Genomic DNA, 113435 nt, shown 5'->3' on the forward strand with positions numbered 1-113435 from the left:
AAATCAATTATTTTACGGGTTGTCTTGATAGCACTGTACTGGCGCCGCAACACAACGATGGGTCGACAATTGAAGTTTGGGCTGGAAAATAATGACGGCTTTGAAAACAAGACTTACAGATACGATACTAACTCGGAACAAGTGACTGAAACAAGAGATGGGTTAAGTTTACGAACAATGAGTGAATCCAGTAGTTAAAGTGCTTATTTTGTTTTTATTTTGTCTGTATGCATATTGTATCACTTAAGTTGATATGAATTAGTGTTAATACTCATTTATAGCCAATTATAGGTTGGGCTATTCTGTTGCATTTGATGTATTTTTGGTCTTAGGAATGTTGAGTTGTTTTGTTAAGCGTTTCATTTTTTACAAAAAATGTACAATGCAATATTTATGCTGAATATTTCTTGAAATAAATAGCTTTATTTTTTACAGGAGTTTATTTCTACAGGGAAAACATTTATTCTCAAGATATCTACAATAACTTATTTTGTATTGAAATTATTTGTCAAAAAGTGAAGTTTACATAGGAAACGGTTGAGAATCATAAATATATGTAAATGTGCAATATATAATGTGCAATGTTTTTTTGGGGTTTTTTTGTTTTGTTTTTTAAATATTATAAAATGCAATATTGTTTTTAAAAGTCGGTAGTGTATTTTACAATGCAGTTCTCTCATTGTTTCCCGTTTTTTAATACAAGTCATTTTATAGCAAAATATATCCCAGATTCAAATATATGTTAAACCACGGATTTATATTACAGTGTAATATAAATCCGTGGTTAAACACGTAAAATTGACATTTTCTAGTGCAGGATAATCTGCATTTTTACATCCTGTTTACACCCCTGGAAGACAGGTCGCGTGCTTTACATGACGTCATACCTGCGCGCCTTTTATGAATGAACTGCATTCTTAAAATGACATTTTTGCCGTTATCACGTTGTTAATGCATATGTTACTGTAAGAAAAAGATCTAAATGAAAATGTTAAGTTTTCATAATTTATTTTCGAAAAATAATAAACATGTAATATGCAAGAAAAATAATCAAACACCGGTTGTCGTCACACACATACAGGAATACATGTATCTAGCTTTAGGGTAACTATTTAGCGGAATATCAGCAGAGCCTTGTTACCGCCTCGAGCTAGATATTCCAGTGTGTACCGGTAGCCGGTGTTAGATCCTTATAATATACAATAAGATATTTGACACGAAAATGCAAATGAGCATATATAATAATGAATAAACTTACTGTTGACACTAGTTTAATAGCTATTTTTTATGAATATTGATGAAATAGAGGAATTGGTCTGTTTCAAAATAATGTTAAATTTATTCAAGAATTTTTTTTGTATTATGTATACGTTATAAATGTATAATGTACAGATTAAATAAAGATAAGTAAACAGTGTTGTATTATTTAGAATTTCATTTAAAATTTGACAGGAAAATGTAATTATATCCTGCTAAAAGGAAGTAATATGACTGTACTGTATTGTCGTCTGCCAGCATGACCTTATCAGTTGATCATTCCTAGGAATGGAAATCCGATTAACAAAATGTTGCACAGCAAGAGTTTTTTTTTTACAGATTCCTTACAATACACCAGCGCAGGGCTCTAGCTAGAGCAACATTTGTAAAAGACGGATGTTGTACTATCTACACATTAAAACTGCGCATCATAAGCCATGCACATAACGTATTTGAGAAATTATACGGCCATCGTGTTTGTTTAGCAGTATTATATATGGAGCTTACATTTAGTTGTAAGCTGTATGCCTCCATCTTTATATCATTTAAAACCTTGAAAACATTTCGACTGTTTCAAAGTTTCTGATAAATGACTGCTGAATTTTTTTTTATACAGCTCTACATGTATATCTGCTGCAAAAATCATTGTCTGAATTAAAAAAATAATACAAATGTACGTCTAAAATGCTTGTGTGAAATAAAAAAGGTAGTTAATGAAATTGCCTAAAAGTGAATGGCGCATGATCGGAATCATTCTCAACGGATAAAACCCTTCTCAAAATAGCAGAATCATATTTTGATTCTGTTTACTTAGATATACAATAATTATGTGTGTTAAATGACAGAGACATTCTATTTCTCTTTTCTTCGTTCTAGGCTTAATAAGTGTCCATCTGTCCTTTCAAGCACTGCGAGTACGGACCCCGGAAATGTCACCATTTATGTCCTTAAATGTTATTATTATATCTACTAAAAGGTGACCTATAAATTTTGAATTCAGTAATTCACTGAACGATACTAAATATGTATGCAAGTCGATTATTTCGTACTAAGATTTAGCTTTATACCCTTTAATATAAATAATCAAATACTGTCATTGACGAAATATCCGTCCGGATAGCAGTTTAATATTTGGAACTGAATCAAATATTGACCTAGCTTTGAGTAATAAATTGCAGTTAAGAAAAGCTGTCAGCGAATTTATGAGATTTTAATAATTTCCCACATGTTATTTAACTTCTAGAGGTCATGTCAGGCAGACGACAATGAAAATTGCTTTCCGACCGAAAGTAAAAGGGAAATAACCTCTAATGACATAATTGAATTACTAGGTCAGCAAATAACAATGAATTATATAAACACCTCGGTCATAATTGGATTTTTTTTTATTATGAATAGAATGAAATAGATTTTGTATTTACTCCAGTTAAAAGGTTTCCAAATTACATTCACTGAGTTCAAGTTAAATTCTTATTTACATGTACGTAAAGTGATCTGTGCACATGACCCTTGTGGCTGAACGGTTGCCTTTAATGGTTGAAGCGTAAGAACTGCAGCCACCGTTTTCATCCCTGCGTGATCGTAAGAGGCGACTTAATGGGTTCGAGTAATTGGAGTCTGTGCATCTTTTAGCTTCAGCAGATGTGATGGTTTTGACCCTTGGTGTTGCTTTGAAGTTTGTATTACTAGAGGTTAGCCAAAGTCATCTTTCCTGTTTCGGCGCCATATGACCTATACTGTGTTGATGCGCAGTAAAACCAACCAAACAAACGATATGTGCATAGAGGCTGCAGCTTACACTTCCAGAAGGCCATATCCACCAATCACTTTAAATAGTAATTTATTATTACTGTAAACAGTATGGGATTTAAATCTTGAAAATACACATATGATTTATCAATATGTTTATTAATTGAATCACTCATCCAGACTTTTTTCATTATGTTTTGTTATTGAAAGTATTTTAGATGACAAATTGTAAGCTCCAATTGCCGTAAGAGAACAATATATTTTTTTGAAAATGTTGCATTATTTATAAAGCATATAAATTACATGCGATAATTATTCAAACTTTATTTCCAGTAATAATGTATAATTCAAAACCAGGCATGGTTTATATACATTGCATGCTTAATCACAGATCGATTTAAACTCAATACTACAGTTGTGAGAGAACTTCATTATGCATTAGAGAACAGTTTACTTTTTTACTAAAGAACTCATTAACTAAACTTTATTGAGATCTTATAACTTTGGAATGATAAGGTATAAATTATGTTTTTTTGCGGGGCGAGACGAAAGCTTCATCGAATGTTCAGAAATATTTGAAACTACCGTGCCGCCTTGACCCTAGATCCAGTGGCGTAATCAGCTCGATATCCACAAGTCATCTTAAATCATAACACAATAATTGAGCCGCGTCATGACAAAACCAACATAATGGGTTTGCGACCAGCTTCCGCGCAGTCTGATCAGGATCCATGCTGTTCGCTATCAGTTTCTTTACTTGTTATAGGGTCTGTAAGCGAACAGTATGGATCCTGATTAGACTGCGCGGATGCGCAGGCTTGTCTGGATCCATGCTGGTCGCAAACGCATTATGTTGGTTTTGTCGTGACGCGGCTCATATCATTTATCATGCAATATGTTTGTTTTGTCAAGGACAAAATCCTAAATTTCGTTGGATTTTAAATCACAAAACAAAACATCATATGTCCTAGACAGAACAAACATTGCATGATAAATAATTGTGTTATGATTTAAGATGGCTTATAGGCCCATTGGGTCGGGTGTGGTTGTGTTATTTATAATCTATAAATAACCATAATTTGTATGTACACATACGTCACGATTAAAATACAGATTTCTGATCTGATCTGATCTACTTGTACGCCACACGGCGAATGATATTGTCGTCCAAAGTATCAAGGATAGAATCGGTCATTTTTCTTTTGCAAGAAAATAATGCGGTATTTTCTTTAATGATTCTGCCAAAGACTTTTATTACAAATAATATAAAGCTCCACGACAGAAAAAAATGAAAAAGCAAAATAATCATTTATCTCAAATTAAAACCGAAAACAGTTTATTCATTTACATATTCTTTAATCAAACACAACTTATTTGTTTAAGTTCAATGGTCTTCTAATGCTTAAGTCAAATAAAATAAATATATGTTCTTTTCTGTCCTACTTTCCGATAAGATCTACATGTAAGAACAATGTAATTAAAACAATAAACTTCTCGTTCGTGTCCTAAGACTGCATGCAGGCTTTAATAGCAGAAAAGACAGTAAATTTAATTAAGGAAGAAGAAAAAAAGTTTTATTGATATTGGTTCTTTATAATAAATCTTTCACCGCCTCATTGAATGAAGTAGTTAAATAACAAATAAATTACAACATGATAGTTGAAATTTAAATACAGCAATTGATTGTGCCGGCCGCATTGTTTACATTATTTCGATCGTAAACTTCTGTTCAATATTGATAAATTATTATGTACCCTAAAACTATTTTTGTATTCGGTGGCATTTAAACCAAATTGTAAATAATGTACAAGACTGTAGGCTAGTTGACAATTTGGTAGCATTACAAAAATTTAATTATTGAAGACTTCTTTGTTTATTTTGCTCATAATGGGAATTTGTGCCAATATTTTCAGCATTTTCATTGTGAATGTCATTGTTTCTACGTTGAAAAAAGTTTAAACAGATAATGAAATACAAAACCTCAGGAGACTATAGGAGTCGCCAATAAATCGGAATTGTTCCATACAGGTATTATTGTACTTGTATTGTTATTTCTCAAAGATTGATTGGCGATATAAAGGACTTTAATTGTGTGTTACGAGAGTGTATATAATTATACCATACTTTAAATTGTCGCTCAAGCGGGTTTTTAAAAAAATTAAATTATGCAAGACAAGCGAAAATTGTTAAACGGCTGAAATAAGTTAAGTTTTTCTTCTTCTCCCTGCTGCGGACATTTTGTGGATAACGGAAGATAAATCGAAAAGGTAACTAGTATATTTTCGTCTATATTTTTAATTATATTCTTATTTATATATGTATGAATGTTTTATGTTTTAAGCGTATCTAAACAAGACGCATATTTGTGAATTATTGAGAATACTAAACGGGATTTTAGAATGCAGGATACGTTTACGTTCAGTGTTGTCCTCGTCAGTTCATGTGACTGGTTATATAGTTATTTATTATCACAAAGTATTTGTCTTTATTAGTTGTATTGTAAATATGCAAATTGGGATTAATAGTGAAGTCCCTATGTACTAAAATTTTCGTTTTTCCCCGACCGAAGTGTTCCATAAATGGAAAACATATAAAATATGATTTAATACTTAATTAAGGTCCAATGAAAGTATAAAGACAATTCAAAAGATAAACGGAAAATTGGTCTGCTTAATGGTTAACACCTTTAAATTTGAAATACCTTTTTTTTAAAACATTTTATGTAAGTGAATATTTTTTGTAATATAACCGGAAGAAACGTTAACACTGTTAAGATTGGACTATATGATATGATTATGGAATGTGATTTAATTTGAATATTGTGTATGGTGATATATTTTGTACAATTTTGAAATATAGTTTTCTGCTCTGTTCTGTTCTGTTCTGTTCTACTCGGTTCTGTAATACGAGAACGTATAAAAAATTCAATTTGACATTTGCTAAACAAACATAATAATGAATTGGATCTTGATTCTGGCATTAACATAAAAGATTCAATACGATTAAACAGTTTTATCAGGATTATTATAAAGGAAAGTATATGTTTAATGCGGTAAAATCCCTCTTGCTTGACCTCACGTCTTCACCGTTAATTGAAATTCTACAATAAGTGCAATAATTAATCGAATGAACACCTCTTCGTTATATTAAATTATTGATGAGTTTTTTCGTCTACTGTAATAGGTGTTATAATATATTGTAATGGGAGGGGTATTAAAGCTACAGGTTAAGATTAATGCCGCTGTCATTGGGTAGAGAACACATATCTAATTTACCGGAATTATTAGAGGTATTTAATTCAAAATATTGCCTATATTGTTTCAAATTTTGACTATTCTAACTTTGATTTTATCTACATTTATTGATAAACTTGTCGCATATGGTTGATATATACAGAGATAATAAATTATTCTTGGATAGTTTTCTATGCAATAAATATGTAAATTCCATTATGTATGTTTTAAAGTTTGGATTATGACTGATATACATGTATGTAGTGTTTTACTTTTTGATCAAACGTACATAATAAGCATTTGGATCTTCTACGTATACATGTAGAACAATATAGAGTGACTACTACATCCTAAGTTTTTTTTTAATTGTAAAAGCCTTGATCCATATTTTCTCATTACCCCATCAAATCTCATTTTCCTTTATTGTGTTTTTCTATATTTTCTCGATTTGAATTTCCAAGATCATATTTATTATTTTCATTTGCCCTTCTATGATAATTGATATACTCTCTAAAAACTTAAATTGAATCATTTTTTCTACTATGTATGGTAGTTTTTAATAATATGTTGTAACTGTTTTTTAAGCTATCTATCCAAATAGCGCAATTAACTTTTTTTAAATGCTTTTTTACGCTTATTGCGTGCCACACGAACCTTTTAACAACCATATAACGTAACAAAAAGATAAAAAGAATACTATTGGTTATTTGATTTTCCATTGTAATAAAAATGAATGAAATTCTATTGCAAATTTAATTTAGATCAAAAGCAAATATTTGTTTATTTATTATTACACTGATATTTTTGTTGAATTTGGAGTCACATCGTTATTGTTAAGGCCAGCTTGACGCATTATTTCAGGTCACTTTTTATAAGGCAACTCGAAAGCTTCCCTACATGACAAATTACTATGATCATAGTTTAATTCGAATAAGGAGTTTAATAAGCCTCTTACAATATTGTATTCGTACATATTTATATTAACTATATATACAAGCGGAATATCCTCTTAACTTTTATCATATACTCCAATCAGTATACTCTAATTGCCTGCTTAACTTTAAAGGGACTCCCTCGAGTTTTTTTTTACTTGATGGGACTGGATTATTTTCACGATTGTTATGTACCATTTGATGTAAGTTTATAACGATAGCTTATGAGCAAATTTTTAGATTATTTCCTCACCCCGTTTTTCAAGAATAATAATTTTTATTATGTAAAATGTCCCAAAGATGAAAAGCGTGAAGTTAGGTCAACAATAGCATAAAAATCGTAGTTCGATTTTATTCTGAGTATATTTCAACACCAACCTTTGCAGATTTTTTCATTTGAAGTTTTTCACATGATCCCTGTAAGATTTTCAAATTTTATATTTTTAGGCTTTTTGACCTCAGTGGAGTTCCTTTAACTGCTTAACATGATCTTACCCTTTCTTAAAATCAGCACGAACTGAAAATATCAAGAATACATATTAAAGCGAAGATCAGATTAAAAGATCGCTATAATATTTGTATTTATGATTTTTTAAACAGAAATGGCTATAACCGTTTACTTATCCGATTTAGATATCATTTTAAGTTTTAAAACTGGATATAAAAATAATTTTATTATTTCATGAGAACAGCTGATAAGCTTTTTACCCTAGTTTAACTTCATAAATCTACATAAACATTTAATATATCAAGGCACCGCCGGTAGGGGATCTATCGCAATGTAGCAATCCTATGTTAATACGCTATCTTTAAGTTTATTTAAATTGGAATTAAATAGTCTCAGGTTGAACAGATAAACTAGGCCTAGTTATAAAGCTCTTCTGTTATTTTAATCCTTTGTGGCCACAATCAATAAATTGTATTGTTTTAATTAAATAGGGCAAAAATTGATTAAAACGTCGACCACAAAGGATTGTTTTAGTTCATTCAGTGTCTCTTTAAAGTAATGATATGTTTTATATCATTAATATTCTTGCAAGCTTAAGGTGACTAAGGTCACAAAAGTCATATGAGATTTATTATAGGTGTAGATCGTTCTTACACTGGCTATAAAAGTTATATCATGCAAAATTTGATAAATTGTCAACAAGGGCGAATCAAGCGCTTAAGCTGAACCAAAGAGAACAAATAATAAACGGCAATATTATGTATTTCTGGCTTCGAGTACCAGTTGTAAGTTTGAATCCCACTTTGTATGTTAAATACATGCGAAGCTTGCAAATGGAAAACAAAAAACCAAAAAAACCAAAAACATCTGCCAACTGTAATGATGGAATGTTTTCTTATAGTAGTACTTGTGGAACTCAAATCCTTACAATAATTAAATAAATAATGTCAATCAATAAATTGATATAACTGATAGATAAGGTCATTCATTAAGGAATAGATGCGGCAATTTAACAGTTTTTCTCACTAGCGACATGTTTTCGTATCATTTAAGTTTTATTCGCCGCTGTTGGTTTTTGTAAGGAAGAGATGTGAAATCTTCCGAGAAACATAATTTGATCGTGTAAGGTAAATGTATGTACACGTATGGTACATAATAACCATGTAACCTTCTAATACGCTAATAGATATAGTACACGAGAAAGAATAAAAAGTGATTATCATGACAGTCGAGCTTGCAGAAGAAATTTGGTCACGAAGTTGGCTATGCAGAGATAGTTCTCTTTCTTGTCTCAACACCATCATTTCATGCTTTCAGTAACTGGAAATAAGCACATCCCGGAAATTAAAAAATGGTTGTGATTGAAAGCATTTTCATGAGATGCTAAGAAATAGCAATACCAATTTAGTAACCATAACCAGTTTAGTTTATTCTTAACCAAATTATTGAAGCATACGCAAATGTGTGTGTTTTTTTACAAAAATTAAAGTATTTATAAGTAATGTGTTGGAGCGTTTACACAACATTTACTGATGGATATTTTTTGTAAATGTTCACGATTTCGTAACCTAAAATGACATGATGTAGCCAAAGTGTAACCGCCACGTGCCCGGATGATAGCCTCACCCTTTCTCCTCGTACTACCAGTAAGGCGTCTAGCTATTGCGATTTTGAGGTAAATTTTGACATTCTTGGTGCAGAGCTTGTTCCAGGTTGACTACAGGTGGTTCATACCATTGCCCAAATAAAATTGAAAATTTCAGCTGTGGTCATGTCAAAATTGAGGCCAAATGCCGGGTGTGTTAAATTAATTTCCAGTTTTGCGTTGTATATCATACTAATAAGTGATCTGTTATAATTGTACAACTATGTACAAGATGTAACACATGCATATTTTAAGACCATTTTTTAGACCATCACACTCTAAAATGCTGGTTAGAAATAAGTTTTTTTTTTATTTTCTTAAATGTCTAGTCGGGAACTTATGGAACTGTAAACGGTTATAATAAAATCTGATCGCTAATCCTTGAACTGAAAACAATCACATTTAAGGCCAATGACCGTTAAATTTTGCAAACTTGCAATATTGTAAATCAAGATCAGAGAATAAAAGAAAACTATAACTCGTAAAAACATTATAATAGTATAAAAGAAATATTTAAGTATAGCACACTTATATGTCGCCAGTCAAATATCAACAACCCTTGTATGATCAATTTAAATTAAGTATCGATTACTTTTTATTAACATTAATGATTACTTATTTTATAATCATTGAACGCAGAATGAAAACCATAGTCGCTTAAAAGCCGTACTGTAGTGCCCATCCTAAAAACGCACTGAAGACTCCGTGAGTCCCACAAGACACCGTAAAAACTCAGTATAAGCTCAATAAATGATATGGGACGACCACCTGAAAATACTAATTGGTAAACAAAAATGCATCGGGGTTCTTAGAACGACTACAGCGTTTTCCGAAAAATATCCGTCTTGGTGGCCGATATTTAACGCCATGTTAGCGTTACGGGGGTATGATGAAGCAAAAACTGTTATAGTTGAAGATATACTTCTTTAGTTATTCCTTTGATATTGTCCGCTTTTGGCTCACTACCTTAAAATGCACAATAGGGGTACTTTATACATTTTGTATTGTTTGACAAATTGGCAGATTTTCATATTGAAACAAAATAACACCTTCATGACTATTTACATATGCTTGTTGTCGTGTTTAGGTAAAATAAAAACTAATAGTAAAACTTTACGATGACAGTTTACGATTGCATGTCCGCTTTAAACTAGTAAAGATGATAAATTCAGTAAAAGTATGAATTATTAAATACTTTGCACAACTAACTACTAATAATACATGTGTATAGCATTACATTAGAACCAAATATAATGTCGGATAGACTTTTTTACAGATGTTCATTACTAACCGTGTCTATCTCCTTCCCCGACCAAATTTGTATGATTAATTTTGATAGTTTGAGGGAATTCAGAATCAAAATACGAAACTTACAGCGTCCAACCAGAGCTTGGTCGGTGAACATCACTATTAACGTTTAATATACATGTATTGATAGGTTATGTACCTGGTCTGTTAGCTGTTTGATGTATCTCATAGTGAATCGATTAAAAAATTTGCAATATATAATACTTAAGTTTAAATACAAAGGCACATTTATAAACAAAAGTGTTTTTTTTCCAAGTTATATTAAAGCACCTACTGATTAATAATTCATGTTTAGGTAATAAAACCTGCTGGTCAACATATACAAACTGCTGATGAAAAGAAAACTAGTTGACCTTATAAGAGAGTTTGAAGACACTGTTTGCCAATATGATTATACCGGATATAGATACATGTTTAGTTTCTTACATCACGCACAGAAACAAATATTTGCAGAAATAAATGTAAACACTCCATTTCAAAATTTGAAATAGTTTCAAGATGCGAGAGAAAATTTAATTTGGTTCGGATTCACTTTCAGATTGAAAAAGTTATGTTTATTCAATAGAAAATGTGATTAAATATTATTTCAGGAAGGGGTATAAAGTAGAAGGACCTAAGATGATGAACGCATACAATATGGACGCTTCTAGTCCGCCAATTCTGTTCCATGGTTCCTCAAGACGCAAGGAAAAGGAATTCTGGGAAACAATTAAAAGTCACCTGATATACAAAGGTTTGGTTTTTTTTAATGTATAAATCATTAACACATTAAACCAATTTCTTTTTGTTTTTCATAGTACCAAACTGAATTAAGATACAAGGCAGTTTATGTGGAAGCAGATACTTAATATTAAAGTCTTCAGATTGTATAACAATTTCATTAACAACGTACCTTGTAACTCTCGAATCAGACAAAATAATATCGGGCAAAAAATGGCCATAGACAATAACTGGAGAAAGTATGCTGCGTATATGATTCAAACTAGAAATTCGTAGCTCCTTGATTCATTGACCTTAAAATGAACAAGGATGCGCGACATTCCCCAACAATCAATATGTCATTCTCTATCTTTGACATGAAAGCAGACACTTATTTAGTTACAATTATTAATATATCCAGGCACTGATGTTGGAGATTTAAAAGCATCATTTCTTGTTGCCATCATACTATTGTTGTGATACATAACACGTGTTTATGCTTAAAATAAATGATATCATATACCGTAGGTTTTTATGACAAATTTCCGACTCCAAGACTTTTACGTGAAGCACAAGAAGAGTACAGAAGCATTCACCTGGAACCGCCCCTAGATGCCACAGGCAAACCACTCCCATATCCGGCACTTACAAATAAAGCCGAAATCATAAACCGAGATGCCATTGAAACTGTAGACTGTCATGCATTAGGGGTATGTTTTTAATTACGTAGTTACTTTTACTTTAACTTTTACATTTTATTTAAAGTAAAAACAGTTGACATACTTTTGCTTACAATACTGAATTTGGACAAGATGGGCATGAATGAAGGGTATCAAACATATAATTGTATAAATACTGTACAAATTTTATTGTACCTAGTATCAAATAAAAAAAAAGATTAAGGATATGCATATAGCTCTCCTTAAAATTGGAATATACAAACTGGTAAATGTCATTTGCACTTGTGCTGATTTGTCAACCTTTTATGTATCTTTAAACTGTAAGCCCTTAAGCTTTTGAGTCTATTCTTTCTTCAATGTATGCTCTTCTAAGCGTATATATGATTAATATAAAATATTTTTCGAAAACTTTTTTTGGGAGGTTAAATTAAATTTTGTTAGAAACTTTTATACATATTTTAAATTTGGGTATTATATTTTGACAGGCACCAAGAGTCTTGGCGTATGAAGACATGTACAAACTTGTTAAATACCTGACAGGTGAATGTAACAACGATGTAGAGAGACTTCGTGCTATTTTCCGCTGGATAGCTTCACAAAATCTTAAACAGTGGCATGACGAGGTGTCCTTTAACAGGTATAACTTAATTTTGTCAAAGTTTACTGTTGAAAGTCATTTATGTATTGATAACATACAATTGAGACAATACATACCCGGTATTATACCCCATAATTTATTGGTATGTTATATAATAGGTTCAAATACCCGATCAAAATGTGTTTATACTTATTTTCGGTTAAACCTAATTGGTAACAGTATATGTCGGTTATGTTTCAGTAGACAATTCCGTTACGTTTATTCAAGGAATATTTGTCAGTCATAACTAACAACTTATCAACATACTTTGTACTTTGTTATAACTTAATTTCTACTCCTTCGGGATTATAGATTCCAGCGCTTTTAAGTGTTGAAAATTGAGTACCACTCAAGCCGGTGCTAGGGTGCGTGAGGGATGTTGCACTTTTTCATTATCTCTCATGTACAGACTCAATCAAACCGAGTCTGCAATTTTCATGCTTTCGAGGGATCACACTTTACCCATCTTTTTTTGGCATAGATTTTATAACGGCTACTGAATTGTCAAATAATGAAACTTATTTTGGTTGATAATATGTAACCGTTATAAAACCATGCATAACTATTTTCAGGGATTCGGCAGCGTATTACCTTGCAAGAATAAGGGCAAAGAAGGCCAACCATAACCAGCTGCTACAACGCATGTGCAGGTAATAATAATAGTAGATCGATGCAAATTCTCCCTTGAAGTAGTGAATAAAATGTAAACCAAGATCTTAATAACTTACTATTATACTAAATTTCTTTTTTCTTTATAAATAAATATTGTGAAATGATATTCTTTTTAGAATAAAAGACATCAACTTTTGACTGCTTACGGACATTTATATATAAATTTTATCTTATCTATCACCAGTTTGGCGAATATTTACTGTGTGAAGATACGCGGTTATGTGAAAGGTGTTGACTATGGGCTAGGCCACGAGCTAACTGAGTGTGATTCCACGTGGACAGCTGTGCTTGTAGACGGATCTTGGCGCCTTCTCGATGTATACTGGGCCACGTGTCATCGCGTGCACTCCGGAGATAGTTCATGGGAGCTGATAGATGATGGTCAAAGTGATATCTCATCATTAGCTTCGACACCACGTGGAACTCCAAAAATATCGAAGACAGAATACGCCTATAATGACTACTATTTCTTAACAGGTTGTTCTTTATATCATTATAATCAGTTCTCATAATAGCTTCATTTTCCTTTAAACCCTTTCCCACAAAACCCGGGGTTTGGTTTACCCCTAATCAACGTAAAATTTTGGTTCTGTAACGACGATTTTTTGTTTTAAGTAAATTAATAAATCAATTCGATCAGTTGTTCATGAATCTACCGTACTATAATTCCAGATCCAGAACAGTTTATCTACTCTCACTTCCCCATCGATGAGAAGTGGCAACTTCTGGCAAGGCCAGTCACCCTCGAAGAAGCCAAGCGGATGGCACTGTTAAAGAGGAACTTTTTCAGCATAGGAATGGATATAATTTCACATCCACGTTACGTTATTGAATGCGATAACGGTGAAGTACAGGTTACATTTGCAACTACAAGCGACGTCAAGACGAATTTCAAGTACGAACTTTATGTTGAGTCGGACGGAGGAAGTCTTGAGGAATTACACAACCTAAGTTTGGACAGATACGTATTCTTGGAGAAGGTTACAAAGGAAGGCCTTCTAAACGTTAAAATGCGATTTCCTGCGATTGGAAAATACAAGCTCAAGATTCTTGCCAAGGAATATGACGAGCGATCATTCTATTACACCGTGACGTACATCATTGACGTCTTAAGTCCAATGGATAACTGTCGACCTTTACCTAAAAATGAAAGAGGAGAATGGGGTCCTGGTTTGGAAACAGAAGAACTTGGTCTTGAACCAATCACGCACGATTCTGGAGAGGTCCCGACCGATGATGGAAAGGCTGAAGTAAGATTTGGAATGTCTAAAGCTGTAGAATTTAAACACAAACTTGTTACAGGAGACGATCAAGAACTTGCACACAGAGTTATACATCGAGTGGAGAATTCCGAAGCTGTTTTTAACATTAGAGTTCCTGATGAAGGCGAATATGCCTTTAACGTGTATGCCCGAGAAGAAGGGGAGAAAGGTGAATACCCAAATGTGTGTAATTATCTGTTGAAATGTGATGAGGAACCCGAAGATAAACACGCCTTTCCTGACGTAGGTTCGGACAAACTTGGACCAACCCCTGCCTTTGCAGATTTTGGTATGAAAAATATTTCTATCATGCCTGCCCTGATGTTAGCACCAGTTACTGGGGAAGTCACTTTACAGTTCAAACTGTCTCACGAAGCAGTCTTTATACCGGAACTATTGTTACACAACGATGATGGGTCCAAGTCGGATTTCTCAGAATACACCATGTGGGATATTTTAGCCGGTGTTGCAACTTTTTACATCACCCTTCCTAGAGTGGGAATGTATAGCCTTGCAATAAGGGCTAAGCCATCTGTCGATGCAGAGCATTTTACTCCAGTTTTCCATTCAATTGTAGATGCCATCATTCCAAAGAAACAATGCCTGCCTTGTCCACAACAGTCTATTGATTGGCCTGCTGAGTGCCACGTGCTGAAACCACTTACTGGCGTTCTTGCAGCGCGAGAAATGATTCATTTTGAAATTGATTTTCCAAAAGCATACGAGCTAATTGCAACAAGTGGTAATGGCTCGAAGCTCCTGAAAAGGAACTCGACTGGCCTATGGGAAGGAGAGGTATTGGCAGGAAACGAGGACTCTGTGGTAACAATATCAGTACGATATAGTGAAAGAGACGAATATCACTATATCCTAACATACAAGGTAAATCACTTAACTCTTTACAAGTTAAATTGTATCTTAATCTATAAGGTAAATCACTGTTCATACATTAATATACTTAGTAAACTGAAAATAAGTGTTGAATTTGGTGAATAGGACATAAAATCTCGTTGCAACTGAATGAATAAATGTATCTGAAGTTACAATTGAATTCATTTTTTTCTTTTAATGAATACGAAGTGTGCCATAATATGATACTACTGCTGTTTTCATATTTTTCTTATTTAGCACTCTAACGAGTTAATAAACTAATCATCCATCCAAGTCATAAGGATTATATATGATATCCTGACAAGATTGTGTATTTTTTTCAGGTCATAGATAGAGATGAGATTGTAGGTGAGCGACTTCGTCAGTTAGATCGTTACAAAGACGCCGTGGCGAGGGCTGAAGCAATGCGAGAAGCTGGCAAGTTGCCAATGAACTTTGACTGGTCTAAACTGGAGGATATGAACGATGATGAACTGGAGGAGTTGGTAAGCTGACGTATTTGCTTCTTTGTAAATGTATAATATATTTTACCTTTGTATGTCTCGTCTAAACATCCCCTCTCATCCTCAATTCATTATAAACATCATGCTGAATACTACGCCTGCTTTTTTCTCGCCTTCCTTTTTTCTTGAGATGTTTCTTTTTCACCTTGTTTCATTTTAATGTTTAATTTCACTTCCTTTTTTTGCAATCCTGATCTCACTACAGAGTTTAAATTTAATGTATGTGCTAATTAATTGTAACTTTCTTAACCATGATAACGTGGAATAAGTTAAATGTAAGAAACGAGTCCTAATTCGTAATTATATATTAATTATTGTATTATCACTTAACTTTTGTTCTATTTTGTTAATTTTTAAACTTCTGTGTTAAAAAATTACAATAATTTGTGTAATATATGTCTTCTCTAAGATTGAATTGTTAAAAGGTATTTAACACGCTGCTAAATTCTTTTATTTAACACGCTGCTTGTCGTCGCTAAACTTTCCCGCGTCTGATCAAAATCATGGCTTCTGGCTGCATACAGAAATCATGCAAGTCATTTTATCGTGCAAAACTGTTTCTCTATTTACATAGCTCGGTGTTTGGGTGAGTATACTATATACTTCTTTCAGTTTGCATCACATTCTTTCCTTGTTTTGTGATATGGTATAAATTATAATTTTACTATCCATCTGACAGCATTTTTCATTTTTCATACCAGAAAACTCCGTAGTTTCGAAATAGAAAGTTTGATAACATTGTAGATTGTTGAAATATTTATTAAAATATTCTTTCATACTTAAAGACATATAAAATGTTGGTATACAATATATTGATAGGTTAATATCGAGGGTTCAAAAGTAAAAGGTGCCAACTTCAATTTTTGTCAAAAATGACATTTTGGTTTTATTTACAAGTATTTGATGCAGTCTTTCATTTGGAAAAAAAACTACTACTAGTTATGTCCATATAAGGGCAAAAATGACAGAAAGTTATTTGGTTGCCATCTAGTTTCAGATCTAATTTGTACAGGTAAAAGGGTGCCAAGTTCAGTTGGTGTCATCAAAATAACAATTCTTTGCGGTAAAAAGTGCCATCTTTACTAGGACCCTTTTACAATAATACTTTTGTGCCAACATTTAATAGTTTTATATAACAGGAAAAGGTGCCAACTTTCCTTGGAACATTTTACCGCTAATGTTTACAACTAAACCAGCAATACATACTTATTAAATCATTGTGGAAATCTAATGTCAGAAAGACTGCTAGATCAAAAGGACTTGAATACATTAACAAACATGGAAAAGCGGTCAAAGAGAGATCAGTCAAAAAAGTAGATTGTTCAAAATGTAGGTTTCAAATGTACAGAGAACATTTCTAAAGAAGAAAGAAAGGATATCTTTTCAAACATACTGGGCAGTTGGCGATTTATAACAAACAGAGACAGTTCATTTGCAGCAATGTTGAAAACAAAGCTCCTTGAAAAAAGTTCTACAAGTAGAAGAATAAAGAAAACTGTCTCAAAATTCTTACTTCCTCTCCTCCACTGAAAAGAAAGTGCGGGTGTGCAGAAATTTCTTTATGAAAACGCTTGATATAGGGAAAAAGACAGTCGAATGCGCAATTAAACAAAAAGAATGTTGGGGGTGTTTGTTGGGACTGACAAAAGAGGAAAAGGATCACCTGCTAATAAGACATCAGTGCATTTGAGAAAGAGCACATCGAAAGTTTTCCAACGGTAGATTCTCACTATACCAGAAAAGACACAACCAGAAAGTATTTGCCACCTGATCTAAGCATACGAAGAATGTATTCATTAAATGCTGACAAATGCAAAGAAATGGTCAAAACTTTGTGTTACAGAAGCAGTTTTACAGAAGTATATTCTGTAGGGAGTACCAACTTGTCATTCTTCCATCCCAAAAAAAGACCAGTGTCAGGTGTGTAACAATTTATGACAATTTGAAAAGTGAGGGAACTTTTGAACATGGAAACTGAAAACAATTATCATGAACACCAAAACAGAAAGCAATTATCAAGGGTCGAAAAGGAAAATGACAAAAAGAAAGCCAAAACTGACCCTTGTTATAATTGTAACTGCATTCGATCTACAAGCTGTGTTAAACAACACCATGCAGTCTAATTGGGGAGCTCTATTACGAACGCAAACTTTGTTGCTACAATCTTTCCTTTTATGATCTTGGGAATAAGAACGGTACATGCTACATACGGGATGAAATGCAGGGCAAACGAGGCTCTAGTGAAGTCAGCACATGTCTTTTTCTACATTTGAATTCCATCGTTAGTAAGTTATCTGGTGTTGAAGAGGTTACACTGTACAGTGACACTTGTGGAGGACAAAAAAACCGAAACCAGTATGTTGCTAGCTGTTTGGTCCACTGCATTCAACATCTCAGTGATACTAATCTTAACATCATAAACCAAACATTTTTTAGAGAGTGGCCATTCTGAAATGGAATGTGATTCAATACATGCATCAATTGAACATGCAAAGAAGTTAACGAAAGTCTATGTTTTCTTCCCAATGGAAAACAGTAGTCAGATTAGCTAGACATAAGCAGCCATATGTAGACGTTCCATTGAAGTATTTTGATTTCATGGACTTCAAACAATTCAAAAAGAGAAAAACTTTGGGCCAATGAAGACTGATGTAAGTGGAGAAAAGGTGAACTGGTTAAAGATAAAGTGGATTCAAATTCGTAAAAATTGCCCAGATTGTATTTTTGTATGTCATGATTTTGATCATAGTCGTTTGAGGGAAATAAAGATCACTTCCAAAACAAGCAGAAGAAAACAGAAAGTACCATTAAGGCAACCTCCACAAGCATATAAAGAGAAACTACCAATATCTGCAGCGAAAAAGACAGAATTGCTTTCGCTAGTAGCTTCAGGGACAATTCCAAAGGAATATGAGGAGTATTATAAAGCATTGCCTTGTAGCAAAACTGTTAAAGATACGCTTCCCGTTCCATCGGTCAGTGAAAGTGATGACAGTGATAACTGATGAATTCTGACTGTTGACATTGTTTTGAGTTTAAACAAAAGGAAGCGAATTTGAAAATTTCCAGAAAAGAAACAGCAGTAACATTATGATTTGGTTGTAACAGAAGAGTGTATGTGTTATTTCAAAGTAACTGTTCATCAGGAGAATAACATATATTTAAAGTGTTGCAATATGCTGTTTTCATAATGTAAGCTAGAAATTACATGTACGTGTTTATACTAAGAAACCGTTAAGGAAATGGATTTCAGGCTTACACCTTAACATTTTTAAGCCATTAGTACTTTAAACAAAATGGTAATGCATTGGTTTTGAATTCCTTCATTTTTAATGTTAGAATATGACATCACAAGCAAAAACTTTAACTGCCTGCACCTTTTCAGTACTTCTAAGTTCTAAAATCATTGATGTGTGAATGGTTATTGCCATTATAGTTTTGTTGTTACATAAATTTCATTGAAGATGGCTTCTTATTTTGTACATAAAATTTTGTTGTACTAGTTACCCATGTTAGTATTTTCAAGTGGGAAAAGGAGCTAACTTCCTTTGACACCTTTTACCCCAGGAGATAGATCACGTTAGTGCACAAGAAAATATGGGTAAAAGGTGTCATCTGCAGTTGGCACCTTTTCCTTCTTCTGACAAGTACATTTTTAAGTTACTAAGTGTACTTGGCACCTTTTACCACTAGAGATTCCTTCATGTTAATCTTTTCGCATTTTTTATTTAAAAAAATAAGATGTTTCTCCGACTTCTATTGTGTTAAAACACTAGTTCCACATAAATGAGTGATATTTCTAGCAACAGAAAACAAAATCTGTTACAATTTATTTCAGAATAAAAAAATAATTTGAAAATTCACTTTTTGTGATTTTCTCGAAATAAGAAAAATGGCAGTTGGCACCTTTTACTTTTGAACCCTCGATATGAAGTTAGGTACATTCTTCACACCTATGGAAAGCTTATCTTATGTAGGACCTATATAAGTGTGATAACAATTACAAATATAATGTACTGTAAATTTTTATCATACTTATATATAGATACATGTAGATACATAGATATATATACATATCAACAAATATACAAATCAAATATATATAGTCTGAAGAATACTTAAAGTATGGCATTTGGAATTTAGCCAGTGATTTTATGCATGTGTTTTTTCCTTCTTTTATCGTATGCACTTGGTTCACTTGAAATGTATTTATATCTGGGTATTGGTACTTTGCTATTGTCATATATTTGTCATAATGGTTATGGATGATAAAGAATTACCTGCATAGTTTTACAATATATCACTTTTTGTATGTCTATTACACTCATGCATCCATACAATTGATGTCAAGTACAAACATGTATTTAAACAGGTGTACACTCGTGACACTGTCGCTTTTAAAAACTTTTTTTTTTCAGGAAATCATGTCATAAATTTAAGACATAACGCCATTTTAGTATTATCATAAATACAATAATTTGTACTTATAATGAAATCATGTTATTTTAATAATATGTAGATGAAGGTCTTTATATTCTGAAATACTAAAGATGGAATATTATTAAATTGACGTACCAGAAATCTATTATAATGTATTTCTTGGAATAATTTCAGGAGAACACGAAATGTACGCAAACTGTGTTAACATTGCTCACTGCCGATCTACAGCTTACCAGCCAATACTTGTATTACGGGGAGTGATACAGAAATCGGAAAACAAAGTATTCGGATAATAAAGTATTCGGATAAAGAATCTGTATTACTGTGCTTGTGTTAAAACTGTTACTAAATGATATTACTGCCATTAGAATCTATGTGATAAAGTTTTGTAACTGATATATGATGATATTATAGACGTGAACCTCTGTGATATGTATGCTTTCATAGATAACATTGTATGGACTCGGAGAAATTTCACAGTGTTGTGTAAAATGTAATAGTTTAAGTGTAGCTCTGTTTACTAGATTTATGTTTTTAGCAGGTGAATTCATTTTAATTGTATTAATGATGAATGTAGAAAATATTGTCAAGAAAATATTGACCAGTAGTTCCATTGGTCAGACAACATGTCCTTGTTATATTAAAAATACAAACACCTTTTTCTTTATTTCAACATTTAGTTTACGCATTTGACAATATGTACTTTGCCATATTATCATACATTGTAATTAGGTAAAGGTCTTAGAAAATTCATATTTATTTGATACCTGTATATGCTTTAACGTGTTTTTTCCAATGTGCCAAAGTCATTTATTTTAATTTGTGATCACAACTTTTCGTATGTATTTTCTTCAATAAAGTATAATCATTTGACACATATATTTGTTTTTTTTCATAATTTTTGTCAGCATCATGATGACTCATGTTGTTTTTAACATTGAATGAATATTATGTATCGATTCAAGGGAGCAAAAATGCAACCATAGTAAATAATCTGTTTTTAGATTCAAAAAGTCTTTATTTCAGAGAGACTACAATAATATATTTGCTGATCAATTGGCATGAACATTAACTGAAATAAAAAATAAAGTAACTATCAGTTTAGTATAGATTTGCGAATTCAAGTTGAAATATTAGCGAGCGCGGGAAACGCAACTGGTACCATACATTTATTTGTTTGCTATTTTCCTTTTCTAAACTTGAAAAAGTAAGGACTACAGCATCAATTGTAAAGGATACGTACAGCATTGATTGTAAACGTAAGTACTCGTATATTTCATTTCTTTATCAAAGTAATTTTCTGATATTGACTTGTTTTAGACACCTGCCAACTGGAATAAGAACGTTTGTCGACAGGTATTGTTTGGTTTTGTAACACAATTCATTTGTTTCATGAACATGTAAAGGGCTAAAAATATTGTATAAACCGACCAATTTCCACACTTGACTCACTTAAAATGTACCTTGTATAGACATATAAATGGCACAACTATATTTGATTCACGCTATCATGTAATATAATAACTGTTAAAATGATTATATTCATTATTCATCAAATAAACCCACACATACACCTGTAAACTATATCTAATGTTTTGAAAAAGTTCAACACATGTTTCAATACAATACGAATAATTCCACAGGAAGTTTGCAATTTAGAATGTTCACGATAACATGAAGATTATTTTAGTGGTAACAGATAACAACAGTGTAGATGGTGCAATGGTTTTCTAACAGGTAGATAGATAGATACACTAATACCAAGGCTTATAAAACGGAAAGGTAAAATATATTTAGCGTGTATAATATGAAATATATGAATGATTGAGTAAAATAAAGAAGTTCTGACTTATTAGTACATATATACTTCGAAAATGCAATAGTTCTAACTAACAATAAAGAACAAGAAGTCAATGTTGGTTGGAAATTTGAATCTTTAGTAGAGAATACATGTATATAGCCTTTTTTTGCAAAAGATAACTTTATTGTCTGAGTCGTTACGTTCATTTTTATTACTTTAAAGTATACAAAATGTATTTATATTTATTTAGACGTTGTAGTTTGATGAATTGTTCATTTTTATTCGATCAATAGTTATTCGCGGCAAGTAAAACATTTTTTGTTGTGTTATTTTGTAGATTAAAAGGCTTCTAGCCGCATATATGAGAGAAAATATGCCACACGAACCATCGGAAATAGAGGACAATGTGGCTGATTGTAGCGGTGACGAACTTGGTGAAACAGTTAGTAGCCAAGGTGAACCAGTTGATATGCCCGCTGATTGTAGCGGTGATGAACAAGTAGCAAGGGACAATGAAGACGAAATGGATTCTCCTCGGAAGCCCGAGCCCGAATGTGTTGCCAAGAAAGTACCAACATACAAAAATATAAAACCCGAACCAGATATTGTCATCCGAAAAGGACCTGAGTACACAAATATGAAACCGGGCCCGGTAAAAATTTCCCCCAAAGCATCCAGGTACTTTTAAAGTCTAGTTATCATACAATTATAGTGAGATTGTTTTTTTCTTTTTCCTCACTCACGTATTTGCTGATAATTTGGTAGTGAAACATGTAATCTCTTTGTTAGCATGGTATAATATCATTCAATGGAATAAAAAATTCTATTTCTGTCTATCAATACATAGTTGTGTATCATTTTTATAAATGCGCTTTTAGGCAGCAACGATTTTTTTCTTCATATTATTTGAGTCAAGTTCTATATCATTATAGTTCACGAATGACGATATTTAATTTAAGTGCATTTGTTTTAGTTTTTATATTCAGTATATACAGACAGTATGTGTACACAAAAACGATATCCATTTTCTTTAGATCAAATTATTATCAAAATGTAAATGTTTCATAGAAAAATTTATGAAAGAGTTTTCATTCTGCTTATATGTCTAAATGAAGACGCCAGCTAACGTCTTAACATATGTAGTTACAGTGACATCGATGATTCAGATGACGAGCTAAAGGAACTCGTTGAAAGGAAGAAACGTTTAGAAAGAGAGAAAGAATCCTTGAGTGATGCAAAACTACGTAGGCGAGCAGAAAGGGAGAGACTTAAAGCTAAATTGCAGACTGATGTGAACACATTAGAATCCGAGGTTGCCGAACTTTCCGGAAGATATAAAGGTAAGATTTACTATTCTTTTATGTGTAAATGTTCATAGGATGAAACATGGATATAAAAATGAGTAAATTTGGTATATTTCGACAAAAATCGGCAAATTATGGCGACTCGTTTACAATTACTTCTGATGATTTTTAATAAATAATAATTGAATTGAACTGTAAAGTGTTTTATTCTGAATTATTTATTATGGAACACATAAACCTGCAGTGTCCGTTTACAAGAGAACTTTTAAGTGATTCGTATTTAAACGCGGATCAAAATACGGTTCATGTATATTATTATAGATTCTACATATGGTATTGCAGAATGTTCGGAAATGTAGTGTTAAAAACACTCGACTTAAAATGAGTTTTTATTTCAACACAAGAAGCATATATACAATATCAATAAAAAAGATCAGATTTTTGGAAGGAAATTGATGGTTTACAGAAAATGATCAGCATTTTTAAATGGCTTATTTTATCGTTTTGAATAAATTTCAATATGAGGGACACTTTTGCCAGGAAAAATATTTAGACATAATACAGAACTTTTTCCTTTGCTAATTCCAGTTTTAAAGATTTAAACATTCTTCTGCAGCTTTAGATGTATCTATATTTGATAATAGACATTAGGACTTGCACTTGCCTTTTTTCCCTCACATTGATATATATTTATGCATTTATTTTCTTTACAGACCCAAGACGTTAGTATATACTTATTGATTCGATGAACCTCAGTACTTCAAACTGTCGATAAGTAAGGAATATGCGAATTATTACAAACAATGATTACGTCAGATATAAACAAAACAGACATACATTAAAGACTGTAACGCGATCTCAACAAAGACATTCGTGCTAACCAATGAGATTATTTGTCACTTCAATACCGTCAAATCTCTCCTCTATCATTACTTGAAAATTCTCTGCGCTCGATATAGGATGATTCTCCTTCACATGTGTTGCGGACAGGCTACCTTCACCGTACTTTGTGAACTTAAATTGTCTGATAAGGTTTGAAAACATCAAGAATATTTCAAGTCTTGCCATTGAATCTCCTAAACACATCCTAGGCCCTGTAAAACGACAAAGAAGAACGATAAAGTATCAATAAGGAAAGCAAGAGAAAGGATGTAAATATTGTACACGATAGATAATATATGTATAAGTCAAATATCATATCATAATTTTATTAATTCTATATATTTTTTTATTATATTTGTTAAGTTTGTGTTCCCTAATATATTCATCACACTGTTGAATGTGTAACTTGTAATAAAGATAATGCACTGCTTATTTTTTTATATTTTCTTTGAAAATACATACATGTAGTTATATTTTCCAAATATTATTCCAATGTTAATCAGCCTCTTATGTAATCAAGCTCAACTAGTATGTATATATATTGCATTTCTGTATGAAGCATAAATTAAACGACATGCAGTAAACAAGATATTGATGACATGTTATAAAGTGTGAAGAATGTTCTTAAAAAAGTTTAACAAATTCAACAATTATACCTATAGAGAATGGAATAAGCCTCTCGTTTCGTTTGAACTGACCATGTTCATCAAGATGTCGCTCTGGTTTAAAGTCGTTGACATTACTCCATGCATTACTGTCCATGGAACAGGAGTACAGGTTCCCGAACACAATGGTGTTCTTTGGTATGGCGTAACCTTGCAATGTAGCATCTTCTGATGCCATATGTGGTAATCCGAGAGGAACTATGAGACAATAAACAACATCAATATTTTAGTTTATCACCATAATATGTAAACATGGAATAGATATGAAAACACAAAAAAGTTTCATATTGATCTAATTCGAAAACTGTATGGTGCTTGGCGATTTATGAACAATTATTTTATGCGTTGATCAAATGTCAAAATGACTGGCATATACCAATTGCTATCGTTTTTTAATGATTTGTTTAACAAATTAACGGAAGGGACTTAAATATTGCAAAAGTAGTAAACAGTTTTGTATGACAAGAACTTAATGTAAAGATTCTACCTATTACTGCCTTTCTTTGTATCTCAGCTTTGTATAAAAAGAATTTTCAGTAAATAATCTACCTATGACTGCCAGTCTTTGTATCTCAGCTATGGTGGCTTCAATATATGGTAAATGATGTCTATGTGACCAATCTATCTGCTCCATTTCAGGCTGTATTTTTTGAAGCTGTAATGGAGTGAATTAAAGATTTTATTTCAAAGATTTCGTGCTATTGACATTGCAATTGATAACGTATATAAAAATGTTCATCAAGATAAGTATCACTTAATCTTCATGCGTATTTGAGAGTAGACATACCATTGTTTACAGAAACCGAAACATTTATCGCCTATTTTCTACTTCATCCTGGCCGCTTACTCTTGCAGGACAGAGCCTGATGCATCCTGCTATATTTAATGCGTCGAATTCATATGAATAAATTCATTAAGAATAGTTTAAATTTATATCTAAAAAATGGCATATTCTTTCAGTGAATATATAAGACTTGGTTTAATATAACGCTAGCAAACTAAAACAAATGCAGCAAGAGATAATAACACTATAGAGATTCAATATGACCTGCTTTTTGTCGTTGTGACTAGTTGTGAATTTGTGAATTCCGCGGACAGATTGCTTAGGTCATGAGGCTGGAACCACAAACAACACATATCAATATAGCGGATGTATAAATAACAAATGAAAATTGAAACTTTGTATCAACACTTTTACCTTTCTAATCTCTAGAAAACAGTTTTCTTGAATAGCTGGATACTTCACCATGAACATAAAGCACCAGTCTAGGGTACTAGCAGTTGTTTCAGACCCTGCTAGGAACAGATCCAGAATCATCCGGAATACTTCTCCTTCTGTGAATATATAATTGTAATTGATTTATTGACAAATCCTTGTTATAACAAGCTCAACATCAAAACGTAAAATAATTGGATTTAATCAAAGTATAATGCGATTTAAAAAATGAATGCTATATTGCTTCAGAGTATGAAAGCATGGTTATATTCTCAGTTGCACAGACAACTAGCTTTTTAAATCATTAAACATCTACTTTCTTTGTTATCACTTCTATGCGTCTTTATTCTGCGGAAAATAACGACATAACGAAATCCAGTGAATTAACAACAACAACCACAAATAATAATAATTAAAAAACACTTGAAACGTTTACAGAAAACATAATTCTAAGCACGATATTTTTAAATGTTTTTGTGACAATATATTTCAAGAACAGAGTATGTAACATTACTTGCAATAACATTTATATTTAAAGTAACATACATTTAACTGTAATTGCTTTCCAAAATGGTGTCAAATCAGCCAATCTCTTTATACATAAGAAAATCTAAAACTTTAAAATCCCACTCTTCTAGACAATTCTAGATATCTTAAAAGGACCAAACGCTATATTTAATAAAAGCTTACTAGAAATGTTGCTGTCCTCTTGTTTGGAAAAGTTAACGTAAAGGTCTACGAAGTCGCGTATGTTGTTGTTGTCAAAGTTACGTTCATGTTCTGATATTCTGTCATATATATACTTCTTTAAGTGGTTGATTGTCGTCTGCTTCTTATTATACACTGCCTCATTCTGCAAAAAATATTTTACCCAAGAAATCTTAAAAATTACTATCACACTAGTATTTAATAACAATTCAATACATATACACACAGTGAAACATCCATAGCAGAATTCTTAACATATTCGTTAAAGTGATATTATGCCCAACCAAGGGTATGTTGTAAGTTGAAATAAGCTTTCATTTTGCTATAATTCCTTTCATTTTAAAGGAACTCCACTAAGGTTTATAAGCCTAAAAAAATAAAATTTTAATTTTTCACATAGATAAACATGAGCACTTAAAACAGAAATATAAATAAGATATATAAGAAATATACAAGAAATATATTGAAAATCGTATGTTTGTGCTATTTTCAGTCCTATTTGAGTGAAAAGCGTTTAAACGCTTTTCAAGTGTGGGTCATTTTTCACTATTATAATAATTATTCTGGAAAAACGGAGCGAGCTAATGATCTGAAATTTTGCACATAAGTAAAAAAACTGTTATTGGTGTAGATCTACACCAAATGGAGTAATAATCTCAAAAAACTATTTCCAGTCCCTTCATGCCAAAAAACCTCTGTGGAGTCCCTTTAATAAAGCAAAGCAAGAAAAAGCTCCTTTGTAACGGATTGCATTGTATGTTTTGAAATACTGGTATATGTCGAGAAGAGAGGGGTCACATACCTCGGGCAGAAAATATCTTATAATCCCTGGTAGAAAATTCTTTGGAATGAATAGTCCGCCTTTAAAGAATTCGTCAATCAGTTGAATTAGCCTGCTTAGTTCATCGTCGTTCAAGTCTAACCTTTAAATAAAAAAATTCATTTTAAAGGCCCATTATGTCTCAGAAATCTATTCATTTTCATTTCTCAAAAGCTTTTAATTTCTGGTGTCATGTTATAGCTTCGAAAAAGTTATATATTGGCCAATTACCCGAGTCATCCTTTTTCTCCTGTTACGTTTTGGCAAGTAGTACATTTAAAGTGATTTAGAATTTTGTATTGAAGTGAAAATACTACTTTGTTTTACTTTACATTTTGCTACTTTTATGACAAATAATTCCACATTCAGCGCTACTTTCTTCACGTGTTTATTTAACATCTATTATGCTTTTAAACCGTACGTTACTTACTTTTTAAAGAAAATACATGTTGGCGCTTTCTTAAGAAGAAAAAGTATTCTTTTCTTAAGCATTATGTGCCTTTAAATTATTAATGACGTAATTTGAAAAGATTAATGTTAAAACATACAATGACATCGTAAGATTTCTTCAGTTTAAACAGCTTCATATCATTAAACAGGAATTAACAGGACTGACAATTGAAAGGATATAAAATCAGTAAAACACGCCATAGTTACTTTATGAATTTAGCCCCCTTAGAAATTATTATTGTTTAGAAGCGGTGAAAAATTATTCAATATTAAAATACCAAAGCTATCTTTACACGCCCTCAACTTTACTTACCTTTTACCAAATATAACATCATGTATGATGTTTGTTATTGCTTTTTTTAATGTTGGTTTCAACGTGAAAGGTTTTCCAATCTCTTCTTTAAAGACATGTGAAATATAACTCGTTTCTTGTAGCACTTTGTCTTGGAGACTTCTTCGACCTAGACCAAATTCTCGCAGTGCTTGGCGGGCGAATTTTCTGGCCGCGCCGGCGTGTATTGCCTCTTGCCATACCAGCCCTGTTGTAGATTGTCATTTGTTATAATTTTAGTATGAGGTAACCAATGGAAAGAAGCTGATTATGAAAAAAAAGTTAAATATTTTTCTTCTTTTTTTTCCGTTCATAGATTTTCAAATATATGTATTACAGTAATACTAATGCATTTAGTTTCTTCAAAATAACAATAAACATTTTTATAATGTTAACCTTATAGAGGTGCGATTTCATAAAATGAAAAGAGGCAAGTTAGATTTTATGTCGGACAGACACTATAAATGTTGTATTGAGATTTTCCAAGTTTCATAAGTAGATGGAGACTTCATCTACACCATCCCCCGCACTGTTTATTATATCAGTCACGAACGGGAATTTTAATAGAACAACCACCCTTAAAACACTTAAAGTTAACTAGGGAACATCAAATTACATTGTAATTTCTTAACAGCTTATATCATATTTATCCCTTGAAGAAGGTTTTTTTTGTCAAATAATGTACAACAATACTGAAAATGAAGGAATGTATTTAACAACGTAATTTGTTTCCGCAAACCGTAACTTGTGCAGTAGTATACTTGTTTCATATTTTACAGAGTCTAAACAAAAGTGATTAAGAGGTGTTGGGAAATAAAAAAGTGAAAGCTTCATATCTTTCCAGTTTAAAGAATGTTACATATATAACTATAACAACAACAAAAGTTCCACCACCACCGCAAACAAAAACAACAATAACAAAGATATTTAGAAAAAAAACGCCGAGAGATTGATATGAGATATATAAAACAATTGATATTTTACATTTTGTTTAGATATATATTGTATCTAAACTTACTAACCTTTTCCCTCTGATAGTCCATATTGTAACGATGGTAACCAGCTAGGTCGGTCACTGAAGACTGCCGCCTTTTTTACAAACGCTTCACGAATTACGTCATATCCGTTTAGAAAAACAACAAGTTGAGTACCTGCATACACACTGAAAATATTTCCATATTTTTCACTCAAATCTGACAGAATAAGATGTCGTCTGCGTTTAAAGGCGCGAAAAAAGCCGACACTTCCGAGAATCGGTAAAGCCCATGGCCCTGGTGGAATAGTACGCGCACGGATACATTTGCATACAATCATCAAACAAAATCCTGCTATCAAGCAAACAGAAGTTGGCGATTGAAAGCATGATATAATGTAAAACATGCTAGGTATTCCGGTTACAGACATTTCAGTAAATATCGTTTTGATGTCTCTAAATGTGCTCAGGTATAATATTAATCGCAAATATAATCTCCTCTGAAGAATGTTAGAAAATTTGTTGTTGAATTTTGCTCTTAAGAGCAGGAAGAGATAACGCTGGGATACAAGAGGTGGGAAAGTTTATAGGATATCCGCGTCATTAGTTCTCTTTAAATCTGACGATAAACTAGTGTACATCCATTTATCTTTTTACATATAATGATAAGAAACCACATTCTTTTTGTTTATAACTATTGAACTCAAGTATATGACGTTAAAATTCAGAAGGAATTTATTTGAAATCACCACAAAACCGACCATTGTTTTCTTTTTGTTTCCTATTAAATATTGAAATTGTGGAAACTGTCATCAATAGTTTCTAAAGTGTTTGGTAAAACATAAACAATAGGAAAATGAAATTCACTTAAGTTTAAAAAAAAAAACTTCCATGACAACGATGTATGTCCTCACTGTCTAATAAAACAATATAATATATATGAATAATTTATATATCCATACATGTACATGTACCCAGAGACTGCAAAATCCACCAAAATCTGATCTGATTTTCTGATATGCAATCTACTGATGGTTAAAAGAAATAGTAAGCAATAATTAAGGGCGGAAATATAAAAAGAACGGACAGGCGAACGTGTAGAAGGACATAGCGGCGGTCTTGTTTGTTTTCTTCCGAGGAACATAACACATTATTTAAACTATTAATACAGAAAGACCCATTTAGCTCCAAGAATGGTATTAAATTTGTTTTTCATGAACTTTGTATTTCCTAATCCTAATTTCTAAATAACAACTCATTGACAATACAAATGAATCATCGTTTGTTTTTACTGCGTTTTATACAAATTAGTTCATTTACAGTGATTAAGTGTTTTGTATGGAAGTGAAGTTACTACTTTGTTTACATTTTGCTATACCTCTATAAAATTATTTTATCTTCAGGTGATATTCGTCAAACGTGTTTAAAATTCATTATTAAAACCTACATATAAGCCCTGTGTAAAGAAGAGAAACTATTTTGTTCTCATTTCTGGGCATTATTGTGCCTGTGGAAATACTTTCAACTGTTCTGAATCGAAATTATTTCCTGATTATTGATATGATATTCCTGAAAAGTTTTTTTTTAAATACAGACGTATCTTCGATGTTAGATGATATTCTCACAGACAACTCTACAATAGAGTTTTCACGGGGGAGCAACTGTTACACGAAGGATGGAGTTCTTATGCTAACTTGTCAGAAGTTTTTTGTGATAACTGTCGAAAAACGAAAAAAAAAATATTTTGGAAATTTTACACAAAACTACCAGATTCTAAGCAAGGGACGATGAAAAATCATGAGAACTTCATCCCTCGTGTAACAGTTCCTTTACCCCCGTGGTTTTGCATTGAGGATTAAATTTTGTAAAAATATTTTATTTTTAATATAAATTGCAATATAATAATTATGTGGTATTTAAACTGTAGAAATAAAGATGAAGGTTAAATTAAGATATCATGACAGCGATCGATTGAAGAGAATCATATCGTCACCCTAGTGCAGTAACGGTTTAACTCCTACTTAAATCATATTAGGAGTTAACCCATTACTGCATCATGATGACGAATTATTCATGTATTTTTTTTTGTAAAGAAAAATAAAATGATTCAGAAATAGTTGATGCTATTTAACTAGTTTTCCTTAACCCTCTACAATCATGCCCTAAAGTAAACTGAATTTTAAACTTTGTGAAACGCTCTAGTTGCGCACGTGTATCTAGCGAACTGTGCTAATTTAAACGGTCGTGACGAAATTCGTGTGTTTATTTGTAATAGTAATTCATCAAAAGGTTAAAACATAGGACGGTCATGATGAAATAACAAATATGTCACTTTTGATGATGTGTCTGTCATCGAGAGTTGTTATTATTATTGCATTATATGCGGATATGAAAGGTTAAAACATAGGACGATTTATCTTTGCTATATATAAGACTCAAATATTGATCTTACTAAATGTATTACAGAGATATATCTTTAACTTTAACGATATCGTCTATTCCGACAAGACAGTTTCATAAATTTTTTTTTGTACCCCGAAAAAAGAGAGGAAAAAAAATTAGATTGGAAATAAACGACAAATTTGGGGAAAATTTTTTCTACCCATGTTGACAAACCTCTGTAATTCTTCGTGTTTTTAGCAGTTTTTTTTGCTGTTTTAATGATAAATAAAAGGATTTAAATTTTCACCAGGACCCTTTTAAGTTTTCCCCATTAAAAGGGGAAATTTTGGTGGGTATTTTACCCGCAGTCAAAGAAAAAGAGACTTCCGGTGGCTTTATGCGATGCCTCAAAGAGGTATGGGGAAATAATGCATATAACTCTGGGTCCGGAAAATATTATTTTTATTCACGGACACGATGCCATTCACGAAGCTTTTGTCACTAATGCAGACAAGTTCAGCTCTAGACCAAGTCGTTTGATGAAAACTGTAGAGCAGGAAGGCGCCGGTGTGGTAATGCAGAGTGGAAAACCTTGGAAAGTATTAAGAAAATTTACTCTGCAATCACTCAAAGACTTTGGAGTAGGGAAATCAAGTCTTGAAGAGAAAATTGTGGTTGAAATAGAGGCTGCAACTGTAGTTCTTAACGAAACTAAAGGAAATCCTATTGACGTGCGTTTGTTGACTTCAATGATAATTACAAATGTTATTTACGGAATTGTCTTTGGCAAAAGGTAAGCCAATATTGAAAGAAAATTAAGTTTTAATTGTAAGTAAGAGCTATTTATTAATAAGTACATAAGACCGTCAATATATTTATATTTGGATAATATTTTTTAAATGTGAATTAACTTGTTGTTCTTAGAGTGATTTATGTATATAACATTACATTCTTTAAAATAGGTCTATTAAATCATTTACAATAAAGAAATTGATTGTAACCTTTCTAATACCATGTACATGTACTATATTTTACTGTAGAGGACACACTATGATGTGTATATAATTGTAATTTGATATAAAGTAAATTTCATATTTTCACAATTATATTTAACAATTTTGTGTACACTTAAACCAAGTCTTTTACTTTTAATGATTGATGTACGACAGTGTACACATTTAAATCTGATATAAAAAATACTAAATTATTGTACATACTTGGCTGCGAGAACTGGCCTGTTATCTGTCGTATGTAATTTTTGTGCCGCCTCTACGGAGTAGTGGCGACATATAGGGATCACTTCTCCGTCGTCTGTCTGTCTGTCTGTCTGTCCGCACTCACAGGAGAGTAATTGTGTGGCTAGAGGGACAATAGGTAACTGTGCTTTCTCTTTGATGTCATTCATTCCGTAATGCTTTTATGTGGCTATTTTCTTTTGTGTGGCTAAAAAGAACAATAGAGAGAACAATAGAGTAGCCACATAATTACTGTCCTGTGAGAACTTCCGTCTGTCCGTCTGTCCGTCACAAAACTTGTCCGGACTAATCCTCATAAACTACTGGTGCAATTTCATCCAAACTTTACAGGAATGATCAGTAACAAGTCTAGTTGTGCATATTATCAGCATTTTCCGGTTCAATGATTTTTGTCAGAGTTATGGCCCTTTAATTATTTTTATTTTTAAAGTTTGTCCGGAGTACTTCTCTTATACCTCTAATGCAATTTCAATGAAACTTTACAGGATTGATCTGTAGCTCAAGTCATTGCGCATATTGCACGGGTTTTCCGGTTGAATGATTTTTGGCTAAGTTATGGCCCTTTGATAAAAAGGTGTTTTTTCTGTGTATTGCCAGATACACAAAAGCTTGTCCGGACTACTCCTCAAAAACTACTGGTGCAATTTCATCCAAACTTTACAGGAATGATCAGTACCAAGTCTAGTTGTGCATATTGTCAGTATTTCTCGGTTCAATGATTTTTGTCAGAGTTATGGCCCTTTAATAATTTTTATTTTTAAAGTTTGTCCGGACTACTTCTCTTATACCACTTATGCAATTTCAATGAAACTTTACAGGATTGATCTGTAGCTCAAGTCCTTGCGCATATTGCACGCGTTTTTTGGTTGAATGATTTTTGGCCGAGTTATGACCCTTTGATAAAAAGGTGTTTTTTTCTGTGTGTTGCCAGATACACAAAAGCTTGTCCGGACTACGCCTCATAAACTACTGGTGCAATTTTATCCAAACTTTACAGGAATGATCAGTACCAAGTCTAGTTGTGCACTGTCCGTCTGTCTGTCTGTCTGTCACAAAACTTGTTCCAACATAAAATTGGCCATCATGAGGCGACACATGTGATTACTGATCGCTCTTCCAAAATTCATATACAAAATATTACAGAATAAAGAGGTAAATTGGCTTTATAATTATATTCCAATCACCGAGATTGCAATTTAATTTTCATGCAATTTTGTTGACTTCACTGCTTCCGAAAGATTTCCCTATATCCAAATTTTCTATAACACTAGCCCTACATAATTTGAACGCTGTATTATAGTGTATACAAACATATATCAAGTTGCAAAATCAACAAAACAATAAAAAAAAGTAGTCAGTGGTATTATTTTGTGATATACATATGATAAACATATTCTTAAGATCACATTCTTACTTTTCATCTAGGTCACATTATTCTTCTTTGTTAATATGAAAATTAATTTGTGCTCAATATATACTGTTTCAGAAAGAAGAAGGAAAAGAGAGAAATACGAAAGCTGTTAACTGGATTAGAGGACATGTAATGAAAGAAATAGAAGATCATGAGAAGACGTTTGATGGGGATAATATCAGAGATTTCGTTGACCTTTTTATTCAAGCTAAGCATGGGGAGTCTGAAAATAGTTTGTTTACATGTAAGAACTGTTTAAAGATTATTTGTTTGTATATTTGAATAGTAAAATGGGTTGAAAATAGCATATTTCCATAAATAGTCAAAGCATATTGCAATGTTTCCACTTTATAGTATCCTTTTCCCATGTCACACAATTTTAGCTCTTACCCAACTGGCGGCAACCGATCAAACCAAGATCAGCCAGCACAAGCGTGCAATCTACGCCAGAGCGTTTTCTCTAAGAACAGGAAAGCGCGAAACATGACAGTACGGCGGTGCCATTACGACAGTACGATGGTGACAGTACGGCAGTTCGATGGTGACAATACGACTCAATCGTACTGTCGCCCTGCAACCATCGTACTGTTTGAAATGAATATGTTCAGAATGAACAATTGTCATGAGCTTTTAAGATATATAGCTTGGTAAATGAAAAATCGAGAGATTAACCTGTGATATATATGACATATACCTGTATTTATTTGGCATCCATACATAATTGTGCTATATTCATATATTTCAGTGGACAATTTATTCTATGTCATTTTGGATCTGTTCATAGCTGGGTCTGAGACTACGTCTAACACTCTTAACTGGTCACTTCTTTTCATGCAAGAATATCCAGATGTTCAAATGAAATGCCAACAGGAAATAGAAGAGGTACGTCGATATAATCAATAGTGAAACGGACATTTAACTTATACCAGTTTGATTGCCGAACTAAGATATTTTAAAGATTTAAAAATCCATCTTTTGTAAGATAAATCAATCAAAGAAATAATTTCACTAAATGAATAAATTAATGAAGACAAAGCGTATAAAGATGGGATTATCTAAGTGTAATTTATTATCAATCAAAATTAAAGTGTATAGAGCTATAAGACTGGTGCTAAAATAGGTTTTAAATTTTGAAAAAAGGATACACCCAAAATATCTGTATGAAAGAAATAGGTTTGTATATTCTCTTCACAGCGTGTGGCAAAGCACGGAATCATAGCTAAACGTAAAAGTTAAAACCTTACTTAATATAAGATACCATATTTTGTTTGGGAACATTTATTATTCTTCCAAGTTTAATTTATATTATATTCATGTATACTAAATAACAGAGACATTATATGCTAAAACGTTTTCGAGAATCAACCATACATGGAAACAACATTATGTATGTGTTTGAAAAATTTATGAAAAAATATGATGCAGCTTTATACCCTTTAAATGATCCGCGTCACGACAAAACCAACATAATGGGTTTGCGACCAACATGGATCCAGACCAGCCTGCGCGGTCCGCGCAGTCTGATCAGGATCCATGCTGTTCGCTTACAGACCCTATAACAAGTAAAGAAACTGATAGCTAACAGCATGGATCCTGATCAGACTGTGCGGATGCGCAGGCTGGTCTGGATCCATGCTGGTCGCAAACGTACTATGTTGGTTTTGTCGTGACACGGCTCAAATATACTTGGATTAAAACACATTGACAAAGGCGATAACATTATTCACCTGTTTAATTCTTACCAATCACCTGCTGGACTTGTATAAAAGACTGGTCCAGTTTTTGATCTGGAACAGTCCATTTCAAGTTTGAATGATTTGATATCAGTATTGAAATAAAATACACAAAATTAGTTACCATCAGCATAGAACCTAGCTAGACTGCATAAATCTGCGCATGCGCATTTTCTAGACTCAATGGCAAAATTGTTCCTATGTTAAATATATCATGAAAAATTTATATTGTAGAAATATGGAGGAAGATCGGTGACGTGGGCAGACAGAGGTACTCTCCCCTTTGTGGATGCGACGTTAATGGAGATACAGAGATTGTCAAATATCGGTTAGCTGCTCATTTTATTATTTTGTCATGTCATATTTAATCATTTTGATATGTACAATGTTTGCTCATAAAGAAATATATAATAACATTTAAAGTTTATCGCAAAAATAATTTCAATTTGCATATATTGTAATAACTAATTTCTAAAAGTGTACTAAAATAAATAAAAAAAAAAGAATTTCATACCATATATAGGTGATGATTGAAAAGCTGTTTGCCTAAACCGCTTTTAACACACTCCATACGATTTGTTGTTTTTATGGTTGTTGTTATTTTTGTTATTTTTATTACGTTGTTGTTGCTTTTGTTTACAAAATGTAGCACAAAGTCATAGGTTCTAAGTATGATTGCCTTACTATTTCAGCTGAAATGTCTATCCCGCACACAAACGAGAACGAGGCAATATTAAGAGGTTTTCGTATTCCAAAAGATTCAATCATACAGGCTAATATCTATTCTTCACACATGGACCCATTATACTGGGATGAGCCCAGGCAGTTTAATCCGGAGAGATTTTTACAGGACGGAAAGATTAAGAAGAATAAAGCGTTCATGCCATTCAGTATAGGTAAATATCTTGTCAGCATTAAAATCAGCAAAATTACATGAAGATCGCAGACTAGGTTTGATCACGGATTTATATATGTAATATAAATCCATGGTTTGATGAGAGATAATGGAAAGGTCTCAGAACATAATAACAATTATAAAATTATATTAACTGTTAATAACAGTGATTATCTTCTTTTGAACATTGCCTCTTTTTGTATTGAAAGTGTTGAATGTCATAAAATGTAAGATTTTATGTTGATAAAGATAAAAAATATATATAGTAGCAATGTCTTTTTTTCTTTAAATTGTTGATCAATTTTCATTAAACAAGTTAGTATGACAGACGGGTGGCATAAATATGTAGCCAAGCAGCTTACAGATAACAGTAATCTGTTTTTCAGATTTGTTTAAATACAAAACTATCTAAAGTTAACAGCATACAGCTCTTAGCTATCTAAGGTTCATTCAGTCAGATAAAAGTAAATGCTTATCTTCAATGTTATTGGAATCTTGTTTTCCAGGTCCTCGGATGTGCCTTGGAGAAAATTTGGCAAAGATGGAGATTTTTCTGATATTTACAAATTTTCTACAAAGATTCACGTTTAAAAGAGAGAACGATGACATCCGCCATTCTTTTGACTGTATTTTTGAACAGCTGACATCAGCACCACTACCTTACAAAACAAGGCCGATAAGCCGGGTATAAGATGGTCAGACAGAAGTCATGTTGTCAATTGTGTAAAATGTCGTATCTTATTTTTAGTGTAATTATTTTGTTCTGTCCATGTTGTATCACTTATTGCTGGATATTTGAATCTGCTTAAAGTAGTGCCAGCGGGAATGAGACATGTCGACTCATTACATTTATATATATGTATGTATTTTATATTCAATTCTCATTAAAAACATCGTTCATTTAAATGTTTACAAATGTCTATAGACTGCAAATTTTCCATGACAAATCAATCTTCTGGTGTAAAAGTTACATAATAAATGAATCACGCACACTATGTCTTGTTCTGTTGAACTCTATTTCATCTCATCTCGTGCAGCTTTGGCTCCATATTAACGAAGAATTAAGGATCAGAATCAAGATCAGGATCAAAGTTCAAAATTAAAAAATTCTCTAGTGTATATTCCCATAGCTTCAATTTTCCTTTACTTACCTTATCGAAGCGCTAACAACGACAGTGTGGATTTGGTTGCACATCTTTGCAGTTTTACACACTGAGCTCTTAACATTGTCCATAATGGTTTTGAATTTTATTTTCAAAGTTCCTAGTTACTTAAGCAGTTGTTGAAATTTGAAGTTGGAAAAATGTTGGTAGTAAAATAAATTTACAAATTCGTAGCATGACTTTTATTTATTAATGGTGAATATTGACATACAGAAAACGGAACCTCTAAAGAATGCCCAAAACGACAAAAAAATAAAATGTTGCAGCGAGCCTGTTCAATGATGGTACTGGAAAGTGCACGTTACCGTTCACGCCCCCCCCCCCAGCACCGGCTTAATAGAATTAAACATTTAAATACGAAAATGGTGAAAGTTAGAATTCACGTGTTCATTGGGCGGTTATCATGGAACCTTCAAAGCGACACTTTCATGCCATTTCATGAAAGTCGGCGTGTGGCCCCCAAGTAAAAGAAAGTGTGTGCTCCGAAGGAAAAAAACAATGGGCGGAACTAAATAAAATGGAATTTTGAAAAGGGATCAGAGGTTATAAAGCCTGCTAGAGAGTCTAATTCTTGTGCAAAGTGGTTTATTTTATCATTGCTTGAAATCAAAAATAAGTATAGGGTTAATATCAATGTTGGGTGCCAAAAACAAGAGTATGTACATGCAGTATCGATATCATAAGAATTGGTGCTCAAAATGATCGCTCAATTAATAGTTTCTAACGGTACACACGTTGTGTCAATTATTGTATTACCACAGGTAGGGAATTTAAAATTTGCAGCAGCGCGGTATACCTCTGTCTCTCTACGGTGGCACAGAGGTGACATGTGAATGTTTTTATTCATCTCGTCCGCCCGACATAGTATCTCGTCCGCCCGACATAGTATCTCGGGCGCACGAGATAAATAAAAGCATACACATGTCACCTCTGTGCAGTGATTTAATTTAATTTAATTAAGCCGTGCGCACGAGTTATTTGTCGTGCGCACGAATTACTATGTCGTATAATACATTTATAAAAATTCAAGTGAATACTTTCATTTGATTTGAAGACAGCTGTTGCAAGTAAAATTTAATTCAAATATCTTAGTTAACTAGAAATATGCCATAGGTCAATGATGCCCCTCCTTCACCTGCCTGTCACAGTGGCCTATATACACACTTATGCTTTTAGGAAGTTTCACTGTCACATTGACTTTTGACCTTACAACCTCAAAATCAGTAGATATCATATCATCTACTTACCATGAGCAATATTCCTACCAAGTAACATTAATGGCTTATTTAATCTTGGGTTAATGATTTGACAAGAATTTCACATCATGTGTCTCTGTGGCTTTGCCCTTTGACCTGATGACATCCAAAATCAATAGAAATTTTCTACTGGTCACTGAGGGACTAAGGGCAATGTATTAAGTAACAATACCAATGGCTTATTCCTTCTTAAGTTATTGACTGGACAAGGGGTTTACATTAAGCGTCGCTGTGACCTTGATCTTTGTCCCAATTACCTCAAAATCATTAGGTGTCATCTACTGATTAGGAGCAATGTCCCTACAAGATAAAATAAACAAGGGCTTATTCTTTCTCGAGTCATCGCATAAACAATGATAACAGACAACAGTATGCTCCCCACTTTTTAAGTGGGGCATATAAAAGGGCCATAGCTCAAAAGAAATGGCTGTCATACGTGACCTCCTGATATGATCCTAACCCTGTATCAATATTCACTTGAATACATTCAGTTATTTTAAAGATTAATATTGAATGTTAATCTTAACCAGGAACTTTCTAAGTTTAAAACATTAATGTATTTAAAGTGTAATCTAATTAGTTTATAATGTTTTGCGCACGGCTTAATTATATCGGTCGCACGGCCTAATTATTTCGTGCCCATGACTTACGAGGGATGTTCAAATATGAATGCAACTAGGTCAATATCTTGTTTTTAACCACGTTTTACACGAACTATGTACATGTATCGCATTTGATTCAATTGATAAATACAGGAGTCGCTCGATTAACGTTATCTACTCGTGTAAACTAAAGTTAAAAATGGTTGGAAAAGGTCTCCTTTCACTGACCAAATACGGTCCTATATAAAGAAAAACCCGCTGTATTCTTAGTATACAGGCGAAATAATATTTAATGAAATATTGCGTGTGAACTTTCTTTTTTCATCTGTCACACAGTGGTGTAAGAAATTTAAAAGTGGTGTGGATTCAGTAAACGATGCACATCATGCACGCCATCCAAAAACTGCAACTTCGCCAAAAAATGTTTGAAAAGTAAAGGATTTGATTGCTACTGAACTAGGTATACAGCTAAATGCATTGGTATCTCTGTAGGGGTCGCTCATAACATTCTCAGACGTGATTTAAAAATGAGAAGGATAACTGCAAGATGGATACTCCATCTCCTTACAAAAGAGGAAAAACCTTTCTCGGGTAAGAATCTCCAAACAATTGTTGAAACAGCTCCCTAAATACAACAATCGATTTTTCGCAAATATCATCACTGGCGATGAGACGTGGGTTCAGTTTTATTAAGCGAAAGAAACATAACAAAATATGGGCAACCAAAGAAAGTCAAGGACCTTGCATAGAAAAACGCACCACGAACGTCATAAAGGTCATGTTTGTAATTTTCTTTACCAATCAAGGTCTTGCTATTCAAATTGCCGTACCAAAGGATAAATCGGTAAATACTAAGTTTTACAAAGGCAATGTCCTTCAGAAATTTTCAAAAACCGTCGACCAGCAACTGGTCTCCGTGGTGTCAGGTTGTTGCATGAATGCTTCGTCACACAAAGAGGCCATTGTACCAAAATATCTGAAACAGGAAAAGGTTGTCGAGCTTCCCCACTCTTCTTATTCGCCAGATCTTGCCCCTTGTGATTTTTTTTCTATTTCTGAGGCTCAAAAATACATTGCTGGAAGAAAATAACAAACGTGAAAAAATCTCATTTCGGCTATTTTCCAGTGTCTGAACAGTATACCTCGAAAAGATTATTAAAACGCATTTTAAAATTAGATTAAAAGGTTTAAACTTTGTATATCTCATGATGGTGACTATTTTGAAGGATTGAGATAATTATTTTGGCATTGTTTGTTAAGCACTTCTGAAAATTAACTCAATTGAATTCATACTTGAACACCCCTTGGAGTATCCGTTACGCAAGACATAGTGCGCAATACTAAATTATCTCGTGCCCACGACATAGTATCTCATGCGCACAACATAGTATCTCGTGCACACGACTTATTTATCTCGTGTACACGAGATACTATGTCGTGCGCACGAGATAAATAAAAAAAACACACATGCATGTTACCTCTGTGCTATCGTATCTCACTTTGTAAATACAACTACTGAAAATATCGAAGAAAGGCCAAATAGAATTCAAAGACAACCGCATTGATTATGTACAGAATGACAAAAGCGTATGTTCTTTATTGAAAATTGCATGTTTAAATGATCATTGGTTGCGCGTATGGATAATAGGAATATGTAATTAGAACTGTGCTATTTTTACTTCATACGTAAGTCATACCGGTAGAAACGTTATATTTTCAAAACCGAGACATACATTATTATATCATTAGGTACGTAAATTTTATTTGATTTTGTCTCGATTTTACCTTTGATAAAATAAGATCTTTTTCGTATACTTCAGTCGTACTTTCATTTAATTATGTGTATTTAACAACTGAAAATATTTCCAGAATATTCAAGTATGGATGACAGTAAAAAGGGAAACGAAAGTGAAAAGATCTTAGATGTCCCTATGTCCAGTTTAGTAGCGAGTTACTCTCCGCCGAAAAAGATACCCCTTCCAACGGAAAGACCGAGACCGAACCCACAACCTCAAGCTCCTCCGCCTCGAGATCATCTCGCAGGGCTTGAAACAGGTTCTGACAATACATACATTGCGTAAACAACTTCCGGTTTAAATATCAACCGACTCTGTTACAATTCTTTGTGAATATACATTTAATACATCAAATATAAAGGCATTTTGGATATATACAAGACTTTATAAATGAGAAAAGATCATCAAGACTGTGTGTTTCTTTAATCAGCATCGGATTTGTTACAACAAAGAAATTGAGAAGTGAAAACAAGCTATATAAAATATTTTAATTATGTAATTGAAGACATAACGCTTAACAAAAATGACATACACAAAAAGACTATTATCTTTCAACATTTCAACAATTTTCTTCTGTAGGTGGTTTAAGTAGAGTGTATCTTTGAATTTACAATTCGTTAATTCTTACATATACTTGTCATGAATATGACAAACTTTGAAAGATAAAACAAATTCATTCTCACATAAATTGCCAAGTTTTAGTTTTTTCTATATTCCTGTGTCGCCCATATTAGACCATTTGGATTAAAATTTTGATTTTGATTTAATATGCATTATATATACATGTATACTATATATCTGCCTCAATGTATATGATTCCTGTTTTCAGTGAATAACAACCATTGTGACTAATATATTGTTGTTGAAGAATCAGAAAGTCTCCTTCCTGAGCAATGGAGCTAATGTTTCTTCTTTTCGGGAAGTGTTCCGAATTTTGTTTACCCCGCTGGAACCTACATACTTGTTTCGGGAGATGTGTACAGTCTATATTAAGTGAGATTCCATCGCTAATGCAGCTTTCGCTGTCAAATACGTTCGCCCGGACATGTCACGTGTTAATTTTGTGTGAAAATTTACCGCCATATAATTTATATATATATATATATAAACTTTGAGCTTTTAAGTCGATGGAAGGTGATTGCACAACGGTCATTATATTTGACAATTTCGAAGTTTTTTTTCATTGATATATGAGCCGCGACATGACATAACCAACATAGTGCGTTTGCGACCAGCATGGATCCCGGCCACAAACTTACAAACTCTATAACAAGTAGAGGAACTGATAGCGAACATCATGGATCCTGATCAGACTGCGCAGATGCGCAGGCTGGTCTGGATCCATGCTGGTCGCAAATCCATTATGTTGGTTTTGTCATGGTGCGGCTCATATATGTATTATAAAACTTTTTGTAATGATTTCTCTATAAAATCACAACTCAAATTAGAAATATATTATATACTGTTATGTTTCATTTACAACTTCTTTATAGTGTAACTTGGGAGTGATTCATATCTTGATTGCACAGCAGACGACATGCAATTAAAAAAGTCTACTATTGTAATGTTATCATTATAATCCCCGATTTATACAGAGTGATACAAGATAATATTTTGTTACGAAGTTTCCGTCAATCAAATTACACTGATTTATCATTTTTATCATAATGCATTTATAACAAAATAAAAAGCTTATTCAGTGATACACACCCCCTAATACACGCGTTTAAGGAAACTTGAGTTAATTCATATATAAATAAATCAGAAGCTATTTTACTTTTACGAAAGCAAATACATAAAAATAAGAAAATACATAAAAGAATAACAAAGATCTAGATACAATACAAAGATGATATAATATTTGTAAGAATTTTGTATCTTGCTGTAGGAGTTGTCTTCCCTGCTTTCACATAAATTAATTGTATACATAATACATTGTACAAGCATCTTGCAATGATTTTAAAATTTAGTTTCATACTTTTCTCGACATATTATGATTTCCATAAGGTCAACATTTCTATCTGGTGAATCTCTATATTTATCATGTTTTGATATTTTACAATCCTACATTCGTGCTTATAGTGACTTTTAGTCACTATAGGTCTGGCTAGAAATATTAATGTTTGTTTTTACATAATTAAAATCTAGTTGTATATAGCCCCATTACATAATCATATCTAAATATTCTCGTTATCTTCTTGTACCTAATCGTCAGACATTTCTATTTTGATACACTTGTAATAAAATTACTTTATTGAATATTCAATTAAAAAGATCTCTTAGAATATATAATAGTTTTATTACAATTCCCGTCTTTATCAAGATATGTTTTACAGGCTATAACCGTTTGTTACATGTCCAAATACCGACATCGCATTCTCCTTTGAAGTAGACAATATTCTTGATAATTAGATAATTATGTGTAAATAGCGTTACTTTTCACACCGATCAAGATAAAAAGTAATATATATAAAGACGAAATTTTGTCAAGAAACCATAGTTATTCTTTAATTATAAAATATAGACTAAACATTCTTTGCTAGCTTTATTTTGCCAACTTGACAGAATTCTAAAACGTATTTGAAGGTAAGCTTAACTTATTTTTCTCTCTTTATTATGCATTCCGCGAAAAATCTTTCATATATTTTTCCCTTCCGTTTATTTAGCATAACTTAAGTATTTCATCCAGACAATTCTTGTATATATTACCTCTTTAGCATATCCAGGATACACTTACATACGAAATATGTAAATTTTAAAGTGAATTAAAAGGTGAATCCTTCCGCTCACAAGATGTTATTGCAAGTGAAACCTGATAATCTTGAATGATTCTTTAATTTTGAATTATGGCTTATACTTATTTTTTTCAAGTTTTATGAAAAGAAATAACAATGGATTTAAAATACAATTTCAGTATATATATTTTAGAGAGATCTTATGTGAAATAACTTTTACAAAGCTTATTAGTCATTTGTATAAAAATATATATCAGCAGAAATATATATGTACTTATAATGTTTGTCATTTCAGGTTTTAAAAATATGGCATTTTTATCATTAACCACAGTTCTAGTTGTCTTAGTTTCCATGGATACACAATCATTCGCTATGCACATCGATGTCGAATTTGGCAACTTTGAAGGTAACTTTTTCACCTTATTTAAAGCCACCTATCATAAATCTTTACCTATTCCTTCAAAATCCAATTCTTAAATTGAGATAGTATTAAAAGTTTATTAAGATGTTCAAAAATCAAATTTATAAATGAAGATACAGTGTAGTATTGTAAATCTATTAAGTCGAAGCTCATAGAAAACATTCTAAGACAGACCGCTGAAATAAAATATGTGTAATTCGTTTTATTTAATTAACATATGGTTAATTTTGACAACATGAATCATTATATTTTTCAGCATTGACTTGCTACACTTGCCCAGATAAACACAACAACAAACAATGCAACAAGTGGGCTCCTGATATCCCTTGTCCATTTAGTAAGTGTACAAGTTTTCAAAAAAGTAAAAAAGACATAAAAATCAACAGCTAAAACAAAAGCCAAAAAAAAAAAAAAGAGAGAAAAATAAACAAGAAAGAGAAGATTGATGATAACCATAGGCACATGTTTCGCGGGTTGAGACCCTGTCAAATTTATCTGAATATAACGATTTTAATGTTAAGTATATACGTTCTTTTAATACCCCCATTTTTTACGTGTAAGAATGGTCCAAGTGCCTATGATACTAACATACCAAACAGTTAATCTGCAGCCTGTCCTGCCACACAGATTCTGTTGTTTCTCAATTTTAGTATCTTGATAATGCTTGTTAATTATCATAACTAGTGGATTTGTTTTAAAGTCTATCATACAAACCAGCCGTTGAAGGAACGGACATTTTTTTAAATTCAACCACGGATTTATATTACTAATATAAATCCGTGATTCAACTAATTAGCTATAGACTGATCTAATTAAAGTAAACGACATCAATAACTTATAACATTTACTTTGTAGGACACACAGTATGCACGACTGTACATCGTTTCAACAACAGCACAGGACAAAGCTTACAGGTGGACAAAATGTGTGCCATGCCAGAACATTGTACCAGTGATGACGTGGGTTGCAGGGCTACCGACATAGAAGGAGAAATCGTAAGTTTAAATTATATTGAATTCTAGTTTAATTATAAACTAAACAATAAGAATTGATCAAATTATAGGCGGAACTTAATGTAAGACTTTTTATGAACTCTGTGTTATTATAAGAACTCTTGTCATTATTGTATTGTATTGTATATATGCCATGATCACAATATGCCATGACTCTATTATGTCAGTTCGTGAATAAATATATCATCAGCAATTTGAATAAGAAAAAATAATAATAACAATATCAATCATTTTAATAAATTTGAACATAACTAGTTGAGACGAAGCAATGCATTTTGCTGAAATTTGCTGATCTTGTGAGTAAACATGTTTATATTTTATGTATCTAAATATAGAGAATACTATCCTAGTGTCTGATATTACAAAGTTTTTCAGACAAGGCTAAAAAGAGCGAATCTCTGCAGAGTCCTTCATTTTTTTTCGTGCCGAGTCTGATAAATTTTATTTTATCAGACACTTGTTTGGTATTTTATTCATCATGTTTGCATTTTTCACAAGCGTTTCTTCCTTTAAATTTCAAACGTGTTCATGCCGCGCGCAGTGAAATGCGAAGGATAATATTTTTAAGAAATAGTTTCTAATGTGTTTGTCAAATATAAGAGAGATTTTAAAATCCAACACTGTATTTGATTCAAAGTTTAATATTTTCAAACTAGTTGGAGATAAGATATTCCATTCTCTTCATTTTATTTCAATATGCATTGATGAGGTATCTGATAAAGCTGAAGGTGACTGATAAAACTGTATTTATCAAGCATGGACTTTATCAACAGAAATCATTGTAATGATATGATAAAAAATAATATTTTATTAAATCTTTTATTTACAGGAATGCATTTCCTGCTGTACAGTATCCTATTGTAACGTCGCCGTACCGTATAACGTTACTACGTCACAGACGCTATCCATTTCTCAGACTGGTTCAACAGGAAGTCACGTGTCGATTATAGACTGGTTAATGCTTGTTGCTACATTTTCGTTGACAACTTTAGGCAACATCTGAAATGCATTATATGCGTTAAAGTAGAAGTGCAGCCTTCCAAGTGCTATATATAATATAATTTAATCCGTAAAAATAAAGACAGACAATAAACAAATTTCATGGTCAATCTATGTGAGAAGCTGTTTGATGTGAAAATCGTTATGTCAACTTGCAATTACTTGATGAACTTGCAAGTGATTTATTCTATGGTATCAGTGAGGAAATATTTATATTTGTTTATATATTTATGTACTTGCATATGAATAATTAAACTGAGTAGTTTAAAAAAAGCCTTGTTCTTTTTCTATATATATGCACATACTTTTGAAAAAAGGAATTAAGGAAACGAAAGACTCCCATATTACAACTAAAAAAGCAACAGAAAAAAAACACCAAGGGAATGGTCTTTTTTTTTTATACATTTTAAGAACGGATATGCGTTCGCACGTGCGCGCATGTGTACTGGCAGACTTACATAAGCTTCGTTACCTCATACGTATCCTCTGCTCAGAAACGGATTATGTAAATTATTTCTCACGAAAACATACACGTTCAATGTGAAAATTAAACCTTCTGATTCTGATTATAAATAACCTGTCAGCATTTGTAGTTATCTCACGCTGCAAGATAGGAGTGTTACTTTGGCTATCGCCCGTTTTCCGTCCTCTTCTGAGTTAAATGCCGAGATGACTGGGATATTTTTTAATAAAACTTCATGTTGGTCCAGGAACTCGTACATAATATGTTAACTCCGCCTTCTGTCCTGTCCGTCAAAATCTCTAGGAAATTGGTCAACACTTAATTAACTGTTAACCAATATTGATAGTTGCCTTTTCCTAATAATAACTATCAAACAGGGTTATAAAAATGTATTGTCTTTCTAATTCACAAGTTCTCCAAATTACAAACTTTGTTTTAGATGTACATTTTAATTATTCGGAGTCATGTTTTCCGGCCGGAGGCCGTCTGTTTTCGGTTGGACTTCCTGTAAAATTTAAAGAGAAACCAACTCCCATCTTCGCTAACCTTTACATTTTTTTTTCATATAATTATAATATTGAGAAATATTGAGCAATTTTCTGATATGATTGGTTACATATAAGTAATGTTGATACGAATATTAAATCAACAATTGAAAAAATTTGAAACCTTACACTTATATGGATCAATTCTATTGAAGTTGTCTCCATGACAACAGGTTCACGGTTACTGACAAGACCTTAAACCACGAAGACGAGAAAAGGCGCCCATTCTGAGCGCGTAGTGTGCACGAGCTGTTGAATTTATACACGCCTGCATTTCCGGGTGAACAAGATTTGTATGTTGATATATATAGATATTCTATATTTATAAGCCTGCATTAAAAGTACGAGAATGAGCTCGGCACAATTATAAAAGTGACCATTTACTTTGCAGTGGATTATTCATGCATGAAATGCCATTCCACGCTTGTTCTGTTTTTGATTCTAAGTCTATGTTAATCGAAAGTATGTTTTCAAAGCGGCGGGAAACCAGCATTTCTAATAAAAGATTGCGGCTGCTTAATAATAATTTCTTGAAATGTTTGAACATATAAATAAAATCCATATGAAAGTGTACGATTCTGATATGACGGGAAAAATACGCAGAGAGCAGTTTGTCGTCTGTAAACACAAGAGAAAATGGTTTATCATAGACGCATGGACTTTTTTGCAAGATAAATTTACATGAAAATGTATGTAAATTATAAAGTTGGTTAAAAGTTACAAACTTTACAATACAGTTAATAAATCTAATAGCTACAGTGATCATACGTGGTCCAGGGGAATGGGTTATCTGAAAATTTCCATTCTTCCGCCAGTGCTTCTCGATCTCGAGAGTATGACCACATTTTTCACAGCAGTGAAACGTATTCTTTCTATCCTTACTAAACTGTCTTTACTTTTATAAAGTAACTCAGAATCTATGAACCCGATGTACGACCACGAGGTATAAAAAATAAGAAAGGAAATTTGAAACATGTATCCTATATATGTGCCATCGTATCTCACCCTTGTAAATACCGAATATAGGCAAAATAGAATTCAAATTATATACAAAAGTTTTTATTGAGAAATGCATGTCTACTTGATTACTGATTGTGCTATTTTTACATCATACGTAGGTCATATACTTTTTAAAAAGAGAGACATAAATTCTTATAAAGGTACGTAGATTCTGTTTGATTTTGTCTTGATTTTACCATTGATATTTTAAGATTTCTTTCGTATATACTTCAGTCGTACTTTTTTTAAAAAATAATTTCTATTTAACAACATATGAATATGACAAAGACATAACAAATACATTCTCACATAAATTGCAAGTTTTAATTATTTCTTTCTATATTCCTGTAAATATGAATTATTTATACATGTGTATATAAGTAAGATTCTTTTCTGCGTTCCTATTTTCAGTGAATAACAACAAGTGTGACTAATATATTGTTGTTGTTTATATAACTTGAAGAATCAGAAAGTATCCTTCCTGAGCAATGGAGAAAATGTTCCTTCTTTTCGGGAAGTGTACCGAATATTGTTTACCCTGCAGGTGCTACCTACTGGTTTCACTCTCCGTGTAACCTATGTTTAGTGAGATTCCATCCGCCCGTTAAAGCAGAAATGCAGCTGTCGCTGTCGAATACGTACCCCCGGACATGTCACCAGGCATGCCAAGGAAGAGCTAATTTTGTTGTAAAATTCACCGCCATATAATTTCCACGGAGTATTAGCAAAATAAGTGAACTGTAATGCCGAAAAAAGGTCATTGCACAACGGTCATTAATATTCGACAATTTTGACATTAATTTTCTGGAAGTTTTTTTTTTGATAATGTATAATAATAATGTGTAATGATTTCTCTATTAAAACACAAGTCAAATTACAATTATATCATATACTGTTCTGTTTCATTTACAACTTGTTTAGGTGATTCATATCTTGATTGCACAGCAGACGACATGCAATTTTGTTAATCCACTATTGTATTTTTATCATTATAGTCCCCGACTTATACAACCCATGTGTGATAATATTTTGTTAGGAAGTTTCCGTTTATCAAATTACATTGGTGAATATTTTTTATCATAAATGCATTTATAACAAATAAGCTTATTTAGAGATATACACCCCTAATACATGAGTTTAACGAAACTTGAGTTCATCCATATATAAATAAACCCGAAAATACATCAAAAATAAGAAAATACATAAAAGAATTACAAAGATCTAGATACAATACATGTACTACGATGACATAATCGTTGTAAGAATTTTGCATCTTGCTGTAGGAGTTGTCTTCCCTGCTTTCATATAAATGAATGATGACATAAAAAAGTAACTTGCAAGGATTTTGAAATTCAGTTTCATATTTTGCCGACATATTATGACTTCCATAAGGTCAACATTTTTAGCTTGTGAATCTCTATATTTATCATGTTTAAATATTTTACAATCTTTCAGTCGTGCTTTTACTGACTATATTAAAATATTTATACGTCCTAAAAATATTAATATTTGTTTTTACATTATTAAAATCTAGTAGTTGGCTGATTACATAATTATATCTAAATATTCTCGTTATCTTCTTGTATTTAATCGTGAGACATTTCTATTTAAATACACTTCTAATAAAAAGACTTAATTGATGAAATCAATTAAAATCATCACGTAAAATCTATAATAATAATAATAATAATAATAATCTTTTATTATAGTGACATGTGTTTTCGTACATGAAAATTACATATATACAATGTAAATAAAGAACACCCGGCCTTATAGGCCTATAGGTCACCTTAACAACAGTATAAAATGCACGTGAATATATACAAATGGACAATTGAAATAATAAGAGTCTGTGTATGTCACAATAGGGACTACGATGGGATACTAGGCCGACCACAATTGCTATCTAAAACAACCAACAACTCAGAACAGAAAATATATACAAATTTATTTACAAGAAATGAATATCTATAAATGAAAAATGATTATATATGAAAAGTCACTGCGTAAACAAACACTATCAACGTATCTCAGTCTATTTCTCCCGTAAAGTTTCTAAACTATCATCTTCCTCTAATCTATCATACCCATTTTCCGCTTCTACAACAGCTGCACTTACCTTTGCCAATGCACCTCGTTCTGGTTCGAAATTTCTTTCAACATACTCCTTCAGCATATTGGCATGGAAAGTTTTGATCTTATTGTTACCTATGTCTATCCGATAATCTAATTTGTTCACGACCTCGGAAACTACAAATGGACCTTTCCATTGTAACAACAACTTATTGCGTTTTGTAGGTATAAGAACCAGTACTTTACTTCCCTTCTTAAAAGTTCTATCTCTAGCTTTCCTATTGTAATACTTTCTATACATAATACTGCTCTTCTCTAACTCCTGCTGTGCTATCTTACATGTTTTTTCTAGTCTTTCTTGCAAATCAACTACATACTGATAAGTTGTCTTAACTTCGTCATTCTGTTTTTCCTGACCATAACTCTATCAAAATGGTAATTGGACGTCTTATACTACGTCCATATAACAATTCAAATGGCGAGAATCCTAAACTCTCTTGTGGAACTTCCCGATACGCAAACAACATAGCATTCAAATACTTATCCCAATCTGTAGGTCTTTCACTACACATCCGTTTCAACATCTGCTTTAAACTACCATTAAATTTCTCCACTAAACCATTACACATCGGATGATACGGTGTAGTTGTTAACTGTCTAAGAGACAGCAACCTACTTACCTCATTCATAATCTGTGAAGTAAATTGTGATCCACAATCTGTAAGCATTTCCTCTGGAACACCTAATCTACTATACATGTCAACTAATGCTTCGGCTACTCTTTCAGTCTCTATACTAGGCAATGCAATTGCTTCAGGATATCTGGTAGCATAGTCTACCATGGTCAAAATATATTTGTTCTTCCTATCAGTCATAGGTTCGATCAGACCAACAATGTCAACGGCAACTCTCTTAAAAGGAGTATCAATCAAAGGCATCTTACCTAAAGTTACCTTACTTATTCTACCTTTAGAAATAGTACGTTGGCAAATATCACAAGACTGACAATATCGTCTAACCTCTACAAAAACACATGGCCAATTAAACTCCCCTAAGACTCTATCACTTGTCTTCCTAATACCAAGATGTCCTGCCAAAAGCGAGTCATGCGCTACTTTTAACACAGTCTCCCTAAGATCCTTAGGAACTACTAACTGCCTACTTACGTCACCATTTCCTGCCGTAAACTCTCTAAACAACATCTTATTCCTGATCTGAAACTTCACTTGCCCTTTACCTCTACAGTTTCTAACAGTACCTTCCTCTGCTTTCTTTCTACATCCATCTAATGTACTATCTGCCTGCTGCTTCTCTACAAACTATACATTAGTGATGTCTAAAATCTGTGAAGGAACTTTAAGTCTTCTATGAGCTTTAACTTTACTCTGCGATCTTGTTTCTACTGCTGAAGCTAACTTACCGAAATTTGGTTCTACAGCACCCTCTGTGTTACCGATAATTACATCATTTGTAGGATTATCTACACATAGTGCTTCTACAGTACCCCTGTAATACGGACAATCAAGATCAATTAACGCCATGTCTAATCTGTGCTCACTACCATCAATGTACTTACATCGTCTGGACTTCCCTAACAATTGATTTGCATTTACCAAATTCCTTCGTACTATGACACATGTACACCCAGTATCTCTCATTGCAACTATAGCTTTACCATTACATATACCTCTAGTTGTCGGACATGAATTTATAGTAACTGTACCCAAGTCTTCAAAATCCCCAAGTTCTATCAAACTACTACCACTATCTGATCTCGGCATCGAAATTTTCGAATCTGCATCTCTATTTCTTCCTCTACCTCTACTCCTACCTCTATAACCTCCTCGCCTTCTATTACCCTGATAACTATTATCATTCTTACTTGGATTCATTGAGTTCGGTTCTATGTCTTCCGCTGCGTTAGCTTTATTTGTAGCCTTATTTCTACAGAAAAATGCTGTATGCCCTAAACGACCACAATATGTGCATTTATAACCTTCATACTGCTGAGATGCTCTACCTCTATTTACCAGTCTATCGTTACCTCTTTGCATACGATAACTACTACCTTGATTTCTATCTACAGGTCTACTCGGCAGTGCATAAGGCTTAACTCTTTCTTTAATTCCATGATTCAGTACATACTTCGGACCTCCTCTAGTCTTGGCAAACAAATCTGCATCTTCCGCTACTTCACGGGCTGAAAAACAACTTCTTACTACTAAGGTTCTGATATAGTTCTCTATTGCAGATATCTAAAAATTGATCCCTTACTATGAAGTCTAACAACTTTTCATAAGTCTTCTCCACCTTACTCAATCTTAGCCAACCATCTAAGTATCTAGAAATTCTAGCTAGGAACATAACAAAAGTCTAATTTTCACGGGGCCTTTCAGTCCTAAACTTCTTCTTATACCCATCATCAGTCAACTCAAACTGCCTTAACAAAGCATCTTTTAGCTTATCATAATCCGTCCTATCTTCTAATGGAAGCCTATCAAATACCTCCCTAGCAGTACCTTTTAACAAAAACGGTAAGTTTAGTGACCACATTTCATGTTCCCAATTCTGAGCAGACGCAAAAGTTTCATAAACATTCGAATACGCATCCATAGAATCAATATTTTCGTCAAATGGAGTCATCTTAACCTTAACCTTACCTACACTCTTCTTACCTAACATATCTAACTCTATCTTCATCTTATGTTCTGTATCTAACTTCCTAGTTTCTGCATCCTCCTTCTCTCTTTCTAACTGACGAGCATAATCTAATTTCTCCTTTGCAACCCTAGCCTCATTACTTAACTTCTCTTTTTCCATTCCTATCTCTATTTCTAACTTCTCTTTTTCCATTCCTATCTCTATTTCTAACTTCTCCCTAGAAATCTTAAACTCATAATCTAACTTCTCTTTTGCTAACCTAGCTTCTAATTCTAACCTATCCTTCTCAGCTTCTAAACGTTCCTTCTCAGCTTCTAACTTCTCTTTTGCTAACCTAGCTTCTAATTCTAACCTATCCTTCTCAGCTTCTAAGCGTTCCTTCTCAGCTTCTAACCTACTATGTCTTTCTTCACGCTCCCTGGCTTGCTCCTCTTTAACAAAGTTTCTCAAAGCCTCGTCTGTATACCCTAACTCCTGACCTACCTTCATCAACTCATTTACACTAGTCATCTTGAACTTATTATGTATATTTCCTACACTGTAACACTACTACAACAACTTAGGATACAAGTAAAATCTTACCGTGAGGTAGAACACTGATATCAAAGTATCATTAAAGGGTAACACTACAACCCTTAAACACAAAACGCTATATTCACTAATCACGGTGCACTATAACACTACACTTCAGTGTAACACCATATAATTAAACGCATTTATCACTCTAGCGCTATAATCAAAATGTACCTTCACTGTACACAGTACTAAAATAAACAATGTATCATATATTCTAAACACTATACCTCACCACTACAAACACTAAGTTTCAAACTCATCTAAGTATCTCACTAAGGTTGTATAATAATAATCTTAAGTGTACAGTAGACAGTAGCCAATAATTAAAACTGTTCAAAATACTTTAAACTTCAAGGTCCAAACTACGACCCAAAACTCAATGTCGCGTAGCACTTTACCCACAGTGCAAAAGTATAAAAGGTATATGGCCAGTTTCAATATACTACAGACACAAAGTAAACACAAAGTAAAATTGTAAATGACACAATAAATTAAATGTTCACCTAGATAACAGACACAGTTTCTTTATCTAGAAAAAGTACACAAGGCGGGTAGTACCTTAAATTGCAGAGTGTATGTGTGTATACGTGTACTTCCGGTGTTTTACCGAAAGGTCACTTTCAGATTACAAAACTGGTGGTCTCATCATAAAGTGACACCTAAGAGGAAAATGGAACGAACTCACCCTAAACGTCCAAACGTCCACTGTCGGGTCTGTGTGGCTGTTATAACCTCTCAGCTGGATAGCTGTCACGCACACAAGTCCGTTTCATTTGTCACGGTATCAATCTGAAAATGTTAAGAAATTATAATCACACTAAATATAAAAAAGAAAATAATTAAAATGATACAAAATTAAACTACCTTTAAGTAAACTAAATTTAACTTTTAATTGTAAATAAAACTTTTACTTAAAAATAAAACCAAAGTTTCTAGTGTTAGCTAACCTAGCTGCAGTAAAATGAGTGTGGTTTGTTTCAAATAACAACTATAGTCAACCGGTATCCAATCACGTCGAGGTCACCAAATGTCACAATAGGGACTACGATGGGATACCAGGCCGACCACAATTGCTATCTAAAACAACAAACAACTCAGAACATAAAATATATACAAATTTATTTACAAGAAATGAATATCTATAAATGAAAAATGATTATATATGAAAAGTCACTGCGTAAACAAACACTATCAACGTATCTCAGTCTATTTCTCCCGTAAAGTTTCTGTCATGATGTTTCAATAAAGTGGTGGCGTTGTTGAACAAAATTCGTCACAATGGCGGGCGTCTTGTATAAAATCTTATCAAGCGTAACTGTACTTCCTACAGTGTTGGCACAGTTGATAGGATCCTGAACAAGGGCATGCGTCACCCTTTAGCCATGGACATATGTGTGGAGGGCCCGTGTCATCTTCGGGTGTGTCCTCAAATAAGAAGCTACAAAGTATAAAACATGATAAGTTCCATGATAATCAAACATAAGGGTATAATAAAGTCCCTTGGAAAAGACTCGACCTTTGTCGGTTTCCAATAAAATAACGTGCTTCTTTGAATAAACAAAATGTCCACTATAGTACACCATACATTCCGTGGAACAAAAATTCAATCACATCCGCATAATACTGCGTTGCAAATATATTCAAATATACGCCACATAATAACCACCAATAAATAAACGTCTTCCAAAATCATGCCACTGAAGATCCTTCTCTAGAGATACGTTGTATTTACTTATAACAAAACTGATGATAAATGAAATGAAGTAAGATGATAACGTAAATTAAATTGATTGAAACAAATCATTACGATACTGCAGCATTTTACATAAAGTTACACAAATACGGTAGAACCATAATAAATTATTTATGAATATATATATATATAATTATTTATGAATATATATATATATATATATATATATATATATATATATATATATATATATATATATATATATATATATATATATATATATATATATATATATATATATATATATATATATATATATATATATATATATATATATCTATAAAATATTCATGGCTCCTATACAATTACAATATAATTAAAACTTCATTTAACATACATCAATTAACATGTCTCGGTATAAATTTGCAATAGCGAAACACTAGAATAAAAAGAGCTTTTAAAATTTAGAAAATTTAGAAAACAATAAATTACTGCCAAATCACTAAACCTGAATCAAATAAACTATAATTCTAATAGAAAATAGTATTTTACGAAATAGCAAAAATTTATGAAACAAAATCACTAGAAAATTAAATTTACCTTGTACAAGCTGTAATTTTATGACAAATATAATTTGTCTGTCACCGTCATAGTGACCTGTATAACGTCCAGTGCATTGCAATATAACACTTAAAATTTAGTCAATATATAGCAAACTACTGAGTACTGAGCGGGAAAACGGATCGTGCAAAACATGAAAAATCGATTTGCACGAAATAAAGCTGGGACGGCGGGAAAAATAGTTATGTAAAATAAAGGCCCGTCCTTCAAATACAGACATAATACATATATCTGGTTCATAAAACAAAAATGTAACTTTCTTATTACTGAAAGGATTTTTGTGAAATAAACGGCGAGATGTTTAAATTGAGACATGGAAATTTATGCAAACCACAAAAATACTCTAAATAATAATTTCACCCGAAAACTCTAAATTGAACAAAAGATGATGCAATCTCACATCAATGAATATAGAGTAAAAATGAGGTTCGGCGTGAAAATATAATGCAAGATTTTACAAACGTACTTTCACTTTGTGACAGTGTAACATTATTAGTTATAAAGATTGTTGACAGGTTATATTACCCTATATAAACGGCTGTTTGTAAATATAACCCGAGCCGCTAGGCGAGGGTTATATTTCAAACAGCCGTTTATATACGGCCATATAACCTGTCAACAATCTTTATAACGAATTTATAATACTGCAGACATCATTTTTTAGAGAAAAAAGTAAGATTTTTTCATAATTCGACAACAGCCGTGTATATAAAACTATATAAACGTCACGATTATCCAATGAAAAGCGACGTTACAAACGTGCAGTATTATAAAATTACATATAACAGCTGTTTAGAGGCAAAATTAACGTTTAAACATAAATAACAAATGACTACTTTAAACATTAGGAATAATGGTTCTGTATTAAACTTAATTTGTATAGAGTCAGTATAAACGCTTAATATCATAAAAGTTGTCGTGATACCGTAAAATTTAGTTGAAATTTGTCATAGCTGTTTCTCAAATTACAATATATCCGTATTATAAATTAAATAAAAGTTAATACAAATGACCTTTTCAAGAAAATGTGGGTAATAATCGATAATGTTACATGAGGTTCATATATATGTACAACTTTACACAGACAAAATAAAGGATGAAAATCTAAGGTATTTACTGATGAAAATCACCGCATACTAGTATATAACATACTACTTCTGATATAATAAGCATTAACAATAAATTTTGCACATTTTCTAGGGTGAGTTTGAACCAAGAAAACAAGTTTGTCTTTGTTTGATTTGCGTATAAATTCATCACAGTTTAAAATGTTTCCAAATATAACAGATCTTGTGTTACTATAAAGAGCACATTCAACAAGAAAGTGAGTCTCGTCTTCAACTAGTCCGCTATTGCACAACTTACACAGTCTTTGTTCAGGGGATTCACCCACATACCGTCCGGTTTCAACCCTAAGTGGAAGTATTCCGGTTCTGAATTGAGCAAATAAAGCCCGTTCATTTCTTTTTAAGTTCAACTTAACATATTCCTCACAAGTAAACTCAGTTTTAAATGTTCTATATGTTCTCAACTTTGATACTCGTTCGTAATCTCTAGACCAAAGGGTTGAATAAAACTGGTTCATGTTTTCTTTGGCTAAGTCCATTGAGACGGCGAGTTTCCTATTGTAATACTCCGTTAGGTGAAGTCTAGACATAACGGTTTTAATATCACTGCCAATAAACAAATTTCATGGTCAATCTATGTGTGAAGCTGTTTGATGTGAAAAACGTCATGTCAACTTGCAATTACTTGTTCATCCATATATAAATAAACCCGTTTCATATTTTGCCGACATATTATGACTTCCATAAGGTCAACATTTTTAGCTTCTGAATCTCTATATTTATCATGTTTAAATATTTTACAATCTTTCAGTCGTGCTTTTAGTGACTATATTAAGATAATTATACGTCCTAAAAATATTAATGTTTGTTTTTACATTATTAAAATCTAGTAGTAGCCTGATTACATAATTATATCTAAATATTCTCGTTATCTTCTTGTATTTAATCGTCAGACATTTCTATTTAAATACACTTCTAATAAAAAGACTTAATTGATGAAATCAATTAAAATCATCTCGTAAAATCTATAATAGTTTTACTTATCAAGGTATGTTTTACAGGCTACAACCGTTTGTTACATGTCCAAATACCGACATCGCTTTGTCCTTTGAAGTAGACAATATTCTTGATAATTAGATAATTATGTGTAAATACCTTTACTTTTCACACCGATCAAGATAAAAATAATATATATAAAGACGAAATTTTGTCAAGAAACCATAGTTATTCTTTAATTATAAAAAATAGACTAAAAATTCATTGCTAGCTTTATTTTGCCAGTGTGAATATTGTGATCGTAAATCGTATTTGAAGGTAAGCTAAACTTATTTTTTCTCTCTTTAATATGCATTCCGCAAAGAATCTTTCATGTTCGCTTGTTGCGATTTAGTCATAGTATAACTTTTTATCAAACCATTTATAACATACGTTTTGATACACTTTCATACCCAAAATGTGAATTTATTAATCGCATTAACAAATGAGTTCTCACGCTTTCAAGATATTATTGTAATCTCGAATGAGGTAGATCTTATATGAAATAACTATTACAAATCTTATTGTTCTTGGTATAAAGAATATATATCGGAAGATATATACATGTTATTATACATGTATATTTAAAAGTATAATGTTTTTTTTTTCAGATTAAAAAAGAATATGGCGTTTTTATCATTAAGCACGGTTTTAGTTGTCTTAGTTTCCATGGATACAAAATCATTCGCTATGCACATCGATGTTGAATTTGGTAACTTTGAAGGTAACTTTTTCACCTTATTTAAAGCCACTTATAATTAATTCAAATCTTTACATATTCCTTGACAATCCAATTTTTAAAGGGAGATAGTATTAAAAGTTTATTAAGATGTTAAAAAATCAAATTTTAAAAATGGAAATACAGTGTAGTATTAAAACTTTAGTCAAAGCTCATAGAAAACATTCTAAAACAGACAGCGGAAATAAAATAGGGGTAAAAACTTTAATGTTTTTTTTATCACATACCCGTGGCGCTTTTGCGATTCCGTAAAAATGAGATTGCACGGGAGGTGTTCGCATAATATAATTTTATTCAAGTCGTTCAATAAATTCAGTATTAAACTATTACTCATTCAATATCCTCTATTTATTTCATTAACATATTTTTAAATGCTCATTGGCTAATTTTGATAACATATGAATCTTTATATATATATATTTTCAGCATTGACTTGCTACACTTGCCCAGATAAACACAACAACAAACAATGCAACAAGTGGGCTCCTTATTTTGTGGGTTTCATATTTTGCCGACATATTATGACTTCCATAAGGTCAACATTTTTAGCTTCTGAATCTCTATATTTATCATGTTTAAATATTTTACAATCTTTCAGTCGTGCTTTTAGTGACTATATTAAGATAATTATACGTCCTAAAAATATTAATGTTTGTTTTTACATTATTAAAATCTAGTAGTAGCCTGATTACATAATTATATCTAAATATTCTCGTTATCTTCTTGTATTTAATCGTCAGACATTTCTATTTAAATACACTTCTAATAAAAAGACTTAATTGATGAAATCAATTAAAATCATCTCGTAAAATCTATAATAGTTTTACTTATCAAGGTATGTTTTACAGGCTACAACCGTTTGTTACATGTCCAAATACCGACATCGCTTTGTCCTTTGAAGTAGACAATATTCTTGATAATTAGATAATTATGTGTAAATAGCTTTACTTTTCACACCGATCAAGATAAAAAATAATATATATAAAGACGAAATTTTTGTCAAGAAATCATAGTTATTCTCTTAATTATAGAATATAGACAAAAATTCTTTGATAGCTTTATTTTGCCAGTGTGAATATTGTGATAGAATAATTTCAAATCGTATTTGAAGGTAAGCTAAACTTATTTATTCCTCTCTCTTTATTATGCACTCCGCGATGAATCTTTCATGTTCGCTTGTTGTGATTTAGTTATAGTATAACTTTTTATGAAACCATTCTTGCGAATTTGTATATAACATATATCGTTTTGATACACTTTCATACCCAAAATGTGAATTAATTAATCGAATTAACAAATGAATTCTCGCGCTCTCAAGATATTTTTGTAATCTCGAATGAGGTAGATCTTATATGAAATAACTATTACAAATCTTATTGTTCTTGGTATAAAGAATATATATCGGAAGATATATACATGTTATTATACATGTATATTTAAAAGTATAATGTTTTTTTTTTCAGATTAAAAAAGAATATGGCGTTTTTATCATTAAGCACGGTTTTAGTTGTCTTAGTTTCCATGGATACAAAATCATTCGCTATGCACATCGATGTTGAATTTGGTAACTTTGAAGGTAACTTTTTCACCTTATTTAAAGCCACTTATAATTAATTCAAATCTTTACATATTCCTTGACAATCCAATTTTTAAAGGGAGATAGTATTAAAAGTTTATTAAGATGTTAAAAAATCAAATTTTAAAAATGGAAATACAGTGTAGTATTAAAACTTTAGTCAAAGCTCATAGAAAACATTCTAAAACAGACAGCGGAAATAAAATAGGGGTAAAAACTTTGAAGTTTTTTTTTAATCACATAACCGTGGCGCTTTTGCGATTCCGTAAAAATGAGATTGCACGGCAGATGTTCGCATAATATAATTTTATTCAAGTCGTTCAATAAATTTAGTATTAAACTTTTACTCATTCAATACCCTCTATTTATTTCATTAACATATTTTTAAATGCTTATTGGCTAATTTTGACAACATGAATCTTTATATTTTTTCAGCATTGACTTGCTACACTTGCCCAGATAAACACAACAACAAACAATGCAACAAGTGGGCTCCTGATATCCCTTGTCCATTTAGTAAGTGTACATTGTACATGTTTTTGGAAAAAAAATAAACAATAAACCAACATTTGAACGCCAGCATTGATAATAACCATAGTCACTTGGTTTCGGGATGGAGATCCTTGCTGTCATATTTATCAGAATATAACGATTTTTCAAATGTATTAAAATGCGTTATTTTAATACCCGCCGTTTTTCACTGGTATCCAAGAGCATATGATAATAAAAGAGCAAACAGTCTGCTTGTCCTGCCACACAGATTCTGTAGTTTCTCAATTTTAGTATCTTGATACTTATTACTATTAGTGAATTGTTTTAAATTCAAGGCGTGGCAAATCTATCACACAAATCAGTCGAGTATTAAGTTTACTTTATTGGAGGAACTGGCATTTTTTTCTTCATTCAACTAATTAGCTACTGACTGGTCTAATTAAAGTAAACTATTTCAATAACTTATGTATACACAGTGTAACCTTTACTTTTTAGGACACACAGTATGCAAGACTGTACATCGTTTCAACAACAGCACAGGACAAAGCTTACACGTGGACAAAATGTGTGCCATGCCAGAACATTGTACCAGTGATGACGTGGGCTGCAAGGCTACCGACATAGAGGGAGAAATCGTAAGTTTAAAATTCTGAATTCTAAATTTTAAAATTCCAGTTTAATCAAAACCAAAACTATAAGGATTGACAAAATTATAGGTAGAACTTAATGTCAGAAATTTTATAAAATCCTAGTAATTATAAGAACACATGGAATTATTGCATTGTATTATAAATTGTATGAAAACCTAGTTATTATAAGAACACATGGAATAATTGCATTATATTGTACTATGCTGGTATGTATGGTTGCAAATTTGGGACACCTTTGTGCGTCGTGATGTCGCTAGCTATAGCACGACAAAGCGTCAAACGGCGCGTTATCACGCTTTCGTCTGGTCGTCATGTCGATAACGAAGCACGCCAATTAAACGGCCGGTTGTCGTGCGGCGTGTTGTCGCAATGTCACATTGTTGCTCGGCTCAAATCGAAGGATTGGCTATTTGTATTATAGAAGCCAAGCGACAAAGCGACATCGCGAAAACTCGCCGCACGACAATGTGCCGTTTGGCGCGTTTCACTAGCGACAAGACGGCAAGACGAAATGAAGTGATACCGGCTTATTTAATGTAAACATGTTTATAATTCTTGTTCCAAAATAAATTTAAAAAAAATATTAATTCATTAAATTAATTGATTAATTATTTAATAATTTATTAAATGTTTTATTTATAGGAATGTGTTTCCTGCTGTACAGTATCCTATTGTAACGTCGCCGTACCGTATAACGTTACTACGTCACAGACGCTATCCATTTCTCAGACTGGTTCAACAGGAAGTCACGTGTCGATTATAGACAGGTTAATGCTTGTTGCTACATTTTCGTTGACAGTTTTAGCCAACATCTGAAATACATTATATGCGTTAAAGTAGAAGTGCAGCCTTCCAAGTGCTATATATAATATAATTTAATCCGTAAAAATAAAGACAGACAATAAACAAATTTCATGGTCAATCTATGTGTGAAGCTGTTTGATGTGAAAAACGTTATGTCAACTTGCAATTACTTGATGAACATGCAAGTGATTTATTCTATGGTATCAGTGAGGAAATATTTCTATTTGTTTATATATTTATGTACTTGCATATGAATAATTAAACTGAATAGTTAAAAAAAAGCCTTGTTCTTTTTCTAAATATATGCACATACTTTTGAAAAAAGGAAAGGAAACGAAAGACTCCCATATTACAACTAAAACAGCAACAGAAAAAAAATCACCAAGGGAATGGTCTTTCTTTATACATTTTAAGAACGGATATGCGTTCGCACGTGCGCGCATGTGTACTGGCAGACTTACATAAGCTTCGTTACCTCATACGTATCCTCTGCTCAGAAACGTATTATGTAATGCTTAAATTATTTCTCACGAAAACATGCACGTTCAATATGAAAATTAAACCTTCTGATTCTGATTATAAATAACCTGTCAGCATTTGTAGTAATCTCACGCTGCAAGATAGGAGTGTTACTTTGGCTTACGCCCGTTTTCCGTCCTCTTCTGAGTTAAATGCCGAGATGACTGAGATATTTTTTAATAAAACTTCATGTTGGTCCAGCAATTTTGAAAGTACGACTCGTACATAATATGTTAACTCCGTCTCCTGTCCTGCCCGTCAAAATCTCTAGGAAATCGGTCAACACTTAATTAACTGTTAACCAATATTGATAGTTATGGCAAATACAGTTTCTTAAAGAAACGAACACCCTGTTTATTATCCTTAAAAAAATTGTAGCAATGTTATGTTATTGTACTTAATGAATAGAATCTACAAATGTACGTGGCGAAAAAAAATCATCCCAAATTATCAACGATTATTAATGCACTGTTTTGTAAAAACGTAAAAGTGTTAATGTTATATGATTTTAACCACATTGCTATGCTTATATTTGTTTATTTAAAAAGAATACTGATATATTTGGTATAGATGGATACCCCCCAAAAAGCTATTAGATATATGAACTGTTTGTATATGTATCTTGTATTTATGTGTGTGTTGTATGTATACAAGTTTTGTATGTGTTGAAAAATGCAATGTTTTGCAGGTTTGTAAATAAAATTTGTACTTTGTTAAAAGTGAAACACTACATATGTACTCTTAACCAAAATTGAACTTCTAAGCCTATGTATATAGCAAAATTTATCGTATTGTTTGCATTTTAATTTCAAACAACATTCTGTTCTTTCATTTTACATACGCATGATCGGGAAGGAACTCTTTTTACTTGATTAAGATAAGTATAACTTACGACACATTGTTTCTCATTTCTTAAGAAAGTGCAAATATATGAGTTTTAATATGTTTAAATAATTGTTTTAAAGCATGCTACATGCTTGCAATTATTATCTAAAATGTGCTGAATGTGAAATAATTTGTCATAAAAGTAGCAAATTATGAACAAAGTAGCATTTGACTTCAGTACAAAATGCTAAATCACTATAACTATACTGATTGCCAAAAAGCAACAAAAGAAAAAGAAGGTTCAGGTAACGCGATTTATAGTTGACACATACGATGGACGGAAACGATGCGCATACCATTCGGGTATGTAATAATTTCAAAATGGTGGCCAGTGTCTAATTATATTAATAACTTAGGAATTTTTGCATTTCTGAACTCTAATATGAATACTGAGACCAGAGACTTCCTTCCACCATATCTTCCTCCATACGAGCATCCGCCAGCATGGATTCCTCCTCACGAGGTATGATTTGAACTTGCATTTCATCAATAATTTATTTTAGACCAAATTTCGGATATATCTTATATCCGGATAAACTATGTTTATTAATCATTTTAATGTATCTGCCACCAAAAGCAGTAAACTTATTCACATGTACAGACTCAATCAAACCGAGTCTGCAATTTTGATGTTAATTCGCTGTTATATATGCTTCTGACACGACTTTTCCCAGAATTTTATATTTGATTATTTCACAAGTATTGTGTGCAGTTGAAAAAAGTTGGCCCCTACTTCACTTCATTCAATTTCATTGTTGTTATATTTCTTTGGTCCTTTGGGATAATTAATTTCAGCATTTTAAGTGTTGTAAAATAAGGGTGTAACGGTTTACCGGTATACCGATATATTGCAATATGAAAAAATTAATTTCGAACCGCGGTACGATTTTTGGAAAACCGGTAATTTATAAAAATCATCATTTTCAATTAATTGCCCTCTAATTTTGTACAAATTTCACATAAAATCTTAAATTGGCAAATTTTGTTGCCGCCAACGTAAGATAAAAGTATCTGACAACTAGTACACTTAAAAGTCAATAAGCGGCCGCATAATTTACATAAGCGGCCCAGATGTGAAAGGTCACACGCGACTAGTTTTGTTTATCAAATTGTGTGACACTAACTTTCTATTTATTCCTTACATTTTTATTAAGTTTCTACTAAAAATATAGATAATATATAAATGTTACTCCATCTTTACATCAAAACATATACACGACAATACGTATTGCAATATATTGCAATACACTTCAGCTAAATGGCAATATATTGCAATACGGTTTTTGCTGTATTGTTACACCCCTATTGTAAAATGAGTACAGCTAAAGCCATTGCTAGGGGCATGAGGGATGTTGCACCTTTCATTAATTATCCCTCATGTACAGCAGGGTTAGAATTTTGCATATTTTTCCACTTGCAAATTTTTGCTAGTGATTTTTTCATGAACTCGCAAAATGGTAGAGCTGTCATCGATATCGACAATATCGATGTATCGTTGATATTTTTTTGTCGATCAATAATCGATACACATTTTAAAAAATCGATACTTTTGACTTATAAATTAAATGTCTAGAAATTATACAATTCACCCAAAATATATGCAGAAACAATTATTTATATCTAATGTTATGCTTTTGTTATATAGTGGAATTATTTCATAGCAATGGTGATAAAAAATATTGTCTGGAAAAAATCATGCAGTGGACAAGACACTGTACAGAACATGTTTTTGACTGAAATCATTGAAACAGGTATGAAAGTGAATGACAGACAAGTGAGTATAGGATATTATCAATATATCGGTGTATCGTTGATTTTAGTCACTTGATATCGATATATCGTTGATATGCTTTGCACTGAATCAATGACAGCTCTACAAAATGGGAAATTAACTTGCAAAATTGATTTATTTTTTTAATCTTTTACATACAAATAAACAAAGAACATTATCATACAGGGCCCTCAATCCAATTTGGGGGAAGCGGGTCGCTACCCTCAGCAGGGGGAATTTTAGTGTATGGGGGGAATTTTCCTCTTTTTTTCATGATCAAATAACAAATAAACTTATTTAAATATCAGCTGTTTTTTTATTTACAAGCATACTATTTTTTTAAAAATCCCAAATAGGTTACACTAAACTGTTCAGAAGTGATTGATAAGATTTGAAGAAAAGTTTTTTTAACACCTTACACCATCAGATCTTTATGCTGCTTAGCTTTCTTTATGATTCCACCCCCCCCCCCCCAAATAAAAAATAAAATAAAAATAAGCATTGTGAAACACATTCACACAAATGTCTCCATTTCCACTAATATGAACAATACATAAACCTAAAGTAAATTCTATTCATAAACTACATTTTTAGTGTTCTAACACACCTTTTACTAAGACAAAGCTTCCTTTTCTTGACTTTGTAAAACATTCGTAAAAAATCGACATCGCGAAAATATGTGACAAATGAAAATTTGTTTGTTTTCTGTTTACACATCCACAATTCTAGTTGTTTCCGATGTAACTTATATAAAATTAAATTGATTGTTTATTATAAGATCCTTTTTCATCAGTTATTTAATAAAGTATCATGAAAACAAAACTTACAAGTTTGTAATTTACGGCAATATTTACCGTGGTTGATGTAACATTTTGAAGACAAAAAAATGATTTCATGAATAAACAATTTGAAATCAAATTGTTGACGGGAATTGTGATTTTTTTCTGCATATTTCTGTTGAAATTTTAGCATTTTTACAGGATGAAAGGCCAATATGTGACGGTAGATTTTGAGGGAAAAAACAAACGGAAACGTGCAGACATGTACTGTACGATATTCCGCTTACAAAATAGACGTCAAATAGATTGATTTTAATTTTCAAAAACAACATTAGTTTTCATTTTTCTCTTTAACACTTTATATGTTTTGAGGGGGAATTATTACCTCTGTTAGGGGGGAAAAAAACATACTATTTTGGTGGGGGACTGCGACCAATATCGGCCGCAGATTTGGTTGATCGAGGGCCCTGTCATATATAATGACAAATCACAAACAGTTACACAATTTTGTTTGAAACAACAGACTCACTCTACCCACATAATTATTTGATTACTGGTGATAAACTGGAAAAAAAAAGATTATAAACAATCAGTTGTAATTACAAGATCTACATAAAAAGAATTTACCGACGCAGAAGCAAAAGACTCTGCTTGATTAGGAGAGGCAGGCCGCTTCAAAAACTGATTCATTACGTTTAATTTAACTTTTTAAGCAGACAACAACAAATGGCAAGTTACATGTTGTTGTCAAACTTTAACAACATCCTGCCGATGTGTGCGCAGCATAACAGGTGCTCTCCACTTTCGTTTTACATTTTTCGAAAATGTCTCGAAAATTTTTAGGACTTTTCTACGCGCTGCATTACAGGTGTTCTAGAGCTACATTTGATTTACATTTTTCGAAAACAACTCGCAAATTTTTGCGAGTTCAAGATAAAAGCACTCACAATTTTTAACCCTTTCACTGCCATAGGGACGGCTTAAGCCGTCCCTGTTATTTTCGGCATATTTGCCATATGGACGGCTTTAGCCGTTTCTATAATAATAATAGTAATAATAATAAATAATAATAATAATAATAAAAATAATAATAAATATAAAGAAAATTATACCATCGACAATAATTATTATTATACTCACATATTTGGAAACATATATAATTATTATAATACTAATAACAAATAATAATAATGATATTAATTAATATTATAATAATTTCTTAGAAAACCCTCTGGCAAATAGGTGATCAATAAAACAATAACCCTCTGGCAGCGAAAGGGTTAAAATTCACTTGCATTTTGCGAGTATGCAAGTTTAAATTCGAACCCTGTACAGACTCAATTAAACTGTGTCAGCAATTTTCATGTTATTTTGTTGTTATTAATGCTTTCGAGGGATCACCCATTTAATAGTACATGTATCATATATTTTATGATTGTAAATTTAACAGTTATGTAAATGCCAGTAACATCTTTAAAACCTTTAATGTCAAGACATCCACAAATTAATATGTTATTATTACTTCAGGGAAAAGAAATTCTTTTTTCTCTTCCAGAGAGATCATCATCCAGACTATTGTTCAGATTTAGAAAGGTTTCTTCCGCGAAATATCAGTTTACAGCGCAGTAAAACATCTGAACAGGTTAGTTTATTAGTATAATATTGTACAGAAAGTTGTGGCAATGAGTCATGGACGACAGCGTTTAAAAACAAAATACTTTACTGGTATTTTATACGCCATTGCTGAGCAAACATGCAAAAAATCCTTCTAAATAAAAGCACTGTATGAATTTAAAAATACATGTCTTGTGATTTCCTTGAAAGTTTTTTGTGTTGCATACATGTATGCGCATTTCAGGCCTGTATTAATGCTTTAATATTTAATGTACAATATAATAGTATGTATACTTAAAGTAATTCTTTAAATGATGTTTCTTATTTTACCCCAAATTGATTGAGATTCAACTGTCAAAATTATTTTAAGTTGTTCGTTATTTTTTTGTTTTACAGCCATTGTCCACAACTGTGTGGGACAGCTCTCTTACATATGTGAAATTACAAAATAAATGTTTCTCAAACCAAATATAATAATACACATGTACAAAGCTTAAGATTCCCCTTCCCTCAGAAAAACACCCACCATAAATGATAAAGTAATCCTTTATTGTTATGGATGAAGATAACTTTAATTGGATATCCATGGCTGAGTTGTAATGGCCATTTACTTCATACTACTTGCCCTTCTATACTGTGAGTTCGAATGTGGCCAAATTGTTTTAATCCTATCATAGGGAATGCTATCCAGCTAGCTTAAGGAAAGTGGGCGATTATACTCAGATGCCCTTTTGTGCCTAAAATTAGGCAGGGAGGGGCACTTGAGAAAAATCGCCATATGACTTTTACATTGTGGTAGTGACTCAACAAAACAAAAAAACAAAAACAAGATATTTTTTATGCAATATAAACTCTAGTAGTAATTATAAAAGGCATATGTTCCCATATATATGTAGATTGCAATAAAGTACGAAAATGAGAAGATGTAGAATTTAACTAAAATGTTGAATCAATTGTTGCTCATTTCACTAACTTTAAACCGAAAGTTTGATATTAACTAAAATCTGTATGGCCAGTTTGCATTAGAGTAAGTCTGATACTCAGATAGATAATAATGAAATTAGTCATTTATGTAAATAATTGAGTTGTTGTATGCTGTGATTTTCATTTATTTGAGTAATGGGAAATTTTAATTGATAATTTAATATGAAATTAGGCAAAGTCTATGAACGGAAAGTTGGTTAAAATTTTTTTTTTCCATTTTAAAGGTGTCATTCGGTATTTTATGGACCGCTTTTGTTTTCAAAGATTATTATTAATCCGAAAAGTTGTGATTGTTCATTATCAGAATAACCCACCTATTATCATTGAGTTTCATTGAAAATGGCTGGGCCCGACTAGAACTGACAGCAGCTTATCTGGAGCTCTAAATTTTGGTTTTGATTTTTCAATAAAATATTTATTTAAACAAAATTTGAATTATTAATGAACACTTTAGTTACATACATGTGCAATGCAGTATCAAAAATTGATTTAAATATAACTGTGCTTTTTACAGCTTGGTTTTAACATCAGAGGAGGAAAGGAACACAACTGTGGTATCTACATATCTAAGGTAACATTTAACTTTTCAGTATATAGAAAATGTAGTGTTAAATATTTTGTAATATACTACTAAGTATGATATTACAAACATTTGTTTTTATGCTCCCGAAAATTTTTGGGGGGGAGCATATAGTCGTCGGGTTGTCCGTCCGTCCGTCCCAATTCGTGTCCGGCCCATAACTTAGTTATTTGAAGTCGGATTTTAAAACTATTTACAGAAATGATCACCATATTGAGACGACGTGTCGCGCGCAACATTTGGGTCGCTACCTTGAAGGTCAAGGTAACAGCATGACCTTGCATCAAAATCGTGTCCGGTCCATAACTTCCTTTTTTGAAGTCGGATTTTAAAACTATTTCACAGAAATGATCACCATATTGAGACGACGTGTTGCGCGCAACATTTGGGTCGCTACCTTGAAGGTCAAGGTCACAGAATGACCTTGCAGCAAAATCCTGTCCGGCCCATAACTTCGTTATTTGAAGTCGGATTTTAAAACTATTTCACAGAAATGATCACCATATTGAGAAGACGTGTCACGCGCAACATTTGGGTTGCTACCTTGAAGGTCAAGGTCACAGCATGACCTTGCAGCAAAATCCTGTCCGGTCCATAACTTCTTTATTTGAAGTCGGATTTTAAAACTATTTACAGAAATGATCACCATATTGAGAAGACGTGTCGCCCGCAACATTTGGGTCGCTACATTGAAGGTCAAGGTCACAGCATGACCTTGCATCAAAATCGTGTCCGGTCCATAACTTCGTTATTTGAAGTCGGATTTTAAAACTATTTCACAGAAATGATCACCATATTGAGACGACGTGTCGCGCGCAACATTTGGGTCGCTACCTTGAAGGTCAAGGTCACAGCATGACCTTGCAGCAAAATCGTGTCCGGCCCATAACTTCGTTATTTGAAGTCGGATTTTAAAACTATTTCACAGAAATGATCACCATATTGAGAAGACGTGTCACGCGCAACATTTGGGTTGCTACCTTGAAGGTCAAGGTCACAGCATGACCTTGCAGCAAAATCCTGTCCGGTCCATAACTTCTTTATTTGAAGTCGGATTTTAAAACTATTTCACCGAAATGATCACCATATTGAGAAGACGTGTCGCCCGCAACATTTGGGTCGCTACATTGAAGGTCAAGGTCACAGCATGACCTTGCATCAAAATCGTGTCCGGCCCATAACTTCGTTATTTGAAGTCGGATTTTAAAACTATTTCACAGAAATGATCACCATATTGAGAGGATGTGTCGCGCCCAACATTTGGGTCGCTACTTTGAAGGTCAAGGTCACAGCATGACCTTGCAGCAAAATCTTGTCTGGCCCATAACTTCGTTATTTGAAGTCAGATTTTAAAAATATTTTACAGAAATGATCACAATATTGAGATGACGTGTTGCGCACAACATTTGGGTCGCTATCTTGAAGGTCAAGGTCACAGCATGACCTTGCAGCAAAATGGCCTTTGGCCAGTTACTTCCTTCCTTGAAGTCGGATTTAACAACTATTTCACAGGGATGATCACCATATTGAATAGACGTGTCACATGCAACATTTGGGGCGCTACCTTGAAGGTCAAGGTCACAGCTTGACCTTGCAGCAAAATTGTGTCTAGCCCATAACTTCCTTATTTGAAGTCTGATTTTACAACTATTTCACAGAAATGATCACCATATGGAGACAATGTATCGTGCACAACATTTGGGTTGTTTTTACACTTTGAACTTTGTCTGTGACATAACTCTTGACACTACAAGAGGTATACCTTCCTGTGTCCAAAACCTATTCAGGGAGCATCACCCGGTTCAACCGGCTCTTGTTTTATTTTGTTGTAATTTTAATACTTATATATCTCTACAAGTAAATTAAACATTGTCTTTATTGACTATATATTGTAATAGGGCAATCTTGAAGTTTGCATGGAGTGATAAAAACCACCTTAGAAATAGATTTTATTTTCTATTTGAATGTAAAGACTTTCTCATGTTTTATACTGGTAATAAAATATCATAATAGTTTCATATTACGATTTTATTATTAATGTAATATCATGTAATGTAATATTGCATACATTTATACAGTGCAGTGGAGTGCAGTACAGTACAGTACAGTCAATATACAATACTAATACATGTACAATATTGCTCACATTTATTTTACAGGTGATGTCAAATAGTGAGGCAGATAGGTTAGGACTACAAGAAGGAGATCAGGTAACTATAGTAACAGTAACTAGGTCAATACAAACTTTCACATGCTGCTAATATAACTTTGTTACACAGGTGAACAAAACTACAAACCACAAACATTAATCAACTACAAATTTCATTATGTTTAGTTCACCCTTAGTATGTAACAGAGTACCAAAAACAATGAAATTATGAAATATGCAAGTTTGAAATATTATCAAAGAATTATATATGATATTTCTACTTACTTTAAGTGTTAAAACACAGTTCCTTTGATATTTTGAATTTAAATAACAGTACCTGTAGGAAAGTGTGTGGGACAATTAATTTGAGAAGTGTTTAAGAAAAGTTCATGCAAAATTTAAGATCTACATTAGTCAACAGGCTTACTTGTGGTCATATCTTGTATCAGAGTAATTCAGAAACTATTAAAATTATATCTTACATGAACAGTGAACTGTAAAGATTTTTTTCATGGTTATTTAACTTAAACATTGTGGACTAGAAAACATGAACATGACAAGCTTTGTTTAGTGGTATACTTTTTTGTTCTTAGGTAATATTTTATAATGTCAGTTACTATTGATGTACTGGTATGTGTTGATGATGTGTTCCATATAGAAATATTGATTTGACCTACACCAAGATATATGATTGATATTCAACTATTAACATTCACCTTTATATTTGATAGATATTCAGCAATTTAATATTCAAGATCTTTGATTCATATTAAATAAGTTAACATTCATCATGATATTTGATTAATATTCAACAATTTAACATTCACCAAAATCTTTGATTGATATTCAACAATTTAACATTCAAGATCTTTGATTGATATTAAATAAGTTAACATTCACCAAGATCTTTGGAGGCATCCGTGGCTGAGTGGTTAAGGTCGTTGACTTCAAACCACTTGCCCCTCACCACTGTGGGTTCGAATCCTGACAGGGACTTTGGATTCTTTCATGTGAGGCAGCTATCCAGCTAGCATATGGAACGTCGGTGGTTCTACTCAGGTGCCTGTTCATGCCTGAAATAATGCACGGAAGGGCACCTGAGGTCTTCCTCCACCAGTAAAGCTGTCTTCCTCCACCAGTAAAGCTGGAACGTCGCGATATGACCTATACTGTGTTGATGTGACGTAAAACCCAAAACAAACAAACAAACAAACCAAGATCTTTGATTGATTTTCAGCAATTTAACAATCATGATCTGTTATTAATTGATATTCATCAACTTAAATTCAAGATATTTGATAGATATTCAACAATGTAACATTTATCAAGATATTTGATTGATATACAACAATTTATTCTATTATCTCATTTATAATATTATGTTTCAGATTCTGTCAGTGAATGAACAAAATTTCGAGTTGATAGAGCATAGCGAGGTAACAACCATTTCTTCTTGAAGTTGTCAAGAATAAACCGATCATAGACTTAGATAGATCGAATCATTTAGTTCTGATTAAATCCATGGTAACTCAACTCACACCTTTGTGTTTACATGGTAGCAGTCATTGTAATAAATAATAAAATTGTAACATACTTGAATTATTTTAAAGTACTTACTATAATTGTTCAAGAACAAATAATTTCTGAAACTGCTCACCCTCAGAAATCTCTTAATGCATTACTACTTGTAATTGTTACTTGCAAAACATTTTGTAAAAATTGTAAAAATTGCATGCTGCATTGTAATATACTAAACTTATCACATAAGTTTTTCCATAACTTCCTGAAATATCTAAAATGTACAGTTAATGTTATTTTTAGCTCGACTATTCGAAGAATATGAGAGCTATTGTAGTCGCCCCGGCGTCGGCGTCAGTGTCCGCGTCGGCATCTGCGTTGGTTAAAGTTTTTTGTAAAGTCAAATATCTCAATTATTGCTTGAGATATTCAATTGAAACTTACAATACTTATTTATAGTAACAAGGTACATCAGATTGACAAGTTGGATAACTCTACCTACAATATTGACAGAATTATGCCCCTTTTTAACTTAGAAATTTTGGTTAAAGTTTTTTGTAAAGACAAATATCTCAATTATTGTTTGAGATATTCAATTGAAACTTACAATACTTATTTATAGTAATAAGGCACATCAGATTGACAAGTTGGATAACTCTGCCTACAATATTGACAGATTTATGCCCCTTTTTAACTTAGAAATTTTGGTTAAAGTTTTTGTAAAGTCAAATATCTCAATTATTGCTTGAGATATTCAATTGAAACTTACAATACTTATTTATAGTAACAAGGTACATCAGATTGACAAGTTGGATAACTCTGCCTACAATATTGACAGAATTATGCCCCTTTGAAACTTAGAAATTTTGGTTAAAATTTTTTTGTAAAGTCAAATATCTCAATTATTGCTTGAGATATTCAATTGAAATTTACAATACTTTTGTGATCGCTTTTCGTCCGTCGTCCGTCCGTCGGTCGTCCGTCTGGCGACCGTCCGTCCGTAAACTATTACTTAAAATGACATCTCCTCATAAACCACTAAGCCAATTTCATCCAAACTTCACAGGAATGTTCCTTTGGTGGTCACCTTTAAAAATGTTCAAAGAATTTAATTCCATGCAGAACTCTGGTTGCCATGGCAACCAAAAGAAAAAAAATTAAATATCTTCTTTTAAAAAAACCCAAAGAGCTAGAGCTTAGCTATTTGGCATGAAACATCTTCTAGTGAATGTCTACCAAGTTTGTTCAAATAAAAGCCCTGGGGTCAAAATTGGCCCCGCCCCAAGGGTCATTGATTTTCCCTATATGCATATAGTAAAAACTTAAAAAATCTTCTTTTAAAGAACCCAAAGAGCTAGAGCTAAGATATTTAGCATGAAACATGTTCTAATGGGTGTCTACAAAGTTTGTTCAAATAAAAGCCCTGGGGTCAAAATTGGCCCCGCCCCGGGGGTCATTGATTTTCCTTATATGTGTATAGCAAAAACTTAAAAAAATCTTCTTTGAAAAAACCCATATAGCTAGAGTTTAGATATTAAGCATGAAACATCTTCTAGTGAGTGTTTACAAAGTTTGTTCAAATAAAAGCCCTGGGGTCAAAATTTGCCCCGCCCCAGGGGGTCATTGATTTTCCCTATATGCATATAGTAAAAACTTAAAAAATCTTCTTTTAAAGAACCCAAAGAGCTAGAGCTAAGATATTTAGCATGAAACATGTTCTTATGGGTGTCTACAAAGATTTTTCAAATAAAAGCTCTGGGGTCAAAATTGGCCCCGCCCCGGGGGTCATTGACTTTCCTTATATGTGTATAGCAAAAACTTAAAAAATCTTCTTTGAAAAAACCCATATAGCTAGAGTTTAGATATTAAGCATGAAACATCTTCTAGTGAGTGTCTACAAAGTTTGTTCAAATAAAAGCCCTGGGGTCAAAATTGGCCCCGCCCCAGGGGGTCATTGATTTTCCCTATATGCATATAGTAAAAACTTAAAAAATCTTCTTTTAAAGAACCCAAAGAGCTAGAGCTAAGATATTTAGCATGAAACATGTTCTAATGGGTGTCTACAAAGTTTTTTCAAATAAAAGCTCTGGGGTCAAAATTGGCCCCGCCCCGGGGGTCATTGATTTTCCTTATATGTGTATAGCAAAAACTTAAAAAATCTTCTTTGAAAAAAACCCAAATAGCTAGAGTTTAGATATTAAGCATGAAACATCTTCTAGTGAGTGTATACCAAGTTTGTTCAAATAAAAGCCCTGGGGTCAAAATTGGCCCCGCCCCAGGGGGTCATTGATTTTCCCTATATGCATATAGTAAAAACTTAAAAAATCTTCTTTTAAAGAACCCAAAGAGCTAGAGCTAAGATATTTAGCATGAAACATGTTCTAATGGGTGTCTACAAAGTTTGTTCAAATAAAAGCCCTGGGGTCAAAATTGGCCCCGCCCCGGGGGTCATTGATTTTCCTTATATGTGTATGGCAAAAGCTTAAAAATCTTCTTTGAAAAAATCCAAAAAGCTAGAGTTTAGATATTAAGAATGAAACATCTTCTAGTAAGTGTCTACAAAGTTTGTTCAAATAAAAGCCCTGGGGTTAAAACTGGCCCTGCCCCAGAGGTGTCATTGTTTTTAACTATATGTGTATAGTAAAAACTTAAAAAATCTTCTTTTAAAAAACCCAATGAGCTAGAGGTTAGATTTTAAGCAGGAAACATCTTTTTGTTGGTGTCTACCAAGTTTGTCCAAATAAAAGCCCTTGGGTTTAAATTGGCCGTGCCAAAAGGGGGGGGGGGGCGGAGGTCATTGTTTTTCATTATATGTGTGTAGTAAAAACTTAACATCATGAAACATTTTCTAATGGGTGTCATCCAAGTTTGCTCAAATAAAAGCCCTGGGGTTTAAACTGGCCCCGCTCCGGGGGCCTATATACAGGTGAGCGACCTCAGGGCCATCATGGCCCTCTTGTTTATAGTAACAATGTACATCATTTTGCAAAATTGCATAACTCTGTCTGCAATATTTGCAGAATTATTTGCCCCTTTGAAACTTAGAGATTTTGGTTAAAGGTCTTCAAAGATATTTACTTGAAACTTTACACATGTACTTAGGGTAATAATTTGAGGGTCATAATTGTATGTCACTGACCAAGTTCCATAACTCTATCTTGCATTAAGGCTGATTCATATCCCCTTTTCTTCTTAGTCTCTTGGTTAATGTTTACATGCAAGTTTTACATATCTCAATAACTATTAAAGATATTTATTTAAAACTTCACATATGCATTTAGGGTCAGGATTGTAGGTCACTGACAAAGATCCATAATTCTATCTTGCATTTAGGCTGATTTTTCTTCCCTTTTTCAACTTAAAAAATTCATGGTAAAGTTTTGCTTGTAAGCTGTTATCTCCATAACTTACTGAAGGGTTTGTGCCTTTTTTGGGACAATTTTATGCATTCATAATAATAAAGCAGTGGTTTACTTGATAAAACATCTTAATAACAAGCCTTTGTACCTTTTCTGTCAATTTTATGTATTCATAGGTAATTAGTATTATTACACTCAATAAAACACCCTTGTGACATTACCATTACCTTGTGTTTTTTTGGATAGGTCATTCCATGAATTATAGTTGCCCCTTCTGACACAGACTTTGGATTCCTTCTTGTGAAGTTCTTATGGAACATCGGTGGTTCTACTCAGGTGCCCGTTTGTGCCTGAAATAACGCACGGAAGGGCATCTTAGGTCTTCCTCCACCAGTAAAGCTGGAACGTGGCCATATGACTTATACTGTGTAGGTGTGACTTAAAACCCAATCAAACAAAAAAGCAAACAAATTTAAGAGCAGAATTTTATTTCGTCTGCTGTAAGATTATTTTACCTTGTAAGATTATTTTACATGATATTATTTACATTTTACCTTTTGGAAATATAAACAGTCCACAAATAAGAACTCACGAAAAATGTTCTTTGTGACAAAAACCATAAAATTACATGCCCCACAAAATTTAGTGAATTCACAGTATTTGTATTTTATCATACAGGCAGTGAAGATATTAAAGATGAACACTTCTATCTGGATGGTTGTAAGATACTTCCCCTATGGTAAGAAAGTTTCACGCATTTTATTTTTCTAACTATTTATAATTATTCTGTCAACATTTCAAAATAAAACCAAAAGAACAACATGTTAAACCTTTCGAAGTATTTTGCCTAGGATAAGGTTAAAGGACTAAAGATTCTTATAAAGTAAGAGAAGGATCTAAGCAAATGTTACTTAGCCTGTCTCGTTTGTCAGCATGTTGTCTCATATGGCAACTGTACCCATGAAGCTGACTGGATTAAATTAAAGGATTAAGTTTTGCTGCTCATTCACTTATCCAATCATTATTGATAAAGTTATGTCCCTTGATTATCAGATTTTCTATGAAATTCCTGATTTTCACAAAATATTTTTTCATGAAATTTATAAATTGTTTTTATGATTGGCATGCAAGTGCGTGTATGTTATGTCAAAACACAGGTGAAGATTGATTTTCGCTGCAATCAATATATTACTGATTTAGTTATGTCCCCATTTGAGCAAATTTTCATGAAATTATTTCTTAGCCTAAGGATATGCCAGTGTGCCTCTTGAATGAAAGATTATATGCATGGATCAGTGATATTAATTTGTAAATGAGTAATGTTCACAGTCTGTTTGAATATTTTCTGTTTAACTTAATAAGAGTAAATTCTAAACCATTAATTTTTTAACAGTTTTGAAGTAAAAATGAAACTATACAAGTTATTTTCAATTACTGACATATTGTTAAAAAATTGATTCATTGTTACAATTATTTCATAAAGATCTTTTGCTTCCAGGTTATAACCAGACATATTATAAAGGTCGAAGTTCATCCGGTGCACCTGACAGCCCAACAGCTTACAGATAACAGTGCAATAACATTAACCTACTACACAATCTACATGTATACATATATCAGTGAAATAACATTTACATTTTGTAGCAATTGTATATTCCTCTTGAGAAGAGGTCATAGTTCAATGAAATATCTGAGATCATTTTCTTGATCTTGATTATGTTGCATACAAATAACAGAAGAATAAGAATTATAATCAGGAATAATGTATTTAACAGTGAATTAACAATTTTGGTATGAGAATAGTACTAGCTTACAGATGACATTTGAATAACAGTGGCAGATTGCACTCTATTCACAGATGACAGTAAGAAATTGCACATTCTATTTACAGATGACAGTAAGAAAATGCATATTCTATTCACATATGACAGTGACAAATTGCACATTCTCTTCACAGATGACAGTAAGAAATTGCACATTCTAATCATTCACTATTAAACAACAGTGACAGATTTGAAAAAAATCTACTCATTAATTACAGTTTAAAGTCAGTTACAAATTGCACACTCTACATGCTCACAGATGACATGAAATTGAAAAACAGTGTCAAATTGCATGTTTTAATCACAGATGACAGTTGAATGACAGTGACAAATTGCACATTCGTTTCACTCACAGATGACATGACATTGAAAAACAGTGTCAAATTGCATGTTTTAAGCACAGATGACAGTTGAATGACAGTGACAAATTGCACATTCGTTTCACTCACAGATTACATGACATTAAAAACAGTGTCAAATTGCATGTTTTAATAAATGATGACAGTTGAAAAACAGTGACAAATTGCACACTATACATACTTACAGATGACAAGACATTCAAATAACAATGACATATTGCATGTTCTATTCACAGATGACAGTAAAAGATTGCATATGATTGTCATTCACAGATGACAGTTGAATAACAGCAACAGGTTACACATTTCACTCACTCATACACAGATTACAACTAAGTGACACAGGACATATCATTTTACATGTAAATTAAAATATATAATAAATTTAATCTTCCAACATTCCATTTGTTATAGTAATAAACATATCAATCATCTTTTTCTATTCACATTTTATTTTAGATTTAGAGATACATTTTCTAATTATTTTATGTTAAAAAATTTTACGTTTGGCTCCAAAATTTCGTAGAGGCAAAGTACTTTTGTAAGAAAACGATTTTATGAAAATACTGTAAAGAATCTTAAGGTCATAAAAACTCATTTTGAAATAAAACTGTCTATGAGGAATAATTTTCTATGCTGTTAAAATTTATATTTTCTTCTCTACATACCGAGTATATTTTTTTATTCATGATAAATATAGTAATGTTTTCTTTAAATAGAATCTAGAAATGTTACAAAAGGATATTGATAATCCAGTCACTATTGGGAAATCATATTTCAAAGTATTTTTACTGATTTTGTCCAAGTATTTTTCGCTGATTTTGTCCTTATTGATCTTTGAAAGACAAAAAACTTATGTCTTGTTAAAGACTTCTATGTGTGATCTTTGTTTTCAAAGATGTTAATAAACATAGATTTAACTGCATATATTTTTTGCTTTTGTATACAGATCATATTTGTTTATTTGTATATTTAACTCATATACAGATTGTAAATTTTTGTATGTTTTAATTTGATATAAAAAATTTTGAAACATGATTCAATGCATTTTTCTTGTAGTTTTCAGTAGTCGTTTTTTTGCGAAGAAATTGGCTATTACTTAGTAATATGACCAAAAATGTGTTTAATCACCGTGAAAACTAGAGAAAAAAAAACTAACTAGTAAATTGTTTTAATTGATTTAGCTTATACTCTTGAGTTTAAACTGCAACTTTCGACTTGCCAATTCCATCCGTATGGATGCTTTTTTCTCAAGTATTGAGCTGACCTGATGCAGTCTGACCTAACATGATACTTAAAGTTCCTTATACTGATACTGAATTTTTACGTAAATTTAACTGGGTTAATGGTATTTTTAGAACCAACATATGATTACAGTGTTGTGTATAACTTTTGTAATATTTTCAACAAAATATATATTTTCAAGTAAATCATCATTGTTGTTAATTATCGTTAAAAAGTCCGCCCCCCACCACCCCCCCCCCAAAAAAAAAAAAAAGAAAAAAGAAAAGGATAAATATATTAAAAGTATTAAAACTATTGAGATTATAATCCCATAGAAATAAATATACATACATGTAACTACACAAAGGTATCAGTCTGCGCTGACTGATTAGTTGCCTTTCCCAGCTGTTCTGTTGAAACTTAAAATAAATATACTTACATGTAGATGTGCATTTATGCCTGAAACATTTTAAGTTGCCATATGACCTTGACTTTCATGTAACTTGAATGTCTCTTACGCCGGTGCTAAGAAGCGTGAGGAATATTTTACTTTATTTTATTTCTCCTGCACAAATTTAAAAGACTTATCTGCAGTTTTCAACTATTTAAAGTACATTTTTTATATATCATGTTCCAGTTTATAAACGAGGAGGTAAAGAAACTAGAACGCGCATGTCTTGGAAATACACCGACATGCCGTTTAAGTATGTGGATACGAAATGAATATGTCTGTTTACATTACGTTAAGATAACTTCTATGACTTTGAAATTCTTTGTTTTATACCATGTGTAACCGTAAGATAGTTTGTGACACTGTTATATGTCGCAACGCCGCGCTGTTTTAAGATGTTTATTCATTTTGAAAATTAAGTTAGCTGGTGGTTTTGACTTAAATAAACATTGAGTTTGTTTGTTACATTTTACGCCCTTATCCAACAGTATTTCAGTCATATAGGCGGGTAGTTTCCTAACCATCGTTCCTAGAGAGTTACACCAGTTAGACTACCTTCCTCCGTGCTAAACAACCAAAGCATCTCCAGGGGATCGAACCCAAACCAGAGAGGTAACTGGATTAGGAGTCATCGACTCTAACCCTTCGACCACGGAGGCGGTCCTTACATTGAGTAAATGTGTATAAATATATAAAAACTTTGGGACAAAAAGGAATGTCCCGAAAATGGGTTGGTCTAAAAGGCACATTTTAAAGAAATATTTTAAATATTGATAAAAACATTAGAAACAAATCATCTGGATATTCTATCAAAATTTTTCTTGAATTCATCTTTTAAAGTATATCGCCTTGTGTAATTTTGTAAATTTATAACTAGACTAGTGTTCATCTTCTTGCCCCTCGACGTTGTTGGTTCGAATCCCGCCAGGAACGTAGGAATCTTTCACGTGATGAAGCTATCCATCTAGCTTACGGAACGTCGGTGGTTCCACTCAGGTTCCTGTTCCAGAGCTCTTCCTCCACCGGTAAACCTGGAAAGTCACTATCTGATCTTACTGCGTTGGTGTGACGTTTTAATGTCTAGAAACTAATTAGGACTTTGCATGTCCTAATTAGAAGTTTAAAAACTTATTAGGAGAACTAAAATTCTTATTTGTTCTTTGTATAAAAACCTTATTAGAAGATACAAAGTTCAAAATAGGTTTATATTTTATATGAAAGTTTTGAAGCTCTTTATTAGGACTTACAAAGTCCTTATCTCAACTCCTAATATATCTTTATTTGTCCTAATTAGGATTTTAAATTACCTATTAAGAGTTACAAGGTTGTAATTAGGTCTATTTCTCCTAATTTTGAATAAAAATCAATAATTAGTTGTAACTAGTAGCTAGAAGTAACAAAGTTGTAATGAGTTATTTTATCTCTCCTTTTCATGATTTAGAAATATCTAAGTCCTATTTAGGGTTTTATAACTCCCAATTAAAAGCGAAAAAGTCCTTATTAGAAACTCCTAAACAGAGGAAATAAAGTCCTAATTCTCCTTATAACGAGTTAAACAGTACTTTAAGAACATTAAGAATTTGCAACAGACGGTTCCCGTTCCAAAGCATTTATGAAAACGTTGTTTTTTTTTGTTTTTTTTTAGAGATTTTCGACCATGCAACCATATACACGCATTTAGGACATCTTGTAAGGAAAGTGAAATTATTAATGGTCAGACTTTAAAAATATTCCATTTTCTTATAGTTATTGTTTCCACAGATATGACTGTCCTCAATCGGTTTATATACAACAATAATAACGCAAATCAAGCGGGGATCAGTTTTTTTCAGTTCGCTATGAAACTTTAAAAATATCAAACATAATAAAAAACATGTTATAAAAATGCATTTAATATGAGAGATATATTTCAACCCACTCTTTGCTTGAAAATATTAACCTGGGTGCATTTATAGCAAAGTAAGCATTTGATTTCTATATTCGACTTATCCTACCTGTTATGGAAAAGGTAATGTGATGGACTGCAAGAAAACAAAATAGATCAAACTTGAGCAGCGGACAATTTAGAAACTGATAAATTAAGACTGCAAGTCTAATCTTACCCTGCTGAAAATTTCAAATGAACTTTCAAGCTTCCATTTATTAAAGCTGTCTCTCAATCTGGGAATATCAAGGTAGAAATTTCGAAGTAAATTTGAATGTTTATTAAAACAATTAAGAGCCCAAAAGACTGGTAGGGAACAGTGTAAAGGTACAAAACTTCATTTGTTAGATCTATATTTCCTCAAGATAGAAAAGTTATCAATGCGAAAAACACTTTTTAATGACACCCAATAAATGTAATTTAAATTCAAACGAAGTCTATTATTTACATGAACAAATAAAGATGAACCCTACGTCTATGAACTCAACAGTGAGTGGAGGCTTACTGAGATTGCAGTGAATCTTGTTTTGTTCTGTAACTGCGTATAAATAAAGCCTTTTTCGATGCACCTTTTGCATTAACATTTTTCTGTCATGAGGAAAATACTGCAAATGATAGTTGAAAACCTCAGTTGTGGATTTAGGTACGATACGAATAAAAAAATCAACATAAGGGTGGGCTTGATTTTCTGTGAGAAGGTTAGCCACTTTCAGAACAATTTTCTAACGTTTCAGCTATATTTTTGCATTTTGTTTGTTTTACTTCCTTTATGTATTTTTGTGATATATTTTAAATACTATTCTCATGATATTGAAGCATTGCCTATGAATATTTTACAGCGGTTGTGAAATAATGGGTCATTTAAAAGTACAGAGTTTGCTATATTTAGTTACAGGGTTGGGAGATGGACAAACTCGACAAGGTAATGAATGCACATACATGAAGTAATTTGAATATATCTGATAGTTTAATAAATATGACGCATAACTCATTATCGATAGGAGCTCTATCACGTATATAAATAAATTTTGAAATTTCTAAAATCAAAAGTGAATTAAAGATAGAAGGGAATTTTCTTTATGCTTGGTAAGACACGTGTATATCTTCTTTCTTTTCCGTATTTATTTTCTCTTTTCTAATATTTTCAGCGATTTGTACAGACATTTTTAACCTTTGGAATTAAAAACGCGTACTTTAAGATCATTTATATTACACCTAAATATAAAAGGGTGATTGAAATTGGGTACTAATCAAAATGTTGAAATATGTGTTTCTTTTAAAATGTTTAATCGAACCTGCATTTCTGTACACCACCTTTGAAATGTATACATATTAAACAAATGTTTTGCCTGTTCAATGCTTATAATACAAAGATTCTTTGAGTAAAACATCGAAAAGATCTCCTACTAAGTGTATTCGGAGAGTTGGTGCAAAAATGATAGCGAAGGTAAATTATGGTGGCTGATTTGGAACGCTTTTGTGCGTCGTGTTGGCGCTAGCGACAACAGGACAAAGCGCCAAATGGCGTGTCTCGGACTTTCGTCTTGTCGTTCTTGGCGTTTGTCGCGATGTCACATTGTCGCTCGGTTCAAATCGAAGGCTAATAAGCCAAGCGACAGGGCGACATCTCGAAAACGCGCCGTACGACAACGAACCGTTTGTCGTGCTTCGCTAGAGACAGGACAACAAGACGACAGCGCGACAACGCGACGTTTGGCGCTTTGTAGTGTTGTCGCTAGCGAAAATACGAAAAGGCGATGCAGATATAGGTTGCATTGTCGCAATGCAACGCGCAATGTACCAGACCAGCCGCCATAGAAAATGGTGAAAGTGTCATTTTTACTCATTTAATCAAGAAATTATTGATATGGTCGTTTACAGATGACAAATGGCGAATTCAATACTATCCCGGCGGAGTTCGTCGGGGAGCTTTGTGATTCCGGAGTCGGAGAACGACCGCCGGGTATCTCTTACAGGCTATTCAAACATTGTGCTGGATGTTTCAACAAATCATCAAAATAATGATGAGGATAAAAATAAAGTCAGGTAAGGGAAAATTTCTAAGCATGTTGTTTTGTCGTCTGTACGCCCCGAATATTATTTTAGGAGTTTACAATAAACGATTTGCTCGTAAATTATAGAACATTGATATAATCTTCTATAAAACAATTCAATACTATTCATTAAAATTTACCATGCTGGAAAAAACAACAATAGCAAACCAACAAGCAAAGTATTTTGGCCTGAACATTTTGCTGATACATAACGTTCTTTGTCTAATGTTTTCGTTCACTATAATTTTAAGACAGGTTTAAACCATTTTCACTTTCAATATTTGTAAAGCACTCCCCTGATTCCGAATCAGTAACTAATTTAGATTTATTATTATTTCAGAGTAAGATTTGCTGACTTGCCTTCGGTGGGTTTGGACATGTCTGGATTCGGGGTGGACAAGACCGTGAAGAGGAAATACTCGGTAGCCTTGCAAACCCTTAAACCTTTCAGGCCTTCGTCGAAGTAAGCACGCCTATCTTCTCTTACACGTGATAGATAACTTAACCCTTTATGATCTAGTTTATTAGATTACACTCAAACATAGTTGACCGGTATTTGTTTTGCATGGAGTAAGAATAATTAATTTTTACATTTTTATGCAAGAACATGTGCTATGAATAAAATTGGTTTATATTTGATAGCGGCAGTACGACTGTATCACGTGTCTTTACAAATGTATAATTCTATTAAGATACTACATCATTAAAATCATCACGTTTCTGACTTTATGCCATTTAAATAAATAAATAAATAAATACGAAACTTCGAAAACTAGATGTCTGGTTTCAAATACTTCTAATTTGCTGACCTGTCAATTTAATATATTCAAGGATCAAAATAATTATGTATAATTCCTTTCTTTTATGTTAATAAACGTCAAAATTACTATTATTCTGAAGGTTACCCGCTAGCATTTAGGATTAAATACCGATTTTGAGCAATGGCAAGAAAGTATACTTGACGTTGACTGCTTAAAGGGAAAAACAGGCATTTGCACATGCGCACACACACGCTTTGCTGTCAAGGCAAGACGTTCAACATGAAAAATGATGTTATAGGCACATTTTTTTAGAAGCATATCAACATAAAAATTCACCCCTTAGTATTGAAATAATACACGAACGATACGTATATTAGTTCTTAACTGCTGTATTTTTGCAGAGATGGAAAACTACCGTTGAATAATGCTGGATTTTTCTCGTACATATTCCTGACATGGCTTTCTCCCCTGGTATGGAAAATGTATCGCCATCGGTCACAACCTGTAGCTGAAAGTGACATTTGGGAATGTTCGGACCAGGAAGGCGTGTCCGAAAACACTGAAAGGTTGTCTCATAATATTATGTTTTATTGTAGGATAGTATACCCATAATTTTATGTGGAAATTCACAAATTTTAGAATGTACAACTTTCCCTCACATCTTATAGAAATGTTATATTACGTGGTCGTAGTATCTATCTATTGTGACGGGTAGTGCACCATTAAGTTGTAACGGTAGAAGTTTGTTTGTACCCACAAACTCTCATTTGCCGAGTTCCGAATAACATCTACTTGCCAATTTTTTTTTAATTTACGAAGGTGCCTAACTTGTCTAAGTTTTCTTTTATTTAAACAATTCACGAGAAAATAAAAGATGAATATATTTGATTTTGTCCTGACCTATGTCTACCCTTAGCTTTTTTATTCTTAAAATTAGAATGATGCGACTTTGGAAGGAAGAACTAGAGAAGAATGGCGAGAAGAAGGCGTCATTTATGAATGTGTGGACAAAATTTATATTCACGAGGACTCTAATTTCATTATGTATAATCACTCTCTTTGCACTAGCCTCTTTTATCTCTTCTGTAAGTTTAGATACTTTATCTCATTCTAAATGCTAGATAAACAAATATTATATTGTAATAGCCCTTATTCTAGTTGAGATTTAATTAAGGCACGTATAATAGGCTGTATTAGAACAATCTCTTCAGAGAAACACTCGTAAGGAGACACAAGCATGTATTTTTGTTGTTGCTGAGACGGTCCGGTAGGCTTTGATTTAGGACAAATTGATACTGTTGTTGTATAAAGAAATTATTACTCTACAGAGATCTGCTTTGCTGACGTTACCATTATATTATAAGTCAGTTTTTCTCTGCTCTTTAGATTATCAAACATACGAGTCAGGAGTGTACTGAAAATTCTTTATATTTTTTGAAGAAAAATATGAAATACGAACTTTAATGTAACGTGCTGTGTGGCAACTGTAAAATGGTAAAATGTTGCTCTGTGTTCATCTCTGTGTTATTATATGATGATAATACGTCAACTTTTTTTACGAGGTACAAAAAATGTACGCATATCTTACAGATAGAAATATTTTGTTTGTGTCACTTTGAGGTATATTATCACACAAACATATCTTTTATTGTAGGCTATCCTTGTCAATCAAATAATTGGTTATCTGGAGTCACCTGGATACAACTTGGCGTTTGGTTTGGGCTTATCAGCAGCGATGTTTGGGTCTGAAATGATGAGGACTCTATCATTTTCTGCACTGATGATAGTAGGATCTCAGACAGGTAAGGGGATCCTCATGAAACAGTGGTTAAAATAGCTGTAACTTCACAATTTCAATGGGTACAAATCCCACCAGCGTTATTCGATCATTCATTTAGTGACTATCAAGCTGACTTAAGATAACAGTGGTTCTGCATATGTCTTTGCTAATGTACATATAACGTCTTTGATTATAACTTTAAACCTTTTCTTAGTTACTGTTCTCTTTGATATGTATGTTAGACCTTATAAGATTACTAGCGACCTGTTTGACCTCATAGAGATTTTTGTGCGAGCTCAAAAACCTCTCTGCGACTGAAATTGGTCGTGGGACCTAAATAAGATTACCTGCGACTGTCGAAGATCACCGATGATCGTCGTAAGATGTTATTGTTCGCGACCCGAGGTCACTGGTGATCGTCAACTGGTCTTTAGTGGTCGTAAGCTCTAATGCGACTGGGGCTTTAATAGATCTAACATTTAAAACTAATAAACGGACTTGTTGGCTGAAAATCAGACCTAATTAATCAGTGAATAGTTAAATATTTTAACATGATATGTCAATGATAATTTTTTGATTTTATTTAAACACGTCAATGTAATTATTGGAGATGCACTTTTCTTTGAGCAAGGACATGTAAGGAGTTCTTCTTTAACAGTACACAATTGTCGACGCAAGAAAATTACATGACTTTATATATCCGCGCAGTCTGATCAGGATCCATGCTGTTCGCTGTCAGTTCCTCCACTTGTAATAGAGTTCGTAAGCGAACAGCATGGATCCTGATCAGACTGCGCGGATGCGCAGGCTGGTCAGGATCCATGCTGGTCGCAAACACACTATGTTGGTTTATTCGTGACGCGGCTCATATGTTTTTTTATCTTATGTACAGATGGATTCAAAATCACTGTTGTCTAGGTGACATAACTTGAAATCATTTAAGTATGATAAAATGTAGTCTTTCGTTATTGCGCTTTTGCCATACTTAAAATGCGCATGCGCGAAATGTAACATCCGTTACTATTGAAAATTCGTATTGTAAAAAGATCTATAGGTAATATTACAACGAACCAGTTTTTTTTGGCATAGGAAAATCGTGTCTAAGTTTTTTATGCTCGTCAATTGATGCAACACACTGAACATATTAAATTATTCTAAAAAAGACAGTGATGCAAAATATAGATTTGTTGTAGGACGAAACATAAATTGTTCTACAATGTAAGTCTAGTAACCTTGTCATAAGTTTAGATATTTATTTTATTATTATTTAATGGATCTTTTTTTCTAGGTACGAGGTTCCGGTCTGGATTTATGGGCATTATGTATGATAAGCTCTTGAAAATGCGGGTCGTGAAAGGGAAGACCAACGCTGAGGTAAAGTAAAACAATTGATTCAGGATGAAAAAAAAAAATAAGTTGTTAAAACAACAACAACAACAACAACAACAAACATAAAATTAAGAAAAAGGCAAATTCTAACCAGAACATTCAATTATTCAATTGTCGGATATTTGTTTAACACATTTGTCATTGTCTACCGGTACCGTTGGCCTAGTAGTAAAGGCGTCTGCCTTCGGTTCGGATGGTCGAAGGTTCGAGCCCCACGCGGAGTGTTAATTGATGGATGAATGTTTCTCGCGGGACACGTTCCGAAATGGCCGCTTTGTGACCCGCGAGGTAGTCAAAATTATTGATTTCTATCCGCCTGGCATAGTGGTAGGAGTTGGTAGGTACATGGTATGCAAGCAAAAGGTGTCTCATAAGTCAGATATGGCTGGGCTATGTCAGTAGGGGTGACACGATTTGAAACACGATTTTGTTATAATTGTAATTAGTTTGAACGACAATGATTATCTAACCTCTGCTCCTGTTTAAAATGAATACTTTATGAGAACCAATTAAAGATTTTTGCATATTCATGCTCTTTTTTTTCCTTCAGATTATAAATGTGTTTAGTGTAGATTCGTACAGAGTCCACATGGCAACCTGGTTATCGCCATTTCTAATTTCTATTCCAATCTACCTCATTATTGCTACAATCTATTGCTACACATTGATCGGATTCTGGTGCTTTGTCTCCATTGGAACATTTGTCGTCTGCTACATTGCCCAGGTAGGTGTGGTAGATAGTTTGTCACGCATTTATTTTATGGTATGGTTTATATAATAAATCTGATGCTCAAATGAAGATTTATCAATATTGTAAGTTTCAAAAAGCATTTTACCGGATTTAACATTTAATGTAAATAAAGGAATGTAATTAGAAATTTACTTTCGTTAAAGTCTTAACTAGTTTTTTTTCCGGAATAAAAATGAATGCATTAATTTCAATTATTATGTATATAAACATTTGCTGTACAATTTAACATATTCTTGGATGTTTTGAAATTGTTTGAGAAGAATAATTATATACATATATAAAAAAATTATTTACCTGTATTGTTACATTCTCAATTTCAACAGAAAGGCTCTTAAAAGCTTTATATAGGAGACGATTAAATAGAAATTAAAAGCTTCTTAGGTACAAATACCTAAATGATTGAAATTTATCATATGAATTAGATATTTCAAAAGAAAAGAAATGTCAAACTACTCAGTTTGATTTCTTTGAACGAATATGCTTTTGCTATTTATTTCCATGGGCATGTTTCTCTAATACATTGTAATAATTTTATATCTGTAATACTTTTTTTGTAACATGTTTCTCTTTTTAAGTATTTCTTGTTTTACCGATTAATCCTCAAGTCTTCAAAACACATAAGACGGTTATTCTTGCTTGAAATCCGGTAAAAGTAAACAAACGACTGTCTTTATAACAATTTTCTTTGGATTGGTTGAACGAATCATATTAGTTAATTACATATTTTGATAAGAGATAATACGACATTTAAGACTCTCAATAAGAAAATGAAAAAAAAAACTCACGCATGATTGGTCTACATTCATAAAATTGTTTCAGACTCTTCTCACAAGATTCATCGCGTCGTTGAGAAGAATATGTGCCCAGTACACAGACCTAAGAGTAAGAAGAATGGGAGAGATCATAAACAGCATGAAATTTATTAAGATGTATGCCTGGGAGAAACCTTTCAAGGACACCATCATAGGTATATATAGATTACATCTTATTTTGTTGCGGAATCATGATTTTAGTCATTAACAACACGCCAGCACTACCACCATCACCAATATCATCAATAACATTATCAACAACAACAATTACATCATCATCACCATACTATCACTTACACAGCTAACAACAACAACAGCAGCAGCAGCAGCAGCAGCGGTGGTGACAACAATAATATCATCATCATCATCACCATCATCATCATCATCATCACCACCATCATCATCACCATCATCATCATCACCATCATCATAAACAACAACAACAATGTTGTTCAACTTTTTAGCAACCTTTTTTCCAGGAAAAAACAAGAAGAACGACCTTTCAAAAAGACCAAGCAATTCAGACCTGCATATATCATAAACAATAAATCGAAAACTTGCAAAGTGATGTAAAATAATATAAACATCGTTATCAATGACTGGAGCATTAATGTCTAATGTTTAAGGTAGCTCGCTACTTTCCGACCGAAATTTGACAACATCTCAGATCTTGATGATTTTTGTATGCAAACATATAGATATGTGAGCTTTACTTCTGCAGTATCATTTTATAAATAAACAGCGTTACTATGACGTCAAAGCGCCCTCTATCGGTGGCGGCGAAATTGCGTCTTTTTCTCAGTAAACCAATCTGTTCTTATCAATTTTCATCCGATTTCCTTCGTTTTAATTTTATAGTGTTCAGTAAATGTATGTCTTTGTAATGATGTCTTTCTTTAACATTTGCTTAATAGTCTGCGATTCTACGTCATTTTTCTCTACATTCTGACGTCCATATCTGATGCAAATACCGCGCGATATCGCAATAAAGATTGTGTAATAAAAAAAAATTCAACACGGTGAACTTTGCTATAATTTTTCGAGCGTGTAGCGAGAAAGTGAAGGAAAATATTTATGCAATAAAAATATAGGGTCATCGCGTAAGATATTTTGCTATTACTGTTTTAAAATAAAATAAAGGGAATGTAACGTAATGGTTTTGGTGGCGTTCATAGACGTTGGAGTTCAAAGAATAATACCAAATAACAATTTTCTTACGTCAACCATTACGATTGTAAGTATAAACAACACAGGAACTTGATGAAATGTATATTTTGTAAATTGTTGATTATTTTCTCATTGAAAACATGCGCTAGATCAGCAAATTTACAATGTTTAATCGTAAATACGTTTCTAATTTGCAGGACGCAGTCTCAAACATCTTTTAATTTTTATTTTATATTTTGATGTTTGTAATGAAAGAGTGAAAAGTGTTATATTATTATATTAATTAACTAGTTTCAGCGCAAAAAAATAAGATTCACATATCGCTGTATGAATGAAGTAAGAATATTAGGTCGCTTAGCTTATACCCGTTAGAATATTTATCTTAAGTTACATTCAGCTTTTAAACACTTTCATAAAATCACATACAGTCAGACGAGCCTCGGTGTCAAAACACATCGTAAAAATACAATTAAAATAGATATGCATACAAATGGGCCGAAATAAGTGATAAATTAAATTCAGAAATAATATTCAAATATGTTAAGAATATCTAAAAACAAACTGTACAAGAAACAAAAACATTTATTTTTGCTTACCATTTTTAAGTATGTGCAATACATAGATTATATAATTATAATGTAATTAAAATGTCATGATTAGAAAATGACAAACTATAAAACTTTTTGGAACTCGGTTTTACTTACCGCTTTTTCATAACAGTATAACAAAGCGGCCCTCAAAATATTATTTATTTCTAAAGGGCTCCACTACATTTTACCTCTGTAGAGCAACCGCTCCAGGCAACAAAGGGCATTTCTCTGTAGATGTTATCCTGTTTATTTTAATTAAATACAAAATATAATTATTAAATAACTTTTGCAACTTTTGTTACCACTGAATACGAATTATGTATTATGTTGACGTTATCGTGTTCATTTTTTTAATACAATACAGTTTGCTTTAAAAAAAAAATGAAAAAAAAAAAACAAAAACGAAAAAACACACCAAAAACCCGTGTTTATGATGTAAACAATAAAGTGGACTTCTGCCTTATTAAGGGAGATCATAATCAGGTTTTTTACTTTGAATATTCTTCTGTTGCCACGGTGTAATCGGTTAAGTGGTCTTACGCTGAATTCGGAAGGCATGGATTCGAGACACGATTGCGTAGTGTACTAATAGATTATCCTTTAAAATTGTTTACTGTGTATGAAATGTTTCAAGGTCCACCTCGGACTCCTGTCATTTATTTCCGTAGAGAAGTTGATACTGTGAGAAACACTGGTTTTGTTAAATTCCCTCAGCTATAATTGAAATACTGTTGAAAGCGGCGTTAAACCCAATATTAAAAAATAAGAAGATATAAAACATAAAATGCATAGTTCATTTCTTTCATAGGCTCTACATAGCACTGTATTATGTGCAGACAAAAACGAGCTTCTCCGAAAACCATATTCACACAAATTGAGGATCCTACATGATCGTCTTCTGTATTAATTTTAATATGCAAAATTATCCGCTTATGAACATACAAAATAAATCAACGGATCTTTCGCCTCGAATCGAGAAATGATCGCGGCTTCAGGTCGCCTCAAAGATGCGCTAGTAAACGCATACCGCGAGTCAGCGAGTTTTAAATAAATAAGAATATCTGTAATTATGTGAAATGCGTGAGAAATTCAAGCCATAGCACGAGAACGTGATTCCTCTTTTAAATCTGAGTCTCGCGCTTAGTGCAGGGATATTATTTACTAGTATTTAGCTGCGAGAGAAAATAGAATAACTGATGGCTGTTAATAAATGAGCCGTGTCACGGCAAAACCAACATACTTTTCGCTTTTAAACATTTTAATAAGTAGAGAAACTGATAGCGAACAGAATGGATACTGATCAGACCACGCGGATGCGCAGGCTTGTCTGGATCCATGCTGGTCGCAAACGCACTTTAATAATAATAATAATAATAAAGACTTTATTTAAAGAGGCAACATAGTTAGGCATGCCCAGTCTTCCCTATGAGCCTCTATCAAATATACAATGTACATAGTATGAACATTTACAACAAAACGTATGATAAACAACAACAGAAATAACATTGTTACAAATAGTTAAGAAACATTTAAAATGAAAATCTAGAGGGAAAAAAAAAGAAAAAAAAGGACATTCAAAAAGCATAGTATAGACAATGAAAGTAAAATATACATTTCTCATTTTATAATACAACTTGATGGGTTTTATTCCCACCAGAGAACCACCATTTCAGATAATTATTTTTGAATGACTGTAAATTTGTAGAGTTTCTTATATCTAAGGGAAGAGAATTCCAAAGTTTTGAGCCTGAATATGATAGGGATTTTCTGCAGAACTCAAGTCTAGGTTTCGGGATTTGAAGTAGTTTTTGTTCATATGATCTTAAATGTGTATTTTCTGTGTAAGTAAAAAGGTTTTGCATATAATCAGGGAGACTTTGTTGGTTTTGTCGTGACGCGGCTCAAATAAATTTTTATACGAGTAGAAAAGTTTTAAAATAAATGTCTGCTAGGTTTATATAATTAAGACTACCAGTGAATCATGACTTACGTACAAATCGTTGTTACTTCGAGTTGATCATACATTTTTAAAACGTAAATTTGATTCATTTCCTACTAACTGATATATACAATTCGAAAATGTTACATACGTATGATAACATGGAAGTTTATGTAGTACCGAGATACACATAACATGATGACACTGCGACTGCACCAGCCTTTTTATTCTTTTTTTCTGACATTCTTTGCAAAATTTATGTTTGTATTATTTCCACTTAAGTGGCCTTTTAATTATATCTTTCAATATTCTGAATTGTCCTTCAGTCCTCGAGGTATTTATAACCATTCGTTTCAGTTTTTTAGAGATTGATACAAACTTTTGCAGACAGTCATACCCTGATTTGTTGTACATGTATATAATTGAAGTTATTTATCGAAATGCGGACACCTGACAGGACTTTTAAAAGAACATTTTAAGGAATATGTCTAAATACAATTGTTGTTGATGGTTTTCACACATTTTAATTCCAGTCAGTATACAATTTATCGGAAAAGTCGTGACGATTTCCTTGAAAAAAAAAATTTGACGTCACCAAAATCATTACGTTTTACTCATCCTTTATCTTATATTAAAACAGTAATAGCAAAATATCTTACGCGTTGACCCTATATTTTTATTGCATAAATATTTTCTTTCATGACTTCACTACATGTTAAAAAAATTATAGCAAAATTCACCGTGTTGATTTTTTGTTATTTTACAATCTTTATTGCGATATCGCGCGATATTTGTATCATAAATGGACGTCAGAATGTAGAGAAAAATGACATAGAATCGCAGAGTATTAAGCAAATGTTAAAGAAAGACATTATTTCAAAGACATACATTTACTGAACATTATAAAATTAAAACGAAGGAAATCGGATGAAAATTAATAAGAACAGACCGGTTTATTGATAAAAAAGACGCAATTTCGCCGCCACCGATAGAGGGCGCTTTGACGTCATAGTAACGCTGTTTATATTTAAAATAATGCTGCATAAGTAAAGCTTACATATCTATATTTATGTATACCAAAAATCATCAAGATCTGAGATGTTGTCAAATTTCGGTCGGAAAGTAGCGAGCTACCTTAAATAAAGCAGTAAAACTGTTATCAAATATACAGTAAATAACGAGTTTTATTTATAGATGTACGAAAGACGGAACAGAAGTATTTGTTGTATTCTGCCTTGTTATATGCAGTGGTCAGCTCAATAATTCCTGTTACACCAACTATAGCCTCAGTTATAACAATTACAGTCTATACTGCCGCCGGGAATACCCTCACTGCCTCTACAGTAAGTAGCTTTTGTTTCAGGCCCATTATGCCTCAGAAATGTTGTCACTTTTATTTCTCAAAAACTTTTTATTTTTGATATCTTATTTCACCTTTCTAAAAAAATCTTATTTCACCTTTCTAAAAAATAAACATGTTTGTGCTACTTTTGTTGTTTTTTGGCAATTGGTATAATCATAGTGAAATAGTATTTGAATGAAAGTCAAAATACTACTTTGTTTACATTTTTGTTACCTTTGCGACACATTACTGCATGCTTATCCCTAATTTCTCCAGTTGAGTAAATCTAAAATGCTCTAAATTCATAACAAAGCTTTATTAAAGAAATATTTGACATTTCTAAAGAATTAAAAAAATATAGATTTCTGAGGCATAATGTGTTTTTAACATCAATTGATGCAGCATCCAAAATAACTCAATAGACGACAATTTAAAACAAAATTTAAGTATCTTCATAAAATATTTGAAGAAACAAGTAGATACAAATTTTCATTGTATCGAATTTTAACGTAGGTATGAATTAGTTCCGAAAATGACGGAGTTTGTTATAAATTTTGCATTTAAGTATTGGTCATTTTGAAATATACAATATAAGTAAAAAAGTGACTGTTTAAGACAGCCATTCTCACAAGCACCGAATAGTAACACCATGATAATATTCCTCTGAAAATGTTTTGAAACTGTTTCTCGAAATCCGTAATATCATATTTGTCTACCAGAGCTTACAAATTACAATTATGTACAATTATGCATATCAAAGTTTAATCAATGATTATTGTCTGTCTGTAGTGAATTTATTGTTAGCCTTATGCTTTACATCAAAATTCTTATAATACATTTTATGCATTATTATTACATTATCTTGCGTTTGAATTTAACATTTCGTTATTATTATGTTTATTCTTACTTTACAAAACCTTTGGACTGTTGAGTGCCGCAAATGTTTCTGCCTAAGACCCCAAGACTTTGATGCAATAAAAATGAAAATTGTTTCAGGCCTTCGCTATTATCGGGACGATGTCATTTTTGAAGACGATTGTTGCCATTATACCACAGTCATTACGAGCATACGGGGAGGCTAAAGTTAGTTTTGCAAGATTAAAGGTATATACAAACACTTTCCTTGTTCTATATTGTACCATCAAGTTTAGTTAATATTACTGGAATTATGATCGGATAGAATGAAAGTGCATACATGTAGTATCATACTTAGTAGAAATACAGGGAAAATTACCATTTGTTGAATTTTCGAAAAAGGGTGTAACGTGACATTAATAAAGAATGAGACATTTTCCAAGCATGCAAATCTAAAAACGTCATTATTGTATACCCGAGCATGTCAGTTGAATTAAAGGCTGATTTGAAAGTATCAAGAAAAGATTACTCTTAAAGTATTATTTCGTACTTGTAAGTGTGTTACTTCCCTTTACTTGTTAGTTTTATTATCCATATGCATCTCTGATACCAGCATATGGTTGGTAACTTGAATATAAAACATAACAATCGTACACCTTATATTTGACCGGTTTTAACAGAGAAAGTCTATCATGTACATATGTAATCTTCGAAGCATTGCTGTCTGTAAATTTACAAATAAATATTTGTGTTTCGAGTTCTCTTCACATCAAAAACTTGTTTTCAAACTGTGCATGATAAGTTTTTTTCTCTAGACATATGCATTTGCGTAGCATGTAGACGCCTATGATTAAAAAGTACTTTGACAGCAGACTTCTTCCTGTTTACAAAGAACATCCAGTCGTGTATACACAGCATTAAAAAATTATCCGAAATCAAAAGAATCTTAAATCTTAGAGGAATATCTTTTCTTGATATTATAACAATTGTCACTGTGCTACTATTATTACTAAACTCCATTGAACCTCATTATACAGTATTTTTTCGGCATTATTCGTCGAATGTTTCTACTGCTAAACGTCTTAAATAGTTATGCCTTTCATTTTAAAGCAATATATTTATAACTTAAATGATATTTATTATTGTGTAATGAAATTTGGGCGTTCATGGCCATGATCGTTGACTTCCAACCACTTGTCCCTCACCACTGTGGGTTCGGATCCCGACAGGGAGTTTGGATAATTTCATGTCAGGAAGCTATCCAGCTAGCTTACGGAATGTTGGTGGTTCTACTCAGGTGCCCATTCGTGCTTTAAATAATGCACGGAAGGGCACCTGAGGTATTCCTCCATCAGTAAAGCTGGAACGTCGCCATATGACCTGTGTCGGTGTGACGTAAAACCCAATCTAAAGTTTGATGATATGTTAAATCCATGATACCGAATATTGCTTTGTTAATATACAACAGCTATTGTAATATTTGTTTCAAATTTATGTTATCTTATTCATTTGTTAAACAATATTCAGCGTCTTTTGTTGATGGAAGAGTACATACCCCCTTCAAATGAAGTGTATGACAAGGAGAATGTTGTGGAGATAAAAGCTGCCAACTTCATATGGGATAATATATTAGATCAGAGCAGTCAAGTAAATGTAGATAAATTTGCTAAAAGATCAAGTGGTGAGTGCTTATCTATCTTTTATTGTTATTTTATATTGATGTGATAGGCTTGAAATGATAATTCCATGATTTGTTCATGAAAAATAGAAGACCGAGTGTGATTTTTAGCTATTTTATTTTATTTTGTTTGCTATAAGGGAGCGATCTTGCGTTTCAAGAATGTTTAAACTAACAGTGTTGCCTCTGTCTAGATCTTAGTATTGTTTTATTTTTTAGTTTGCTATAATAATACTTTAATCACCTTTTGTGTTGTTGATTGAATAACGCTCAAGCCGGTGCTAGGGGGCTTGAGAGATGTTGATCATAAGAGGTACAGATCTCTCCATTTACCTCTTATGAATTGTCCCATAAAACCGAGTCTGGAATTTTTCAATCTTTTTTTGTTATAGGATCTCACTTTCCTATTTCGTTGATTTACCCTTTTTTATACTTCGATTGATGAGTGCACCTTCTAAAAAACTAAGCCCCGTTAATGGAAGTAATGAATAGAATATTATTTTTAGTCAAAATCCTTTACCTAATGTTTTGTTGACTTTCATGACCAAAGTATTTGCATGAAAATGCAATAACTTGAATTAGCACTGTTAAATTTGAATCGTTTTTGGTGGATTTTACAAAATTTGGCAATTAAATAACACACTAAATGAGCATATTACATTTCACTTCACACATTGCTCCTTTTCTGAATTTTTACATTTTATCTCCTTATACTGCTGGAAAGTTTGTTAATTATTACTCAAGAAATGTATTTATTTATGACTTACTTTTTCAGTTACAAGTCTTGATAGTTCAAGGAGAGAAAGTATTAGCAATTTTGCGTTATCTGATATAAATTTTGAAGTAAAACAGGTAAAAGTTTATATAAATCATCTTTTATGAGAAGAAAGATACTAAAGTTGCATAGATATAAACTGACCTTCTTTTATAATCATAATTAAATAATAATAATAACAACTTTATCTTTAGAAGATATAAGAGTACATTATAAACATACGATTTATATCCAATATAGCCTTTTATCTATAAAATATCTACATATATAAACAACAATAAACATATAACTTTACGACAAACACTCTGATATCAATACATATCATTTTTACAGAAAATATCAATTTATAAAAATTAGTACTGAACTACATACGAATATGCAATCATCCATCAATGTTGACTAAAGTTGTTTTTTGTGTAGAGATCTATATGTAATTTCAATAAAAATCCTTGTGTTAACTGATGAGTGTTGAAAAGTATGTACTGTTAAAGGTGTCGTTACTTGGAATGTGGAAATGTATATGTATGCAGTTTTGCTGTAATTTTAGGGAAAATTGGTAGGTATTTGTGGGTCAGTTGGTTCAGGAAAGTCATCTCTAATGTCAGCAGTTATGGGAAGGGTAAGATATTTTATACATCTGTGACATAACTCACTTGTTACATAGTACACATGTAACATAATTCACCTATGACATAACATCACATGGTCAAACATGGACAATTATGTTTAACTGATTTTTCATTTGTGACAAAACATAGAAATGCTGGTCGGTTAAAATGTACATGTATATATATTCTTTATTTGAGTCTCATCCATACATAACAACATAAAACAATTCAATGACATAATTATACAAAGTAAAAGTTATTTATGTACGGCCATTCTTATCAGAATTACAAGAGACTATGAAATTTTAATCTAATGGAAGGGAGGCAACTCTGCAAGAATGTCCAATGTCACTTACAGAGTTACCTCTCTTCTCATTCCATGTTCATATGCACATTACAATTTAAAATTGCTAAAATAAAAAACTATTGCTAATCTTGTTCTACAAAACTTAAAGTGTTTCTGGTATTATTGCTTTACAGTAAAAATCCTTAAAATGTTCTCTTCCTTAAACCCGTAAAATTACACTGAATAGCAATAGATTCTTAAACTATAAAATCATGAAAATTATTTCGCATCAATGTATGTGTCATTTATATTTACATCATTAGATATATTTATCATTGCCACGCTTTATATGGCCAGTATTTCAATTTGGACAAAACCATTTAACATTTTAGGGGACAATTTCACATGTACCAAATAACTAACACTGTAGACGGATGTCCTGTTTTATCTTGGTCTGTACTGGATATTCTCATTTATTTTTAAATTTAACACAAATGAATTACAATGTATGAATGAAAATATTCATAACTTTTAGAACCATGTTGATGAAGTTTCCAACCTGAAATCAGCAATATTTGTAAATAATACTGAAATTCATTTTAGATGTTACTACAGAAAGGTCATCTAGCTGTAAATGGAGACGTAGCATATGTAGCTCAACAAGCTTGGATATTCAATGCCACTTTGAAGGAAAATATCTTGTTTGGCCAGCCATATGATAAAGAAAGGTTTCAGAACTTTTTACAAACAATTGTAATACGTTGTATGATATGCATATGACAAACTGTCTTTGCTTTAGTTACTTATGTGTTAAATTTATTCAAGACATAATTTATTCAAGACATACTTGAATATAGGTGGCAATAAGCACACAGACGCATCTTCTTGTTTTTTAAATTTCTTCTTTAAAGGTAAAATTTTAAGAGGGAGAAACATTTAGCTATATATAGAAGCATTCGTGCAGCACAAACATAATTAAGCAACTGAATTTGATTGCTAAATTGCAAAGGTGATTGATCTTATGTTTAATGTATTGAATCGAAAGTCGGATGTTAGCCAAATTTAGACCGTATGAGATGTACACACTCGAAGTCTTTGGGCTATAATTTTACAGTGCGGTTTCTGATACTTGATACAACTTTCTTATGTAGTCACTGTGTCTAAATATTCAATAGTATATTCATTCATAACTATATAAATATAAAAATGATGAAATTGATAGTTATTCGCTCAAAACTTTCAAAAGGTATTTCATATCAAAACAAGCCCAAGACACTGTCAGATTAGGTGTCAGTGGCCTCGCTGTGGGTTAGAATCCCGACAGGGACGTTGAATTCCTTCATGTGAGGTAGCTATCCAGCTAGCCTACGGAACGTCGGTGGTTCTACTCAGGTGCCCATTAGTGCCTAAAATAATGTACAGAAGGGCATCTGAGGTCTTCTTTCACCACTTAAGCTTGAACGTCGCCATATGACTTTTACGTAAAACACAAACAAGCAAACAAACAAATAACTTTTGAATTAAAATACTGATACAAATACCAGGACTCAATGGTACTAGGAAGTGATTCATTTGTTAAAAAAATGCTCCTTCTAGCCCTCAGACGTATTGACTGCTTTAACTTAATCTTCAATTCTATACATGTTTTTAAATTGCAGATATGAAAAAGTTATCAGCTGTTGTGGACTAGAAACAGATCTTAGGCTTCTATCTGATGGAGATGAAACGGAGGTAATATATCATTTAAACCAATCTCTTTTACAAGGCCATTTTCATATACATACTTTTAAGCCACATTAACATATGTTTATGATATTTCAAATGCATATAGTAGAATAAATTATCAAAAACAGTTGTTTCTGAAGTGAATATAAAGTTTAATCTTGTGTAATGGGTGATATTCTTAACTGTTTTGTTTCTGTCGAATATAGATTGGTGAACGTGGAGCTAATCTTAGTGGTGGACAAAAACAACGTGTAAATTTAGCACGTGCAGTGTACAGTCAAAGTGACATCTTTATTCTAGATGACCCTTTATCAGCTTTAGATGTAAAAGTTGGAAAACAAATATTTCATACATGTATTAAAGGTGTTCTGAAAGAGAAGACAGTTCTACTAGTAACACATCAATTACAGGTACACATTGGTAAAACCGTGCAGATAATTATTTATATGAAATTTGAAAATATTATGAAGGACTCGTCAAATTGTTACTTCAAACGATACCTGTTTATGATATTCTATGTTAAATAATAAGCTGTTTTAATACCTTTTTACTTCTGCTCAAGGCATAAGAGAAGGCTTTAAATAAGAAGTATCTATTTCATAACAGAACATCTACTTTTGCAGGCGTTTTAAGGTTTTGAACAACATTCTACTCATTCAAATTATCTTTTGCTGTTAATTTTTTTGTTGTTTTTCAATATTTGTTAATTTCATAAGAAGAGGAAAAAGATGTTGCTGAAATATACGAAATCCGTTGCCATTTTAAGATATTTTGACACGACGCATTACAATTATGTAATTAAGTTACAGTTTTGTCTGCATGAAACAAGCATATTGCTTTTACAATTTCATTATACAGTATTAATAATACATGTATATTTTCATTTTTAGTATCTAAAACATTGCGATGAGGTTATAGTAATGGAAGAAGGTTGTATCGAGGAAAAGGGTCAACACCACGAGCTCCTAGCTTCAAATGGCTTGTACACGAGTATGTTTAAAATATTTGACAAGACAACAATGAAAGTTAGAAAACCCGAGAGTAAGTTTGTTTGTTTCGTCGATCGAATATTAATTAGCAAAATCACTGTAAACGTCTTATGGCGATTTTCAAGATTTTTCTGGTTGTTGAAGACCGGCACCTGAACAGAACCAACAACATGGCATACCTTTCTAACTAACCGAGAGTCACACGCAAAGGAAACATGCCGTCAGGATAAAAAACTGGATACAAAGTGATCCCTTGGAAGCATTAATGACAACACAATTACATGCAAATTGCAGACTCAGTTTGATTGAGTCTGTACATGAGTGATATTGAATGATTGCAACATCCCTCACGCCCCCTAGCACCGGCAAGATAGTTTAACTAAGTGGTGGTGTTTAATATTGTACAACCAAGAACAATATTAAGAGTAAAAAAAAGTTATTGTGACTATCACTTGTGTTGAAAGTTAAGAGCGTATTTTGAGATATATGCAGGTACAACTAGAGATACTATTATCGTTAATGTCACAAGTCTTTTTTTGTATTTAATTTATATAAATCTCAGCTTTATTTTGTACTTTTGTTCACGCATTTGTTTTCGTTTGTTTGACATAAATCATACCGCATATCAGCATTTGTAACTTATTAGTGTTTGCTTTAAATAATGATAAATAGATTCAGGCGACGGGGAACCTGGGTCATACATCAAGAGTACACCAATTATAGCAACAAATAAAAAACCTGAAGAAAATGGGCTTAAGAAAAACGGGATATTGAAATCATCTAAGAAAAAAAGTAAAGGTTTGTCAATGCATCATTTCAACATAATTAAAATAGTATATTATTAAATAAAAAACAAATATTTATTTGCACAATCTTAAGAACATATGCTAACATTCTGTTTAATGTAATGAACTTGATGAATTGATGTGAAAGATCTTGTATAAACAGAATTCTGAATATTTCTAAATGATATGTCTTGATGATTAGAATCAAAACTAAAAGACTAAATGATGAAACCCAGCACTCTAGCATTGATTCTTTAATTAAATTTCAAAAATCTTTTTAATGATATTTTTTATATAGTGCTTAATATTTCCGCTTTCGATCTAAATAAATTGAAACCTCTTATTTCTTTTTTTAAATGGTTTGATTTGAAAGGAAAGCTTGTATTGGCTGAGGAGGCAGCAATTGGTGACATCGGGTTTGGGACATACTTGGCATACATTCGTGCTGCAGGGGGTTGGTTGGTGGCTTTCCTTGTGATCTTGTCATTCTTTATATCAGCTGGGTCACTCGTATTTAGTGATTGGTGGCTAAGTCAATGGATAACATCACTTACAACTGTACGTCCTCACTTACCTTTATCTATATGATATATTATTAATTATCTTTCATAAAACACATAACACCCATAAGTACTGCTTTAAATACAAATTTAAATAAATGAATTATCATTTTAACTAGATTAATGTCTTTTTACTAACCATAAGAAAACAATATTAAGTAAGTTGTAATATTTTTCAGAGCTCTGGCAATGAAAGTGACAGAGCAAGTGATAATACCACGTTAATGACATCAACAGCTGTTTCAACTTCTTCCATATTATTGTCTAACTCTAGCAAAAGTGTATACCTAGCAGATATGTCAAGCGATCCGATCAGTTATGACACTTACTTTTCTGTATATATTGCCTCCTTGGCCGGCATCATATTTCTACAGCTCTTCAAAAGTTTCATCGCAGCAAAGGTGAACACTTTGTATAAATCGTATTCTTAACTTAAAAATAAAATGTTATACTTCTATCGTATGTACAAAGTCCGATATAACATGCATATATCTTGAGCTTCGGGACCTTAAAGCTGCTCGCCTCCAGATGAGTTAAAACATTTCAAGAAAACCAATATTGAGAATAGTGCACTTAACTTTGAAGAAAAGTTAAAACAGTCAAGATCCAAGCTATATTTTACATGTTATGTAGGTACAAGACTGGTTTTGCAGTATTTTATCACCATATTTCTACTGCGTTAGTAACGCAGTAAGGGCTGTTTTTGCATATGCTGAACACATTTTTGGTAATTTTCGATGATTGTAAGTGCCACTTGCAATATCCACCTTACTTTGTTTACCTCACATTATTTTACTTTTAAATATATTTCTAAAATATTTCATGAAAATTAACATGAATCTGGAGGCGTGCAGCTTTAACAAAGAACAACTCCCTGGTCATTTTCAGGTAAATTTGGTCTTATCCGAGCGAACAACTAATTAACATTGACTCACACTTTTAACACATTACTTATAAGCATATATAAGATTGCAATTTGCAAAACAAGTGACCGTTACATGCATGTATGTTTTAGAGACGCGGAAATGAATGGAATATTGAAACGTTTTATTAAATACCTGTGCATATTTGCTTCATACAGAAAGTCAGTATAAAGTATGTATCTGTTATCCGGAATGCCGTAACTTATGTGCTGGACTCTTCTGGTGTGCTTCATGGTATATATGCCTTGTTAGAACACTAAAGCCTAAATAAGATACCATATATTATCGTTTTTATTTCAGACGGCTATAACGGCGTCAAATAAACTTCATGAAATATGTCTGGACAAAGTGGTTAAAGCTCCAATGTCCTTTTTTGATTCCAATCCAGTCGGTAGAATTCTAAATCGATTCTCTAAAGATCTTGACGAAGGTATTTTAAATATTAATACATATCTGAGATATATATGTTTACTGTCAAAATCGTAAAATTATACGAATGTATTTAAGTTTATTATGCATGTTACTTATTCTTGTTCTTTTGCCTTCAAATTGGTTACCGGACCTGAAGTATGTTCTTAACACAGGGTAACGACGTGGCTTGTGCCTTATTTTGAAGAAATCAATTTTAATTTCAATCGCTTTGCGAAGACATCTGCTGCGAAGCCATCTGTAATATCTATTACATAAACAATATATGTCATTTTCATTGATCTCATGTACTACGTCAGTCTCATGGAATATGTATTTCTTGACATGTAGCCTTATATGTTGACTTGAACAATCAAGTATGCTTAGGATTGAGACAGGGTCTAAGCTATTTAAAGCTATTACATGCAATTGGCAATGTAGGTTATATTTGGCTGAGTTCATCTGTCATCTTGTAAAAAAAGGAAAGAAAAGATCATCTTTAAGAACATGCGTTCTATTTTATTGTAGGTGATGTATTCATACCACAATTTACCAACACGTTACTTCAGATACTTTCATTAGTTATACTATCTGTGGCAATGGCAGCCTATATAATACCATGGATTTTGATAGCAATTGTACCTGTGGTCATTGTATTTTATATCATGAAGCAAATATCGACGGTATCAGTACGGCAGTTGAAGCGGTTAGAAAATATATCAAGATCACCTCTTATAAGTCACGTTAATGTGACGTCACAAGGATTATCAACAATTGTTGCCTACCGACAACAAGAACGTTTCTTTGACAGGTAAGCGTTTCCTTCGAGCGTCATAACTCGTGAAACAGTTCTATGTTTCGTTGTTATGCTCCTTAACATATATTTCTATAATTATACAGTTACCACTTCGTCCGTTTGACGGTCCCGTTTTTGCCCAGGTATATTTTCTTAGTAACTTTGTCAATTAAGACTCTCTCAGTAACATTTGATTATTTACAAATTTTGGTCATGGCTTAAACAACTCATAATATAGTTAAAAAAAAAAGATTTCATACATTTATTTGTTCCAGCTATTACTCAGTTAATGACTGTTAAAACGTCATACAAGCTTCTCACCCAAAAGCTTCAAATATAAGTATCAGTTTCCGGTTCTTAATGACCATCTATCCATTAAGTATATGCGATACTATAGAGGAACAGTGTCGTAAAGACGACGTTACGTTAGCGGGAACGACAGGCAGACAACGTTACGTTGGCGGGAAGAAGAGTTCATACGACGTCATTTCCGTTGCATTGTTATTTTACCGTTAATAAACATTATCATTTTAGACACAACGCAAAGTAGTTGCTTCTTATTTCACTGACCACTTTATACATTTTGGTGCCGTGACAAAACAGAAATTATGGATATTTTGAGAATTAAGAAGAGAAGAAGTGCACATAAGGCTGTGATAACACGTCAACTTGGCAAATTAGAAGAATATGCGGGCGATAATACGCACTTTAATACCGTTTTTGAAACTCTACGTAACAAACTTATGGCACTGGAAGAGATCAACGAGGAGATAATGTCGCAAGTAGATGAGATAGACATGGAGACCGAGATGCTCGAGACTGAGGACTATATGCTGGAAGTTCGGATACGAATTGGAGATTTGGAGGCTCAACACCGCGCTGCCGTGGAGATCACCCGTTCCCCACAAATTACCCTTGAGAATAACACACTTGAGGAGCCCCTAAATAGTAACAACCATGAGACCGCACAACCCGTGCACAGTAACACCGAAGGAACTTCCGGGAACCGAAATAATAGCACATCGGCTAATAAAGTAAGTGAAATTTCAATTCAGTCTGCAACACAGTTTCATAAACTTCCGAAGCTTACATTACCAAATTTTACTGGAGACATTTTGGAGTGGCAAACATTTTGGGACTGTTACGAGTCAAGCATACATAACAACATGTCACTATCTGAGGTGCAGAAATTTTGCTATCTGAAAACTCTATTGTCCGACGATGCTGCCAGTGTGATTGATGGTTTGAATGTTACACATGGAAACTATTCAGAAGCTATACATTTACTCAAGGAACGTTTTGGTCAGACACATAAAGTTGTAAATGCGTACACGCAAGGTTTGTTGGATTTACCTAGACCAACTTCCCAACTGTCCAGTCTAAGACCGTTTCAAGAAAAGATGGAGGCATATATCCGTGGTCTACAGTCCCTAGGTCAAGGTCATGAGTCCTTTGGAAATTTACTTATACCAGTCATACTTGAAAAACTTCCGGCGGAGATCAAGCGGAACATGACACGTGACCATGGCGGGAGTGAATGGTCACTTCCGGAACTTAGGAGAGCGTTAAAGATGGAGATCAATATAATAGATTCAGGCCAGCCAACACAGACTACATATGAACATTTGGCAACTGCATCTTTCCTTACAAGCACAAGACCAACACAAAAGAAGAAATGTTTTCAACACATACAAGAAGTCCAAATACCCCAACGCCCCCAATGTCCATTCTGCAGTGATAAACATTTTGCTAATGACTGTAAAAACATCATAAATCCTAAGGAGAGAAAAGCCATTATTCATCGCAAGAAACTGTGTTTTAACTGTTTAGGCAACCATATTGTTGCTTCCTGTCGCTCAAAACACCGGTGTAGAAAATGCAACCGGAAACACCATACCAGTATTTGCGATCAGAGTATCGGAAGCTCACTGAACACATCGGCTCCAAGTTTCGTCCCTACTTCCGGTAGTGAAGCAACAACGCATCTTACTTCCGGTTCCAGTGCACAATCGGCCATTCTACATTCTGCAACACAAAGTAGAAACAACGTTTTACTGAAGACTGCTGTTGCTGAGGTTACTTCCGGTCACGCCTGTGCTAAAGCAAACATTTTATTTGACGAAGGAGCGCAGCGTTCATTTATTACTCATGAACTCGCCGAAACACTACAATTACAGAGACGCGGGTCTGAAGTTGTCCATCTGGCTGCATTCGGGGCGGAGTCCAAGAAAGTCGGCCATTTTGAAACCGCCACAGTTTACCTGATAACTGACAACTCAGAGAAAATTGCCATTGATGTCTTAATTGTGCCGTCTATTGCTGTCCCTTTACGTAACCAAATACGAGCTGCCACACATTTGCCATATTTACGAGGTTTGAAACTAGCCCACCCAGTACCGGAAGTTGACACATTCAACATATCATTACTTATTGGAGCGGATAGATATTGGGAGATAATTGGAGACCGTATTATACGGGGCGACGGACCGACAGCTGTCCAGTCAAAAATTGGTTTTCTTCTGTCCGGACCACTTCCGGTGACGTCATCAAGCACAGCTACGAACTACATTATGAACATTATTACATCTGCACCAGATTATAATGATCTTGAGCGATTCTGGAAATTAGAATCCATCGGCATTTTACCCGCAACAGAAGAAAAGGCTTCTGACTACTTGCATAATTATCAGAAGAACTGCATTACCTTTGAAAATGACAAGTATACTGCCTCGTTACCATGGAAACCTGATCACCCTAATTTACCCGACAACTATAACATCACATTAAGAAGAACTCAGAACACCATACGACGATTACGTGAAGACCCCCCTTTACTACAAAAGTACGACGGCATAATTAAAGACCAGGAAAAGAGAGGATTTATAGAGAAAGTGAATGTTTTATCAAGTGAGCGTCCCGTGCACTATATCCCACATCACGGAGTAAAGAAACATTCGGCCACCACCCCTATCCGTATTGTGTTTGACTGTAGTTGTCGTCAAAACAAAAATTCACCGAGTCTTAATGATTGCCTTGAATCAACCCCTCCTCAGATCAACGAATTGACGAGTATTTTAGTGAACTTTAGAAAGCACAGATATGCCGTCTGCACAGATATTGAGAAGGCTTTTCTTCAAATACAACTCCACGAGAATGATCGTGACGTCACACAATTTATATGGTTGAACGACATTTATGATCCAAATAGTGACCTTACAACATACAGATTCAAGTCCGTACTTTTTGGTGCCACATGTTCACCATTTATACTTCATGCCACTTTAACCAAGCATCTGAGTGCCAATGATCATATTTGGGTGAGTGCAATACTTAAGAAAGACTTATATGTTGATAACGTGATGTCCAGTTTTTCTGACGAGAGTACTCTACTTGACTACTTCCAGAACACACGCAAATTGATGACATCTGCTGGTTTTAACTTACGGACCTGGAGCTCTAACAACAGTTCCCTGCGCAGCCTAGCGGAAGCGGAAGAAGTAGCCGAAACTGAAGAAATAACTAGCATCCTTGGAATGAAATGGGACTCGATATCAGACCAGATTTTCTTAGCACAGAAGACAATTTCTACTTCCCAATTTATGACAAAACGTGTCATACTCAAGGAAACAGCGAAGATTTATGACCCCCTTGGCTTCCTGACCCCACTCACAATTCGTGCAAAAATCCTACTTCAAGATATTTGGAAGCAAAAGTTCGAGTGGGACATGTCCCTACCAGATGACCTACAGACCCAATGGTATAACTTTGCTAAAGACTTAAACAGTGTAATCCCTACCAGATACCCGAGAAGTTACTTCAAGGAAACTGACTCTTTGGCATTTACGTCCGGTATAGGCGACAGTGCTGCCAGCGCATCCTCAGATATTCATCTTCATGTGTTTTGTGACGCCAGCCTTAAGGCCTATGGATCAGTAATATACATTACACGTGGTGACCAGTCTGCACGTGTTATATCAAGGACACGTGTCGCACCTTTGAAGCTTCTGACATTACCAAGACTTGAACTTATGGCTGTAGTGATTGGTTCAAGACTTCTGCAGCACGTGCTACAGACGATACCTACAGCATCCGTACACATGTGGTCTGACAGTCAAATTGTTCTACACTGGCTGTCATCCAACCGGAAGTTGAAAACATTTGAACAGAATAGAGTGACTGAAATACACAATCTTACAGAGAACAGAAGGTGGATGTACTGTCCAACCGAGCACAATCCGGCTGACATGTTGACAAGAGGAATTACAGCTACTGAATTTCTGAAGAGTAGATTATGGGAGAAAGGTCCTGATTGGTTAACTGATGAAAGTCGATACCCGAGCCAACCAGCTGTTGTAACAACTGTTTTACTCGCAGAAGAACAAGATGATACACTTGTTACCATGACAACCTACGACATTCACAATGTCATTGATATCAATAGATTTAGCCGTTACAGAAAGCTTCTTAGGGTGACAGCCTATATGATGAGATTCATTCAACATTGCCGATCTGCGAGAACTTCCGATAATACGTCAACTCTGACGTTAACTGTAAAAGAACTTGCCGATGCTGAGAAGATGTGGCTTCATAATTGCCAAGCAACCACCTACAGCGCTGAGATTACATGTATCAAGACCGGAAGGAGAAACCTAACGCTTGTTAGGCAACTACAATTATACCTTGACAATAATGGCTTCATTCGCTGTGGTGGTAGGATTCATAACGCCCCTTTAGCTGAGCAAACCCGATTCCCATATCTGCTTCCGTCAAACCACCAACTGACGAAACTTGTAATTTATAGACGCCCATGAAAGACACTTACACGCAGGTACGAGTGCACTTATTACCCATATACGCCAGAAATATTGGGATTCCATCGATACGCCAGTGTATTCAGAAATTACTCCGGAAGTGTTAACCAGTGCCACCGAGTGTCAGGGAAGACCGTACACAGCGCCAGATCCACCACTTTGCCAAAGATACGAGTTCAAGATACACAACCTTTTACTGTGACTGGAGTTGATTTCACCGGAGCTTTACATGTACGAGGAAAAACAAAAATGAGAAGGCAAATACATTTGTCTTTTTACTTGTGCTTCGACCAGAGCTGTTCATCTAGAAGTAGTCTCAGATATGACTGAATCTTTATTTTTACAAGCGTTTAGGCGATTCAGTAGCAGAAAATCTCTACCCAAGGTTATGAATATCTGATAACGGAACAACTTTTTCAAGCAGCAGCAAAATACAATACGCCAATTAATGAATTCTACTTCCGTAAAAGACACGTTACACAACCATGGTACAGAGTGGAGATTTATTCCCAAGCGCGCTCCCTGGTTTGGTGGTTGGTGGGAAAGATTAATCGGTCTTACCAAAACAGCTATCAAAAAGGTTCTTGGTAGTGCATACGTCACTTATGATACTCTCCAAACAATCGTATCAGAGGTAGAAAGCGTCATGAACGACCGTTTTCCATTTGACTTACGTTACGTCAGAGTCAACCGACCCAGAACCAATTACACCAGCTCATTTGCTATACGGACGGCGTTTTGACAACCCTGCCCTTACAATGAAGATATATCCGAACCAAAACAGTTTCAAGAGATGGGATTACCAAACAAGCGAGAATACAGTCACAGATCATTAGCCATTTCCGGGATAGGTGGCGCCACGAGTACTTGACGTCATTACGCCAGTATCACCAAAAACTTACGGGAAAACAATAGCCAAACGATTTAAAGGTCGGCGATATTAGTAATTATTCATGATTTGAAACCCCCGAAATCACAGTGGAAAATTTTAGAAACTATTGAACAATTTTGATCCAGGCTGGTAAAGATGGATTTGACACGAGCGGCCATGGTTCGGCGACCAGTAAAACGGGCACACATACATCAAGACCAATTGTAAAGCTGTACCCCCTTGAGACTATTGTAACAGTTACCATATTTTTGGCGCCTGGGAGGAAATGTCGTTAATTACGACGTTAAAACTGTTTAGCGGGAACGACAGGCCAGACAACGTTACCGTTGGCGGGGAAGGGAAGAAGTTCATACGACGTCATTTCCGTTGCATTGTTATTTTACCGTTAATAAACATTATCATTTTAGACACAACGCAAAGTAGTTGCTTCTTATTTCACTGACCACTTTATACAAACAGATAATCCTTGTTGGAGATTGCAGGGCACAGCGATCAAATATTTGCAATGATATCACCAAGCCGAGCACGTTCAAGAACAACCTTCCCGCAACTGTATTAAATAATTAAATGGTGTGACCAACTGGCACTAAACTCATTCAAAAAATATGCTTTTTTCTCGTCTTTTCACCAATAAAATGCAGGGTGTACTGGAGTAGGCGATGTTCTTCTATGTCCATATTCTTATTTGAGGCGAGATGAGATGGATAGGACTCCGGTTGACATCATGGCAGCGATGGTAACTGTATGTAACCAGCCCTTATTTTATGCTCAAAAGGGTATGATTCCTCCAGCATTGCAGGTTTGTTCTGGGGTTATGTGGAAAGGTAAACAAGCTTAATTGTATTTACTTATTATATTATAGTTTCATGTGAAGGGGTAACGGTAACTCAGTGGTTCAGTAAAACTTTATCTCACATTTTCATTGGTTTTATGGGTTCAAGCCTTATTGGGTCATGGTCATGTTTTCTCATATGGAACCAGTATTAATTAGTTCAAGTTGACTCCACAAGTAAATAAAAAAAGTTGCGAAAAATTGTTTTTATGATGGAGTTAACATTTCAACTTTGCTTTTAAAACTTTGAGCTTTCAATATTTTTATTATTATTTAATAAGTGTCAAAACTGATTTATATTATAAGCTGTATCTTTGTTTAACAATTAGACAGTGAGTATCATCCAATTTTTGGTTCGTATGATGAATGAGACAGAGGCCAGGTTACGTCAATAGAAAGACTTTTCTATGAATACAATACTGTGAGTATTTAATATATAAGTTGAATCAATATATAATAGTTTGAATATAAAGTATTATAAAACATACTGATTTATACAGTTTCTTATTTTCCCCTTAGTTTAAAACAAAAAATAAGATATGGCTGATATCCTCCTTTGCGCATTATGTAACAATCAGGAATGAACTTTAATTTAGAACTAGCGATCTCTACAATTTACCAACTCTAATAAATATATTGCAATTGTTTATTCTTAATTTTATCGAATTAAACTATTTTTACTGTTACATCAGTCTCTAATATCGGAACCACAAAAGTGACCGAGAAGATACCAGATAAAGGAATGGCCAAAAGGGTTCTGTATCCGTTTAAAGATGTCATCATGAAGTATGACCTGATATGAATCCGGTCTTGGGGGCAAAAAACA

General features: G+C 32.9%; 9 protein-coding genes and 1 long non-coding RNA gene across 11 annotated transcripts; 9 read left to right on the forward strand and 1 right to left on the reverse strand.

Moving 5' to 3' along the window:
• The first annotated feature begins 4822 nt into the window (after positions 1-4822).
• LOC132713861 (kyphoscoliosis peptidase-like) lies at positions 4823-20671 on the forward strand. Of its 2 annotated transcripts, XM_060696560.1 has the most exons (10): positions 4823-5273; positions 11163-11305; positions 11800-11981; positions 12437-12588; positions 13161-13238; positions 13445-13737; positions 13933-15404; positions 15737-15898; positions 16491-16502; positions 20531-20669. In XM_060696560.1, exons 2-10 carry the CDS (start codon positions 11191-11193, stop codon positions 20615-20617), a joined length of 2553 nt encoding a protein of 850 aa, XP_060552543.1. In that variant the 5' UTR covers positions 4823-5273; positions 11163-11190; the 3' UTR covers positions 20618-20669. The 2 variants fall into 2 exon arrangements, with proteins under 2 accessions (XP_060552543.1, XP_060552544.1); XM_060696561.1 differs by lacking the exon at positions 16491-16502 and having other exon boundaries at positions 4826-5273; positions 20531-20671.
• Positions 20672-21619: 948 nt separating this feature from the next.
• LOC132713866 (uncharacterized) lies at positions 21620-24188 on the forward strand. The gene is made up of 4 exons (XM_060696565.1): positions 21620-21712; positions 22495-22835; positions 23301-23497; positions 24175-24188. Exons 2-4 carry the CDS (start codon positions 22519-22521, stop codon positions 24186-24188), a joined length of 528 nt encoding a protein of 175 aa, XP_060552548.1. The 5' UTR covers positions 21620-21712; positions 22495-22518.
• On the reverse strand, positions 23838-30183 carry LOC132713862 (cytochrome P450 2U1-like). The gene is made up of 8 exons (XM_060696562.1): positions 29556-30183; positions 28516-28741; positions 27735-27855; positions 26915-27077; positions 26207-26343; positions 25558-25663; positions 25000-25206; positions 23838-24555 (listed from the first exon to the last, which is right to left on the reverse strand). The coding sequence occupies exons 1-8, from the start codon at positions 29935-29937 to the stop codon at positions 24338-24340; spliced, it is 1560 nt and encodes a 519-aa protein (XP_060552545.1). The 5' UTR covers positions 29938-30183; the 3' UTR covers positions 23838-24337.
• A 4081-nt stretch (positions 30184-34264) lies between these two features.
• Positions 34265-38178, forward strand: LOC132713863 (cytochrome P450 2U1-like). The gene is made up of 6 exons (XM_060696563.1): positions 34265-34296; positions 34631-34799; positions 35301-35437; positions 36523-36616; positions 36981-37184; positions 37690-38178. Exons 2-6 carry the CDS (start codon positions 34688-34690, stop codon positions 37872-37874), a joined length of 732 nt encoding a protein of 243 aa, XP_060552546.1. The 5' UTR covers positions 34265-34296; positions 34631-34687; the 3' UTR covers positions 37875-38178.
• A 3476-nt stretch (positions 38179-41654) lies between these two features.
• On the forward strand, positions 41655-42173 carry LOC132713867 (uncharacterized). The gene is made up of 2 exons (XR_009623499.1): positions 41655-41953; positions 42074-42173. It is a non-coding gene; the product is annotated as an uncharacterized LOC132713867 (long non-coding RNA).
• Positions 42174-44964: 2791 nt separating this feature from the next.
• On the forward strand, positions 44965-47360 carry LOC132713868 (ly6/PLAUR domain-containing protein 6-like). Its single transcript, XM_060696566.1, has 4 exons — positions 44965-45141; positions 45413-45493; positions 46012-46151; positions 46999-47360. The coding sequence occupies exons 1-4, from the start codon at positions 45015-45017 to the stop codon at positions 47170-47172; spliced, it is 522 nt and encodes a 173-aa protein (XP_060552549.1). The 5' UTR covers positions 44965-45014; the 3' UTR covers positions 47173-47360.
• Positions 47361-61094: 13734 nt separating this feature from the next.
• LOC132713869 (ly6/PLAUR domain-containing protein 6-like) lies at positions 61095-63420 on the forward strand. The gene is made up of 4 exons (XM_060696567.1): positions 61095-61216; positions 61652-61732; positions 62204-62343; positions 63001-63420. Exons 1-4 carry the CDS (start codon positions 61117-61119, stop codon positions 63172-63174), a joined length of 495 nt encoding a protein of 164 aa, XP_060552550.1. The 5' UTR covers positions 61095-61116; the 3' UTR covers positions 63175-63420.
• A 1442-nt stretch (positions 63421-64862) lies between these two features.
• LOC132713864 (PDZ domain-containing protein 11-like) lies at positions 64863-80927 on the forward strand. The gene is made up of 7 exons (XM_060696564.1): positions 64863-65029; positions 68672-68758; positions 70229-70285; positions 72454-72504; positions 73832-73879; positions 77999-78059; positions 78819-80927. The coding sequence occupies exons 1-7, from the start codon at positions 64949-64951 to the stop codon at positions 78887-78889; spliced, it is 456 nt and encodes a 151-aa protein (XP_060552547.1). The 5' UTR covers positions 64863-64948; the 3' UTR covers positions 78890-80927.
• A 3166-nt stretch (positions 80928-84093) lies between these two features.
• Positions 84094-106590, forward strand: LOC132713870 (ATP-binding cassette sub-family C member 5-like). The gene is made up of 24 exons (XM_060696569.1): positions 84094-84187; positions 84983-85147; positions 85496-85618; positions 86318-86482; positions 86854-87001; positions 87571-87718; positions 88985-89070; positions 89636-89809; positions 90656-90803; positions 95539-95687; positions 96683-96790; positions 98069-98222; positions 98995-99071; positions 99542-99613; positions 100492-100616; positions 101547-101619; positions 101820-102023; positions 102504-102654; positions 103275-103400; positions 103761-103945; positions 104127-104348; positions 105171-105300; positions 105807-106089; positions 106455-106590. The coding sequence occupies exons 2-24, from the start codon at positions 84990-84992 to the stop codon at positions 106588-106590; spliced, it is 3345 nt and encodes a 1114-aa protein (XP_060552552.1). The 5' UTR covers positions 84094-84187; positions 84983-84989.
• A 92-nt stretch (positions 106591-106682) lies between these two features.
• On the forward strand, positions 106683-110885 carry LOC132713871 (uncharacterized). The gene has a single exon (XM_060696570.1). It carries the CDS (start codon positions 106683-106685, stop codon positions 110883-110885), a length of 4203 nt encoding a protein of 1400 aa, XP_060552553.1.
• Positions 110886-113435: the final 2550 nt, after the last annotated feature.

Source organism: Ruditapes philippinarum, unplaced genomic scaffold (genome assembly GCF_026571515.1).
Source record: "Ruditapes philippinarum isolate M1 unplaced genomic scaffold, ASM2657151v2 ctg1821_1_1_1_1, whole genome shotgun sequence".
In the NCBI taxonomy this organism is placed as follows: domain Eukaryota; kingdom Metazoa; phylum Mollusca; class Bivalvia; order Venerida; family Veneridae; genus Ruditapes; species Ruditapes philippinarum.

Coding starts and splice junctions, on each gene's coding strand:
- LOC132713861 (XM_060696560.1), top strand. CDS start 11,191: ATGATGAACGCATACAATATGGACGCTTCTAGTCCGCCAATTCTGTTC. Junction 11,306..11,799: donor AAGTCACCTGATATACAAAG/GTTTGGTTTTTT, acceptor CATATACCGTAG/GTTTTTATGACAAATTTCCG. Junction 13,738..13,932: donor TGACTACTATTTCTTAACAG/GTTGTTCTTTAT, acceptor CTATAATTCCAG/ATCCAGAACAGTTTATCTAC.
- LOC132713866 (XM_060696565.1), top strand. CDS start 22,519: ATGAGAGAAAATATGCCACACGAACCATCGGAAATAGAGGACAATGTG. Junction 22,836..23,300: donor ATTTCCCCCAAAGCATCCAG/GTACTTTTAAAG, acceptor TAACATATGTAG/TTACAGTGACATCGATGATT.
- LOC132713862 (XM_060696562.1), bottom strand. CDS start 29,937: ATGTCTGTAACCGGAATACCTAGCATGTTTTACATTATATCATGCTTT. Junction 27,856..28,515: donor GATGTTATATTTGGTAAAAG/GTAAGTAAAGTT, acceptor TTTTATTTAAAG/GTTAGACTTGAACGACGATG. Junction 25,207..25,557: donor ACAAAGACTGGCAGTCATAG/GTAGATTATTTA, acceptor ATTGTCTCATAG/TTCCTCTCGGATTACCACAT.
- LOC132713863 (XM_060696563.1), top strand. CDS start 34,688: ATGAAAGAAATAGAAGATCATGAGAAGACGTTTGATGGGGATAATATC. Junction 34,800..35,300: donor TGAAAATAGTTTGTTTACAT/GTAAGAACTGTT, acceptor CATATATTTCAG/TGGACAATTTATTCTATGTC. Junction 35,438..36,522: donor GCCAACAGGAAATAGAAGAG/GTACGTCGATAT, acceptor TTTATATTGTAG/AAATATGGAGGAAGATCGGT.
- LOC132713868 (XM_060696566.1), top strand. CDS start 45,015: ATGTTTGTCATTTCAGGTTTTAAAAATATGGCATTTTTATCATTAACC. Junction 45,142..45,412: donor CGAATTTGGCAACTTTGAAG/GTAACTTTTTCA, acceptor TATATTTTTCAG/CATTGACTTGCTACACTTGC. Junction 46,152..46,998: donor CCGACATAGAAGGAGAAATC/GTAAGTTTAAAT, acceptor TTTTATTTACAG/GAATGCATTTCCTGCTGTAC.
- LOC132713869 (XM_060696567.1), top strand. CDS start 61,117: ATGGCGTTTTTATCATTAAGCACGGTTTTAGTTGTCTTAGTTTCCATG. Junction 61,733..62,203: donor TGATATCCCTTGTCCATTTA/GTAAGTGTACAT, acceptor TTTACTTTTTAG/GACACACAGTATGCAAGACT. Junction 62,344..63,000: donor CCGACATAGAGGGAGAAATC/GTAAGTTTAAAA, acceptor TTTTATTTATAG/GAATGTGTTTCCTGCTGTAC.
- LOC132713864 (XM_060696564.1), top strand. CDS start 64,949: ATGAATACTGAGACCAGAGACTTCCTTCCACCATATCTTCCTCCATAC. Junction 70,286..72,453: donor GTGGTATCTACATATCTAAG/GTAACATTTAAC, acceptor TTTATTTTACAG/GTGATGTCAAATAGTGAGGC. Junction 78,060..78,818: donor TGTAAGATACTTCCCCTATG/GTAAGAAAGTTT, acceptor TTTTGCTTCCAG/GTTATAACCAGACATATTAT.
- LOC132713870 (XM_060696569.1), top strand. CDS start 84,990: ATGGCGAATTCAATACTATCCCGGCGGAGTTCGTCGGGGAGCTTTGTG. Junction 89,071..89,635: donor AAGGGAAGACCAACGCTGAG/GTAAAGTAAAAC, acceptor TTTTTCCTTCAG/ATTATAAATGTGTTTAGTGT. Junction 95,688..96,682: donor ATACCCTCACTGCCTCTACA/GTAAGTAGCTTT, acceptor AAATTGTTTCAG/GCCTTCGCTATTATCGGGAC.
- LOC132713871 (XM_060696570.1), top strand. CDS start 106,683: ATGGATATTTTGAGAATTAAGAAGAGAAGAAGTGCACATAAGGCTGTG.